We start from the raw sequence: 144,179 nt of genomic DNA, 5'->3' as shown, positions 1-144,179 counted from the left end.
ACTTAGCAAGATTAACTAGTTAAAGCAAGAAGCTACCAAATGATGGGGGACAGCTGAGTGGCACAGTGAATAGAGTACTGGGCCTGAAGTCAGAAAGATTCATCTTTCTGAGTTCAAATCTGGTCACAGACACTTCCTATCTGTGTGACCCTTAGCAAGTCATTTAACCTTGTTTGCCTCAGTTTCTTATCCGGAAAATGAGCTGGAGAAGGAAATGTCAAACCACTCCAGTATTTTTGCTAAGAAAACCTCAAATGGAGTCACAAAGAGTTGGACATGACTGAAAAATGACTAAACAAAACCAAATCATGGATTTCATTAGGGTGGGGACATGGAGAAGTGTTACTTTAGTAGGACTGAAGATGAACTACTCAGCCCAATGCCACCTTGCTCTCTCTCTCTCTCCCAAGCAGCAATTTCCCCAGCAGTAGCAGCATCCTGCAGTGTCGCAGGGTCTTCATGCACGGGGACATGACTCTAATATTGTCTCTCTTCACGGGATAGTGTCCCTAGAACATCCCTCCACCACAGGATCCAGAGGTCCAAGGTCTTTTCTCCCATTCCAACTGAATTTGTCTTAAAAAAAAAAAGAGTTAGCAGATTTTGTAGTATTGGCTCCATGCATATTTTGTGGTCTTCCACACAATAGAATTTTGTGACGCTTGCCCATGCAAAAAGTGCAATTATAAACTCTGGAACTCTGGACTCCCTTCTCTTTTTACTCTAGTTGCCCAAGGCCGGGCTATGCTGCATACCATATTTCACCACATAATCGTCACACCTTGTGTTGTTTTTTTTCAGTCCAAAAATTGCCTTATGAGCTTTCATCATGTAATGATGGTAAGTATAAGTCTGTTTATCATGCCACTTGAAAAGTAAACAAACAGCAATGTATTCACCAGTGGCATATGGATACACATTTATCTCTTGCACACTGTGAGCCTCAAGCCTAGAATTCTCAATAAACATCCATTATCAGTAAATTTCTGAAAACCAACTGGCATGGTTTGTTTAGAGCACTGCAGTAATAATGGTATTGTCACTCAATCCAATGAAGAGTCATAGGTGCAAGGAAGGCAGGTGGACAGGTGAAGCTTCCATGACTAAGTCATGTGATATGGCAGGACTTGCATCATCCCAATTTTCATGTATATTCATGAGTATTCCGTGCATCCTAATTTTGCACCAAAAGCAATTTAGTAATAAATTATTTTTAAGTAACACTGGTACAAATTAAAAAAAGAAAACTTCACATAATGGTCGCACACCACTTTTTTGTAAAAAATTTGGCATAAAATCTATGATTATGCAGTGAAAATTTCAGGGGCATCTTTTCTTTCCCAATTTCTTTACCAAAAATACATTCAAGCTGATACCTGAAATTTCATAATTAGAGATTATTTTCTTGGCTTGGGGCTTTTGATATTCAGCAAATATATCTAGGTGAGTTATCTGTCATTTATGCCTTAATGTGGATGAGCTGGTCAGAGGCTTTGCTAAGAGAATATTTCCTGACTTTTGCATTTATTCTAATAATACATTAATCCTTCCAGTTACTCAGACTCAAAACCTCAGTCATTTTTTACTCCTTCCACAGCACCCTCTCATGTAAAAATCAATCACAATGCTATCAATTTTTGCTTATCATTGTCACTAATCCAGTTCTGGCCCAGACTACCACCCATATGACCTTTTGCAATAGTGCTTCCCCTGGTATACCTGATTTCAGGCTTCCCTCCCACCTACTGTCCTGCACCAAATTTTTTAACTGGATGTGATAACTCATATCCTCATGGTAGTTTTAAGGACCAAGTGTGACAATATATTGGATTTCACTGTGACGATTGAAGAATATGAACAGTATCACCTCATAAATCAGAGAGAATCAATGGAGAATAAAACCAATTTAAAGAAAGCTTGATGCCACAATTAAGCAAAATTATCCTGAGGGCATTTAAAGAACAAAATAAAAGAAAATTAACAAATAAGGGAAAATGGAAAAATATGCACATGTGCGTATAGGTGCATGTGTACGTGTATTTTTTGTTGTTTCATCCTTCATTCTCAAAGAGGACCAATGACATCACAAGGGTGTTGTCTTTACTTGCTCTTAAGTTGGATTGGAGTGAGTCAGAGCCGCACAAAGTCCCCAGACTGACTCTCTCTTCCAGATTTGCCAGAATCCAATGGCAGGACAAAGGTCAAAGATGACTAGATGATGGCCCAGGATGCAGTGGATGACCTCGGCCTTTCTAAATTAAGGTTGTTTCCAGTTCTGTTCATCCAGGGCCACACCCATTCAATGAAGTAAGAATTGAGACAAAAGATGACCCAATTTCCCATCCCAAAGACATTAATCTGGAAGGGGAGGAATGTGTGTGTGTATGTGTGTATAGCATTCCAAAAATCTTAGTACAGATTTAAGCTTCAATAGCATGTTTATATATGTGTATGTATGTGTATGTACACATACCAAGCCATTTTCACCATTAAGGATACTAGAGCCATCACAATTTGAGTTCTGATCACAATCCTAGAAATGCTTAAAGACAAGGGGAAAATGGTTCTAAAAGCATCCATGACAGGCAAAACAGACAGATTGGACCAATGTACCTGGTGGAGATTCGTTCTGGAAGCAACCCAATCTCAAGGGCTTTATGTCATTGATTCATGAGGTATCTCTCACTCAAATCCAATTCACTTGCAAGTCACGGCATCACCTTCCCAATGTCATGGTTCTCTTCGAGAATGAAAGATGAACAACAACACGAGGCATCTGAAGGAGGGGAAGATACCAAAGGTATGGAAGAAATCTCAGAGCCTATTAATACAGAGAAAAAAGGTGCCAGAGAACATAGGCAGGTACCAGTCTTTACACCTTCTTCTCCATTTATACATTTTTTTTGAGTATCATCTACATATATGTCAAAGACATTCTCAATATAGGTAGCAGGGAACAGGCAGGCATTTGAAAGTGATATTTCACAATAGACCTAATCTCTGCATCACATAACTGACTGGAAAATGCAGAGAATACAAAAACTCACTCTGATTACTACTTTTGATTATGATAAGGAATGTTATTTGGTTGGGCAAAATGCTGGCTTGAAGGCCTCTCTAATCCAGTAATTTACCCTGTTTGTGAGAACCAATTGTTACATTTTCGGTGTGAGCTTTGGGCTTCTTCAAATCACCTAATATATCTGGCCATTGTATTCTCGACAGCTTTTTGTACTCTGCTTCTGACCCTGGCCAGAGTCGTCCCAGTTTTGTCCCTAAGTGAATGAAGGCAACTGCTCTGCCCAGAGTCAAGTGACTTGTTCCTTAGGCAAGAAAGCTTATTTATATAGGGGGTCTGGTTCTCATTCTTAAGACCTCTTTGTTTCTAGGGTATTAGGTGATGCAGTAGATAGAGTATTGGACCTGGGTCAGTTCGTCTGAGTTCAAATACAATCTCAGACTCTAGCTATATGACACTGGGCAAGACATTTAACCTCTACCTCAGTTTCCTCATCTGTAAAATGGGAACAATAACAATAACACTTACCTCCCAGGATTCCTGTGAGGATAAAAATGAGAAAGTACTTGTAAAGCACTTTGTGAATCCTAAAGTGCTATAGAAATTATTGATATTTTGGCATTTTGATGTATCCTGGTAAAGTGAAGCTCCCTTGAGAGCTTTAGTTTTCATATGCCCTGTGTGTAGCCTGGTGCCAGGCCCACAGTAAGTGTTCAGCAGATGCTTGTCGAATTGAATTGAATATATTTTATCAGAGTGAATATTCCTTCTATTGATACAGATCCCAACTTGTCCATGCCTTCTGAGCCTGTGTGATTCTTATTTATGTTTTTCCATATTCCTGCCCCTTCCCTGCCCCAGAAGATCCATCCAATGTGTTAGCGGCCTTTCTCTTCTGGAAGCTTTCAATTTGATGATTATTTATTAGGCACTTACCACGTGGAAGGCACTGAGCTAGTCTAGAAGGTTGCAAAGACAAAGAAATCACAAAAACCCTTGTCTTTGAGAAGCTTAGGTGGAATTGAAAGTGATGCCATACATATATAGAGAAATCACTGTCAAGACCCAGCTCAAAGGCTACCAGCTTTACAAGGCCTTCTTCACTCTGCCCCACCCCCAACTGCTAGAATTTTCCTCTCTAAGTTTATCTTCTATGTGTTCTGTAGGTATCTTCTACAAACCTATTTACATGTTTTTTCCTCTATCAGAATGTAAACCTCCTGAGGCCAGGAACTGGTTTTTGCCTTTCTTTGTATTCCTAGCCTATAGCATGGTTTCAGGAAAACAGTAAGCACTTAATAAATGCTTGTTGAATGACTGACTAGCATGGAGATGGGAGATGGAATGATGAATTGTTTTGTTCTTTAAACATCACGGTTGAATATTCCATTGAACCATTCCAACTTCCGGCTTGTTGGCTCTCATTACATGAGCACCCTCACTGTCCTTCACATGATGACAACATACTTCAGATTGATTTTGTTTGCCCTTGAGTTTTCACCATCTTTCAGGTTATTTGTAGTTTAATTCTTGATGGCTCAGAGTGATTGTAAGTAACAATTATTTATGTTTTGGCCAGAAACTCTGAGGGTCTTCCCAGATTTATTTATTTTTTGACCAAGTAAAAGAGGCTATTTTTTGTCTCATTTCTTACCTAGCCTTAATCATTGAATGATAAGTTGCCTCAGGCAAACTGAGACCTGGGAAAGGCCTTAGCTTAAAAAGGTCAAGGTCTCCTACTGCATCCAGGGCCATCTCTAGTAGTCTTGATGTATATCTTACCACTGGACTCAGATGGTCCAGAGGAGAAAGTGAGGCTGGTGACTTTGCACATCCCTGCCTCACTTAAATACAATTCACTTGCAAGTCATGACATCATCTTCTTGATGTCATAGTCCTCTCCAAGAATAAAAGACAAATGATAAATGTAATTCTTCCAGGATCATGATGTTACCACATTTCACTGCATAACCATAACAAATTTTATGGTAGTATTTCTGCAAAAAAAGTGGGATAAGGTCATTATGCGAAGCTTTAAAAAGTTGTGTTGAGGGGCAGCTAGGTGGCTCACTGGAGAGAGTACCGACCCTGAAGTCAGGAGGACCTGAGTTCAAATCCGGCCTCAGACCAAACACTTGACACTAGCTGTGTGACTCTGGGCAAATCACTTAACCCCAATTGCCTAAAACCAAAAAAAAAAATCATTTATTACTAAACTTTCTTTGGTGCAAGATTAGGATGCATGGCATACTCATGAATATACATTAAAATTGAGAAGATGCAAGTCTTACCATATCACATGAGTTACTAATGGCAGCTTCACCTGCCCTATTTGCTCTTCATTGGGTTGAATGATAATACTGTTAGTATTGCAGAATTCTAAACAAATCATGCTAGTCAGCTTTCAGAAATACACTGACAATGCACATACACTGAGAATTCTAGGCTCATGGCTCACAATGCACAAGAGATAAATGCATATCCATATGATACTGGTGAATACATTGCTTCTCTGTTTACCTTTTAAGCAGCATGACAAACAGAATTATACCATGCAACAATTACATGAAAAAAGGTTATAAACCAATTTTTGGACTGGAAAAAAAACAGGGTACAACAATTATGTGGTGAAATACGGTATGTGGGGGCAGCTAGGTGGCGCAGTGGATAGAGCACCGGCCCTGAAGTCAGGAGGACCTGAGTTTAAATCCGGCCTCAGACCAGACACTTGATGCTTACCAGCTGTGTGACCCTGGGCAAGTCACTTAACCCCAATTGCCTAAAAAAAAAGGCAAAAAAAAAAAAGAAATACAGTATGTGATTTGAAGCCGTAGCCAAAAAATCCAGTAGATTTTTTTAAAAACTAAAACTTTGATTTCATTATCATCAGGAATTCCTGGGGGAAATAACTCCCACTGCAGGTCTTTACCTGATCTGCACATTATCCTAGGGAGTTGCCTGGGATCCTGAGAAGTTAAATCATTTGCCCACAGTCTGCATAAAGCAGAGGTGAAACTCAAACCCAGATCTTCTTGATTATCAGTCTGAGTCTCTATCTACTATCCAGGCTGCCTCTCCAGTAGGACAGTGCAGGCATTGAAGAGATGAGTTTTTAAAGCAGGAAGGAATTTAGAGTCACTGAAAACATTGCAACTTTCCAAATGAGTGCTTAATCCTATTTTCTCCTATTCCTCAAGTGCTGCTTGTTGACCCTCTGTAATGCTTGTCCAAGAGATCTATGTAGATGAGCTAACCCAACAGGCTGCTCTGCTATCTATTTAAATTAATGTACTACTTTTAATTCTCCAAAATGGGTACTGGATTCTTTTTTTTTTTTTAGAAAAGATTCAAGGGCTCATTTATTCTAGTTTCCAGCCTCAAACAGAAATCTCTCCAGCTTTATACCCTGCCTTAAGTATAACAACCCTTTCTACCTCCCTTGAAGAAAGGATTTGGAAAAAGAGAGGAGGGAGATTAGGGAAGGAAAAACACAAAATTGTTCAAAATTTTATGTTTTAAGTAAGAAAGGTCAAGGTTTAAAAAGTCATATTTATGTTTCCTCAGTAAACTTTGGTTCATTTTGAAATATCCGGATGATACAAACTTGATATACTCATAAATTCCATTTACATAGTTTATTAAAGTTTATAAATATATATTATTTCGTCTGAGCTTCATTGCAACCCTGTAAAGAAGATGTTAGGGGAATTATTGATACATCAACAAGAATTTATTAAATGCTTACTTTGTGTCAGACTGTGCTTAGGAACAGAGTAGTCACTGGATTCTTACAAAAATTCTATAAAATTGGCAGGAGAAATATTATTTTCTTCTTATAGATGAGGAAACTGAGGCACAGTGACTTACATCAGCTCACACAGCTAGTTTGTCTCAGCTGGAACTGAGACTCTTCTAACGACCTAAAACTACTGGTATCTAGGGTACTGAATATATTCAGCAAATATTAAACAGCAAGTAATCTTTGTCCTTGGAATCTTGATGATGCAATAGAAATATAAATGATAATACAATATAATTTTTGAGGGGGAGAAGAGAGAAGGAATTTACTGTACCAAGAACTAATACTCAAGAAATAGGTGAAAAATCAGTTTTTACTTGGTTCCCAGTGGACTTGACTTTGTGGTTTGTAACTGAAATCATTTCCTCTGGTTTGGGGTATTGACATTTGTCCTAAAGTCCTAGATAAACCACATCTCATTGCCCTAAAGTATCCTTTTGTTGCCTCTTTAATTATAATAATGAAGCCAGTTATCAATTCCTCTAATCAAATAAAACTGTTTGTTTTCCACTAAAAAAAAATCAACAATTCTTTTTATACTTATAATTAAAAAGTAACTTTTTTTTCCCTCCTAACATGATATGTTCATAAGCAATCTTAGCTCTCAGGAACTCTGTTGTCTTCTATAGCTATTTAACAAGAAGTTCTGCCAGTAATAGCAAGAAAAACCACCACTCTTTAGGGACAATCCTTTCCATAGCTGAGCAAACCACCCCTGAAAAGTCACAGCATTAGCCAACTCCCCTTGATCCCCAGACCTTCTAGGTTAGATGGAATGTAGGCTCAGAGTCATCCTTGAAGCTTCCCTCCCCCTCACTCCACATATTGGGATGGATTAGATGGCTGCCCAAATCACTTCCAATAATCTCAAATTCGGTGATTCTAAAATATCTGATCAGCTGCCAAGACTTGTTGATTCAACCCTCACAGCATCTCTTGCAGCTCTCCCCTCAACAGAGCCACTAACATAATTGAGGCTCATCACTTCTTAGCTGGATCACTCCACAGTAACCCTCATAACTTTTCACCCCACTTCCAGTCTCTCTCCTCTCCATTCTATGCTGCACCAAATGATTCCTAAAGCATAGGTCTGACCATGTCATTCCCCTTCCATAAATCTTCAGTGCCTCCTTATTGTGCAAAATACAAAACTGCCAGCCTGACATATAAAACCCTCCACAATTTGGGGCTTGTCCATTTTTCCATGCTTATTTCCTATTTATCACCTTTAAACATAGTACTAGTCAAACTAGCTTGCTAGCTGTTCCCTGCTTACAGTATTTCTACACTGCCTTTGCACAAATTTCTCCTGTTCCCCCAATCCCCATGCAGGAATGCTCTCAGTAGAGAATAATAGTAAGAATCTGAGAAAGGGCAACATGGTTAGAAAGATGGAAGGATGTTCAGGATTCTAATGACAAAGAGCCCAAGTAGAAACATAGGCATTTGTGCAGCCTCCCTGCAGATCAGTCCTTGATCATCCCAGTTGTTGGTGTCCTCTCTCTCCTGGAAGCACTTTGTATGTGTAGTACCTCCTCTGGCTTTACTCCCACAACTTATTCAAGGTTGAGTCCTCAGAGAATGATTACTAACTCGTGTTCCAATAGTCTGGAGAGTGAATTAAATTGGACTGCAGTAAGCATGTCTGGGTTCTTTACAAAATGGTGGTCAGGGTTAGGGAGCCACCAATCAGAGAGTGGATCTTAGGATAAAGATTTCTCTACAGTGGGAAGGTAGCTGGCATGGGCGGGGAGGTGTCATCACCAGTCATCTTATATCTTGCCACTGGAATTCTTATGACTTTGGAGGAGAGAGTGAGGCTGATGACTTTGGACAGCTCTGCCTCACTTAAATCCAACTCACATGCAAGTTAATATGTTACCCTCCTGCTGTCATTGGTCTTCTTCAAGAGTGAAGGACAAGCAGCAATTAGTGAGTAGTAACAACTGCCCCAGTTCAAGTTGGGCAATGCTGCTGCTACTTCTCCTTCTTCCTCTTCCTCTTCTTATTCCTCTTCCCCTTCTCCTTCTTCTTCTTCTTCTCCTTCTTCTTCTTCTTCTTCTTCTTCTTCTTCTCCTTCTTCTTCTCCTTCTTCTTCTTCTTCTTCTTCTTCTCCTTCTCCTTCTTCTTCTTCTTCTTCTTCTTCTTCTTCTTCTTCTTCTTCTTCTACTTCTCCTTCTCCTTCTTCTCCTTCTTCTCCTTCTCCTTCTCCTTCTCTTCTTCTTCTTCTTCTTCTTCTTCTTCTTCTTCTTCTTCTTCTTCTACTTCTACTTCTTCTTCTTCTCCTTCTCCTTCTCCTCTTCCTCCTCCTCCTCCTCCTCCATCTCCTCCTTCTCCTTTTTCTTCTCCTCCTCCTTCTGTCCCTTTGTTCATGTGAGGAGTCATGGCCTTATATATGGATGTTCTGTCCAAAGGAATATAATTTTGATCACTTATGCTTCACAAGGTGTCTTGGGATTTATGGGCTAGATTTTTTTCTTCCCTGATTATTTATTCTATGGGACAACTAACTCTTTTATCTGGTATAGTCTCATTTATGATTTCTTGAAACAGGTCTGGAAAAAAAATAGGCTTTGAAAAAGCCTACTGTGATTGAAATGGAGCTACTTGACTACGCCTTTTAACGCAAATCATTGGCCAATAAGAGGTCTCAGTCCAAACCTCACTTTCTCATTGTTTGGGTTTTGATGGCTCAGACTCTAGGCCTCAAAGGCCACATGTGGTCTTCTAGGTCCTTGAGTGCAGCCTTTTGACTGAGTCCAACTGAACAAACCCTTATATTAAGGATATTTGTTCCATGAAGTTTGGATTCAGTCAAAGGGCCACACTTGAGGACCTAGTGGTCCACATGTGGCCTCAAGGCTGAAGGTTCCCCACCTCTGCTTAGAGTGAGTGCAAAATAGCAATTGTTTTCTGTTCTGGCCAGAAATTCTGAAAGTCTTCCCCTCCTGACTGAAGGCAAACTAGGACACCTTCTGTCTCAATTCTAACCTAGTCTTTAATCACTGAATGGACATTGCCTCAGACAAACTATGACCTGGGAAGGACCTTAATTTAAAAAGACCAAGGTCTCCCACTGCATCTGGGGCCACCACCAGCTGTCCTGACCTCTGTCTTGCCACTGGACTCCAATGACTCTGGAGGAGAAAGTGAGGCTGATGACTTTGCACAGTTCTGCCTCACTTAAATCCAAATCACTTGCACTGATGTTTTGGTCCTCTTCTTGAAGGACAAACAACAAACAAAAAAGATCCTAGTGAATTATCTCTTCCAGATTCCATATTTTATAGGGCATATACTCTGGTGTATCCTAGGACCTTCTGAGCCTTTCCCTTAGCCCTGAAGCTGCTCCCTCTTATATGATAATAATAATAATAATAATAATAATAATAATAATATTTTATAGTATATACTATATGCCAGATACTATGCTAAGCATTTTGCAATTATTATTTCATTTAATACAACAACCTTGGGAGGGAGGTGCTATAATTACCCCCATTTTACAGATGAGGATATTGAGGCAAACAGAGGTTAAATGACTTGCCCAGGGTCACTTAATCAGTGTCTGATGCCAGATTTCAACTCATGTCTTCTCACTCCAGGCCCAGAACTCTACCCATTTCTTGAGAGAAGTCTTCTTTTTATATTTTATGGGGTCTGTAGCCCCAGTATTTAGTATATACTAAGCACATAATAAATGCTTTTCCATTCATTCATTTTTTTTTTCATTCAAGAAGAGCAGAGTAGGTGGTTCAGCAGTCAATAGCCAGGAGATACACCATAGCTGAAGGCAGAAGGCAGGTGTTCAAAAGTTCAAAGAAACTGAGAAAGTAAGAGATTTCCTGGAATTGAGGAAGTAGGGCTCCTTCAAGGACAGTAAACAACCAGACTGCTTATCTCTCAGCACCTACTGCACATTAGGGGCTGAATAAATGTTTGTGGGATTTATTTGAATTGAGATTAGCCACAGGTGTGAACAACAAGGAAAATACCTGAATACCCTTGATATTCTTTATTACTATTCAGTCATTCAGTCATGTCTGACTCTTCATGACCCCATGGACCATATCATTCCAATACCCATGGGATTATCTCAGCAAAGATACTGGAGGGGTTTGCCATTTTCTTTCTACCTTAGCTCTACATATTTCTCCTCTTATTCTGATAAGAGCTAAACCCAGTTAACACCAACACCATTCTGGAGGGTTGTAGATGATAATAATTGAAAGTGAATGTCTGAGAAATGAAACTAAGAGCAGGCAGGATCTGGACAGAGGTATTTCCCTGATGCAAGGAGCAGTAGCAAGAAAGTGGGGGGGACAAAGAGATAGAAATAGTTGTCTGGATTCTGGAGTAATTGGATATGAATGGATATAACCCTTTTTGAGTGATTCAGCCTTAGCCACCACAATGCATGGATTCTATGGCTTAACTGTGATACTGTTAGATTTAAGTTTCCTGGTTCCTTTCCCTCATTCCTTATTAGGCAATTCAGAGAACATTCTCATTTCAGTGGTCCAGACTACCTCATTGGTGCATGGGTAGTTTCCTATTTATGTGACGTCAGCTCTTTGTCTAAAAAGTCTTTGTAAGACTGAGCTCTGAGTGGCTCTTGGCATGGGTTTGGAGTGCCAGCATCAGAGTGTGTATCCTGCTGTACATGTGAGCCACCAACCCCATGATACCTGAGGAGCTAGGAACTATGGTGCTCCACACATCTGTGCTGTTCCCAGTTGGTATCTGCTCTCCCAATAGACTGTGAGCTCCTCAGGAGCAATGACTGTCTTTTGCCTTTCTTTGTATCCCCCATACTTAGAACTGTACCTGGCATCATCATAAGCACTTAACAACTGTTTATTGACTGGCTGACAATAAACTGCCATCCCTATGTGGCATGCTCACTCTCTGGGAACAGCTCCCTCCCCTTCTGCCCTACACAGGGCAAAATTGAAAGAGCTGTTAAAAAGGATTCCATATCCATGAGAAAGAGATGCCTGACTGAATGATGATGGGAGGAAAAGCCAGGAGATTGTTAATGCTCATGATCTCATGTTGAGGAAGGAAAGAAACTGTGGGGAAGAGACAAGCTCAGTTTTATTTGGAAGTGATTTGTGCATGAGTGTGTTGGGGGTGGTGGAGAAAGAGACAGTAGGATATTGATGTATTTGATGTTTAAAGTCCTTCAAACTCTAACTCTAACCCATCTTTCCAGACTGATTTCATATTACTCCCCTATATGTATTTGATTTTCCTATTGAACTGAGCTACTTGCTGATCCCCATACACAACATTCACTTTCCCATCTTTACCCCTATAAGTGTGTGTATGTGTGTGTGTGTGTGTGTGTGGTGTGTGTATACACATATAGGCTGTCTACCATACCCATGGCTCTTAGAATCCTCAGGTTGACTCAAGGATCTATCTAGGTCTCACAAGAAATATTTCCTGATCCTCTGAGTTATTAACAATTCTCTCATCAAAATGACTGTATAAATTTTGTAATAGCTTATCTACATACATATTGGCTTTTCTCTCTAGTAGAATGTAAGCTCCTAGAGGACAAAGACTATTTTCATTTCTGTTTTTGAATTCCCTAGTGTCTTGCCTGGTGCTTGGCTAGGTGGTGCAGCGGATAGAGTGCGGGACTTGAAGTCAGGAAGACCCATATTCTTGAGTTCAAACCCAGCCTCAGATATTTACTAGGTATATGACCATGAGCAAGTCATTTAACCTGTTTGCCTCAGTTTCCTCATCTATAAAATGAACTAAAGAAGGAAAATAGCAAAACCATTCTAGTATCTCTGCCAAGAAAACCCCAAGTGGGGTCACAAAAAGTCAGAAATTGACTGAATTGACTGAGCAACAACAAAAATAAAGACCTGTTTAATTGAATTGAATTGAATTGAATTAATGGATTACAGAGTAGAGAGAAGAACAGCAACTGCTCTTCTTTAAGATATGATATTGATAAATCAATTTATCATTGATAACAAAACTCAGGAAATTCCTGTATTTTACCAGGCAAGGATGATAAAAAAAAATATGAGGACAGGACTATATATTATATGGGAAGATTTTTGGTTTGGAACCTTCATAAATTTGGATGGGGGGAGGAAGGAAGGAAGGATAGAAGGGAGGAAGGGAGGGAGAGAGGAAAGGGGAGGAGAGGAGATGAAGAGAGAGAGAGGGAGAAGAAGAAGAAGAAGAAGAAGAAGAAGAAGAAGAAGAAGAAGAAGAAGAAGAAGAAGAAGAAGAAGAAGAAGAAGAAGAAGAAGAAGAAGAAGAAGAAGGAGGAGGAGGAGGAGGAGGAGGAGGAGGAGGAGGAGGAGGAAAGAGAGAAAGGAAGGAAAGAAGGAAGGAAGGAAAAAAGGAAGAAAAAGAAGGAAGGAAGGAAAGGAAGAAAGGAAAAGGGAGAAAAGAAATGAAGGAAGGAAGAAAAAGAAAGAAAGAAAGAAAGAAAGAAAGAAAGAAAGAAAGAAAGAAAGAAAGAAAGAAAGAAAGAAAGAAAGAAAGAAAGAAAAAGAAAAGAAGGAAGGAAGGAAGGAAGGAAGGAAGGAAGGAAGGAAGGAAGGAAGGAAGGTAGGAAAAGGTAATAACGGCTAAGAACAAGGGAAACAGTTATTGCACTTCACTGAGAGCTTTGTGTAATTCTCACTGGTCTTGAAACCACCAGTGGAAAAAGAATAGCTCACCTTTTGACGGGAATGAAAAACAAACAGAGACAGCTGTGGTACTGAATGATAGGGAACACCACAAATTTTGGTTGAAAACCACAACTATTACCAAGACCAATAAAAGAAGCTCACCCCAAGCATGATTCTTACTCTTCATTCAACCAGCCTTTATTTATTGTCTCTCTGTGCTAGGCACCATGCTGGGCACTGGAGATGCAAAAGCAAAAAATAATCAGTCACTGCCCTCTAGGAATCTAAATTCTATTGAGATGAAACAAAATATATGAGAAAAAGAAAATACGAAAGTATTTACAAAAGTAAATATAAAATGTATACATAGTAGATAAATAAATTCCAGGGCTGGGTGAAGGTTCTGACAACTGAGGGTGTCAAGATAGGCTTTCTTCAATTGCAACGTTCTGAGACACTTAGAGGAGTCGGTCTGTGTCTGTCTTGAAAAATGCTCTCTTGTATAGGATAGAAAGAAAAAAAAACAAGGTATAAGCCTGAGAAATGTGGAAGTAATCACTTTCCCTAAAACTAATATGCTTAGTGGACCCATAAATATGACATGTCATCCAGGAGTGAGAATTGTTTCTTCTCTTCTATAAATAATAGGCGAGTATCTTCTGGTCCTTCCAAATAAGTGTCTAGACTCTTTTAATGCACTCAGGTCTAAATGAAGGGCTCATCCTTGAAAGGAACATGGTTTCACTCCAACAGAGTAAGATCATTGAACATTACTAAGAGGATTAGTTTTTAAATAGAGGTCAAAACACTCGTTGAATTCTACACTTCTTCATATCTCTCAGAAGCGTGAGGTCAAATACTTACTCTGCTTATTGAGAAATAAGGCTGGAATTAGCACAAAAATTAATTTTATCTGATTTGATATCATGCAAGAAAGCCTTAGTTATAAAACTGTTGGGTTAAAAGAATACAGCAGAGCTTGGGAAGCATGGGAAATGGGAAACATTTTGCTTAGCAACTTAAAAAAAAATACACCGTTGCCCAATCAAGCAATATTGGGACTAATTGCAAAGTGCCATTTCTGACTGTGGGAGACAAGGGTCAGTGCCCCCCTATCCTTATGTAATTTACATGTGACTCAATACAAACTGGCAATATAACACCAAATATTTACAGAGAAAACAGTGAAAACACACCTGGGAAGATTTAGAGAGCAAAGTGAGGACCTCCTAACTCTGATCTGTACCACTGTCTCCTCTTGTCACTGGGGAAGGAGCAGGGGGAGGTGGAAAACCTGTTCTCTTGGAGTCCAAGGACCCAAGTGCAACCACGGGCTCTGCCTCTCATTAGTCATGTGATTTCAAGAAAGTCATTTCATCTTTCTAAGCCTCAGTTTACTCTTCTGTTAAATGAAGGGATGGACTGATGTTAATAAAATTATACATGCAAAGCATTTCACAAACCTCAAGGCATTTGCTTATAGCTAAAATTAATTATATCAATTATTTCATGGAAATAAGTATAAATATAAAATTAATAATGCCAATTATTATTATTATTATTATTTCGAGGCTTTCCATCAAGGTGCAGAAACGATATGGAATTTGAAATAAGAGAACAAAGTCCAAATTTTGTTACTCCCTTTGTGACCCTGAACAAATCAATTCACCTCTCTGAGGGACCTGTTTCCTTACCTGTAAGGTGAAGAGTCAAATAGTCTTTAAGATCCCTTCCAGATATAACCAGTCTCTCCTCTCTGTGTCTTTTCTTCTTCTTTCTTTAGAAACATCTCTTTTATCTCTTTTTAGTCCAGAGTACCATCTCTCTTTTCTCCCTTAGCAAAACATATCCTTAGGAAAACATCTTATATCATATATATATATATATATATATATATATATATATATATATATATATATACACACACACACACACACCCACACCCACACACACCCCCAATGTGTATGTGTATATATATACACATACACATTGTATGTATATATATGTATATGTCTGTGAATATACACACACACATGCATACAGTTCCTACTACACTTCTGTTTCCAAGTTTGCACTCATCTAACTCTCCCCAGAATTATTTTTAAAATTCAATAAACATCTACTAAGTGCATACTTTATGCCAGGCAATGTGCTAATGTCTAGAGATATAAATAAGAAACAGAAAGTCCCTACCCTCAAGAAGCTTACAATCTAATGGGGGAAGACAATATACAAAAGCAAGTGACAAAGGGGTTGGGGAAGACACTAGGGGGTATCTGGAGTTGAAACCAAGCAGAATCATCTATGAGAAGAGGAGAGTGAGCACCAGGACGAGTTATTTAAAGCCCTCTAGGAATGGACGATTTTTAGCCTTAGTCCTCTTTTGATACACTCAGAGAGTGAATATTTGTTTGTACTATGACTTTCGTACTGTACAGCCAGGAGCTCACTTTCCCATAGAGAAGACAACATGCAAATAACTACTTATAAACATATAAACAAGCTAAGTCAGAGATCATCTGATTCAAGGCACCATCTTAAAGGTGCATCTAGAAAGGCTTCTTGTAGAAGATGGGATTTTTACTTAGACTTAAAGGAATCTAGGAAAGCTATGACACAGAGATGAGGAGGAAGAGGAGCCAAGCATTGGGGACATCCAGTAAAAATGCCCGGAGTTGAAAGATAGAGTATCTTGTTCCAGAAACACCAAGGAAGCTAGTATCACTGGATTGTAGAGTATTTGAAGGTGAGTAAGTTGTGAGAAGATTGGAAAGCTCAGAAAGGAGATAAGTTCTGAAAGGTTTTAAAAGCTAATAGATAATTTTATATTTGACCCAAATAGGAGTTTTCCCTTAGAGCAAGAACTGTGTGATACCCATTTTTTCTGAGTAATTTAATCATTGTATTAATAAGATCAGCAGGTTATTAATGAAAGGATGGTCATTTGACCATCTCTCATAGACCAAAGACCCATACCCATTTTTATTCCTCCAAATGCCCAACAAAGTAATTTGCACATAGTAGGAATAGAGGAAGATGGATTTCAAGCTGGAAATTGTCAAGTCCATTCTCCTCATTTTGCAGATTTAGCCTATAGAGGTTAAGTAACTTGCTCAAGGTTGTAAATCATAGAGCCCAATTTGAACCAAAGTCCTCTGACTAAAAATCCAGGACACTTTCCACTGTAGTGTGTTGCTACCTTTAAATGTATAATAGGGGCAGCTAGGTGGTACAGTGGATAAAACTCAGGCCTTGGAGTCAGGAGGATCTGAGTTCAAATCTCACCTCAGACACTTGACACTTACTAGCTGTGTGACCCTGGGCAAGTCACTTAACCTCAATTGCCTCATCTCCAAAAAAAGTATGATAAATTTTTGTTGAATGAATTGGCTTACATATTACTGTAATGTGGCCATACAGAAAAAGTGGGCTAATTGAGACTTCCAACATACAGAATGCTTTTAAAATCAGATTTTACTCTCTATATATAAAGTCTCTTACCTGGGAAGAAATGTCCATGGAAATAAACCTATGATACTACCATCCTATGAGAGTAGGGATGGTCCAGAGACCTAAGGGCCATCATCAGGTTGTGTTATGTTATGTTATGTTATGTTATGTTATGTTATGTTATGTTATGTTATGTTATGTTATGTTATGTTATGTTATGTTATGTTATCAGGTGAGACCGAGGTTCAATAGGTATCCAAGAGTGGATCATGTTTGAAGTGAGGAGACTGTGGTTAGAAAAACGAATCTTTAAAATCCTGGAAATAAAAACAGTTCTGAGGAATATCAAGGTTCAAGGTGTTGGCAGATAGCTGAAAAAATGTGGAACTGAAAATCAGAGGAGTTGAAGATTTAGAAATGTTGAGGTTGGGACATTAGAAAGTTTTTTTTACCAAAGACAGCTAAAGTTAAAACAAGGTTTGACACTCAAAGGACATGCAACAGTTATCTGGGAAATTTCCTTACCTGGAACATCTCATTCCTTAACCATGCTGCAATAACGATGATGAGATTATGACACTGAGGGGGCACTCAATAAATTCTTATTGATTGACTGGTAGCACTTGTGTGCAGGCAAAAGTACCTTCCAGGCAATGCTTTCTGGTCAGGTGTCCTAGATATATACGAAGTTAAGCAAAATTGAGGTTGGAGGAATGTAAATCTCTTGAAATCCTTCATTGGAAAGGTACAAGAGGTTTAAGACCTATTTTTTCCTTATGAAAAGGCCAAGACTTGCATAAAAAATGGCAAGACTGTCCTAGCATTTTCAGATTTATTGTTAAATTGTTTCAGTCATATCCTGCTCCTTGTGACCCCATTTGGGTTTTCTTGGCAAAGATACTGAAGTGGCTTGCCATTTCCTTCATTTTACAGATGAGGAAACTGAGGCAAACAGGGTTAAGTGACTTACTCAGGGTCACACAGCTAGTTTGTTTGAGTTCAGATTTGAATTCAAGTCTTCCTGACTCTAGGGTTGGTGCTGTATCAATTGCGCTACCTAACTGCCCTGAATTTTCAGATGTCATATGGCTAATGGTTAAAAGTGCTACCCAGAGACTTAGAAAAAGAATTCTGGCAAGCCAGCTGGCTTGGACAACAGGGATTCTAAGGCAGTCAAAGTGAGGTGAACATGTTAGAACAGTCAGGGTCAGAAGTCAGACAGTCAGTTAGTATGTAGCTAACAGAGTAGCAAAAAATTAGGGAGAACTATTTAATTCAACAGACATTTATTAAGGGCAGGCTATGCATACAGTGTGATGATGTTACCTAGGGGATAGAACTGCCTTCAAAGTCGAGAAGGCTTGGGTTTAAGTCCCACTTCTGACACAAACTGGCTGTGTGACCTTGGCCAAATCATCTAACCTGGCCCAGGCAACTCTCTAAGACTATAAGTTGTAGAGTAGGTTCTGATATGCATGGGTAGAGAGCATTTCCTCTCTGGGAGTCCTCTACATTGATGAAATCATGGAGTCAAGCTACAAACAAAAGAAAAGGAAAAGAAAAAGAAAGAAAGGAAGGAAGAAAAAGATGAAAGGAAGAAGTGGGAAAAGGTAGAACAAGATCAAAAGAGAGCTAGGAGTCTAGTTGGGCTGGAACAGACAGAGAAGGGGAATAACGTGAAATACGATTGAAAAGTTAGGTTGGAGGAAATGAGAGAGGCAGGAGAGAGGAAGAGACTGCAGATGAGATTGCATGTGGGAAATGACTAAAGAAATAAGGTCAGCCCGTGTCTAATTCAACGCTAGCCAATTATTTCAACTCAATTCAATCAAAGAGTACTTATTAAGCAGCCCTCTTGCGCCAGGTATTATGCTTGAGGCTAGGGATACACCAAAAATATAAAGAATAAACTCTACCTATGCCCAAAGAACTTGTATTCTCTTAGGGAGACAGCGACATACACATTCATACAAAATAAATGCAAAAAATTAACAAAAAACCCAAAGTAGTTTCTGGTTTTTTTAAGGTTTAAGTTTTTTTTTTTTAAGTTTGGGAGGAAAGGCAGTAGTAGTTGAGGATGTCAGGAAAGGTTTTGTATACAAGTTGATGTGTTTTGGAGGAAGAGAAGTATTTGATGAAGCAGAGACAAGGAAGGAGCCCATGTGGGAGGGAACACAGTCAGGGCAAAGGTATAGATTTGAGAGGTGGATTCAGATCCATCCAACCCAAACCAGCTCAATCCAATTTATTCCAATCTGATCCAGTTTAACAAGAATGTATGAAGGGCCTCTCTATTCAGGAGCTGTGCTGGGATACAAGGTAATAAACAAAGCAATCCCTACTCTCAAGACATGGGAAATGTTTAGGCCATTGGGCCCGAGCATAAATTCAAGAAGATTCTGAATAGAGGCAGTCACTCTACCACGGACAGTCGTAGGTGAGCAGGCACTTTATTCTTTGTCTATCTCTGTATCTCTGTATCTATCTATGTACATATATGTGTGGAGAGAGAGAGAGAAAGAGAGAAAGGGGGAGGAGAGAGAGAGAGAGAGAGAGAGAGAGAGAGAGAGAGAGAGAGAGAGAGAGAGAGAGAGAGAGAGAGACCCTGAGTCTCTCTACTGATCCCTGCCTGGTTCAGGCTTTCACCCTTTCTGGTTCATCCTCTTCATCAGAAGTCCTGGTGTCTGATCCGGTCTGGTGAAGTCTGAAGGCTTTCCTGAGTCCTGTGTGGTCCTCTTTGTGGTCCACAGCTTTCCACAGACACTCGTTGCCCTGCACATGAGGCTGCTTGCTAGCGATTCCCCTTCTTAATTTGGCAGCTAGGTGGCTCAGAAGATAGAGTTCTGGGCCTAAAGTCAGGAAGACCTGAGTTCAAATGTGACTTCAAACACACTAGATGTGTGACCTGGGGCAAGTCACTTAACCTCTGTCTGCCTCAGTTTCCTCAACTGCAAAATGAGGATAATAATAGTACCTACCTCAAAGGGTTGTTTTGAAGATTAAATGAGATAATATTTGTAAAGTACTTAGCACAGTGCCTGGCACATAATTATTGTTGTTGTTCATCCTTCATTTTTCAAAGAGGACCAATGACGTCATGGGATGATGTCTTGACTTGCACATGAATTGGATTTAAGTGAGTCAGAATTGTCCAAAGTCATCAGCCTCACTTTCTATTCCAGAATCATTAAAGTCCAGTGTCAAGAAAAAAAGTCAAGATGCTACTGGCAATGGGCCAGGATGTGATGGATGACATTGGGGTCATCAATGTTTGACCAATCTTTAAGTGGTCCACAGCTCTTGCTTCAGCTGCCTTCATGGCCTTTGAAACAAATTGTTCTCATCTGTCTGCTCCTCAGGGGGAATGTGTTCACATGCTTGATAATTTATTTAATATTTTTGTTCCTCCCAATTACATGTAAAAACAATTTTTAACATTCAGTTTTTTTTTTATTTTGAATTTAAAATTCTCTCCCTTCTTTCCCTCCCTTATTGAGAAGGCAAACAATGGACTCATTGTTGACCTATTTTTTCCAGCAGTTTATATAGTATTGGAATTCATTGTTCTTTAAATGTTTGGTAGAATTTACTTGTAAATCCATCTGGTCCTGGGGATTTTTTCTTAGGGAGCTCATTTATGGCTCCTTCAATTTATTTTTCTATAAAGAGAAAAAGCTTTAGCATGCGCAGTGATCACACTCCATAACACTGTTTTGGCAGATGAGCTAAACTGTGTTGAAGGTATTCCACAGGCCTCAAACCCGTCTGTGAGCTGGCACACAGTAGGCATTATATAAATACTTATTCTCCCCTTTCCTAATCTGGCTGAAGATTTATTGTTGGGGTCCTCCCTCTTCTCCACCCTTCAGCTTTACCATCTCTAGATATGTGGACCAGAAAATAGACCAGGAATAGAATCCTTGGGTTCCCACATACACTGGCAAAATCCACTCATTCAAGGCATCCTTTACTGCATTAAGTCTTATCAAGTCCTTTTTACTGACTATGTCCTCAGGAAGGGTGACCAAAGATTCACCCCAGACTTGGTGTCCTTCCAACATCCCTAGAATAGGGTTGGATGTCCTTTTCCCAAGGGACAGTACGCCAGCTATTCAGAAGCTGGTGAATCACCCCAGCTGCTCCCCATTCTACACTCACTAGGCATGAGAACCCCATAGACACACTATTTGATGTTACAATGCTGAGCTCAGAGGGCCACCCCTCCCCCACCTTTGACACCAACCTCTTCCCTTTTCCCCACTTTCCTAATGCAGGACCAGTCCCTACACATTTCTAATGACATATCCCAGGGTACATGTCAGGGTTCAGAACATTTCCTCCTATTAAAAGAAGTTACTATTCTAATCCAAAAGGCAATTTGCTGTTTAATCCATTAAATATTGCGGTAAAAAGCAACTTAACCCTGGAGCCACTTTCCCCAGTTTTCTGTGAGGCAGGAGGAAGTTATAAATCCAGCCAGCAATCAAGCATATATTGAACCAAAAAAAGAGTACAGAGAATGTGTTCATTTTTTTTTCTCAGTCCTGTCTGATTGTTTTCTTGGCAAAGGTAATAGAGTGGTTTGTCATTTCCTTCTCCAGCCTATTTTGCAGATGAGGAAACTGAGGCAAACAGGGTTGAGTGATTTGTTTAGGTTCACACAGCTAGTAAGTGTCTGAAGCCAGATCTGAACTCAGGTCTTCCTGACTCCAGGCTCAGCACTCTAACCCTACCCCTGCTCTAAAGGAAAGGGGTATTTGGACTTGTGAAGTAAACTGTAAGATGGAAATAGACACAAAAGTGGCTGGTGGTCTAGGAAGTCATCAGGAAGGGGATGAATCTTGGGCTGGAGTTTGGGGGAAGAGGGGACATGACTTTAGAGAGAATCAGATAACATTTGGGGGGTGAGGAGGTTTACATATGAGATGCTTCTAAAGTTGTAAAAAAAAATAAGAAGAGAACATCTTGGAACAATTGCCTTGTTGTTTCACATTTATCTGTATGCATGGAGGGTGCATGGTTGTGGCTTTTGGAAATATGCAGTAGTTTCCATTTTGCTTTCTATGTATGCCCTCTTAAAATCTGAAGATTTTAAAACCAGAGTAGTTTTTTCCAACTTGTTCTTTTTGTAGATGAGGAAATAAGGTCCAGAGAAATGATATGATTTGCCCAACGTCATACAGATAGTTAGTGGCCAAAATACAATTAGAACCCAAACCTTCTATTCCCAGTCCAACACTCTTTCCATTCTACCACACTGCCTTCAAATAGATGAGCTTTCTTATGCCCAACAAGATCCTAAGATACTTCCCAAAGGCTCTAGTCCCCAGAGCTCCTCAGCACACTGCTCCACCATGAGTGCTGCATCTTCGTTGCTGTGTTACCAGTCTTCTTGAAGGTCAGTTACCTTCCTTAATTCTAGTGCCTTCCCTCTGTTGATTATTTCCTTTTTATCCTGTATATGACTTGTTTTGTATGTGTGTATGTGTATGTATGTATATATGTGTATAATTTGTTTGCATGCTGTGTCCCCTATTAGATAGTAAGCAATTTGAGGGCAGGGATTGTCTTTTGCCACTTTTTGTATCACTAGTGCTTAGCCCAGTGCCTGGTACCTAGTAGTGTGCTTAATAAATGTTTATTGATTCATTGATTCCCACCGTATCTGTTACTGTGGTATCTGGGTATTTTGACAGCAGTGCCACTAGAATCTATGGTCGAAACAAGCAAGAAGAAAAGGAAGCAAGTGATTTGGGATCCCCTTCAATGGGAAGAACAAAGAAATGGAAGTATGTTTACCGTTTACTATTAGATCAACCAAAAGTAAGAGATATGATCCCACTGATTGAAAAGAAGTGGGAAGACATCCTGAGCCCCCTCTGCCTCCTGTTTTCTCCTCCCATTTAACCTTGGCCTAATTCAAGCATTGATTAGAATATCACAACCTAGAGGAAGAAGTCCATTCATAAAGAGGAGGTAGGAAAATAAAACAAAATGTCAGATTTTTAAAATTCATTGCAAAGATTGAGGCCCTAGTGTTTCATTGAAAGTAACTGGTGGGGGCAGATAGGTGGTACAGTGGATAGAGTTCCAGCCTTGGAGTCAAGAGGACCTGAGTTCAAAACTGGTCTCAGACACTTGACACTTACCAGCTGTGTGACCCTTGGCAAGTCACTTAACCCCTACTGACTCACCAAAAAGCAAAAAAAAAAGAAAAAAGAAAAGAAAGAAGGAAAGGAAAGAAAAGAAAGAAAGAAGAAAGAAAGAAAGAAAGAAAGAAAGAAAGAAAGAAAGAAAGAAAGAAAGAAAGAAAGAAAGAAAGAAAGAAATTTGTAAACTCTTCTCTCCTACCCCCCAGCCTTGACAGAAACAGGCAGATGGCTTATTGTGTCTTGAATTAGAGTCATGATTAGAAAGAAGGCCATGCCTCTTTGAGACTGAAATTGGTTCATTTGAACTGCTTTGAAGCACCCAGAAGTAGGTCTCCCGGGAGCAAGTAGTTATAGGGAAATTGTTTTTAAAGATGTAACAAAAGACTTGCACAGTTCATCAACCAAATGTCCTATGAAATGAGAGAACTTTAAGAGTGTTGATGTTTCAAAGACCTGGATATTTTCTAAAGGAGATTTGGGATGACAAGAACATTTAGGAAAAGGAGACTTGTATTTCAGGAGTAGTCAAATGCAGGTCAAAACAGACCATCCTGTTTTAGCCTCTAGTATAGATTTAAAGCTAGCTAGTGAAAAGAACTGTCAGTAAAGTACTGGAGATCTGTGAAGGCTGGGTCATCCAATAGATATATTGAATATAAAAGTCATAGGAAATGGAACTTAAAAAAAAGTAAAATAAACAACAAAGAGAAATGGAGAGAGTGGCTCCAGGGCTAAGTTTCTTTTTACCACAATATTTAATGGATTAAACAGCAAATCACCTTTTGGATTAGAATAGTAACTTCTGGAAATGTTCTGAACCCTGACATGTACCCTGGGATATGTCATTAGAAATGTGTAGGGACTGGTCCTGCATTAGGAAAGTGGGGAAAAGGGAAGAGGTTGGTGTCAAAGGTGGGGGAGGGGTGGCCCTCTGAGCTCAGCATTGTAACATCAAATAGTGTGTCTATGGGGTTCTCATGCCTAATGAGTGTAGAATGGGGAGCAGCTGGGGTGATTCACCAGCTTCTGAATAGCTGGCGTACTGTCCCTTGGGAAAAGGACATCCCATTTCAGAGAACAGATGAGAATAGGTGGGGTGAGGGTGTGGGAAATGAGAAAAGGCACCATCTTCATGGGAAGGAAGCTTATAGACCTAATAACTTTGTGCTAGAACTTTTTTCTGGGCTAGAAGTTTAGTAAGGCTAGAGCCTTAACTATCAATTTTGGTGCCTGGGATAAGCTTCACAAAACATACCCTTATGGTATATCTTAACCACTACGCCCATGCAAGTTAGGCTGGTTTTCCCTTAACAAAACAAAACAAACAAACAAACAAATTTTAACACTTGATTGGCATGGGACCCAAAGCTCAAGTCATCGACATCACTTCCAGGTCACTTGAATACAAAACGTCCATAAGGACCTCCAAGGTCACTCTGATGTTTGTCTGATGGAAAATGATGGACAACTCAAGAGAAAGCCCTTGAACGAACTTGGAGTGTCTGCAGTGCCAATCCTTATTCAATATCCTTCTCTTGCTGTGGCTAAATAAATCTGCTTTTGTTAACTGTATCTTATTCCCTTGAGCATCTTATTTCATTCTGGTACTGAACGTAATCTACCAGAGAATGGGCATGATTCAGGCCCAAATCAGTACAACCCTCAAAGCAACTTTTTAGGCTAATTCGGTTTGGCAGGGATAGGAGATCCCCAGGACGTGAGACTCCAAGGCAAAACAGGAAATTTACCAGCTGATAGATTCCCATTTTAGGTAATGATTTCTTATTATTCCGTCAATTTTCAGTCATGTCTGACTCATTATTACTCCATTTGGGGCTATCTTGGCAAAGATACTAGAGTGGTTTGCCATTTCCTTCTCCAGCCTATTTTATAGATGAGGAAACTGAGGCAAACACAGTTAAGTGACTTGCCTAGGATTACACAGCTGTCTGAGGCCAGATTTGAACTCAGGAAGATGGGAGTCTTCTTGACTTGAGGCCTAGCACTCTATACACTGAACCACCTAGCTGCCCATGTAATTATGATTTCTTATTAAAGCTCAGTTGTTTTTAGCTTCTGAAAGAATGTGCTATCAGTACCTTCTCAATATTTTCAACTATAAAATGGGGATAATAGCACCTACCTCATAGGGTTGTTGTGATGATTAAATGAGATAATAATTGTATGACTAGATGAATAGTGGGCACTTAATCAATAAACATTTATTAAGCACCTACTATGTGCCAATCACAGCGCTAAGTGCTGCTTAGGATACAAAAAGAGGCAAAAGACAGTTCCTGCTCTCAAGGAGCTTACTTAATACTTAAGAAATGCTTTCCCCCTTTTTCTTTTCCCCTTCTAAATTTTGGCAACTTTGAGGCAAAGCCCTGGCTGCTCTATTCCATTTATAGCTTGTTTAATGGTAAGTCAAAGTCTCCTAAATCCCTGAGACATCCAAATTATTTTATGAAAAATATATAATATTGAAAGACAAGCAATGAAGAATAAATATTTATTGAGCATTTACTATGTGTTCAGGACTGTACTGTCAAGAGTGATGGGTGCAGACAAGTAAGAGATGCTGACTTTTAGAAACTTGGGGGAATAGGCTCCAGAGATGAAACAGTTTGAAAACATCACAACCCACTTATGAGCAGGAATCAAACTACATGATCTAGAAAGAACTGGGCCTGAATGCAACACAGTAACCAAGACAGAGGAGTTATCATCCAGTCTCTTATAACCCAAATAAATAGCATCCTCTGTTATGGCAAATAGGCTCCCTGCAGTCTAGAAAGGCATATTCAGAACTCCCTTTTGTTCACTAAAAAGAAGAATCTGGTTCAGCGTTTACTTTAAAACAGTTGTTTCCCATCAGTTGGGGACATCTTATAAAATGTACTTTGACTCTTCATGACAACCAGCATATTACCTTCCCCCTTCTCAGTTGGAAGCAGAAGGAGAAAAAACCCCAGGATGAGGGGTCCGGAAAAAGAAAACAGACTTTGGTAAAAGGAAAACAGCCCAGTTAAGGAGACACACAGACTCAGAGATTAAGGAAGGTCATTCTTTCTAATAAATTTGGAGCATGATGTCCTGATATTTTCCCATACATTTACTAAACTGGAGTAGGATCTTCCTCAAACAATGGCTCTGAATCTTTTCAGATATGAAGATTTGTATTTTTAAATTTTTAATCTCATTTCATCAATATGTTTTGGTTTTGTATCATCTTCATTTCTATATGCACCCATCCTTCCTCCTGTACCCAGTCAGCCATCCTTTGTGATAAAGGTGGAAAAGCAGGAAGAAGAAAAGCATTTCAACCAAATCAGCCATCCCATCACGTGTGTCTGACAGCATAGGTGATACTCCATGTCCATGGTCTCTGCAAAGACGGGAGGGGTGTGCATCCTCTTAGCTCTTCTTCAGGATCAAACTTGGGAAGATTTTTAACATAAAAAAAATTTAACACCAAAAAAGTTAACAATCAATCAACAAGGATTTATTAAGCGTCTATTTTGTGCCAAGCACCATACTAGACTTGAGAAATTCAAAGACAAAAAAGAAGTGAAGCATGCGCTGTCTACCAAGAAGACAGAATTCTTCTGGAGGAGTCAATACTAATACAGACACACACACACACACACACACACACACACACACACACACACACACACACATACGTATATATACACATACATATGTATATACGTATGTGTATATACATGTATACATATACGTATGTGTGTATATATACATATACATATATGTGTGTATATATTATACACGCACATATATACATATATACATATATATACATATATATATATAACAGGATAAATACAAGATAGTTAATTACAAAGAGGTTAGGAGACTCTTGAATTACAGTAGTATATTATTGTTGTTTAGTCATTTCAGTCATGTCTGACTCTCTATGACCCCCATTTGGGGTTTTCTTGGCAAAGATACTTGACTGATTTGCCATTTCCTTCTTCAATTTACTTTATAGATGAGGAAATTGGGTAAACAGGGTTAAGTGACTTGCCCAGGGTCACACAGCTAGGAAATATCTGAGATTGGATTTGAACTCAGGAAGATGAGTCTTCCTGTCTCCAGGCCCAGAGCTCTATTCACTGTATCACCTAGCTGCCCTCATCCCCTACTAGTGGGGAACTATTTCAATCACTATTTGGGCAAGTTCACAGAAAGTTATAGTTGGAAGGGACTTTAGAGATGTTTTATTATTACAGACAAAGAATCTGACGCTTAGAGAGGAGAAGCGATTTACCCCAAGATCCAAAAGCTTATAAATGGCAGAGCCAGGAGTCAAACTTCTCCCTTTTTAAATTCCCAGTGACAATTACAGTTCTAGTTTTGAAAGGGAATTAGGAAGTCATTCAGTCCAACCTGTATTATTTTACAGAAGAGTAAACTGGGGATAAGAGAGGTAAATTGACTTGTTATTATTGTCGTTTAGGCTCGCCTGACTCTTTAAGAGCCTGTGGACTATACTCTCCACGGGGTTTTCTTGGCAAAGATACTGGAGAGGTTTGCCATTTCCTTCTTCAGCTTATTTCGCAGATGAGGAAGCTGAGGCAAACAAAGTTAAGTGATTTGCCCAGGGTCACAGAGCTAGGACGTGTCTGAAGCCAGATTTGGATTCAAGTCTTCAGACTCCAGACCTGGAGCTCTATCCACTGTGCCAAGATAAAATAAGCAGTGAGCATCAGAGATGGGAGGTCACTGCTCTTTCCACTATGCCATGATGCTTCCTATAAAACTCCTTGAAATTAGGCAAATCAAGATCTTCTAGACAGCAGGAGCTTTTAAATTGGTCGGGAAGAGAGAGAGAGGGAGAGAGAAAAAGAAAGAAGGAGTGAGACACAAACACAGAGACAGATAGAGAGACAGATAGATACAGAGAGACAGAGGCAGAGAGAGACACAAAGAGACAGAGATGGAGAGAGAGGACAGAAAGAGAGGAAGAGAGAGGGAGAGGAGAAGAGAGGAAGAGAGACAGAGACAGAGACAGAGACAGAGACAGAGACAGAGACAGAGACAGAGGGAGGGAGGGAGGAAGAGGTACTCAGACAGGAAGACAGAGGCTGTCTTTGACAGTAGTGCATTGGTGGATACGTTGAATGGAACTGACAACAAGCATTGATACAATCAGATAATCTTCAGCTCACTGTTCCAACTACTACAAATACTCTCCTGACAATTGCTCTCTGAGATCCTAAGGGAACTGGCTATATGCTACTTCCTCTGTTTCTATCTTATCTTAAAAACAGTAGACAGTTGCTCCTAGTTTTATTTTGGTTCTTGCAGCCTGTCCATAACTTCTGACTTAATTTGTGTATTTGAAAGTATTTCCCCAGACATAAAATCCATAACAGTTCATGGATGTTGTGTATTGTATGTGTATATATTTTTATATACAGGGAGGCTGATGGAAGACACCAGTAGCTAGTCAGGCAGTACCCAGAATTTAAATACATCGGAGATTTCAATCTCTCTCTGAATGTTAGGGAACTAGGGACTTGACAAGCTCTATGTATGAGAGAATTTTTCAATGATGACTTTTATTGATAACCTCTATTATACTGATTCCCTAAAATGACAGTGAAAGGGATTCATGTGGATCCGGGGCAGTTTGTATCTAAGCTAAAAGTTCTTTTGTAGCAGCCTTTTGTAGAAGCCAGAGGCAGGTTACTTTGAACATTGGCACTTCAACCAAATCACTAGCCTTCCAGATGGGGAAGGTGAAATAGAGGCAAGGACTAAAGGAAAGAAAAAAACATGAGGTAACCCAGTAGGAGAAAAAAAAAGATATAATTTGGGAGTAATTAACTTTTTGAATTTCCTGATGAAAGAAGAAGCTAGTAAAAGGAGTGAGCTCCCGGATAAAAACTTTGCTTGCACAGTCGCACCTGCTAGTTACAAGGCTTTAGAGGTCTGGCCTTTGATTTAGAAAGACATGGATTCAAGTCCTTTTTCTAAATCCATTCTAGCTTTGTGATTCTCAGCAAGTAGGTTAATGTCTCAGTAGCCCCAGACAACTCTGAAAGACCTATGGAAGTTTAGAGAGGTTGGGTTTTGGTTCCTGGTGGTAGCAGGTTTTTTTCTTTAATTAATTTTTTCTTTAATAATTTAACCCATATAGGGAACTCCCAGGGCAAATAGTTGGCTCAATGGATAGAGTGCTGGAATCAGAAAGACCGGAGTTCAAATCCAACCTCTTAAACTAACTATCTGTATGACCGTAGGCAAGTCACTTAACCTCGGTTTGCCTTAATCCACTGGAAAAAGAAATGGCAAACCACTCCAGTATCTTTTCCAAGAAAACTCCATGGACGGTGTTGGCATGCTATGGTCCATGAGATCAGAAAGAGCTGAACACAATTGAACAACAACAAGGGAACTCCTCTGGCTTTTATCAGTAGCTGAAATTCCCTATATGAATAAAATTGGAGGTCTAGTTAAAAAAAAAACAACTACCCAGAACAAAAATCCAAGCTCTCCAAACCAAAACTTTCCTCTAAAATGGAGGAGATTTACCAGTGGGATGAATTTCTGACCTCTTCTTGACTTCTGCCTCCCGGTCCATGTTAACCTTCTGTGCAGAGTTAGGAAAAGAATGAGAGAATTCACTTACAGATTCTTCTATCCACTGGAGAGAGAAGATATGAATCTGTAGGGACACGCCCTCTGCTCATTTTTCTGCTGTATCCACAATATTTTTGTTGTTCAGTTGTTTTCAGTCATGTCCAACTCTTTGGGACCCCATTTGGGGTTTTCTTGGCAAAGATACTGGAGTGGTTTGCCATTTCCTTCTCCAACTCATTTTACAAGTGAGGAAACTGTGGCAAACAGGGTTTAGTGACTTGTCCAGGATCAGACAACTAGTAAGTATCTGAGGTCACATTTGAACTCAGGTCTTCCCTACCTGAGGCCCAGCACTCTATCCACTGTGCCACCTATAGTTCCACATGAATAAGGCATTTTCCTGTATTCTCCAGGAATGTGTCCTCCTGGGATCCCTAGAAAATTGTCTCTGCCTCCACCTCCACCTCCCCTGGCTACCAGATCCAGATCATGAAAAGGCGCTGTTTGGGGGAGACGTAGGCATTTACTTTTGTAGTATTATAAGTCCGCACTGGGACAACTAACTTGCAAAAAAGACTTCATATTTTGTACTCCATTCAGAGCACAGTGATGAGGGTGGAAATGTTGACTCTCAGCCAGCTAGACAGACCAAACAGCAACTCAGAGAGAAAGGCATTTTGTTTTCCCTGTTCCACAAGAGCAATGCAAACAATGGATGGAAAAATACTTGAAATGTACTTAAAAGTATTCATCTGGTGTTAAAGAAGAAAAAAGATACGTGCAGGCTTCTGGGACTTGGTATATACAAGAACGTTTTAAAAGCTACACTAAATAAATAGACTTTCCTTTCATCCTCTCACAGCTCTCATTTCCCTAAGGCATCCAACTCTTTCTTTTTTTCTCCTCCTCATATTAGATTTTTCCAAATTCACTAGTAAAACCATAAGTTTGGGAAAGTAGTGGTAGAGTTGGGGGCACCCAGGGGACAAAGCCATAACAAGGTAGATCGCTAGGGCTTTTCCCCAGAGTGATGAATTAGAGGCTCATTCTGAAGAAGAACAAGTCTTTAGCATGTTCTGAGTAGTAGGAGGCAGCTAGGTGGTGCAGTGGATAGAATGCCTGGCCTGGAGCCAAGAAGACCTGAGTTCAAATCTGGCCTTAGACATTAACCTAGTAACCCTGGTCAAGTTATTTAATCCTATTTGCCTAAATTTTCTCATTTGCAAAATGAGCTGGAGAAAGAAATAGCAAACCGGACTTCCGCTTCCGGAAGCCAAGATGGTGGAGTGAAATGGTAGTCACTCTCACTCTCCCCTATCAACCCCTGAAAACCCAGAAAATATCACCCCAGAAAAAAAAAAAAACAAACCCTGGAACACCTGAACTAGAAGAAAGACAAGGAGCAGCAGTGCAGTAGCCCAGCAAACCCGTCTCCCAGTGCCTCAGCAAAAACAAGGGGCCCCAGGCAGATAAGTACCCTGTGGCATTCATCTGAAAGGAGGTGAAGAAAACAACCTAAAGGCTTCCTAAAGCCCCGACCTTGCTGATTCCAACCCAACAACAGGTGAGCTGTAGGAGCCCTGAAGCCCCAATTGTGAAGAAATCCTGAAGCCCAGGTGGTAGAGCAGGCAAACACCAACACCTGGACCTCCGAGTGCCTCAGTGAGGCGGGGAACCGTGGAAACCAGCTCAGAAAACCACCAGGAGTCTGGCACTCCACCGCAAAGGAATCTCCCGGTGCATTAGCAGAAAGAGGGAGACAACACTGCAGGGGCCCCAGGCAGATAAACATCCTGCAGCAGCCATCTAAAAGGAGCTGAAGAAAGCTAAAGGAAAGGAAAAGCAGGCAACCTAGAATTGCCTGAAAGTTCCAGCCTTGCTGATTCCAGCCCAACACAAGGTAAGCTGCCAGAAACCTACAGCCTCCAATTGCCAGCATAAGAGGCCCCAGCACACAAAGCCAGTGACCAAGACCTAGGCTCCCAACACAAGAAGCTTGGGTCAGTACCCTCTGTTCCCCAGCAGGAGAGCTCAATCTCTTTAAAGGCCAGGGAATAAAGAAACACCATGAGTAAAAAGAAATACCATAGATTCATATTATGAGAAGAGTGAAGATCAAGACAGAAATTCTGAAGAGGACAACATTGTCAACAAACCCACATCTGCAACAACAAAAGGGAATATGAACTGGTCTGAAGCCCAAAAAGCCTTCTTAGAAGAGCTCAAGAAGGATTTTAATAGTCAAATGAGAGAGGTAAAAGAGTCCTTCAAAAATACAATTGGCCAGTTGGAAAAAAAATACACTGAAGAAAAAAGTCCCTAAAAAACACAATTGGCCAATTGAAGAAGGAAGGACAAAAACTAACAGAAGAGTACTGAAGAAACAAGTCCCTAAAAAACACAATTGGCCAGTTGAAGAAGGAAGTACAAAAACTAACAGAAGAAAACAATCTGTTAAAAACTAGAATTGGACAAATGGAAACTAATGTCTCTATGAGAGAGCAAGAATCAGTCAAACAGAAACAAAAAAAAAAAAAAGATGAAAATGTAAAATACCTCATCAGTAAAACAACCGACCTGGAAAATCGACTCAGGAGAGACAATTTAAAAATTATTGGACTACCTGAAAATCATGATGAAAAAAAGAGCCTGGACAGTATCTTTCAGGAAATCACAAAGGAAAACTGCCCAGAAGTCCTAGAACCAGAAGGGAAAATAACCATAGAAAGAATCCACATATCACCACCTGAAAGAGATCCCAAATTGACAACGCCAAGAAATATAATAGCAAAATTCCAAAATTACCAGATGAAAGAGAAGGTGCTGCAAGCAGCCAGAAAGAAAGAATTTAAATATCATGGAACCACAGTCAGGATTACACAGGACCTTGCAGCTTCTACATTAAAAGACCGCAGGGCATGGAACATGATATTCCATAAGGCAAAGGAGCTTGGAATGCAGCCAAGGATCAATTACCCAGCAAAAATGAGCATCATTTTTCAAGGGAGGAGGTGGATATTCAACGAAATAGGAGACTTCCAAACTTTCCTGATAAAAAGACCAGAGCTCAACAAAAAATTTGATCTTCAAGTACAGGACTCAAGAAGGACTTAAAAAGGTAAATGGGACAGAAGGATACAATATGTTGTTAATGGGGGGGGTGTTTAAACCCCTACAAGGGAATATGAGACTTGCAACCCTTGAGAACTGTATTGTTATTACACCTTGTTAAAGGAGTATACATAAAGAGGGTGGATATTAGTTGACTTTGATGTAATGATAAAAAAAAATCTAATCAAGTGGGTTAAATGGATCCAAATAAGTGGATCAATCTATCTTAGAAAAGTACTGAGAAAGGAGGAGGCAGACAAGGGTAAATTACATTACAGGAAAAGACACAAAATCCTATTACAGCAGAGGAAAGGGGGGGAGCATTGTTTGAACCTTACTCTCATCAGATTAGGCTCAAGAAGGGCATAATATAATCAGTTAGGTATAGAAATCTAACTTGCCCTATAGGCAGTAGGAGGGAAAAGGGGAAAGAAAAGGGAGGGGGGAAAGAAGGGAGGGAAGCAGCAGTAAGACTAAAGGGGAAGAAAAGGGAAAGGGATAATAAAAGGGGGAAGGGACTGAAGGAGGTGGTGGTCAAAAGCAAAACACTAGTGAAGGGAGAAAGGAAAAAGGAGAAAGAAAAGCATAAATAGGGGGAAAAAGGATGGAGAAAAAGACACAGATAGTAATCATAACTGTGAATGTGAATGGGATGAACTCTCCCATAAAATGGAAATGGATTGCAGAATGGATTAAAAACCATAATCCTACAATATGTTGTTTACAGGAAACACATTTGAAAAAGAGTGACACATACAGGGTAAAGGTAAAAGGCTGGAGCAGAATATATTATGCGTCAGCTGAAGTAAAAAAAGCAGGGGTAGCAATCCTGATCTCTGATAAAGCAAAAGCAAAAATAGATCTAATCAAAAGAGATAAGGAAGGAAACTACATCCTGCTAAAAGGCACCATAGACAATGAAGTAATATTACATTAAATTGAAAAGTTTTTGCACAAACAAAGCCAATGCAACTAAGATTAGAAGGAAGGTAGAAAATTGGGAAAGAATTTTTACAACCAGTCTTTCTGATAAAGGCCTCATTTCTAAAATATATAGAGAATTAAGACAAATTTATAAGATTACAAGCCATTCCCCAATTGATAAATGGTCAAAGGATATGAACAGACAGTTCTCAGATGAAGAAATTAAAGCCATCTATAGTCATATGAAAAAATGCTCTAAATCATTATTGATTAGAGAAATGCAAATCAAAACAACTCTGAGGTACCACATCACACCTATCAGATTGGCCAACATGACAAAACAGGAAAATGATAAATGTTGGAGAGGATGTGGGAAAATTGGAATGCTAATACATTGTTGGTGGAGTTGTGAAATGATCCAACCATTTTGGAGAACAATTTGGAACTATGCCCAAAGGGCTACAAAAATGTGCATACCCTTTGATCCAGCAATAGCACTTCTAGGGCTATATCCCAAAGAGATCAAACAAATGGGAAAAGGACCCACATGTACAAAAATATACATAGCAGCTCTTTTTGTGGTGGCAAAGAATTGGAAATTGAGAGGATGCCCATCAATTGGGGAATGGCTGAGCAAGTTGTGGTATATGAATGTAATGGAATACTATTGTGCTATAAGAAATGATGAACAGCCTGACTTCAGAAAAACCTGGGAAGACTTATATGGTCTGATGCTGAGTGAAGTGAGCAGAACCAAGAGGACTTTGTACACAATAGCAGCCACGTTATGCAATGACTAAGAATGTTAAACTGAACCCTTCTCAGCATTACGAGGATCTAAGACATCTCCAGAGGCCTCAGGAGGAAAATGCTGTCCACATCCAAAGAAAGAACTATGGAAGTCGAATCACTCTCACTTATTTTTACCTTCTGTTGAGTTTTGTTTCATCTTTCTGATGGTTCCTCTTATTGGTTTTAATTATTACTTACAACTTCACTAATGTGAAAATATGTTTAATGGGTATGTAAATGTAAAGCCTATGTCAGACTGTGCCCTGTCTTGGGGAGGGTGGGGGGGAGAAAAAGGGAGAAAAATTTTCAACTCAAAAGCATATGGAAAAAAAAAATTTTAAAAAATAATAATTAAAAAAAAATTTAAAAAAAGAAATAGCAAACCACTCCAGTATATTTGCTATGAAAACCCTAAATGGGGTCACAAAGAGTTGGACACAACTCAAACAACTGAACAGCAACAATCAGAAACAACTAGATTCCACATTAGTGTAACCTCTTCCCCCGATCTACTCTGTTTCCCCTCTGCCAGAGTTTAGTCTCCATCCCAGTGGACTTTCCTGGTGGACTCAGATCTCCATTTCCCACTTAGAGTTGGTGGCCCAGCCCAACATCAGTGAAATTTTCCCTGGGTGTGGTTTATGACCCTTTCCCCAAGAGAAAAATTCCTAGTTTTGCCAGGTGATAAGCCCTTTATCACATATCCCAGGATAAACTGGGTAAATCAGGCATATCACTTACAGACGTGAACACATAGGCATTTAGGGCCATAGGATTTAGAGCAGAAAGGGACTTCAAAATTTATAGATGGGGAAAATGAGCCAGGAGATGTCAGCAAAGTTCATTTTAAGAATCAAGTGATATAATGCAAAAAAAAAAAGTATGTTGTGAATTTTAAATTAAATTAAATTTTTTTAAAATGCAGTCTTCCAAAAGAAGTAGAACAGGAACAGTTTTGTTTTCTTTCTGGACCTAACACAGTGTTTTGCACACAGTATATGCTAAATACATACGTGTTGAATTATATAACTTTGCCAGAATCAAAAGGGAGAAGTGGGATTGGAAGCTGGGTCTTCTGTCTACAGGTCCAAAGTTGTTTCCACTACACCATGCTACATTCTTTTAATTTCATTAGAATGTTCATCCTCAGGCCACCAGAATACAAGTAGATAAATGACTACAGTAAGTACCTGTGATTTTCTTAACCTGAGGAACTCCCTCGGTCAATGAAGATACAACTTCTACGATTTAGCTGAATCTCAGGCAGTTGGTTGAGGCCTATAGTGGTTAAGTAACTTGTCCAGGAATGGTTAACATCTAGTAGGTGGCACAGTAGACAGAATGCTGGGCCTCAAGTCAGGAAGACTCATCTTCCGGAGTTCAAATCTGGCCTCAGACACTTTCTAGCTGTGTGATCCTGGTCAAGTCGCTTAACCTGTTTACTTCAGCTTTCTCGTCTGTAAAATAGGCTGGAGAAGGAGATGGCAAATCACACTCCATTACCTTTGACAAGAAAACCCCAAACACGGTCACCAAGAGTCCCCAACCGAAAAACATTTGAGCAACAAAGTAAGAGTCAGAAGTGAAATTTTCTTTTAATTTTTTTTTCTTATGAACTTACTATGAATTTAACAAACTTAACAATCATTAGCAAACACAAACATTTCAGCACACAGAGGACAAGAAAGTAGAACTGTATAGTTCACCATGAGCTTCTGCTCCATACAATTTGTTACTACTACTACTGGTACTACTATAAGTATTACTACTACTAATAACAATAACTTGCATTTATATAACACTTAGCTATGTGCCAGATGCCTTACAATTATTTTCTCATTTGGTACTCAAAAAAAAAAATCAAACCCCTGGAATTAGAAGCTCTTATTATCCTCATTTTACAAATGAGGAAACTGAGGCAAACAGAGTTAAGTGACTTGCCCAGGGTCACACAGCTAGCTAGTGTCTGAGACCGAATGTGAGCTCAAGTGTTCCTGACTTCAGGTCCAGCACTCTATCCACTGAGCCACCTAGTTGCCTAAAGAGTGTATGTTAAATTTAATGGTTGGTAACAAAATTGCCTTGTTTGTGTTTCCTCCTGAACTTTTTGTTTTCTTGTATGTATTTTAAAGATCTTCCTATTTCTTTCTTTTTGGGGGGCTGGGGACCAGAGGGAGAGACATGAAGAGCACCTCTACCATTACCCACTAACTTTTCCTTTAACTCTCCCTCCTTCCCTCCACACAAACTAGAAGACCTTCCTTGTAATCTATCACTAAGTACATTCATGTAAAATAAATCCACACGTTGGACTTCTACAAATGCCTGTCTTGTTCTGTACCTCTAGCCCAGCGTCTCTACTAGAAAGCCTGTTGGTCTGATTCATTATCTGTCTTCTAAAGCCACAGATGGTCAGTGTGCTGATCAGTTCTGAAGTTTTTCAAAGTTATTTTCCTTGCATTTCAACTATTCTCTTGGTTCTGCTCATTTCACTCTGAATCAGATCTTCCAAGTCTTTCTCAGTTTCTCTAAATTCTTCGTATGTGCCATTTCTCAATGGCACAATAATAATAATAATACCATAATTTGTTCGATCATTCTTTGCTACAACAAGTACTATTCTAAGTATTTTTGTACATATAGGTTCTTTCCTTCTGTATTTGGTGTGTTCAGGGAATATGACTGGAAATGGTATCACTGGGTGAAAGAATATGCACAGGTTACTCGGTTTGGGGTATAGATCCAAAATGCTTTCCAGAGTGGTTGGACCAATTCACAGCTCCATTAAAAGTATATTAATGGGGGTAGCTAGGTAGCACAGTGGATAAAGCACCGGCTTGGAGTCAGGAGGACATAAGTTCAAATCTGGTCTCAGACCAGACATTTGACACTAGCTGTGTGACCCTGGGCAAGTCACTTAACCTCAATTGCTTCCCCCCCCAAAAAAAAGTATATTAATGTACCTGCTCTCTCATAAACTCAACAACAACAACAAAAACCCAAAACAACCCCCCCCACACACACACACACACTCATTTTCTGTCTTTTGTTCAGAAGTAGAATTTGAATCCAGGTCTTTTTAACCAGCATTCTATCTACTCTTTACAAGAGTGGTGTCAAACTCAAATGGAGATGGATTCCTCCAGGACACGTATTGACTTAAAAAACCACAAATTACCATTATCTATGTTTATTGTATTTTTATTTATTTTGTTAACTTTTTCCCAATTTCATCTTAAAATGATTTGGGTGGTGCTCAGGTTTTGGTATAAATATGTCCATCTAAAGTTCATAGAGTAAGGAGGTAGAAGACATGGTCAATTGGTAACATTCGAACTAACCAGTTTGTAATTGGTGTCCTTGGGCAAGATATTAATAACTACTTTCATTTCTATAGTACAATAAAGCTAATGAAATGCTTTCCTAACAAAATTCTTCTGAAATAGTGGAAATATCATTGTCCCTGAGAAGCTGAGAAGCCCAGGAAAAGAAATAACTTACCCGAAGTCAAAAAGCTCTTTTATAACTGTTAGTTGAAGCTTAAGCTTAGGTATTCTCAGCAACACAAAAGGACACACAATGGAAAATGCTATACACTTCCAGAAAAAGAATAGATGGGAGTCTGAATACAGACTGAAGCATACTATTTTCTCTTTCTTTCTTTTCTTCCTTCCTTCCTTTCTTCCTCCTCTTGCACAAAATGACTAACATGGACATATTTTACATTATTGAACATGTATAACCTATATCTGATTGCTTACCATCTCAGGGAGGGGGGGAAGAAGTGAGAAATAGAATTTTTTTTTACATGTAATGGGAGGGATATAAAATATTATTGAAGGGAAAGTAAAACAAAATAGTTGGGCTACAACCTATTTCTTCTCCCACATAAAAAACAACAAAAACAACAACAACAACAAAAACCCTCTTGAGCACATCCCAAATAAAATATTATTTAAGGAAAAAAACAACTTATGCCTCGGTCTGCTTAGAGTTTTTCCCACTACATCAAGGTGCAATGGTCTCATAGAGAGACCATTGTGCCAACTTATCAACACATTTCCCTTACATTCTTCAGTCTTCTTTTGGCTCCTAAATCTTCTCAGCTTTGGGTAGAGCAGAAAGCCTTATCAGGGGTTTTCTGCTGGTGATTGCATAGTTGGAGGGAGAATAAATTCCTAATTGTACTATAACTCAAAAAGTTATTGAGGGGGCAGTGATGACAAGAAAATGATCCCAATTTCTTTCCCCATGTCCCTATGATTTTTTTTTTCTTTCTGGAGAAGGGGAGAGGGGGATTAAACTTTGAGAAATGTGATGCATTTGGTTCTAGTTTCTATTTCTTCAGTAAGAATGTTATTTATCCATTGAAAAATCATTTTTAGTGTTCCCCTATTGCGTCTAGAAAAAAACCTCAAAATCCTCCATCTGGCATTTAAAATCCTCCACTATGTGGCTACCACTACCTATCCAATCTTATTTCATATTGCTTCCCTTCAAGCCCTCTCCATCCTACTTTCTACTTCCTATACACAAAATTATATCTCCAGTCTCCATGAATTTTCATAGACTACACCCCACATCTAGAATGCACTGCCTCCTAATTGCTTCCTTGTAGAATCCTTGTTATTCAGTGGTGTCTGATACTTAGTGACCCTATTTGGGGTTTTCTTGGCAAAGTTACTGGAGTGGTTTGCCATTTCCTTCTCCAGCTCATTTTGCAGATGAGAAAAACGAGGCACACAAAGTTAAGTGACTTGCCCAGGGTCACACAGTTAGTAAGTGTCTGAGGCTGGATTTGAACTCAGGAACATGAGTCTTCCTGACTACAGGCCCAGTACTCTATCCATTTCACCACCTAACTACCCCTTAGAATCCTTAACTTCTTTTAAAGCACAGCGCAGGTGTCATTTACCAGAAGTCCCTTCCTGATATCCATGCTTATCAGTGCTTTCTTCATTTGAAATTATTTTACTTCATTTTGAAAATCTTTTAGATTTAGTCACCAGTATACATATGGCATGTACACCAAGTAAAATTGTGTTGTTTTTGTCTTTCTATAAAAGTTTGAGAGATACAGTTTCCAGGTAATGAATCATTTTATTAATTGTGCTAGCATATAACTAATAAAAGGGTAAATAGCACTCTACAATACCAAAGGGCCCTTAATGTTTACATGCCCTTGGAAGAGTGGGTGAGGGTGGCAATCAGCTGTGATTGGTTAATAAGTAATGACAGAATGAATGTTATAATGAAAGGTGGTCTCATTCTAATGAGGGTCTGGGAATTTTCATGACTTTGATCACTAATTCTTGGTCAAAGAGATTATCTATACCCATATCACCCCATCTAGAGTAATCTAGACAAAGGGGGAAATCCATTTTCACCCAGACCTGTTTGACTAAAATACATTGGTTTGGATCCATCAATTTACCAAAACTAAAATTTCTATACATTTTGAACAGATGTGAGTTTTCTCTCTCATTATTGGCTCTGCACTTCAAAGGCTGCCTGAATAACCTACAAGGGCTGATTTCTGAAAGAGGAAGTAGAAAAAGGGAAGAACTTTAGTCCTAATTCAGTAATTGGTTATTAATATAAGAGAGAAATAATCATTTCTCTCCCCAGAGCTTGGCACAATGTCTGGTACATAGGCACTTTTTAATAAATACTTGAATTGAATTGACTTGAAAAGTAACATGCATATCTATGATGTCTGTGATATGCCATATCATAGCATAGACCACAGGCTATATAAGGCAGCTAAGGTGGTGCCATAGATGGTGTGTTGGATTTGGAGTAAGGAAGACCTGAGTTCAAATTTTACCTTGTACACTCAGTGGCTGTGTGACCTCGGGCTAGTCACAGAACCGTTGTCTGCCTCAGCTTCCTCATCTGTAAAATGGGGATAATAATAGCACTTAACTCTCAGGGTTGTTGTAAGAATAACTGAGACGATATTCAAATGCTTTGTAACCTTAAAGTGCTATACAAATGCTGGCTATTATTATAAGAACCAGTCTTTACATGACTTGGCGTTTGAAATATCCAACATATAGATGAAAATGGAAAAATCCAACCCTCTGGCTGTTTGAAGCATTCTAGGTAGAATATCTAGATGGCTGACAGTTTTTCAGCTTCCATCCAAATGGTTGGCTTTCATGTTGATACAACCTTAAAAGAATTTACAAACCCTCTAAACCAAAGCAAAACTATTCACCCTTCTCAACCCCTTTTTCCCATACATGCATCTAAATTCTAGTGATGAAAAGAAAGAATGCTAAGTCTGGATCATGTGTTTTACTTAACAAGTCACTGAATCTCCTCTAGGCCTCAAATGACTACGTAGAAAAAGGAATCTAAACACTCATTCAGCTTTGGAAACAACCACTAATTGATCTACCAGTCAAAATTTGTTGAGCACCTGCAACATATGTGCTCATCACTAATAGGTATGCTAGGAAGTTGAGTGGCTCAGTGGATAGAACGCTGGGCCTAGAGTCAGGAAGGCTTGAGTTCAGATCTGGCCTTTGATGATTACTAGCTATGTGGCCTTGGACAAATCACTTAGTCTCCACTGGAGAAGGAAATGGCAAACCACTCCAGTGTCCTTGCCAAGAAACCTCATAGGTAGTGTTGGTCCATGGCATCATGAAAAGTCAGACATGACTGAACTACTAAACAACAATAAAAAATAGGCACGATGGGAGATAATAAAAGAGCATAGTACACGATGTGCACCCTTATGAGATTATATAGGGAGGACTTAAGTTTGCATCCTGACTGCAACACTTACTAACTACGTGACCATGGGCAAGTTATTTTACCTCTATGATACTCAATTTTCTTCACTGTCAAATGGCTATAATAAAGCCTGTAGTGTCTACAGGGGGTTGTTGTAAAGAAAGTGCTTTGTATTGTTATAAATATCTTTGTTAGCACTTTTTGTGATAACAAAAAACTGGAATTAAACTGAATACCCATTGACGGTGAAACAATTGAATGTGGCCATGTGAATGTAATGGGATGTTACATTGTGCCATAGGGTTAGAGACTAAACCTTTAGTTTTTTTGGTATAGGGAGCTTCTAGATGACAAAACGTCTACCAATGGAGGTGGGTATCTTCTCTACAACTAGGGGTCATAGAGAGTTAATTGAAACACTGAGAGATCTTGCCCAGGCTCACATAATCAGCACACATCTAAGGCAAAACTTGAAGTCAGGTAGTGAAAATAGTGTCATTCTGGTTGTACAAGTTTTCTTTCTTTCTCAGGTAGCCCTGACCCTGAGGATAGCACTCTCTATCCACTACACCAGAGGTGGTGAGCTGGAAAGGCTGCAAGGAAGTGGCCCAACTCTCCAGTGTACCCCCAAACCAGAGGAAAATGTAACTGGGAAAAGTTTAATATAAATAAAAATAAAAATACAATACAACAGAGATAATGCTAGTCTGTGGTTTTCTAAGTCAACAGGCAGCCTGCAGGGATCCGTTTGTATTTGAGTTTGACACCACTGCTCTAACTACACCAGGGATGGGGAACCTGGAGCCTTGAGGCCACATAGGGTCTTTTGTTTGATCAAAGGGCTGCACTTGAGGACCTAGAGGGCCACGTGTGGCCTCAAGGCGGCAGGTTCCCCCACCCCTGAACTACACCATTATTGTTCAGGGTTTTTTTTTCAGTCTTCTCACTCTTCATTTACCTGTTTGGGGTTTTCTTGGCAAAGATATTGGAGTGATTTGCCATTTGGTAGCAATATCAGCAGCAGCAGTAGTTGTAGGAGTAGTAGTAGTAATAGTAGCAGCAGTAATAGTAGCAGTAGTAGTGGTAGTGGTAGTAGTAGTAGTAGTAGTAGTAGTAGTAGTAGTAGTAGTAGTAGTAGTAGTAGTACAAGATGAGGAGGAAGAGGAGGAGGAGGACCAATATTACCTACCTCATAGGGTTGTAAGATTTTATAAAACTTTAGGTACTATAAATTATACAGAAGTTATAGCCCTTTATTTTATAGATGAGAGAATAAAGGATCAGAAAGTTTAATGGACTTTTCCAAAGTCACACAGCCAAAGGACAGACCAGGGATTAGAACTCCTATTTCCTGGTGCCTAAATGAGTTTCCTTCCCACTAGACTATACTGCCTTCTTTACCACAATGTCAAAAACTCTCAGCAATACTGGGGCCTGGGGGGTTGGGGGTTGGGGAGGAGAATTTGTGACTGTCATATAGCAGCTCTTTGTTCCAGTTCCAAATGATCTCACATCCTCAACCTTTGTTCAGAGTTGCTCTTGGCATTCTGTGGGGGGTGAGGGGAAGGGGAAATACTTCGTGGAATAGCTCAGGCCATTGCTACTTTAACTTAGATATCAGGTTTCCAAGACTTCAGTCTTTAGTGTGAGCTGACACCATCATGTTATAATCTGCCAGTTGGGTGAATATGTCCTTGGGAGTAAATTGTCCCTCCCTGTGCTCATTTACTTCCTCCTTAAATCTATGAGGCATACTGTTATTGTTCATTCCAAGGTTAGCATGGATACAAATGTTCGTGAAGGTCATAAAAATGATCAGCCCTTTAAAAGCCCAACCAGATCCTCTGCTTTACTGCCCTCTGACAATGGTGAACTCCCCGGGTTGAGCATGTGAGGTGGAAGGGAGTTGAGCTTCTGGCAAGGCTAAATTTACTGGTTTCATTTCAGCAGCTTGTGAAGCAGGTAGGAGCTGGACCAAGATCTGAGAGACTTTGTTAGTTGTCAGGAAGCATGGGCTCATGAGCTGGAGAGACGTGCCTGAATTAAGGCAAGCTGGAAATGGGAGGAGATGGTGATTTCATAGCATAAAATTGACCAGCAACCCTATAAAATTCTTTGTGTTAAAGCCAAGATTAGCCATGCCATTCTGTGTCTTTTTAATGGGGACAAACACATCTTCCTGCCATTCTTTTTAACTTTTCCCATGTCAACTTTCTGCTCTGAAAATATTGGCCAAATAAACCAAAGAATCTTCACATCAGTGCTTTGTGTTCCTTTGGATTTGTGGAGACACCGGTTTGGTCCCATGAGCTCTTTAGGAAAAGATAGCAGAGGCGGCATAGTGTGGTAGAAGGATCTTAGATCAGGTGATTGGGACTCGTATTCAAATCTGGGCTTATATTGATGCTAATGATTATAATTATGGTAAAGTTACTTCACCTTTGTAGCTCAGTTTCCTCAACTATAAAATAGGTATAATAATTGCATCAACCTCCTAGGATTGCTGTGAGGATCAAAAAGCATGTTTTCTACTTCTGGCGAAAAGTGCTTTATAAATCTTAACATACTATGTAAATGATAGCTCTCATATTAAGATGGGTTGTTATTGAATCGTTTCAGTTGCATCTGACTCTTTGTGACCCCATTTGAGGTTTTATTGGAGTGGTTTGCCATTTCCTTCTTCAAGTCATTTTATAGATGAGGAACTGAGGCAAACAGGTTTAAGTGACTTGCCCAATGTCACACTGAGTGTCTAAGGCCAGATTTGAACTCAGGAAGTTGAGTCTTCCTGACTTAAGGTCCAGTACTTTATCTACTTGCCACCTAGCTGTCCTATTAAGGTAGGTAAATACCCTTGTAGAGGCCTTTCCCACATAGCTGCCAAAGCCATTTTCCTAACATGCAGATATGACCATATCATTCTCCTCAATTAACTCTGATGGCCCCCTGTTACTTCTAGGATCAAATATACACTCATCTACCTTTTGAAGCCCTTCATAACCTGGCTCCAATCTACCTTTCCAAACCTGTACATTACTCTCCTTCCCACACTCTCTGGTCCAGCCAAACTGGCCTACATGCAGTTCCTCACACACAGCATCCCATCTGCCATCTCTTTGCCTTTGCACTGACTCTCTGTCCCCCATTCTTTGAAAGTGTTCTTGCCTCATTTTTATCTCTTAGCATTTCTATTTCCTTCAAAACTATGCTCGTGACACCTTAGACATGAAGCCTTTCCTGATCCCTCAGCAAAGAATGCGTACTCCTCATTGATCTTGTATTTATTTGTATGTGTCTATTTAGGTACATGTTATTTCCCATAATAGACTATAAGCTCCTTGAGGAAAGGAACTGCACCATTTTTGTCATGATGTCTCCAGAACCTCACACAATGCTTGACACTAAAGCCATTTAATAAAGGTTCCCTGGTGGACTGATTGATTGGCAGAGTGGACAGAGTTAGCAAGACTTGGGTTCAAGTCCCACTTTTGATACATTCTGGCTCTGTCACTTTAAGCACTTAATCTCTGTGTCCCATGCCAATCCTCTAAGACAATAAGATGAATGAAAATCCAGCAAGACGGAGTTTCTGGGTAATTAATAAATGTATTAATTAGGCTAGATAATAATCAATAAATACACAGTCAGTGGTTTCTCTTGGTAACCTAAGACACCAAGGGAGACCATGAAATGCCTTAAATCCCTTCTGAAAGGGAATTCTCCTGACAAGGGGAAATAAAGCTTGATTGGTGGACATTTAATGATGAGGTGGGGCAAAAGTCTTCAGCTGCTCGTACCAAGAACATGGCTTCATCATGAGTCTCAGCAGGCTCCAGCAATCTGGGCAGAGGAAGCCATCTCCATCTGGACCTCTCTGGCTGTTTTTCTCCTTCACAAGCCAGGTGACCCTAAAATTTAATGGAGGAGATCAAGGACAGGGGTTCCTTTCCCCAGGGTAAGGGCTTATCCAGACTGGATTCTATTTATAGTCTAAACAGAAATTAGGTTTCCTAGCTGGGTAGGGTCTGGCCCAAAATTGACAAGCCTGTTCCTTTAGGACTAAGAACAACTCATCAATCTTTCAGAGACTGACTGACCTTAACGGGTGTTGGGCCTTTACAGAAAATAGAAGGAAAAGGGTGGGTCACAATGAATAATTAGTTATTAATATAATAGTATAATATTAATTTCTCTTAACTATAAATTGGAGAACAGTTGCTGATCTGTATTTTTAGAGGATATTTTTCAAGGAAGTTTAGAGGAAGTATTTCCATATACCAATGAAATTATGTCTGGTCCTAATAGTAATAGTAATGATGATGATGATGATGATGATGATGATGATGATGATAATGCCCTGTAGCTAGTCAGTCTCAGAATTCATACTCTATATTATTTTTAGAGCACTTGTCCATTTGGAAATAAGAATGGTTTGCATGTATTCACAGTGATATCATCAGCAGTAGTACAGTCCCTTTTCTCATCTTTTCTATCTTCATTTTCTCTGTAATCATGTAATATTTGTTGAGCATCCATTGCATCTGAGACTGTCTTATCCTTTCCCCAATACTGGAGACAGTCCTAGAGTGAAATCAAACATTTTCCTGGTGGACTTTGGAATTATCTAGCTTTTTGTATCTTCTTACTAGAGGGAAAAAGTAGAGGGTTTTTTCCACACCTGAAAATGTTGCCCAGTTCCCTGACCATTATGAGATGTTAACTGGTATGCTTTGTGGATGTCATGCAACAGTGTCAAAAGTCTTTGCCTATTCAAAAATTTAAGGTGGTTATAAGTCTGTAGTTGGAAGGTGTGGGGAAATAATGGAGACACAGATGAGTAAATGAGTGAAATTAAGCACTTGTTAAAGATCAGAACAGACACACCAGTCAGTAGGCTCTTAATTTTTTTTTTCAGCCAAAGACAAAGTTTATTAAAATACTGATAGAGGGTGGGCAAGATTCTAACAATCTGCCATATTGGCCAGACTCTACAGGAATTTGAGCCAGGCTCCTCAATTATTAACCCTGTATTTCAACTGCTGGATTAAGTCATTGTTTTACCATACTTGCCTTTATGATAGATAGAGGTGGAGATGGTCTTCTTGGTATGATTTGAGGGACACCAGAATGGATCCTCCATCCCAGAACTATCTTCTTCTTCACCAACACTGGTTCCATAATTAGAGCTTCATCTGTTGGGTCTTCAAAGTCCTTTGAGTCTACCAGAGCCTTCTATTAAAATGCAAATATACTTAAGAGAAAATTCCTAGAAACAATCTATGTTTTAACATCTCTCAGCACCTGTGTAAGAATTAATTTGCTCATTTGCTTTCCAATGCTGTCTGCTAGTAAAAAATAAGATTTTGTGAGAAGGAAAAATAGGACAAATACCAGGGGTGCCAGGAATAGGGATAATGGAGGTACAAAAGACAATGTTTGTCAATTTTCCAAGTTTACTATCACTGCTTCTTACCTCAGATGAGGCCTGAGAGTCATAGAATTACAGAATTTTAAAAATAAAACTCTGCAAATTTGCCTAATTGTACTTCCTCATTTTAAAGGTGAATAAATGACCACAGCTAAAGTATAGTGTTCAGTTCTGGATGCCACAGTTTAAGACAGCCGTTGATGACCTAGAGATTATCAAAGGGAAGACAAAGAGATGGTAAAGATAAAGGATGCGGAAAGGGCATGTTTGGCTTAGAATGAAGAAGAAGGAGGGTGAGGGAAAGGGGAAGGAGGACTGACAGGGTGATTGATAAGGATGATAGCTGTCTTCAAGGATTTAAAGAACTGTCATATGGAATAAGAATTTGGACTTAGTCTATTTGGTCCCAGAGGGGGAAGAAATTGTTAGAAGTTGAAAAGAGGCAAAATTAGGATGATGTTAGGGGCAAAAACAACAACAAGTTCTTAACAATTGGAGCTGTCCAATAGTGGAATGGTCAAAGCGATGAGTTCTGCTACCCAGTCCCAACCACCCATTTGGAGGTCTTCAAGCAGAGGCTAGACAGAAATATATTAGTGTGTGTGTGTGTGTGTGTGTGTGTGTGTGTGTGTGTGAGTTTCTTTTGCATTAAAGTTGCACTACATGGCCTCTGAGATGCCTCTAGTTCCCAAAATCTGTGATTATATAAAACTGATACTGAGAGGAAGTGACTTGCTCAAAGTCACACAGTTATTAAATAACAGAACATGTCATCCCCTATCTACAGACCAAAAGACATTCCCTATTATAAAGTTCTGGTTGGGAAATATTGTTATTTCCTTCATCTTTGAATAGATGACAAGTAGGACTTATATTTACCCTTCAAATCCCTATTATCTCATTTAACATGCCTACAATTAAATTAGCTTAATTTTAAGAGTCTTAAAAATTATGTTATTGCTACTTTTTAGAAAATAAATTTTATTGATCTTTTGTTTTCATATTGCCTAAATTTCCCCTTGTATTGTTCCCCTATTAATTCCAAAAACTATTCCTTATTTTTTAAAATTAATTTTTAAAGGAAAATAAAGTAAAAGAGAAAAATAGGTAAAAACAACTAATCCATTTAAAAACAAATCTGTTAATATATGCAAAGTTCCACAGACTTGGACCTGCCACCTTTGCTTATGAGTTTGGAGGAGGTTTCTTTTGCAACATTTATTTTCTACTGCTTTCCGTTTTTCCTTCTTCCCATTTATGTTACTGTGATCATCTTCTATTTTGTTCCCTGCTTACTTCATTTTGCATCAGTTCATGTAAGTATTTCTGTGCATCTCTGCATTCCTCTTAATTTTTGTTTCTTCTATCATTTCATTTCTGAATATATTCCCTCCCCTGCCAAGTGAATCATTTCTAGTAACAAAGATTTTTTACAAAGTAACCAGTCTTTGAGGCAGAGATGCTTGGAGAAGGAGACTCCAAGGCTCTTCCCTTTGGAGGAAAAAAGAGTTTTGGGAAGTTGAAACCGAAACCCAGGAAAGCAAGAAAAGAGAACTGAAGAGTTTACCAAGAGAAAATCCATCATACCTGATCAGAAGATTTGTACAGATTCTATGCTATAGTAAAAGGGCTCTGAGCCAGGGGCCTACAAGTTCAGGATGATGAGAACAGGCCCAAAGAACAGATCTGGGCACATCTTTTACCAATCTAGCAAAGCCCTCTCTCTAGTTAGAGGGATAGAGAAACTAATAGATTTCTTATCTGTTGCTTTCAATCCTGATCTTTCACTCTTTGGGAATAGCCAACCCATGATATATCAAAACCGTGATGGGAAAAGTCAGGATGTGGAACGGATAACTGTAAAAGAAACTTTTATGATCATAATCACTCTGCTACTTGCCAAACACCAGAACCAGAGGATTCTTGCTCTGCTTTGATGGAAGGAATATACACCTGTGAAGTAGTTGATCTTCCTGATAGCCATGTACACAGGTAGAGAAATATGGGGTTCCTGATGGATTAAATGGATAGTTGTGTATCCCCACTGTACAGGGATAACCTTGTACGCCAGTCTCTTATGCCTACCCACTACAAGGAAGGCCAAGATCTAGACTATCATATCGGAAGGAACATTAGGGAAAAATGCAAAAGTTCTTACCTCCTAAGTGACAGAAAGAAGGAGAGATGATAGAATCATAGATTTAGAGCTGGAAGGTGCTTCAGAGGTCATCTGATTGAACTCCCTAATCCTACAGACGAGGAAATTGAGGTACCAAGAGGTTTAGTGGTTTGCTCAGGGACACATAGTTAATAAGTAGGAGAGGGAAGATTGGAGCCAAGGTTCTCAGACTCTAAACATGCCCCTCTGCCTGATTTGCCAGGACTCATGTGGAACAAAGAATCTATGTTCCTTATCTTTCCCTTTAACATTTCAGCAAATGTAACTTTCCTCAAATGAAGTAAAGTGAAGTAAAAGCAACTTGAGTTCATCTCAGTGTTGCTGATGGACTAAGGTAGATCCTCTCTGAGGTAAATTATACATAGAAGTTAATTGCACATTTGACTACTTTATTTTTTGCTTCTTTTCATGAGATACTGGAGTTTAGAGCTGGGGCAGCTAGCTGCTTCTGGTGTTTGGCAAATAGCAGAGAGATTGCAACCATGTAAGTTTCCTTTACAGTTATCCCTTATACATCTTGACGTTCCCTATCACTGTTTCGATAGATCATGGGTTGGCATAAGAAATTAAATGGGAATTTTTTGAGAGTTTTGGGGAATCTGTAAGATGACAAGCAAAGGCTAGCAGATGACACAGAAAAAGTTTAGAAACTCAGACATACATAAAATATATGCATAGTAACATATTTTATCTTTTAATACCATAATAATTCAGACTTCTCTGGTACGAAGGGAGGGCCAAAATATTGTATGTGGATTTTCCATATCACAGGAATGCCTTACCCTTAACCCTGCCCTACCTCCCACCCTCCACCATGATGTGGAAGGGATAACTGTCCTTGAAAAGCTTGAAGTTTCATTTTGTTTTGGTTTTTCCCTGTCCTCTGATAGAGGCCGCTTTTTTTTTCTTTGATTCTCTAATCCTGTTTTTCAGACATACTTGGCAACTCATGAAGCTCCCTCCCCCTTTAGAGAGCTAAGAGTAGAAGCCAGGTTGATAAAGATCCTTGTTTGCATTTGAACAATGCATGTCAAGAACTGCTTGTTTGGGAATGTTTCTTTCATGGACTCTTACTGGCAATATCTGACTATGCATACACAACTCCTTTGAAAAAGTAAGAACAAAACGGATGAAGTCTAGAAGTGGGGATAGGGAGAAGATATCAGTAATGATTAAAATATGCTGAACATAAGTACGGCTGAGTTTGGAGTCACCTACCAGAAGAAAAACATATGAGACATGACACATGAAAAAGAAGACATACTGTGGTACGCTGGATAGAGTTCTGGGCTCCGAGTCAAGAAGACTTGGGTTCAAATTCTGTGTTCTAATTCTCGGGTTCCAAAACTGTGAGACACCGAGCAATTCATAACCTTAGACAACTCCCTTGGACTTTTCTAAATCATTAGTGGACTTCTAGTGGAAACAGTTTCCAAACTCAGAGTTCCCTAAGCTGGGAAACCACAGATCCTTAAAGTATTCCAACATACAAATAAATTAGCAAGCATTTATTAAACAACTATTACGTATCAGGTGATGCGTTGCTAAGTGCTGAGGATACAAGTATGAAATGGTCTGTACCCTTAAGGAACTTATGTTTTATTGGGGAAAATAACATATGCACATAGAAGTATATAGAAATAAACATGAAGTCTTACATTTATTAATGTGTGCCTTACACTAGCAGCTTGGAAAATAGAAGAATTGAGCTGAGATTTGAAAGCAACTAAGGGTTCTAAGTAGAAGTAAGGAGAGAGTTCATTCCAAGTATGCGTGCCATCCAAGTATGGAAGATGGAAAATGCAATGTTAAATGTGATAAGCAGCAAGAAGTCTACTATTTGTGACATAAAAAGTTCTAGGGACAAAATTTTGGAGTAATTAATCATTTCACTAATTATGCTAGCAGATAATTAATAAAGGGGGTCAATGGAACTCTTGAATGCCAAAAACCCTTCATGGAACCCATTCAATGCTTATATGCCCGTGGAAGAGTGAGTGTTCCTGAGAATGGTTGGTTAACAATTAATGAGAGAATTAATATTATAAAGAGAAATAGGCTTATTCTAGTGAGGGTCTGGGGGGATCACTCAGACTTGAACAAAAAGACTTATCTTTTATCCAGACTACTCCTCCATAGGGAAATCTAGAAAAAAGGGAATCCATCTTAACTCGGACCTGGCTGACTAGAACACAATGGGCCAGATTTCACTGGACTAGAATCTCTTTGTAAAGTTTTTCTAGTTGAGTGGAGCAACAAGTCCACTTAAAAAAGGTGATCTAGGTGGGATAAATTTTGGGGCAAGGTCAGAAATTACATTTGTTATTTAATAATCATTTTTCTCATATTATTGTTCCACAAAAATAGAAGGACCCAAGTAGCAACAGCACAATGTAGAAAGACATAGAGACACAGAAGAAGTGTCATAATGAGAAGCCTACTGGAACTGGAGTCAAGAGACCTGAGTATGATTCCTGGCCCTAAGACTTACTACCTGAGTGACCACAAATAATTCTCTTTACCTGTCTAAGCCTCATGTTATTTTTTTAATCTGTAAAATGGATAAAATAAATATTTATACTTTTTACTCCTCACAGGATTCTTGGGAAAGTGCTTTGTCAACCTTAAAGTCCATAGAAAGGTGAAGTATCAGTATCAAAGTTCATGACTACAAATAGGATGGCTGATTCACAAGCCAGTGGCCAATGAGTAACATGGTAGATTTGTCAACCAAAAAAAAAAAGGAATGATTCTTGAATCTTTATTCTAATGTGAAAAAGAGGAATTAGTTGCTTGTCTGGCTAACAACTGCAATAACTGTTTCTCAAGCAAATGGTAAACATCTTTCCACTTGATTGTGTAAGATTCCCAACAATGGGTTCTGGTTAATAAACTTTGAGTTTCATATTCCATTAATGGGATGCTGTCCTAGTTAATCTGTCGCTTGCCCTGGAGAAAACCACATTCTGGCAAGGTCTATTTGAAAATACCATAGAAAACTACGAGCTCTTGCTAAATCTGCCAGTACCATCACCAACAAAGTTCTGCCAGTTATTTGGAAAATAAAGTACACAATTTTACATATGGATGGTACTTGACACATTTGTTGTTCAGTTGTGAACAACTTTTGGTGATCCCATTTGGGGCTTTCTTGGCAAAAATATTGGAGTGATTTGCCATTTCCTTCACCAGCTCGTTTTATAGATGAGGAACTGAGGCAAACAGAGTTACATGACTTGCCCAGGGTTACACAAGTAAGAAGTGTCTGAGATCAGATTTGAACTCAAGAAGATAAGTCTTCCTGACTCCAGGCTTGGCACTCTATCCACTGAGCCAACTAGCTGCCCCCTTACACATGGATACTTGTGTTTCTCGTTACATATTACACAATGTATATGAAGTCAGACTATCTGCTGAGAGTAGTTGTTTTTGAACAGACATATGACAGTTTACACATCCTCGTGAATATTATCATATTGTGTCCTTTAAAGGAGTCCCCAAAGGAGATCACCTTATTCCAAAGAAGCTGCCATTGCCAAAGACTTTTTAGAAACTTTCACCTTGGAATTGCCTTCAGATCCCAAGGCAATTTTCTGAATATCATTGACTGCCAATCTCCATCCTTTGAAGATGAATTTGAACTTTAGAAATAGCAAAAAGCCATTGGAAGCCAAGTCTGGTGAAGAAGATAGGTGACCAGGCTGAAAATTCTATTTTACTTTGAAAACAAATAACCAATCAAAGAAATAGGAAATAAATTTATGAAATGATGAGACCAAATTTCTTATGCTGTCAGTTGCTGATATATTGGGTCTAAGGAGGTCATTTCCCAAATAGGAGCTCCAAAAATACTTTGAGCCATGGCAATATTGTTGGAATTAGCATATGGACTTGACAGGAGGCAACTTGGAGAGGGACAGCATTCATTTGGATATAGAAGAAATGGCTTTTGTTTTTTTAAAAAATCATTCTTATGACTTTATAGCCAATTCTCATTTGCTTCGCCTATACTAAACAATTCCATTGGTTCATTCATGTAATCTAGTAAATGCATATTCTTGTGTTATCAAATTTGAAATAAAACCAAAATATTTACTGTTGGGATAAGCAAGACATACACAAGGTAGAGAAAAAACAAGGAAGAGATGGAGGAAATTTTATTTCAGGCCCTTCCTTTTCTAGTTCAGAGTGGGAAGAAACGGAGACTCAACAATCATATAATGATGTTGTTGTTGTTATTGTTCAGTCATTTGTTGTTTCCAACTCTTCACCACTCCATTTGGAATTTTCTTGGCAAAAATATTGGAGTAGTTTGACATTTCCTTCTCCAGCTTATTTTACAGATGAGGAAACTGAGGCAAACAGGGTTCAGTGACTTGCCCAGGGTCACACAGCTGGTATCTGAGGTCAGATGAATCTTCCTGATTCAAGCTCAGCACTCTAGCCACTGTGTCACTTTGTCCATGTAATGACTGGAATTTGTGTATTTAAGTATATTTCATAAAGCTTTAGATGAACACTGAAATAGTATGATCTTGCTAGATGGCTAATTTTTATTATGAAAATGATTTTCTCTTCTGAGTATGCTTGAATTTGGGGGTATATTATGCAGAGTGGCACCCCAGCAACTTACAGTCTTAGAGTTTCCTGGGGGTGTTGAAAGGTTAAGTAGTTTGCTTATGGTAACATAGCTAGTAGAGTTAGGGCAGGGCTTGAGGCCAGAAGCTACTGACGCCAAGGGCATCCTCCACTGTATCATATTGCCTCTCTGTGAAGTAAATAAATGAATGAATGATACTCTTAAGAAAGTCTCTCTTCTGCCTGTATTATCCCTTCTCTGAAATCTACTGGAGAGAGTTCCAACCCTTTCTTTTATTGTCAAAGGTCACTAATAATTTCTTTAGGCTATTGTAGAGATTTAACGGCAAAATTAAAAAAAAAATAATGGTAGAGGAATGGCTTAACATTTTCCCAGCCTTAATAAAACCACAAGTATAGAGGTTAAGGGATCACAAATGGGATCTTTTAACCCCTTAGGCAGGTGTCTACCATTTAGAATAGATGGCTAGCTTTAGCAGCTGAAAACTCAGTAAGTGGACTAATTTTCAGAAAGATCAGAGACAATGGGCATGGTGTCCGGCCTCTGCCCACCACTCCCTTATAATCATTCTTTGTGCCAGAGCAAACTGCCTTTCATAAATAATTTATTTTGCTCCAAATTTTTATATAATTCCAAATGTGAAGTCTAGAAATGATCAGTCGCTTAGATTTATAGAATTCTTATCTGATATTATTGTAATTTCTTATTTTCTCTGCACAAACTTTCCACAGTTAGCTGAGATAGCAGACAGGAAGGGCCTGCTCTAAATCCCCCTGAGGAAAGCCAAGGTCACATTATCACCTACACCAGACAACCCTTTCATGCAGCCCACAGTTGTCTTTGGCAGAGCCCAGCCAAGTATCACAGAATTCACAGCTGCCTGGGTTTTGCCTTGTTGAGTGAAGCAGTTGTGGACAAAGAATGAGTTAACCTAATGCACTGAAACAATGAGTCACTTGGCAACACTTCAGAGGGAGGCTGTCATCCACTCTGGTTTCAAGCAGCAGGTTGAAATTTCAAAGAGGGAATTGCCATACAGTTTGTTGTGTATCATAGGTGTTGTTGTTGGCAGAGTTTTATCCAGGACACCTGCCAAACAGGGTGGCATCGTAGCAAATTCATGTGGTGTGGTTGTTATTCCACTTTTCTCTGGAACCAGGTCTCAGGAAGAAGCCTCCATTACCTCCAAAGGATTCGACTGTGTAAATGAAACCACTGTCAAAATTGTGTTATAGGCTTTCTCTCACTCTTCTGCTTCACTGTCTCTACCCAGATGATATGAGGTTTATTTTTGAGTATTTTAAATGATGTGTCAAGTGAGAAGGGGATTAGATGTGGTCTTTTGGTCCCAAAAGGCAGAAAACAAAAGCTGATATTGTAGAAAAAAATGGGTTTAGGCTTAATATCAGGTAAAATTTCTCTAAAAAATCATGTTTTTTGGTGAGTGAACTGTACTTTCTGCAGTGGACAGCACACTGGCCCAGGAGTCAGGAGGATCTGAGTTCAAATCTGGTCTCAGATACTTGACACTTACTAGCTATGTGACCCTGGGCAAGTCACTTAACCCCACTGCCTAGCCAAAAAAAGAAAAAAAAAGAAAAAGAAAGTGATGGGTTCCCCTTGATTAGAAGTTTTTGAGAAAAAATTGGATGGGTACTCTTGGAGTATATTTTAGCAAAGATGGATTGGAATAGATGTGTAAGTTTGGAACTTTGATATCCCACCCCCCCACCAAGTGTCATCACCATCTACCTTTATAAGGATATAGACTGTCAAGGCTTGACCCAAGAACAACTTTGTTTACAGGTTAATGCAAATAGAAAGGGCTTGCATATGAGTCAATTAAAGTGATGATATTCACTGGCAAACAACCTTCTGTCTCCTCCGGGTACTTTAGAATAACCTACAGGAACACCTTTGTTATGGCTGGTTATGGCTCTGTCAGGAGTGGTTGAGGTTATAGATTTGCTTGCTTTCTGCAGCTCTCAGCTGGCATCTCCACTCACTCTTCCCGGTCAGTATCTTCTACAATCCTCATTCCTGAAATCCTCCTTAGCCCATAGCAGGGGCTAATCATGCTGTTTCTAGCCTCATTTACTGGCTTCTGTATTTCTGGCTCCTACTCGTTCCCTTCCTGAAGCTTCCAGCAGCATCATCATTCTGTCTGACTATTGGTTATCATCTGCCCTTCTTCTCAGGCTCCAACAGATGGGACTTGTTGCCTTTCCTAGAGACCATAGCTCTTACAACTGGATCATGTGAAGAGAACTTCCAGGTGTATTTGCAATTCTAGAATAAGTCCCCATTACGTACAAGCTGCACTTCGTACGTGCTTCCGATAGTTCCAGACCTGGTATTGAGAAGTATTCTGGGGTTTTCTGGCATTCTCTCCTTAACACTCCACAGTTATGTCTCTGTTTCCAACTTCATTTACTTAGGCTTGTGGTGACTTTACCATTTGCCTCCTTTTTCTACCCAGAGACAAGGAAGTATGTTTCTCCTTTATGTTAGCTCTTCACATTGAGCTAAAAATTTGGAGGCCATATACTTGTATGGTCTTTGGGAGGACCTCCTCTGGATGCTTCCCAGTCTCGCTGATTTACTTCCTAAAACGTGTCACCCAAAACCAAACATAATGCTCCAGGTGGGATGTGATCAGGGTAATGTGTTCCTGGATCAGTGCCTTTTCACTCTTCTCTCCCTGTCTGTAAATCATTTTACAACCTTCCTCCCATTTTCAGATAATACCATGGTTTACAACTCTATTGATGTCTGCAGCCACAGTGGATTTCCTTTCTTCATATGTTTATTTTATGTTGCATCTCAGTCACAATGTTAATGCTTCATGAACACAGTATCCAGATTTATTCAGATAATATGAGTGTTTCAGTTTCCTTATCTATAAAATGTGACTAATAATACATGTTTACCTTGCTTCACAGGGTTTTTGTGGCAAAATGCAAGCTATCATTGTCAATCCTAATTGACTAGGGGAAAGGCATGACAATGAGGAACCTTGCTCTTGAGACACCAGTGGGGTGATACCTTCATTCCTTGCTAAAAGAGATTGTGAAGGTAACATAAAGGAGCATCTTTCCTTGAACCTGTGGATTTCTTCCTTGGTGCCTGTCATTACATTACCCTAAGCAAGGCTAGACTTGGGCAAAATTATGGCATGGGAGATGATTTTTGCTAGGCAAGAAATGCAAATGGAAAAGTACAATTAGTGACCCCAAATATGATCTGTTCTAGAGAATAACAGTGCAGGGTTACAGAAAGTATAATGTTTCTGAGTCTGGGTTAAAAATCCCGGTTCTACTGTTTACTACCCTCTCATTTATATAGTGTTTTAAGGTTTGCAACACACCTTATGTAGATTATTTCATTTGATCTTCTTAACCACCCTGTAAGGTTAATGCTATTCTGATCCGCATTTCACAGATGGCTAACAGAGCTCAGGGTCACACAACTAGGAAGTATGTGAGGTGAAATTCTAACCCAGATCTTCCAAATTCCTAGTCTAGCCTTCAAACTATTATATTACATGACCTCTCAAAAATGCTTAACGTAATTAATAATAGCTAACATTTACATAGTGCTTATTATGTGCCAAGCACTGTGCTAAATGCTTTGCAAGTATCATCTCGTTTGATCCTCACAACAACCCAGAGAGGAAGGTGCTATTGTTCCTCCCATTTTACAGATGAGGAAACTGAGGCAAACAGAGGTTAAATGACTTACCCAGGGTCACACAGCTAGTAACTCTCTGAAGACCATTTTGAATGTAGGTCTTTCTGACTTGAGGCCCAATGCTCTGAGTACTATGGTGCCACCCAGCTGCCCTTGAGTTTCATAATGATGCTCTGAGATAAATAATTCAGGTATTATTATCCCAGTTTTACAAATGAGACTCAGAGGGGCTAAGCAATTATATGCATTTACACAGTCAGTGTCTAAGGTAGGATATAAACCTAGGTTTCCTGACTCCGATTCCAATAGTCTTAAAAACCAAATTGACATAAAAATCAGTTATTATTATTATGATTCATGGATGTATATTGCTAGGAATGAAGTTAAATGAGGGTGGGGGTAAGAATGGTAAGAATGCTATCAAATACAAACAGTAACAGGCTGCATGGAAGAATACTTGAAGGCTGCATATTGATTTAGAAAACCACATATTATCTATACATTCTACTGAATCTTTCTATTGAATCCACAGTCTATTGTATCTAGTCTATTGAATTCTATTGAACCTAGGGCAGCTAGGTGGTGAAAAGGACAGAGTATGGAGCCTGGAGTCAGCAAGACTCATCTTTTTGGGTTCAAACCCAGCCTCAGACTCTTACTAGCTATGAATTTATAAAATGAGCTGGAGAAGAAAATGACAAAACCACTCCCGTATCTGCCAAGAAAACTCCAAATGGGGTGATAAAGAGACTGAAACAAATGAACGACAACAAAATGAATCTTTATTTTGTTAAAATATTTCCCAATTACATTTTAATCTGGTTCCTTGCAGCACTTTGGGGTGGAGGAATGGAGGGGAAGGCAGGGTGCTTGACATTGCTGGTCCAGACAGAATCAGCAGGCTATGGTGACCTGAGAGTGGGTCTTGGGTTCCAGAAGGTCTCTTTCCAGTTCTTGCCTTATCTGTGATCTTTCCTTACTTGCTACTAGTCATGACCTTTCCCGTACCAAGAGTTCTAGAGATGACAATTTGACATTGGCATATGATTGTGTCACTTGATAAGCATCTATTAAGTGCTTACTACATACTGTACCACTACATACTACATACATAAATACATACGCTGTACTGAGCATTGAGGATACAAAAAAAAGGGGGAAAAAATCCCTGTCCTCAATGAGCTTACATCCTAATGAGGGAGTTAGTATATAACTAGGTGTATATAAGATATATACAGAGCAGATTAAAGTTGATTTCAGAGGGAAAGCTGCTATGGAGACAGAAAGGCCTTGCCTGAGTAACTTGTCTTCTTTGGGACACTTCATTCATCTATAAAATAAGGGTGTTGTGATAGTTAACTATGAAGGTCCTTTTCAGCTTTAGATCCTATGGGCTTATTCATTTTTCATGAATAATATTATTCATATGAAATTTAATACTTTTTCCATCCAGTATATTTTCATTTTAAAAGGAAACTGCACCATCCAATTATTAATCTAAAGGTATGGATCTCTAAGTGATCGCTGGGTGACATAGTGTATTGAGTGCTGGACTTGGAGTCAGAAAGAACTGAGTTCAGATCTGGATTCAGATTCTTGGTAGCTGTGTGAACTCTGGGCAAGTCATTTAACCTCTGTCTGCCTTGGTTTCCTCAACCGTAAAATGAGGATGTCAATAACGTTTACCTTCTAGATGTGAAGATAAAATGATGTAATACTTGGAAAGCACTTGGCAAACCTTAAAGTGATATATAAATGCTAGCTCTTTTCAGTTCAATTGTTTTTCAGCTGCTTCTGACTCTTCATGACCCCCCTTTGGGCTTCTCTCAGCAAAGATATCAGAACGGTTGGCCATTTCCTTCTCCAGCTCATTTTACAGATGAAGAAACTGAGGCAAATAGAATTAAATGACTTGCTCAGGGTTGCTCAGCTTTGAATTCGTGAAGATGAGTCTTCCTGATTCCAGGCCAGCACCACTATCCATTGTGCCTCCTAACTTCCCTGTAAATGTTAGCTACTATTGTTACCATTATCATTATTTATTACTGACAAAATTTCAGACGCCAAAGGTGCTTCCTTAGGGAGACATTTTTAGACAGAAAAATCTTCCTAGGTTTTGTCTTCAAGGCCCACATATTCTGATGCTTACGTACAATGCCCTTCCAAAACCTGAGCAGTAAGGGCTAAGAGCCCAAAATTTAATCCCAGACTGATTCAGCCCAGGTTGAGCTGGTGTGATAAGGCAGGGAATGCTCTTTCCTTGCTGAACTCAGAAATGGGAGTCAGGACACCTACAGTTATATTTTCTTCTTCCAATTTATTTCAAGACTCCAGACACAGAACAGGGCTTGAGAGGCGGTTTATTTTTGTTTATTTATTTTTTAGGCAATTGGGGTTAAGTGACTTGCCCAGGGTCACACAGCTAGTAAGTGTCAAATGTTTGGTCTGAGGTCGGATTTAAACTCAGGTCCTCCTGACTTCAGGGCCGATGCTCTATCCGCTATGTCACCTAGCTGCCCCGAGGCTGGGTTATTCTCCCCCCAAAAGTGCACCAGCTCGAATTGGATGAACCATCCCACCCTGCCCAAGCTGCCATCGGCAAAAACTCTAGCGATGGGTTCTGAAGACAGAATATCTTTCAAATCAGTTTTTGGACTAGAGGCTGGAAAAACTGACTTGCTGCAATCATATATGATGCCTTTAGCCCAGCTCAAAATCAAACAAAACACTGTTTTTTCTTTCTTTCTTTCTTTCTTTTTTCTGACAGGTGGAAACTCATGACAGAAGAGAGTCTCATTCCTGCTTTGCTTGGAACCTCCGGGGCATTGTTTCCTGGCACTCCCTGGCAGCCTCTGACATGAGCTCAGTAAATCAAGCCTTCTGTTTGCCATCCTGAAAGGGGAGTCATTATGTTTTCAACTCCCTAATCCCTCTCATTATAAAGAGCAAAGCAGCAACAATTTGGGTTGTTCCTAATTAGATTAGCGGGATTACAAATTAGTCATTCTTAGTTGCTTACGAAAAGATTCCAAGTCCTCCTGCAACAACCCGCAGCCTCTTCCACCCAGGCTGTAATTTCTTGGGTAGAGTTCTCCCCCTGTAGTTAAAGACAGGTAAGTACAGGGTAATGATTCTATACTTTATATTCCATATATTCTATACTCCAGTGATGACGGTAAATCATTGGCTTTGTCCTTGAGACTTGGGCTGGTAATCCTAGGCACTGACCAAAACTTGCATCTATCCATAGCCCTTTAGAAGCCTGATCAGTGACTTCTATTGAGAAATGGAAAAAAAGAAAAAAAAAGTTCAAAATCCCAAAAAAGAGCTTCTCCCATAACTGGAAAAGCTGACTGTTACAAATATCTTCCGTTTCAATGCATGCCAAGGTGATGCACTGCAGAGGAGATATTTCTTAACCTGGGTCCCTGTTATTCGAGCAAATTTGGTACCACAGAAAATACAGAATGGCATTGGAAAGACATACTATAGTATATGTTTCTATTTTACTGAAATCAGGATGACAGCCATGAAATGAGGATAGCATTTAAAAGAATTGAACTAGACTAGCTTTTATTTTGCTTCAAGGGGGAAAAAAATCTGCATTTGGTGTTGTCTAAGTTCTTTTCTCACCCTTAGCACCTCCTTAAGTCTTTTCGAGGCTCAGAACAGAACCCCCAGGTTAAGATCTTTATCTAGAGGGGGCAGCTAGGTGGTGCAGTGAATAGATCACCAGCCTTGGAGTCAAGAGGATCTGAGTTCAAACACTCACTAGCTGTGTGACTCTGGGCAAGTCACTTAACCCCAATTGCTTCACCCCCCCAAAAAAAAATTATCTTCATCTAGAAAGTGAGGGCTTCCGGCTCTTTAAGAGACCCTTTCAATCTAAAATTCTTTCTGTCACTGTGATTTCCTCCTTAGGGGCAGCAGGGTGAATAAGAGAAAAAGTCTGTACTAGAAATCAAGGGACAGTTATTTTGTCACTACAAGAATTATCTATTTGGCTTTGATGCACAGTTTCTTTATCTTTATAATAAAGCAGTTGGACTCCATAAACTCTGAAGACCCTTCTAGTCCTTTCTTACATTTTACGCTTCTTTGATGCTGTCCCAAGGCAGTTAGGTGGTGCTGCAGTGGATAGGATGCTGGGCCTGAGGTAAGGAAAACTCAGATTCCTGAGTTCAAATCTGACCTCAGACACTTACTAACTGTGTGACCCTGGGCAAGTCACTTAACCCTGTTTGCCTCAGTTTCCTCATCTGCAAAACAAACTGGAGAAGGAAATGGCAAATCACTCTAGTATTTTTGCTAAGAAAACCCCAAATGGGACCATAAAGAGTCGGATATGACTGAGACAACTGAACAACAATAACAACAATGATACTGTCTCACAAAGATATAAGAAAATGGGAAACATTTCGCTTTTCTGCATTTAATTACATAATTATATAAATCATGCTATCTTTTTCTTCTCATTCCAATTTGTATACCCCTTGGAGTCTTACTCCAATTTTTATATCCAGAAGCACTGTGTGTGTTGAGGTGCTATCACTTTGTGTAGCTTTGTTAATTACTTACTTAGGTTCATGAATAGTGTGTAAATTTGTCTGTATCCAAAAGAAATCAAAGAAAAAGGAGAAGAACTTATATATACAAAAATATTTACAGCAGCTCTTTTTGTGATGACAAAGAAATGGAAACCGAGGAGATGCCCATCCATTGGAGAACGGCTGAACAGGTTGTGGTATATGATTGTGATGGAATACTATTATGGTATAAGAAATGATGAGGGGAATAGTTTTAGAAAAAACCTGGGAAGGCATATGAATGGATGCAAAGTGAAGTGATCAGAACCAGGAGAATATTGTGCACAGTAATAGCAGTATGGTAATGATGATCAACTATGAAAAACTTCAATACAATGATCCAAGAAAATTCCAGAGGAGTCATGATGGAAAATGTTATCCACCTCCAGAGAGAGATTGCAGCATATTGTTTTTCACTTTCTTTATTTTTCTTACTTTTTTTTTGCAATATGACTAATCTGGAAATATGAAAACATGTTTTGACTTCCAATGTATAATGGATATGATATTATTTGCCTTTTCAAAGCAAGGAAGAGGTTGGAGGAAGGGAGAGAATTTGGGATTTAAAATTAAAAATAGATATTAAAAATAAAAATAATTATCTATATACTATTAAAGCATACAGTAAAGATTGAAAACATAGCATGTGAATTCCAGTTCCATATAAATGCTCAAGGGCTGATACTGTTTTCACTTTTGTGAATATATTCACAGGGCATGGGGATAGGAGATAAAGACTAGAACTTTGATTTCATTGATATAGGGAAGTCCCAGACGAAGAACTTCTCTTTGTCAGTGAAGGTTAGGCACCTTCTCAGCAACTTCTCATCTAGCATTGCTCAGAGCACTGAAAGGTTAAGCCCCTTGCTCAACTAGGTCTTGGACCCAGGTCTTCCTGGCTCTGAGGGCAGCTCTCTAACCATTCGTGACTCTAATTTGCACATAGTAGGCACCTTTTTTGTCAAACAGAATTGAAAGGAATCACTAGAAATCTCTTTTTGAGTCACTGGAAAGAAGTACAGCCAGAGTCTGGATTTTTACAAGTTTTCTAACTTACATATAAATATATTATTATTTTATGCTGGGCAGCTTGATGGTACAGTGGATAGAGCACTGGGCCTAGAATCAGGAAGATCTGAGTTCAAATCTAACCTCAGATACTTCCTATCTGTGTGACCTTGGGCAAGTCACTTAACCTCTATTTACCTCAGTTTCTCATCTATAAAATGATGGCACACTGGAGAAGGAAATGTCAAACCATTCTAGTATCTTTGCCAAGTAAACCCCATAGATGAAGTTTGTGGGGTCACAATAAGTCAGACACAAATGAACAACAATTTATATTATTGCCACTTTTATTCTCTGTACCTCAACCTTTTCTGTGAAGTATTACCTCAATGGTCTGTGTTTTTGTATTGCCTGACATTATGATTTTGATTTTGTTAAATTAAAAAAAAAACTTGTCTCCTTTCTAACATACCTAAAGTATCTATTTACTTCAGTAAGAAAAATACATATACAAAACTGGAAATATATGTATGTTCATCAGTGCTTCTTTTAGAGGCAGTTAATGACACAGTGAATAGAGTATTGGGCCTGGAGTCAGGAAGACATGAGTTCAAATTCAGCTCCAGGCTCTTAGTAGCTGTGTGATGCTGGGCAAGTCATTTGATCTCTATTTGCATCAGTTTCCTCAACTATAAAATGGAGATAGTAATAGCACCTACCTCAAAGGGTTGTTTTGAGGTTCAAAAGAATTCATATTTGGTTTTTTTTTTTAAAGGGAGTGGGGCGGGGCTCAGCATAATGCCTAGCACATATTAGGCATTATATAAATGCTTTTGTCACTCTCCACATTCCCCACCCCTGCATCATATCCTAGATGGGAATGAGTGCTTAGTGTTTGAGGACTCTCCTGCTGTACCATAAGTGCTCCCTGATCAATTTGATTCAGTTCAATTCAATGTGTTGTTAAGCCCTGAAGGCACAAAAAGAAAACAGTTCTTACTCTCTAGGACTTGGCATTCTATTGAGGTATTCATTGGAATGTAAAAGGAGTTGGGATTGATTTTACTTAGTTTCCTGAGTCTTGTTCCTCCTCTTGCCATAGATAGATGATAGACAGACAGACAGACAGACAGACAGACAGACAGACAGAGATAGATAGATAGATAGATAGATAGATAGATAGATAGATAGATAGAAGTGTATATGGTATGTTTATATATACATATACATCTATATCTATCTATGAATGAAGTGATGTGACTTCTTAAGTTACATTATAAATTTAGGTTGTACGTCAGTTTAGAATTTACAATGTGGTACGTAGTGTAAGATATCAATCTAAATCCATTTTCTGCCAAATTGCTTTCCAGTTTTCCTAGTAGTCTTTCTTGTATAGGGAGTCCTGTCCCAAGCAGTTTGCATTCTTGGGTTAATCAGACATTGGATTACTGAGTTAAATGGCTTTTGATGCATGCTTATATAATCTATTACATTTGTTTTCTGTGTTTTAACCAGCACCAAATAGTTTTGATGATTAGTGTTTTGTAATAAGCTGATATCTGGAAATATTAGTCTTCTTTCTTTTTTCATTATTTTTTCCTGAAATTCTAGACCTTTTTTAAAAAAATGTATTATTATTTGACTCGTTCTATGAAGTAACCCTTTAGTGGTATGACTGGTTAAAACAATAAATCTTTAAATTAATTTAGGTACCATCATAATTTTGGTTTTATTTGCAAATTTTCATTCCACTCTCCTTCTATTCTTAGGTGTAGTTCTATTTAGGTAAAAACCACATGCCCATAACACTCTACATGACTGTCCTACTGGGATGAGGATTAAAATAGACAAGAAATGAATAGAACCAAAGCCAGTGTTTAAAAAAAAAAATTGAAGTCACGTGGAATTCTATCATGAGTCTTCCCCAAACAGTTTCAGGTAGACAACTTTGGAAAGTTGTCTTTCCCAAATCCCTTTGCCTAGAGCTTCTTAAGTAGCCACCTAAGGTACTTAGGTCCTAGAAAGTAGCATTGTGATTATGGGTAGGACATTGCTAAGACAGCTTGTGAGAAATTCAGAGCTATAAATGAAGTTCTTGAGTCTTAGATAGTTAAAACAGCAGCATAGGATACTCTCTAAGACTTGGTAAAACCTGCATACCAAGAGTACCAAATGTCTGTCCATCAAGAAAGGTGTAAAGAATCTAGTGCGAGTTTAGGCAAGGCCCCAAACCTCTGACAGCCTTAGTTTCCTCATTTGCAAAATGATGGAATTGGACTAGGTGACCTCAGGGGGACTTTCCAACTCCAAGTCTATGATCCCACGACTTAAGAAGACTAGCCAAAATAATGGGCATGGAAGGGGCTACTTAAACAATTAAGATTTATGAATGGCTGAGAGAGGATATTATAAAATTTTATATGTATATGCATATATGTATGTGTGTATATACACATGCATACACATGCATGCATGTGTATATGTGTATATATGTTTTGTGCATACATATATGTATGTACATAAATGTTTTATATACACACATGCACGCATATATATACATGTATGTATGTATGTATGTATGTATGTTGTATGTGTGTGTGTGTGTGTGTGTATATATGCACACACAATGATTCTTAACTTTTTTGTGTCTTGGACCCATTGGGCAATCTGGTGAGGCCTATGGACCTTTTCTTAATAGAAACTTAGAAAGATTCAGAATACCAAAGACCTCTACAAGGAAAAACAGAACATCCAAGAAGACAGTAAAGCAAGAAGGTTTTATTAAGGAGAGATACAAAACAAAAGGATGTAGGGACACAGGGCAGTCCACTGGGGTTCTGGATAGAGTTTGGTGCCCCAGTGTGTCACAAGAAGGAATGGAGCATCCTCTCCCTAAACCAGTAAAGTCTGGGAGATTTTATAGGGTTTTTATCTGGATTTACCAGAACCAGGCATTAGGGGAAATGAGAAAGGCTACTGCTCCTGAAGACTGGTGCTGATTCATGCTGGTAGGGAAAAGCAAGACTCCTTGTGAACTGGTTCCTACCCAACCCCTAGAAGGGGCTTTGGACCATTATTGTTGGACTTACAGGGTAATTCAGGGGTTTGGAGCTTCCTTGGGGCTTTATAACCCACCCTTTCTTAAAATGTTTTTAATGCATAAAGTACATAGAATTACAAAGGAAACCAATTATATTGAAACACATCATCGAAATACTTTTTTTTAAAAAGTTCATGGAACCCAAGTTAAGAACATCATAGGGAGAATGAATACAAGATATGTGATTTTATTCACCAAATCCCAATAACCTGAATGGGTGTGTGAGCAATTTATAATATAGGAGCTAGAAGGGCCTTAGCAATCACTACATATATATCCCTTCTTTTACACATAGTAGAATGGAAATAGAAGAGGCATTATGGCGCAGTGAAAAGGATGCTGAATTGGAGACAGAGGATCTTGGTTCAACTTGGAGACCTTGTTCAAGGCCCAGTCCTTCCATTTTCTTCTATCTGTGTGACCTTGAACAAGTCACTCAGTTTCTTCATCTGAAAAATGAGGGGGTGGGATTAGATGGATGCTAATGTCTCTTTCAGCTCTAGACCTATGATCTTAAGACATGGAAACCAAAAGACTGGACTCTCTACCACTTACTAGCTTGCTTAGTGACACTGGACAAGGCAATTGATTCTTCTGGACCTTAGTTTCTTCCTCTATAAAATGAGGGAGTTAGACTAGATAATCTCTAAGGACTCATCTAGCTCTGTAACTCTATTCATTGAGGGCCTCAAAAGTTAAATAACTTGCCTAAGGTCATTCAGCTAATTCATTGACTGAGCCAGTAATAGAACTCAAAGACTGCTGGGGAAATGGCTGGAACCACAGAGGCAAGGAATACTCATGACACGTGCAAAAAGTAAATGTGCTGCTATTTCAGGGGGAGGGGGTGGTATTTAGCTGTGGTACATGATATGTAAAGAGAAAGAAAGGCGGTTACTATTGGCATGAGATGTAAGACTGACCACAACTCCACGGATTTGCAGTAGTAAAGAGAAGGGAATTGTGCAACTATAGCTATGTATGTAAGTCTAGGTATTCTTCACTTTCATTTTTTTCATATAATGATTTCAACAAACATTTATTAAGTATCTACTGTATCCATGACACTGTATGACAAAGACAGCCCCTACTTCAAGGAACTTACATTCAGCTAGGAGATAAAAATATAAATGGAAAAGTAAAATCAAACTACATGCAAAATAAATGCTAAGTAATTTGGGGATGGGGACGTGGAAGAGTGCTACCAACTGGGAAGATCAGGAAAGAGTCCTTTAAACGGTGACACATGAGCTATCATTTGAAAAATGAGATATTCTAAAAAGTGGAAATAAGGAAGGGGAAACATTTTGGCCACAGAGGACAGCTGAACAAGAGCATGGAGGTGGCAACTCAAAACTTCACTGTTTCTACTTATTATTTGCATGACCTTAAGCACTTACCCAACTTAACCCCTCATGAGGAGGTTGGACCCAGTGTGATCTCGTTCCCTTTCAGATCCATATCTAATAATCCCATGATCCTCAGTCCCTAGATACTTTTCTTCCAGGAATGAATTATAGGACCACCACAACTTCAGTCGGAGATCCTGTAGTCTCAGCCCCATAGCCTTTTAGGTGGACCTCTAGGGAACTGAGAACCATAGTCCTTCAACAGAGCTAAGGGCTGGATAATTATGTGATATGTAGCTCCACCCACAATTATGGCTGTGGTAGGTGCCAATGTATGAAAAGGCACTGTGTGTGTGTGTGTGTGTGTGTGTGTGTGTGTAGGGGGCTGTTGTCCTACAACTGTAGATACTACCTTCATGCTATGGTATCAGTTGAGACTTGATTTTCTTAATGAACTACTATCTCAAGGAAATATTACCATTCTGATGTGGACAAACCATGTCTGTAGTACAGATGTTTTTAATCTGAGTTTTATGAACTTTAAAAAGATTTTTGATAACTGTTTTTCAATATAATTGATTTCCTTTGTAATTCTATATCTTTTATTTTATGTATTTAAGAACATTATTCCAAGAAAGGGTCCATAGACTTCCCCAGATTGCCAAGGGGACCATCACACAAACCAAAAGGTTGAGAACTCCTGCTCTAGAATGTGCCACTTGGATCCATGCTCTATCCAAGTTACCACTTGTTCTACAGAAAATGTGGCACTGTCAGAAAAGAGACCATATGTTCCCATGAGTCCTCAAGCATAGACTGTCTCAGATAGGGGCTAACACTTTTTAGTCAGATCTTAGAAAATTCTTTTAAAAAAAGAATATGATATTTAGCCACTAACCAGCATTCCATCCATGAGCCAGTTGACAAGGACAATGGGAATTGGAGAAATTAAGTACTTTCTATGCTGTTACATTGTCCACCTACAACAGTACTGTGTCAGATTCTTTCCAGCAGTTTGCTAAAACTACTCTGCACTCTAACCTTGGAAGATCATTTTCAGCCAACATGTATTCCCCACATGTATTTGTCTAGTACAATGGTATCAAACTCAAATAGAAATGGGTACCACTAAGATACACATCCCTGAAGGCCACATATCGACTTAGAAAACAACAAATTAACATTATCTATGTTTTATTATGTTTTTAATCTTGGTAAACTTTTCCTAATTATATTTTAATCTGGGAAAGCTCTTGGCCACTGGGCTCCATGTTTGATATCTCTGGTCTATCAGATCTATCAGATCTGATCTATCAGATCTATTTATCTATCAGAAACTCAACAAATGACAACTTAGATGAATTGGAAATAACACCTGAAGATCAAAATCTGAGCTATCCAGTGAGCACTGAGGCAAACAATGGAACAGGGGATGTAAAAAGGTAAACAAGAAAGGACCAAGGTTCAGGAGATGTTGTATTCCTGATGTGGTTTTAAATTGAAGTCAGCAAACTCAAAAAGAAAAAAAAAAGAGCACAGGATTTCAGTGGAAAGTTGGGGAAGATAATATATTTATGGGGTGTGTGTGTATGTGTGTGTGTTGGAAGGAGTGTGATATTTAGCTCAATTGCCTTCTAAGAGGAAGTAAGTACAGAATCATCTGTCTTTCCTAGGTTTTTCTTCGTGAATGACTTCTGCCAATCCCAGGGATATGAGATTAATTTTGAAGTCAGGATCTCCATTTTTAAGACATTTCCAAGGCAAAGAATAAGAGCACTAAGTGATATAAGCTTCTCCTTTTTTTCAGGCTATGATTCTCAATCAGCCATCATGCCAGAGAGGAAAATTATCCACCTGATTGAAGATAAAAGAGGCATTGGCAGAGCATCTGTGGTCTCTTTGTCTTGGCCCCAACCTCACAATCTGACATGACTAACGATGATCCCATAAAAGTCACCTCATGCCATGGGTAATCTCACTCTTGACATTTAGCTGCAAATGTTAGGTTGTGCAGAATGATTCTTATTTAATTTTGCATTCCTCAGGATCATTCAGATGATAAAAACTGAGTGAGCATAATGTCACTTATGGACTCTCCTACACCAGAAAGTGTATATGTGCCTGAAAGAGAGGACAAGTAAATTATTCAACCACATGAGCATCCAACGGAATGAAATGCACAGGGTAAACCAACAGTACTTTTTCACAGCTGTGGAGGCGAACTTGGGTAAATATTAAAGAAAATAGGTATGAATAAAATGTTTGGCCAGTAGGCACCAACTCAATGATGTAATGATAGACACTGATATAGCTGGCACTTCTCTTTGGAATATAATGGCTCATTGTTTAAATCTGCATCTATGTCTATATTTATAACTTTCTATCACCTATGTATCTATATCTATCTACAGATATTATACATATTATCTGGCTTTATCAGGAAACGAGGTCAAGTAGATTAGACAAAATAGGATTTTATACTTTTCATAAGTCTGATTTTCCCTATAATACTAACTTAAGAGACTTGGGCCAGTGCATAGCTGCATTCTTATCCTAAAGAGCAAAATTCACAGACTTTGTATCAGAAATTAACAAATATTTATATAGCACTTTGATTTGGAAAACACTTGACATATATTACTGTGTATTATCCTCAGAAATACTTTTTGAGGTAGGTACTATACATATTACTCTCTTGTGGATAAGGAAACTGAAGAAGAAGGAAGACAGATAACTTGGCCAAAGTTATATAAGCAGTGAAACAGCAAGCTACAACAGAAGTATTGTTTCTGAAATCAGAGGGCCTGGATTCAAATCCTACCTCTAATAATGCTTCCTGCTTTTCGTGACCCTAGGTAAGGTACTTGCCCTCTCTGAGCTTTAGTTAAGAGAATGGTTTGTCAAAGAAAATACTACTTACTACTACTACTACTACTACTACTACTACTACTACTAACTACTACTACTACTACTACTACTGATAATAATGTGCTCTGTGATTTAGACTCAAATTTGCCAGAAATAATTTTTATTGAATTTCATATTGATCTAAATATCCAAGCCATTTCTGTCTTGTGAGAAAGATGTCCAAATTGTCATAGTCTGTCATGCCTTGTGCCATGACTCTTTTCCCGTAGAAGATTTCAGGTAGCATTTACAGGAATCTCTAGCAAGGAATAGAATCACAATATGTTAAAATACAGTTTGCCATTCACATTCCAGAGTAGTCACCACTCAATTTCTTCCTGAATCACTTCCCCTAAGGAGTTCCTTCCTGTGATCAGCATCTTAACTTTGAATTTCAAAAGAATCCTTGATAACTAGGTAGGTCAAGGAGCCAATCCATCACCTCAAGTTAGTCTTCTAGCTTGGTCATTAAAATGTAAAGACAGCAAATGCTATAAAATTACAATGATTATATTCTTCTTCTTCTAGAAGAATCATGAGAAAGACCTCCCTGCTTATTTTGCAAAGATGGGCAACTAAGGGTGTGGAACACTGCATATAACATCAGCATTTTTATTGTGTTGGTTTGTTTTGTAAAACTGTCTTCCACACCCCCTCCCATTTCTTTATTCTTTGTTATAAGGGATAGTACTCTGGGAGGAAGCATAGGGAAGGATATATTGGAAAATATAGGTACTCTAAAAATAAAATATAATATAGCAATAAACTTATTTTTAAAAGTAAAAACACCATCTTTATCTGAATTTCTTAGGGAAATCCAACTTATATAAAACAGTCACCATAATATAGAAGCCCAAAAAACTTTTTTTAACATATTATTTCCATATCAATTTCTATCACTTATCTATAATATGTGTGTATATGAATATATATGTGTCTGTATATACACATACATATGAGGCAGCTAGATGTCACAGTGGATAGAGTATTGGACATAAGAGTCAGGAAGATTCACCTTCCTGAGTTCAAATCCACCCTCAGAAACTTCCTAGCTGTGTGACCCTGGGCAAGTCACTTAACCCTATCTGCCTCAGTTTCCTCATCTGTAAAACAAGCTGGAGAAGGAAATGGTAAACCACTCCAGTTGCTTTGCCAAGAAAACCCCAAATGGGGTCACAAAGAGTTGGATACAACTGAAAAATGACTGAGCAACAAGATACATACATACATATGTGTACACATATATACATGTATGTGTGTATATGTGTAATACAATCACACATGTGTGCATTCATACATGCAAAGGTGTGGTTATATTGTTTACATATGAATGTGTGTGAACATATAATTACATGTGTGTGCATGTATGTGTGTATCCTGTGCATTTGTGTATATATTCTCTCTCTCATATCCTGTACCTATTTTTTGCATGTTGTCTCCCCTATTAGACTAAGCTCCTTGGAGAAGAGACAGTCTTTTGCCTTTCTTAGAATTACCAAATTAACCAAATACCTAGAAAATAGCAGATACTTAATAAATGTTTATTAACTGTCTGGGGAAAAGTGTTCTGGGGTTTTAGAGGACTTTATGCTCAATAGGAGTCAGTACTATAATGCAAGAGCTGAGAGAACTAAACAGATCTTATGCTGTTTTAAGAGGCACTGATTTTAGGAGTAGAGAGTAGAAGTTGTAAAGGGGAAAATTTAGGAGAAAAAAAAACTTCCTAAAAGTTGTCTTTCCTGAAGTGAAACGGACTGCCTTGAGAAGCGAGAAGTAAATTTCCCCCTCCTTGGAGTTCTTTGTGCAGAGGTTGAATGGTCACTTCTCAGTTTTGTTATGGGGGACAGGGAAATTCCTTTTGGCTATGGGTCAGACAAAATGGTCATGGAAGTCCTTGCAACTCTCCAATCCTATGATTCTGTAGATTCAGGGATGGTTTATTTCAAATTTTCTTCACAGAACACTATTGATACCCATCCTTTCACTAGCACATCATCTCTTTAAAAACCCTGGGGTTATTTGAACTCACCTTTTTGGTGTAATGGGTTAAATGTCTTCAGGAATTTGGGTCCCACTGCTAAATCTGATGTACTCTGCAAAAGAAAAAGAAAACAGCATTTTAAAAAATAATATTGCCTTCTTTCTCTCATCTTCCTTCTCCTAGTTCTCTTTCTCCTCTTCTTTCCTTATTTCTTCTCCTTTTTCCTCTTCTCCTCCTCCCCAACTTCCTTCTTCTTTGCCTTCCTCTTCTTTCTTTTCTCCTTTTTCTTTGAGGGAAGATGAGTAGGAGAAGGAAGAGAAAGAGAAAGAGAGAGAGGACTTTTTAATGACACTATGTTAGTGATAGTCTACACATTCCAAATATTTGTATCAAGTAATATCTCTTTACTCGATCTCTGTTGCACATTAATCTCTTCTTCTCAAGATACCAAATGCCTAAAGATACTTTCCTAAGTGTGTCCTCGAGATTTTATACTCACTAGAAAGAGGCTTAAAAAAAACCAAACAAATTTTTGGGGAAAATTACTGTCATTCTTTCAATAAGTAAATCATTCTATCGATAAGTAAAAACATTATAAGTTGTCTCCTCTATTACTTAGTTCTAGAAAACCCTAAGAAATATCTTCCTTCATGATGCACCAAAGCCTTGCTTTATTGCATCCTGAGAATACCTGGATGGTGTTGAGACAGCTTTCAGACATTTTATACTTTTGACAGTACTTTTTGACATTTTATTTTTATTTGCTAGAGTTAACTTTTTAGAGATATCATTTTGGATTCTGAAACTAGTCAACTGACTCTTTGTGAACCTGTCATCATCTGATAAGAGAGTCCTCTTTAAAGACACTGTCATGAAAACATATTAAGAGAAACCATGAAAACATCTTGATCTTATGTGCTGTAATTTTTCTCCAATTATCAAACACTATATACATTTTAAGTATTTATTCTTAATAAGACAATCAGTAGACTATTTACTAATTAGGATTGCACATCCCTCTTATGCTAGAGATATAACAATGAAACTCCTTTAATCTTCTCTAAGATCCATTGTAGTTATCCACACATATCATTCAAACAGAGGTCCTTTGATTCTAAAATCAATAGTCTTTCTACAACACCACATTTCCTTTTTACAAGACAAACCACAAATTGATTTACAAACGGTCCTCTGCTTTGAAAAATCTCATCTCCCTACATTAGGAGTATGGGTAAGCACTGGTACAACATGTTGTTTGGGGGGGGGGTGTTTGTGTGTGTGTGTGTGTGTGTGTGTGTGTGTGTGTGTGTGTGTATTCTTATCTGAAAGCTGGAAATATAAATGCTTTGAGTATCTTCTATATACCCAAATTGGATTTTTTCCCTTTTTTCTTTCTTTTTTCAGTTATCAAGCATTTATTTTTTATACCTTCTCACTTCCCCTCCAAACTCACTAAAAACCTACCTCTTGATAGAGAAGTAATAGGCTCAGAGTTCAGATCGAGACATAGATAGATAGATAGATAGATAGATAGATAGATAGATAGATGGATAGATACTTATATCTACATATGCATATGTATATATTATGTATGCATGTATTTTGACATGGCCAGTACAAGAATTTGTTTTACTTGACTGCACATTTTTTGTAATGAGGGTTTTGTTTTTCTTGTTTTCTTAATGGGAAGGGGAGCAAGAAAGGAGAAAATGCAGAATTTCATTTTTAGAAAATTAATTCATGAATAAAGGATTTTAATGTTTGCAATTTCATAGATATGAATATAAATAGTGTTAGAACTTTAGAGTCATCATAGTATCATCACAATAATAATAGCTTACCCTACTGAAGAACTTATTAGAGCTAAAAAAGGATCTTGGAGATCATCTATTCTACCCACCTCACTTAAAAGATAAGGTAATTGGGGTTCAGATAGATTAAGGGACTTACCCAAGGTCACATAGGATTGGAGACAGAGTGGTGCAATGGCTTTCCATCATATAGTGGATTGTGATTCAGAGGACCTGGGTTCAAATCTTTGCTGTGCCACTTGTTACATATATGACCTTAGCTAGGTCTCTTACCTTGCTTGTACCCTAGTTACTTCATCTGTAAAATGAAAAGTTCAGACCAGTTGGCCCCCAAAGTAGCTTCTAGCTCTAAACCTATGGCCCTAATGTCCCTGTCTCCTAATCCTATGCTCTTCCTAATCCCATGTTCCTTCCTGCTATAGAATAAGGGATTTGAGAATGATATCTAATGTCAGAGGCAATTATTTTTTATTGTCATTTAGCGCCTGTGAAAGGAGAATTTTTAAAAACTTTTTTTCTAAAAGCAACGACAAAACTATAAAGACTTATGTAGGCTTCCATGCAATTGAGTTCATTGATTTATGTGAAACACTGGAAATTTCTCACTTTAGCAATCAGGCTCAAGGACAGGAGAGATAGGTCCTAATTAAGTACCCCAAGGACAAATTTCAAAGCCAGAGTAAAAAAACCCAAACTCCAAAAATATATATTTGTTTCTAACTATTGCGTTCAGCTGACACTCTTCTGGCAAAGAGTAAAATTGGAACTTTGTGTTTCTATAAAGAATTTTTCAGTTTTTAGTAATAAGAAAAAAATTTGTCGAAATGAAGCGGGACCAGCTCCAGTAAGAAAACCTAGGCAGCTTTTTCTTTTGAGAAGTGAATTGTCAAGACCGTCTGCTTACTTTTCTGGGGAAGAAGAATGGACTATGGGGAATACGGAGAGGAAGATGCAAAGTAAGAACAAAAAGAGTCTACAACCAATCCTGGACAGTAGGTATTAAGTCAGTTGTTAACATGAGTGACATTGATTTTATTCAAATGGTATATTGTTTGAACATTCAGAAAAGAAAAGAAAATCCAAATATTTTTAAAATGTTAAAGATACAAAAATGTTCCTCATCACATATGTGTATAATCCTTTAAGGTTTACAAAGCATTTTACATATATTATCTCATTTGAACTTCACAGTAACAATGAGGAGTAATAAGCATTATTATTATCCCTATTTTACAGATGAGGAAATTGAGTCAGAGAAGTGATTTGCTGAGTGTTACAAGACTGACACATATTGGCTTTTCAATATGATTCAAGTCACTGAAACTGACTCCGTGGCCTTTCTCTGAACCCTTTTTGTGCCCTGACCCTTTTGGTAGTCTGATGAAACTTATGGACTCCTTAGAGTAATGTTTATTGCCTGCCTTCCGAATTGAAGGAAAATGGCAAGTTTCAACTAGAGGCTAGTGAAAATAAAGATGTAATTTTTCCCAGGTTCATGGATCCCCTAAAATCTATCCACAGACCCTTTGAGGTTCTGTGGGTCTAAGTCCAGAAGCCCTGCTCTAAGACTAAAAGTTACAGAATGGCTTCTGATCTACATTAATAGAGAGGATTTCCTTCTACCAATGAAGTCACAGGTCCTGACCAAAAAATAAAATATATAGACTTTAAAGTGTGATAGCTCTCAATCAAGGGAGCCCAAATAACTGGCTAAAGCTGAAGGGTGGTGAACCATTGTTTGTGGCTTTGATAAGGGCACACCCAATGGAAGGGTGTGGACATACTCATAAACACTTCATTAAGAGAATTAATGACATCTCCTTGTTTTACATACTTGGCCTATTTGCACCCCTTAAGGATGAATGAGTGAACCCCAGACTCTGGGGTATGGCTTAACTAGGTCAGACTGCTGTGAATTGGACATCCCTTTTACTGGACCTCTCAAAAGAAGAAAGCAACTCAACCAGGGATGACCTGAGGGGATACTGAGCGAGCTAGACATAGAAAGATTGGGAAGAGAGCCCCTCTCCACAACCCCTGCCTTGGAACAAAGGCATTCTGTAGTTGCTTATGTTCTTACCCATGTACCCAAGAGGTGGCAATGAGAGGCTTCTCAAGCACATCATCTCAGGAGAGGATAGAACCATGTGACTCAGGCTTGCATCTAGAGGAAAGAGTTTCTGAATCCAGCTATGGAAGTATAGGGGCATAATCTTTCAGCATGAGAGATGATAACTGTGATGAGGGGAGCTGTATAGCAATGTGGTAGAAGTTTCTAAATCCTTTCTAAATCTTAAGGAGTAGAATGGTTCAAAGGAGAGAACATGGAGTCATGAAACTTGGGTTCAAATTCTAATTCTGGCACTTATTTACTACCCAAGTGACCCTATTCAAGTCATTTAACTACTTTAGGCTTCAGTTTCCTGTAAAAATAAGGGAGTATACTAAGTTCCCTTCTCAATACAAATCCTTCAATTCTATGAGAAATGCTTTTGAATTGGATTTCAGGTGAATGGGCATATTGATGAAAGAACACTGGAGTTAGACTCAAAAGGCATGAATTCAAATTCTGCGTCTGCTGTTTACTATCTTAGTGACCTTCAACAAGTTTCTTAATCTCTCTGGGCCTCAGTTTCCTCATCTGATTATGAAGGAGTCTATTATTCTATATATAACAATAATTAGTGTTTAATTATATTATTGTAATATAATTAAATACAACTAATATTTAATAATAGGGTAGCTAGGTGGCACAGTGGATAGAGTGCTGGGTCTGGAGTCAGGAAGATTCATCTTCCTGAGTCCAAATCTGGCCTCTGATATTTTTACTAGCTCACAAGTCACTTCACCCTGTTTGCCTCAGTTTCCTCATCTGTAAAATGAGCTAAAAAAGGAAATGGCAAACTACTTCAGTATCTTTGTCAAGAGAACCCCAAATGAGGTCACAAGAGTTGGACACAACTGAACAAAAATATTTAATTACATTGTCATAATTAAATTTAATGAATAAATATAAAAATAGTATTATATTAATTAATATAATAATAACAGTGAGTAATATTTGTATAGTGCTTTAAGGTTTGTAAAGCTCTTTAAATATGTTATCTCATTCAAGACATACATGTGTGTTGTTACAATTACTAAACTTATGGCTTTTCATGACTCCATACTGGAACTAAGTTTCCTCAGAAGAAATTCTTATGACTGTATGAGAAGGGTCCATGAAGCCCCTTCCTGCAATTGTATACATCATTATCAGAAGTTACCTTCATTGGCTGCATTGATGATGAGCTTATTGAAATCAGCTTCTTAAATAGAAGTTGGCGAACCTAGGAGGGCAACAGAGAATATTTAAGATAAAATACTCACACACACATGTTTTTAGTAACTGTTAGGTGCTGCTCCACTTTTACAGTCTTGAGCAGGAACTTATAAATCTAGAGAAAGAAAGAATCTTGGATGCCACCTGGTCCAGCTTCCTTATTTTACAGATGAGGAAACTGAGGCCCAGATAAGTTGTGACTTGCCCTAGGTCACACAGAGAGTAAATTCAGATCTGGGATTAAGAAGCTGGGGAGAATTTCTCTGCGTAAATTTAGGTAGATTGATCTCTATGGGCAGTCATTTTCTTATCTTTTGCAAACGTTTATAAATATCACTTGTTTTTACATCATTATCCACTTCCCAAAATATCTCTCCCCTTTCCCCTTCCTGAGAACCATTCCTTAATATAAAGCATGCAAAAGTGAGGGGGAGGAGAGGAAGCCAATCAGGAAACTAAGCAATCTAATACATTAACCAAGTATCACATTTTATGCAGTTGTGCACCCATAGCTCTCCACCTGTGGAAAGAAGGAAAGGAGGTATAGTCTCAGTAAGGGATAGAGTAATGAACTGGGAATCAGAAAGACCTGATTTCAAATCCTACTTTAGTTATTTATTTACTGTATGACCCTGAGCAAGTCACTTACTATTTCTAAGATTCGGTTTCCTCATCTGTAATAGCAGGGGATTAGACTGATAAGGCCCTTTCTACTGTAAATCTTTGTGCCATGATTCATATCTCTTCTGAGGAGGCCAAACCCAATCATTCTAATTAGCTTTGATTTTTTTGCCTTCTACTCAATTTACATCGTTGTAGTTATTTTGTATAACGTTTTCTTGATTTGGACATTTTCAAAAATTGCATTATAAATGGTCCTGCATGATATTGTATGGTTAGGTGGCACAGTAGATAGAGTGCCGGACCTGAGTCAGGAATATTCATCTTCCTGAGTTTAAATCTGGCCTCAGACACTTACTAGCTTCGTGCCCGTGGGCAAGTCATTTAATCTTGTTTGTCCCAATTTCTTCATCTGTAAAATGAACTGGAGGAAAAAATGGCAAACCACTCCAGTATTTCTGCCAAGAAAGCCCCATATAAGGTCACTAAGAGTTGGACATGACTGAAAACGACTGACGTCAACAAAAATGATAGTTACCAGTGTCACCGTTGGGTTCTTTTGTGTCTCAGCTGAGGCATCTATTGCCTCATGTTAGAGCTATTGGAGCTGGGAGGGACCTTAGAGTCATCTAGTCCAATTCTATCATTTCCCAGATGAGGAACTTGAGATCCAGGTTGGCAGGTGACTTTGGATGACAATGGAGAAGAGTGACAGGGTGGGGGAAAAAAGGATGTACATACCTTACTATCAAAAAGCACTCCAAAACATAAGATGAAAAATCCCTAGAAAATAAAAAGGAATTGAACCACAAATTCATTTGTTTACCCTTTTCCAAACAGACTTCTAAAGACCTACACAGTTTCATCTCCTTCTATTCTCTTGCATCTGTCCTAAACTGCTTCCTTTGGCCAGATGTTATATTTGGATAGCGAGGTGCTGGATCTCACATAGTACTCTCTAGTCATTACATTTTTTTACTATTAGTTTTCCTTCTTTTACGTACATATTATTATTAGTTTTATATTAGTGTAATTATAATAATAATTAGTATAATTATTTGTGTATGTGTTATCTTTCCCTGCTAGATTATCAACTTCCCAATCCTATTTGGTTTATTTTTGTAGTATCTTTATTTCTCTCCTAGGCCTTGGCACAGTGCTGTGAACATAGGATAGAGGTTGAATGGGGTGGACTGAGACTGGGATTTCATTGACATAGAGAACACCAGGATGAAAGAGTTCTTTCAACCAATGCAGGTCATTCCCTACTCTGTAACTTATAGTCATATAGCCTTAGAATCCCTACGCCATCATCCCAGGAAGCAATGCATGTGGAAATACCACCTGGCAATTACTGCTGCATGTTCTGCAAGCCTGTACCTGCTGATACACCTCAACCCACCCACCCCCATCAGGTTCTTTGTCAAGCAAACTTGCCCTCGGTACAGTTTTAAAGGCCAGCAATCAGCACCCAAATTTATATTGATATGGGGAAGACCTGGTTGCTACTTTTAACTTTGGTCCAGCTTCAGTGACAGAAGACCTGCCAAAGATGGAATAATGCTTTGCACATAGTAGGTACTTCAGAAATTTTGAATTACTGACATGATTATTAGGGCCCTCAGTAATTGTGCTGAACTAATCCAAGCTCCGTCCATGCTGCACCCATGGGAATCCATCTAGTTGGCTGCCTAAGAGTCTTGCATTATACCCCAGGAGTTCCAAAGTTCTTCCTGCCCCTAAATTCTCTAATCATCCTTGATTTCCTTTTTGATGCCCTGTGTCCATGGCAAAGATTTTATGAGGAGGATCACTTTACTTTACTCCTCAATTGTCAGTGCCTTAGTTTCTCTTCAGTGCTGTGTTTCACAGTTTTAAGTGAGACACAGAAAGTTTAAACAGTGTGTAGAGTGGAAAGTAATAATGAAATTAAAATCCAATTCAACAGATATTTATCCGTTGCCTTTAAATGGAATCTGTATACAATGATTTTCCTTAAAAAAAAATAGAGTTCATTTTCTTAGCAAGGAAAAAGCTCAGGAAAAAGATGGTATAAGAAGTACACAAAAAAAGTCTATTTCAACAAAGAAAAAAAAACAACCAAATCAAAGGAAGTGTCCTTAATCATCAGGAGGCAGGATATAGGCTAGATATATAGAAGAACCTCCTAAAGACACAAAGTGAGCAGAACCAGGAGAACAGAGTTTGGTAACAGCCACATTGTGCGATGACTAATTTTGATAGACTTAGCTCTTCTCAGCAATGCAAAGATCTAAGACAACTCCAAAAGAGTCGTGATGGAAAATGCTATCCATATCCAGAGAAAAAAAAACTATGGAGTCTGAATGCAGATTGAAGCATACCATTTGCTCTTTTGGTTGTTGGGGTTTTTTTGTTTGTTTCTTCTTTCTTGTGGTTCCTCCCAATGGTTGTAATTCTTCTTTACAACATGACTAATGTGAAAATGTTTAATATGAATGTATATGTACAGCCTATACCAGATTGCACTCCGCCTTGGAGAGCGGGGAAGAGAAAATTTAAAACTCAAAATCTTATGGAAGTGAAAGTTGAAAACTAATAATAAATTAATTAATTTTAAAAAAGAACCTCCTGAATATGTTGGGTTTCTTGAAATAGATTACTAAAGAATTTCTCATATGGGAGTGAAGGCAAGAGGTAATCCTAAATGTTTTTGCCATCAATTTCTCCTTTTAAAAAATCACTTTTCTGGATAGTTTGAGGTACAGGAAAACTGGATAGCCAGTTGAAGTTATGTTTTTTACCTCCATATCTTTATACCTTTATATCTTATACCTATTAAGCCATGCTTAGAATAACATTCTTATATCTGAATGACAGTATTATTTTTCTCACCTGAAATGCGTTGAGCAGGGCAAATATTATATGCCACGCCAGAGATTGGCTGTCAACCATCGTCCCTATGCCAAATCCCCAAGTGAGCCCTAGCAAGGGTGTTAGAACAACTATTGTCTTTCCAATACGGATGGCGGTAACCTTGTTATCTCGGCCCAGTCTTTCTCCTATGGCAGGCCTCCGCAGTTTAAGTAAGACTACCAGCACAACCATCAGATTCACAACCATGATGGTCAGGGCTGGAACAACAAAGGCTAAAAGTGGTTTGGCATTCTCTGACCAGTTGAGCCAACATACATCTTTCCTTCGGTAGCTATTGCTCGGTTGCGTGGCAGCGATGGTGATGATGGCTATAAGGAGAGGACAACCGTAACCAAGGGAGAAGCCTGTGGCCATCATGGCAGGCATACTCATGTGATGGAAAATCAGAACTATTCGATAGACAATCAGGATGCCTAACGTCAACATCCAAAAAAATAAGGAAAGGTAGAAAAAATGAGTGAAAAAAACAGCAGCTACACAAACTCCTGAGGCATTTTTCTGAGCGTCAGAAGCAGCTGCAATGATAAAACAAACGTCAGCTATCAAAAGGGACAGGGCCACATTCACCATGCAGATGTGGCGGGTGTAGGAGGTCAGGTTTTTCTTGACCTGCTTCCAGAACATAACCTCAATCACTAGGCATAGGACCAAGCTTACAATGGAGACACTGAGTCCCACGTAAGTGATCCACTTTACCACAGGGATGACGGTGGGAGGGACATAGGGTGACATCAGCATGGAGAAGGAGGTCAGGTGGGTACATCTACACATCACAGTATCATGAGTTTCATTCAACAGCTGGCAGCCGGCATCATTCCATTCCAAGCGTCTGAAATCCCAAAACACACAGTACGGCTCACTCAGGTTGGAGTCTATCTTGGAGAAAATCAGGAAAAGTTCATCTAATGTATAGTTTGGGATAATGGCTGATATCACTGGCCCATTAACGGCAGCATTTCTCTTGGAGGGGCTGGGTAATATGTTTCCCAGAGTTAGAGAAGACATACCAATGATAGTTTGGGGAAGGGATTTCTGGAATTGGTCTTTGCCTATTGACAATGTCCCTCTGATAGGCTTAGAACTATTTTCCTGTAAGAGTTCTATCTGATAGTTGTAACCCTCTTGTTTCTGGCTCGCTGTTGCTGGAGTCCCATTCCAATTAATGAATTCTCCTGAAAATACCAGGGGCATAATTTTAGAAGGAACTAGAATGCCAATGTCTTCCAGTGTCTCTAGCAGCTGCGAGCTGGCATTCCATTCTTCCTGCAGCAAAACTGTCCAATTACTTATGGCTGTAGAATTAAGGAGGTGGTCTGCTACACTTAGGAAAATCTGAAATACAAAGTGGGAACTTAATTAGCATTTTGAAGGAACAAGGTGAACCTTTCCCAGTACATGAAGAATGAACAAAGGATAGCCGAAGCTATGAGGAGTATGACCACTAACCATGCCTGTGGCACACCGCACAGAGCGTCTCCCTAGCTGACCCCAAATTGATTCCATTTTGGGGAAACTGCTTGTTTAGAGAGAGCAGGCCAGGGGAGGGGAGGAACACACTCCAGAATCTTGCTACCTAGTGCCTTCTTATTTTGACTAATCATTCATATTAACTGGGTGCTAAACCTTGTTGTTTCTATGGTGTTGAAGGATGTAAGTGCTGTTATAATCCCCAATTACCCTGCCTTAGTTTTGTCTCTGAGAATAATGCTCAGTCAGAGGAAAAACCTAGTTAAGGGAGAAGTCAATGGCCATCGTGATGGGCATAGTAATGGGATGGAAAACCAGAATTATTACATAAGCCATAAAATTCACCAACTCAAATTAGCTTCCATGATGTGTTCAACAGGAACTTTGGGTTGAGTGGCTGACATCAGCAGAATCAAGGGATTGTATCCAGGGCTGATGACTCTAGGGCTCTTGTGGGGACACTGGAAATTCAGCAGATGTGAAGATGGGGATGTACATACAGAGGGGACATGCATACAGAGATGTGCACTCATCACACTGAGGCTGCAGTGGTGACTACCGTATTACTCAGACCATAGTTTAATGATTAAGATGGGTCTCAAAATCCTTTTCCCATGTTGCACTCATTTTGCTAACAACAGGCAGGCCAAATTCATGATCTCTTTATTATTAATGTTTCAGTTTGTGTTTATTCACGTTTCTGTGTTTACTGCAGTTAAGATAGCAAAAATCCATCCTAACTGAGAATGCATGCTGTGCACATTTTGGATTTTCTTAGGCTGAAAGGATTGGGATGAAGCATCCGATTTCCACAAACTCTGTCTCCTCTCTTCTAATCCCCACATGCTTCTCTCTCCTGCAGACATCTCTGCTTATAACCACTGTCCTGTATTGCTCCATTCTTTAAAGCCTGTTAGATTGCTCATCTGGCTGTTTCTTTGATTTCAGCGTTCTGAGACACACTCCTTCCATAGTCCCCTTGACATCCTTCCAGGAAGTGAATATAAGTTGTACAAATTTAGAGTTTAGGTGAATTTTTTTTTTTGGCAGGCACAAATTTTTGTTTCTCTGTTGTCTTTCTGTGTTTCATACATTCATCTATATCAGGACAATGAGGCTCAGAGAGATAAAATAATTTGTTCAAAATCCCAAAGATAGTAAATCTCAGAGGCAGGATTTGAAGCCAGGTCTCCCTGACTTCCAGCATTCTGCCTACTCAACCAAGCTTGCTTTGAACATGTAATGGTGACTCCAGCTCTCTTTGTCATGTATTATACAGACAGCCAACTTGAAGCTAATTCTAACTCATTTCCAAGTCCCATAGCTTAGATTCTGAATTCTTTCCCTATGTTGAAGAAAGTGGTGAGCTTTTCTGTGATTCCTCTAAGTGGTTGTTACAACTTTTGTGAATAGCTCTGAAGGGTCCCCATCTAAATGAGCATTTGGGGTGAACATTGCCAAGTACCCAAGACCAGATACCTTTGTTGTTGAGGCTGAGAGCTGGACGTGGCTGGAGAGTGACAGAGAAGAAACCTGTCTCAGAATTGAGACCACAGATCCTAAGGTGCCAGCTGTGGTGGATGGACTTTTTTGAATGATGGTGGAAAGTTCTTGTATCACGGCAGACACAGCTGCCTCAGTGATATTGCCTTGAATTGCACTGAGATTCTAGAAAAGGATAGTCAAAGTTTAAAAAAAAAAAAGGTAATGCTTACTTGACAGCCAAGGTCCATGTTGACTGCTGTCAACAAATTAAACTGAATTCCTTTAAACAAGCATTTATTAAGCACCACCTAAGAACAAGTCACAGGGATGGAAAAACACATGTGTGCACACATACACACACACACACACACACACACACAATCAAGGGACTTCTATTCTACTATTTTCATTGCAAAGAAAGCATTTTACATGCTTTCAAGTACCATACAAGTATGACTTCATTTTTATTATCACCCTAGATTAGATTTTCTTGTTTAGAACTACATAATCTAATTCAATTCGATTTAGTTCAATACCACAATTTGTCAAATATTTATTCAGCCCTACTCTGCCCAGAAGATTGAACTAGATGGGGAGTAGAGATGAAATTTAGATAATATACTGTCTCTGCCCTCATGGAGCTCATAGTCTAGTAGGGAACATATAAGAAAATAGAAAGGTGCGACACAAAATGTTATGTGGGCCTGTTTGTGTCTCTAATCCTCTGTGTTAGGCCTGGGCCGGGTTTTATTTGCTTCATTGCTTTCTCCATGTTGCTTCCTACCCAAAGCCCATTTCTATGGCCACTGAGTCATGCTCTCTTGGTTAGCTGGTATGAGCAGGTGCTCCCTTCCAGTCGACTAGAAACAACCAGAGGAATCCAGTTCCTGCACTCACTGGTTTCCTCTTCCCTTTTGATAACAGTGCCATTATTCTCCATTGAACATTGAACACTGAACTGTGTCAAGATCATTTCTTACCCTTGCTCTCCACCCTGTCTAGCCTAACCAAGTGTACACCCTTATCTGAGTGCATCGCTCAGGAACAGCTTCAGTGAATTCATAAAATAAATCTCCCAAAGATAAAAGTTTGCCTCATTATCAAGGTCTCTGGACCCCTAGCGCCTGAAATGTCCTTTAATTCTTTTTTTTAATTACTTTTTTTTTCAAGAACCAAGCATTTTTTTCTTTCCTACTTCCCTCGCTCCCCAGTGGGGGTAGGGGTGAGGTCAAAAAATGAAGGAAAAGAAAAAGAAAACCTTTGTTGCCCCTTTAATTCTACATTGGTCTCCTGGTTCTTGACTATCTTTTCAACCTAGTTACTTATTATTTAACCATTTATTAAACACTTACCTTGTATAAAACCTTTTGCTGGGCATTGAAAGAGCTACAGCCATAACAAAGACAGTCACCTGAAGCTCTCTGTTCTTTACTATGGTAACACCAATAGAGAAGGGGAAGGGAAGAAGCACCTACTATGTGCCATCTACTGAGCTAAGTGCTTATCCCCTTTATACAGTTGGTGAAACTGAGCCAGTCAGCAGTTCAGTGACTTGCTTAGGGTCACACAGCTAATAAGTTTCTAAGGCTGGATTTGCAGTCAGATCTTCCTGACTCCAGGCTTAGTGCTCTATCCATTGTACCACACAGTTAATATGCACTTGTATGCCACAACCAGGCTTCACCCTGAACATTAGTTGGTATGTGATTCTGGATTTCTGATTATTCGCTTTATCGGTGATCTCCTACATAGCTTAGTCTCTCTCACCTCTGAAACTCCAAGTGCCAACTTCCAGCTGGCTCTGAGGCTGCCAACCCTGGTCTAGGCATTGATAAGAGGAAGGGAAAGGAAAGGGATAAGTGTTTACATAACACGTACTATGTGCCAGCCGTTATGCTAAATGCTTTTTACAAATATGGCCTCTTTTGATCCTCACAGCACAACCCTGTATGCTATTATTATACCCATTTTACAGTTGAGGAAACTGAGGCAAACAGAGATTATTTGTCCTGGGTCATACAGTTAGTAAATGCATTTGGCTGAATTCCAAGCCCCCTGCTCTCTCCATTGTATCATCAGCTGCCTCGATGAGGTGTTACTTTATGCTAAACCCACTCTCAGGAGAAGGACTTTGAAATGGATTTACTTGTCTCCTAGAATTCAAGTTTCTTGGGGACCAGGACCCTTTTCATATTTGTCATTGTATTCACAGTGCCTGAAACCTAGTAGGCAGTTTGTAACTGCTCATCGAATTAACTGAATTACTTTGACCTCTGCCGAGGACAACTGGAGCTGTCCCATTCACTGAGGGCTATTTGGTGATGAAACCCAAACTTGGGATAAGCTCCATTATGTGGAAATACTTGACCTTCCTCAGTTCTTCCAGCTGAAGCGGCACACACGTTTCCCTGACCAGTTGCCACTCCGAAGAGTGACATCTGGCAGTGATGCTTCCCACGTAGCCAGCGCTGCAGGGCAGGGTGTACTGGTTGTTCTCAGAACCAAATCCAAAGACAATGCTGTCACAGTCAGCTGGACAAAAACAGAAACAAACAGGGGTGGGGAGGGCGAGAGGAGAACTGGAGCTGAAATGTCTGGTCCCTGAACGCATGCAAGTCCTCTAAGAGGTGGCTTATGTTTTCAAAATCATAGAGCCAGAGCTGGCCTTGAGGTAAGACTAGGCGGTGCCATAGTGGACAGAGTGCGGGGCCTTGAGTCAGAAGACTCATCTTCCTGAGTTCAAATCTGGCCTCAGATATTTACTAACTGGGTGACCCTGGGCAAGTCACTTTATTCTGTTTGTCTCAGTTGCTTCATCTGTAAAATGAATTGGAGAAGGAAATGGAAAACCACTCCAGTATATTTCTCAAAAAACAAACAAACAAATAAACCCAAATGGGGTCACAAAGAGTCAGAAATGACTGAAAATGACTGAACAACACTAATAACAACAGACCTTGAAGCTTTCTTTCCTCTATGATGTTTCTCCCCAATAAGAGTAAATATCTCCACTGATCCATTTGATATGATCATAGAATGTTAAAAGTTACAAGGGACTCTCATAGACCTTCTAATCCAAATCATGGCTATCCTGGAGTCTTTTCTACAATGTCCAAGAAAAGTGATCATCTTGCCTTTATTTGAAGACTTTTACTGGGGATGAACCCCACTACCTCCTGAGGCAGCTCATTCTAGCTCTAATGGTTGGGGCGCCATGGTCCACAGAGTGCTGGGCTTGGAGTAAGAAAAACATGATCCTGAGTTCAAATCTAGCCTCACACACTTACTAGCCGTGTGGCCCTGGTCAAGTCATTGCCTCAATTTCCTCATATGTAAAATAAACTAGAGAAGGAAATGGCAAGCCACTCTAGTATCTTTGCCAAGAAAACTCCACGTAGGGTCACAAAGAGTCAGACATAACTGAAATAACTCAACAACAAGAACAAAATCATCTCCTTAGTTCTGAATACTTATTTAAATTTGCCTGAGATAACATCAGAGATTTTGAGGCTCTTGGTCATGCTATTCATGCATATTGAATTTCCAGTTCTTTGCATGTTCCTCCTTCCCCTGATCTTTCCTGCATCCAGGCATCACATCCCTTCCCCAGTAATCTTTTCTCACTCCAGATACCCGTTCTATGTCCTATTGCCCTTAGATGACTATCATTTAATCCCTTCAACTTAAGGTGTGACCTCTTCTTGAGTTTTTACATTAATAAAGGTATTTTTGAAAACCCCAATATTTTCATGACCCAAAGAAATATAGCTAACTAAAGTGATAACATGGATGGTTACTTTGGTGTTATGGGAGCGAGGGACTCTGCTGTTCAGTCATTTTTTTAGTTATGTCTGTCTCATCATGACCCTATTTGGGATTTTCTTGGCAAAGATTCTGCAGTCATTTTTTGTTTTCTTCTCTAGATAATTTTACAGATGAGGAAACTGAGGCAAACATAGTTAAATTACTTGCCCAGGATCACACAGCTAGCAAGTATCTGAGGCCAGATCTGAACTCGGATCTTCCTAACTCTAGCCCCAGCATTCTATCTACTGCACCACCTAGCTGCCTATAGATTTAGAGGTGAAAGAGATGCCCATGGTCAAGTAGCCCAGATGAGAAATCTGAGATTAATAAGTAAAATTAAGTGACATGCCCAACATTGCATAAATAGTGAGCGGCGGAGCTGGGATGTGAACTCTAGACCAACTCTCTTTCCACTGTACCATACCACTTCCCCAGATCTCATTCAAATCCAACTACCTATTTTCTTTAGTAGAGACAGAAAAGGCAAGGCAAATCTGGGTTGGAGAGGTCTAAGTTCAAGTGACAAAGACTGAGAGAAAAAGGGTCCTGGGGAAAACAGTGAGTTGTTTGGGTTCAGATTTAGTTCAGTCATCTCCTGAGAAAGAAGGAAAGTCAAGTATTCTCAACATGGTTTCATCAGGGGCCACATCCCTGTCGATATTATGCAATCATTCCAACCACAGCCTCCAATGGCACCATAGTTCTTCTGCATGAGAGACAAATACCACATCAGTAAGCAGCACACATCTGAATGAGTCAGTGGAGCCTAGAAAATATCAGTCATCCTAACTTAATCAAGATTAGCGCCTGGCTCAAGGAACTCATTGCATGCATGCTGTAGGCCAGTGGTATCAGACTCAAATACAAAGGGGGAGAGGGGATTGATCCATACATACGGATACCTGTGGGTTACATATTGACTTAGTTTTAAAATGTGATATTATCTATGTTTTATTGTATTTTTATTTATTTTGGTAAATATTTCCCAATTACATTTTAATCTGGTTCCCTGCTACACTGGGGGATGTTGAATCTTCCAGGGGTGGGGAACCTGTGGCCTTCTAGGTCTCAGATGTGGCCTTTTGACTGAGTCTATAAGTTACACAGAACAAATCTTTTTATTAAGGGCATTTGTTCTGTGAGATTTGGATTTAGTCGAAGGGCCGCACTTGAGGACCTAGAGGGCCACATGTGGCCTCGAGGCCAGGTTTCCCACCCCTGGATTAGACATTTCTGTGGTAGGCCTTTAATAAATATTTGTTGAATAAATGAATGAAAAATAATATACAATTATAAGGTTTTATCTCCCCATGTTTCTATGAGTAACAGTAGAGCTCATGTTTTATGTAAAAGGTATTGATGTGTGACCTTGGGCAAGCCATTTAATTTGTGTGGGCCACCATTTCCTTATCCCTAAAAAGAGTGAGTGTGATTATATAGCCTTTAAAGTCCCTTTGATTCTTTTATTCCCATGAGAAAGAAAAGCAAACTACTACACAGAAGACTGAGAAATGGTGTTACCTTTTACAAACACTCTGAAAGAACTTTCTTCTATTAGATAGAACTTTTTAAGATTTGATTTTGCTTTTTCAGAGACTTGCATGACAGAAGCCAAAAGATCAGATGTGTTGCTAGAACCAATGATTTCATATCCAACAATAATGCTTCCTTCCCTAGAAGAATCATATGGAAAGAATAACCAATGTGAAACAGAAAATGGAGCAGCATTAAACCAAAATGGAACTAGGGTAATGTGAATGGGTATTTGGCCCAAGTGTTGCTATTTAGGGGGATGCAGTTTCTCTCAACAGGGGAGTTGCTTCCTTTGCTGTGTTAGCTGTCCAATCTCTTTTTCCCACCCCTTGAGCTGCCCTCTCTAAGGTCGCATGGTCATCACGGTCCTCTCCTGGGTCCTATATACTCACTAGGACAAGAATGCCTCAGTAGGCCTCACTACGTGAGCAAGCTACTGGAATCAGGAGGTGAGATCACCTTCAGAGGCAGCACATGCTGGCTGCTTCAAAAGAGTCCTTCCCACCCCTACGCCCATAATAAATTCAGCTCTAGCCATCCCCAATCCCTATTTGGCCCTGCCTTTCCTTTGCATTCCATCCTCTGGAAACTTCCTCAATGACTAACAAAGTCCCCTTCATCTTTGCATCTTTGGGTGTTCTATACAGTCTACTGCTCTCCTGAAGACACGAAATCCTGCGATGGCAAGATCCATCTAAGGACCCTCTCCTTGGATGGCTGCCCCTTCTCTCACATGCCCTGATGCTCAGAGTCAGGAGAAGCAGCTGGTATATTCCTTGCTCCCTAGTGCTACTTTCTTTTTTCTTTTTTTCTTTTTTCTTTTTAGGCAATTGGGGTTAAGTGACTTGCCCAGGGTCACACAGCTAGTAAGTGTCAAGTGTTTGGTCTGAGGCCGAATTTGAACTCAGGTCCTCCTGACTTCAGGGCTGGTGCTCTATTCACTGCACCACCTAGCTGCCCCCTAGTGCTACTTTCAAACCTTCCCCCTGACAAGTCATTCTTCTTCAAAAGGTCACTCTGAACTATCTAGATCCTTGCTGCTGCTATCTTTAGACTTCCAGCTCACAATCAATGACTTCAGTGCCTGGCTCACAATCTTCCACAGTGGTGTCAACTCAAATAGAAAAAGGAGCCACTAATCTATATATGGCTGCTAGGTGACACAGTGGATAGAGTGCTGGACCTGGAGTCAGGGAGACTCATCTGAATTCAAATCAGGCCAGCCGTGTGATGCTGAGCAAGCCACTTAGCCTGTTTGCCTCAGTTTCCTCATCTGGAAAATGAGCTGGAGAAGGAAATGGAAAACCACTCCAGTATCTCTGCCAAGAAAACCTCAAATGGGGCCACAAAGAGTCAGACGCAGCTGAACAGCAACAAATCCACACATGAGGACCCCGGCGGGCCACACGTTGATGTTTTACAGTGCATATCACCTATGTTTTACTGTATTTTATTTACTTCTCAAATGTTTCCTAATTACATTTTAATCTGGTCATGCTTTAATCTGCTCTACCTGTGGACCCTGTGTTTGACACCTGTCTCCACACCAATCCCTGCCTCCTTTGAATACACTGGTTTCTCAGTTTTTCACCTTTCTGACTCTCCTCTGTCTTCAGTTTACCTTAAAGGACAGGGCATTTCGTTAGACCTCTCTCTGATGCCACTGAATTTGCCCCAGGCACCAAGATTCCTAGTTAATGAGCTGTCAATAGCTATAGGCCCTGGGATTGCCCAAATAAGATAAATAATCTTATATAAGTTATATTTCCTACTCAGTAACTACCTACACTATCTCAGTATCTATACTGCCCTGAGGAAGGAACTTATAATCAAAAAAAAATCTTTCTTCTGGATTAATATGTCTTTGAAGCAGCCCGGTAGAATTGTTAAAACATTGGGCATCAGGACATGTGGCTTATTTCCCAGTTCTGCCATTTAACAAGCTGTGTGGCATTGGGAAATTCAATTTAATTAACCTGAATAACTATTTGTTATATGCCTAATATAAACAAGCCTTGTTGCTGTCGTTCAGTTGTTTCAGCTGTGTCTGGCTCTTTAAGACCCCAAAGACACTGGAGCAGTTTGGCATTTCTTTCTCAAGCTCATTTTACAGATGAGGAAGCCGAGACCAACAGGATTAAGTGACTCACCCAGGGTCACACAGCTAGTGAGTGTCTGAGGCTGCATTTGAGCTCAGGTATTTCTGACTTCAGGCCCAGTGCTTTAAGCATTATGCCACCCCATTGCCCATAAGTATTGTCGTAGGAGCTTTAAACAGAAATGTAGATCTGACACAGTTCCTGCTTTTAAAAAACTTATAATTGTATAGCAAATCACTTAGCTCCTCTGGGCCTCAGTATCTTCACTTGTGAATGATGAGGTTCGTTTCTGGCTATAATATCCTAAGAGATTCCCATATTTGCCTACTGATCTCTTTAAGTTATTTTAGCAATTTATCAAGGGTTGCTCAGCTGTGCTTTAGTCCTAAGGGTATTTTAGTTCAAGGCACAATTCAATTGATAAGCATTTATTAAGCACCTACTATATGCCAGGCACTGGAGATACACAAACAAAACTGAAATGGTCCCCAGTAACAAAGAGTTTCCTTTCTATTGCTGAGAATCAACATGTACATAGATGAGTCGATGTATAATATAGTCAAAATAGATGGTAAAGTCATTTCCCCAGGGAGGGTATTAACAAGGGGGATGGGGGCAAGGTCAAAATAGACTTCCTTTAGTTGAACTTTGAAGAAAGGTAGGAATTCTATGAAATAGCATTGAAGAGTTGATGAATTCCGGGCATAGGGGGTAGCTGGTACAAATGAACAGAAGTAGAAGATGGTATATGGTCTGACTGGAATATAGAGTGAGTCAAGGGCAATAATGCATAATAGGTCTCACAGCGTAGACTGGAGGCAGATTGGAAAGAGCTTTAAATGGCAAAGTTTACAATCCTTTATAGTAAGAATGAAATAGAGAGAGATTTATGAATACGTATGTGTGGCCAAAGATCAATGTCTATGATAAGGCAGGACAAATGGCAAATTGATAAAATATCTTTCTATCACGAACTCTATAGCCCTGTAGTTCAAACTTTTCATTTTGTAGATGAGGAAATCCAGGCATAGAAAAATTAAGTGCCTTATGCAAGGTCATCCAGTTAGTAAATGGCATGAAATGTAAATCCTCTAGGATACTGTAAACTTAAATATTTAGTTCAGTTCAGCTCTCCAAGCTACAGGTCAGAGGTCAGCTTTGAATGCTGAGGGAAACGACAATATGGCGCAAGATCTGCTGATGCTTTAAATCAGTGATGTTGTGGTCTTATGAACCTCTATGCCTTAACCTCCCTGTCCCTCTCCTACTGGACTTTCCCATTCTACAATATATCATAATTGTTTATGTGTGTGTCTTTTCTTCTCTATGAGACTATGAGCTCCACAATAGCAGAATCCAGGCCTTACACATCTTTGTAGCCTTTCAAACACTTAGCACAGGCTTTTACAAACAGTAGGAACTTAATAAATGTGTGATGTATAAATGAATGGATTTATAAGTGAACATACAGGTAAATAAATAAATATTTGAAAGAATGACCTCTTACCAAGTTCCGTAAAATCGTTGGGAAATGCAAGAGACATTTTGCAGCCCATTATGCAATCCAGGGGTCTACCCTTCCGGGGCTATTGTGTTACTTACCGAAACTGGGTGACACGAACAGAATCAAAACCTGGAACCCATTTGTAGGCTTCCTTAAGCTGGGAAAGAGAACAGAGGGCAACACTTTGATCTCATCCCCTTTGCCTGGGAAAGACATTTGAGTAACTAGTGGAGAGACAGGAAATTATCTAGATGAACAAGAAAGGCCTGAAAAGAGAGGGAGCAGGATCTCAAAATCAAACAAGCAAAACAAACAGCAGTTGCCCTTTTATACATATACACACACACATATAATTAGATAGATACATACATATAGATATGCATACAGATAGATATGCACATACATATATGTGTATATATATACATACACATATACGTACAAATATATACATACATATCTATATATACACACACACATATATATATATATATATATATATATATATATATATATATATATATATATATATATATATATATATACATATATATGTAGAAGGAAGGAGCCAATAACAGTCTAGGATGAGAGATGAATTTAGTTTAGATGGGGGGTACTTCTACTTACTCAGGCCAAATCCTTTTCCCTGACATAAGGAGGTAGCAGTTTTCATGTTATGACTAAATTAAATTCTAGAAAAAGACTTTGGCAGATCCCTTGGGTGAGCCTGACTGCCATTACTCAGGACCATGATACTGAATCATCCTAAACAGAAGCAAATCCAACTAGTGGTTTCTGAAGATTTCCATGAGAGATTTCATAATTTTCCTCAGTATTTAAGTTCAGGGTCCAGAATTCCTCTCTAAGGAATAGTCTTATGTACAAAATCACATTATCTCAAAGTTAGAAAATACCTCAGAGACCATCTAGGGCCTAGGCGTGGGGAACCTGCAGGCTTGAGGCCACATGTGGGCCTTCTAGGTCCTCAAATGAGGCCTTTTGACTGAATCCAAACTTCACAGAACAAATCCCCTTAATAAAAGGGATTTGTTCTGTTGGACTCAGTCAAAAGGCCGCATCCGAGGACCTAGAAGGCCACATGTGGCCTTGAGGCCACTGATTCTAGGCCAACTCATACCTGAGACAAGGATACCTTGTACAACATTGCTGACAAGTCCTTGGTCCTGCAGCCTCTGCCTGATGGGGAAATCACCACTTCCTGAGGTGTCCTATTGCACTTTTAGACAGAACAAATTGTTAGGGTGCTTTTTTTCATATCAAGAAGAAATCTGCCTATAAGCAACTTCCTTCCATTGTTCCTACCTCTGTCTTCTGGAGAGGAGCCAGCAAGTACAACCCCCCTTCTATGTGACTGTCCTTCAAACACAACAAGACAGTTACCATAAGTCTTTTCTGGGCTAAACACTTTCATTTTCTTCAGCCAACTCTCATATGTCATGGTCTCTATCCTGCTCATGAACTGAAATTCCTACAAATTTACTCCCATTTCACCATTCAACAGATTCAAGTCCCTAGGTGGCACAGTGGATAGACTGCTGGTTCTGGAGTCTGGAGTTTAAATCCTGCCTCAGACACTTACTGGCGAGGTGATCTTTTAGGTTGCTCTGTTTGCCTCAGTTTCCTCAACTGTAAAATAAAGATAATAGTAGCATCTACCTCCCAGGTTGTTGTGAGGATCAAATGAGATATTTGTAAATTACCTAGAACATACTAGGTGCTATATAAATACTAGCTATTAGCAAGCTCATGAAAGTTCATTTCTATAGATCAATGGTTCTCAACTCACGTGTTTTGATACAGGAATGAACGCCAAGTTTGGGCTAGATATGCCACAAATTGTATGGAATCTCAGTTGCAATTGCACGTATGGGTCTCCTATCTTTCTTGGGGTCTGCCTCAATTCTTTACAGTATAAAAATCATACTGTGCCATGAGCAAAAAGATTGACACCACCATAAATATACCTCCAACTGTCAAAATGTCTTTAGTGGCCCTCAAATGTATTTATCACTATATTTCCCTTTGTACCTAGCATATCACAAAATTTAGAAGTGAAGGTGCCTTTTAAGAATATTCTGCCCAATTCCTTCAATTTGTAGGCAAGTGAGCCCCAGAGACAGGGGCAGAGCCACTCAAGTTCCCACAGTAAGCAGAGTCAGGGCCAGAACCCTGATCTCCTGACATCCATAGAGTGTTTGAGAGAGAAATACTACATCATGTAGTTCTTCCAGTAAGTATTCAATAAAATTTATTGAATGAATGAATATATGAAAAATGGACAAAAGAAATGGACAAAAATCAACTAATTTCAGGGCAGCTAGGTGGCGCAGTGGATAGAGCACCAGCCCTGAAGTCAGGAAGACCTCACCTCTGACCAAACACTTGACACTTACTAGTTGTGTGACTCTGGGCAAGTCACTTAACCCCAAAAGCCTAAAAAGAAAAAAAACAAAAAACCAAAAATCAACCAATTTCAAAATACAAAAACCCAGGTGGTAAAAATGGAACAATCAACCAATATTTATTGAACATTTACTATGTGCAAGGCTAAGAAAGTATCAGAGATGGACACTAGATTTTTTTAAGACAATCATTGTAACACATTTAAAAGCCATTATGTGGATATGTTTTCTTTAGAAATAGATACATAAATTAAATGACTATGTTTGCTCTCCAGAAGATATCACAGAGAAAATAAAAGCATGGCAGTTGGCCAAAAAAGCTTTTACTGAGGTTATAGTCCAGAGAGTAAGGAACAGACAATGACAAGAGGGTGATTTTTTTTTCCTATGGCATATTTGCTTCCATATTAGGGATATTTGAAGCCTTTGTTTACTTTCCTCTTTCAGTAATAAAGCTTATAAAAACAATAATTAATGAAAGCTTATGAAACTTCATAAATAGTTTCTTGATATTATTGTGTTATATAAAATCATAAACTTTCAGAGATAGGAGGAACCTTAGGGAATCATTGTGTCTGGTTCTCTCATTTTTCAGATGGGGAAACTGAGGTTTGGGAAGTTTAAACCATAGTTTTAAGATTTCACAGAAGGTATGAAGAACTAGAACCCTGGTCCCCTGACTTCTGAACCAGAGGCTGTATTCTGTTACCACATACTGCTTCATCTAATTCAATCTGGCAAACAGTGGTTGACCTTTTTTCAATTGCTGGTATTTTAGCCTTTCCCAGACCCTGTAAAGTTACTACCAGTGTGAACATTCCCTCAAGATGTATCTAAGTTTTTCTGTGTCTTAATAAGTAGTCTCCATGACTTGTCTGGTAAAGTAATTATCCTCTGACCAATCTTGTGATAAGTCTCTCTCAAAATTTAGCTGAGTTAGTTCATAGATATTTGACACTTTGAATACATGTATCACACTTGAGTTAGCTCATGTACTACAATTGAAATCTTTCCAATTTATTGGACCTACTGGAATTTATACTCTAGGGCCTTATATTTGGAGAACTCAAGGTCACCTCCACGCCATGGATGAAACATCAAAGTCTTCCTAGCCAGCCTATCAAGCTTATGCATTTTAATCTCTGTTTTCTGAGCTATATTTTCCTAAGCATTAATTTTTAACACTAAGTAACAAGACTCTAAAATATTATAGGAGGTGGAGGGGTTGGGAGGGGATTATATGTGTACCTTCAATGAACCACAAATAGCTACAAAGTTCTCCTCTCTCAAAAAATTTTTCGTTCAAAATTCTGAAGGTTCCAAACTCCTATAACAAGGAACAGATCAACTGAGGCCCCAGGAATAGAACCACATTAGTTTAACATTGCGTTTATGGGCAGAGCAAGTTATCTCTAGAACATAGGTTCTTAAGAGGTTCAAAGATAGATTTCAGGGGGTCTTTCAATTTGCATCTTTGTTTTCACTAACCTCTACTTGAAATTTAGCATTTTCCTCAGTTATTTGAAAACATTATCCTGAGAATGGGTCCATAAACTTCACCAGACTGTCAAGGGAATCCGTAATACTATGATAGATCCAGGATTTCCCCATTCCTTGTAATAAGGATTAGTTTTCCCTAAAAAGCAATAAGGGGCAGCTAGGTGGTGTGGCAGATGGAGTACCGGACTTGGAGTCAGGAAGACCGGAGTTCAAATCTGACCTCCGACACTGTATTGCCTGTGTGACCCTGAGCAAGTCACTTAACCCTGTTTGCCTCAGTGTTCTCATCTGCAAAACGAATTGAAGAAGAAAATGCAAACCATTCCAGAAAACCTCAGATGGGGTCACAGTCAGATACGACTGAAACAACTTAACAATAATAACAACAACAAAAACAATAAAACTATCCTTGCCTCCTTTGACTCACGTAAGGACATAAAAAGTTCCGCCTACATGGAGTCAGAGCATTTACAACTTCTTGGATTTCTCAAGATCTCCCAGTCACCATGCCCCGCCCTGCTGAGGAGGTCCATTAATGTTTGGAGATGAGGGGAGCTGCATTCAGAGAAGCTGCCTGTGAATGCGTGTGGTATATATCCTTGCTGGGTGAGGGCAAAGTCAACCTGCTTTTGTTAACTGTTCAATGACTTGTTATTTATCTCCTCTCAACATCAAATCTGAATCAGCAGAGTGCTAAAGTTAGGCTTGCCCCAACAGACAAAAAAAAAAAAACAACAAACCAAAATTAAGAACCCCTGCTAGTCTTACCAATGGACAATATAAAAATAATTATGAAAAGGCAGACATCTAGGTACAGATATAATCATAGATATAAAGATAGAGACAGATACAAATATAAAGGTACATATCAACTTGTATGGGTATAGCTTTGTGTATATGTACATCTACCCATCTACCTACAATCATTTCATCATACAATGAATAGAGAATCGCAGAGTCTCAAAATCAGAAGGGGATTTCATCTAGTCCAAACAATACACCAACAAGAATCCTACCAACGTCCTCCCTCCCTGCCAAATGAGAAAATGCTTACTTGGATTTCAATGCCAGTGGTATAGTTGGAGTAGAGTATAGATGATGAATTCAGGAGATCTTTTCTAAATTTCTCACAAATTTTAAAAGTGCCAAAAATTTCTGTGAAATTCAAGAAAGAGAGAAAAAGAGATTTTAATGAAAATTTGTATTCTGGAGTCTAGAGTTAACGCAAAATTGAAGCAATAGGCTTCGTCAGCTCATCTGTTCAATATCTACCAACCTTTGTAAGCCATATTTCAGTTTCTTTGGATGGTGGTCCTAAAACAAATTAATTCTAACAACAATAACTTTAATTTCTAAGTTGCTTTATAGCTTTAAAATGCTTTCACATCCATTATCTAATTCAATAGCCTGATTCTGAGGGCAGTTTTTTGCCTAGAATTTTCAATCACAGAGTTAGGGATAGTCCTAAAAAATGGAAAATGTTATGAAATAATGTTGTCCAGTCATTCAGCCGTATCCGACTCTTTGTGACCCTAGGGACCATAGCCCACCAGCCCTTCTATTGCCTACTGTTCTGCTGAAGTCTGTCCAAGCTCATGTTCTTTGCATGCATGACACCATCTATCCATCTTACCCTCTGCCCTCCCCTTTTCCTTTTGCTTTCAATCTTTCCCAACATTAGGGCCTTTTCCAGAGAGTCTCATCTTCTCATTAGGTGGCCAAAGTATTTAAGCTTCAGCTTCAGTATGTAACTTTCCCATGAATAGCCTGAATTAATTTATTTAAGTACTGACTTACTTGATCTCTTTCCTATCCAAGTGATTCTCAAAAGTCTTCTCCAGCACCACCATTCAAAAGCATCAATTCTACAGGTGCTCAGCTTTACTTACAGTCTAACTCCCACAGCCATACATTTTGTTACTAGAAAAACCATAGGTTCGATGATATGGACCTCTGATGGCAAGATGATATCTCTGCTTTTTACTATACTATCCAGATTTCTCGTAGCTTTCTTTCCAAGGAGCAAGCGTCTTTTAATTTCATGGCTTCAGTTGCCATCTACAGTGATCTTTGAACCCATGAATATAAAATCTGACACTGCTTCCATCTCTTTTCTTTCGTTTGCCAGGAAGTGATGGGACCAGTTGCTATGGTCTTAGTTGTTTTTTTATGTTAAGTTTCAGGTCAGCTTTTACCCTTTCCTCTTTCACCTTCATTAAGAAGCTTCTTCATTCTTCTTCACTTTTTGCCATTAGAGTGGTAAAATCCGCATATGCGAGATTGTTTATATTTCTCCTGGCAACCTTAATTCTGGCTTTTGATTCATCTAGCCTGGCATTTTACATGCTGTGCACTGCATTTAAGTTAAATAAATAAGGTGACAATATATAAGCTTGTCATAGTGCTTTTCCAATCTTTAACCAATCAGTTATTCCATGTTTGTTTCTAACAGTGTTCTTCAAGAGACAGGTAAGATGACTTGTGATTTATTCCCTCTCAACATCAAATCTGAATTAACAGGGTGCTCAAGTAAGGCTTGCCCTTAACACACACACACACACACACACACACACACACACACACACACACAGATTAAGCCCCGTGTCTTTGAGGACTTGCCACATTCTGTTGTGATTCACATAGTCAAAGACTTCAGTGCACTCAATGAAACAGAAGTAAGTAGGGAACATATGTGGCAACCTACATGGTATAGTTTATGAGCACTGGGAAGGCATTCCTGCCTCTAAATATCTCCCACATCAAGTTTCCCTGTGTTTGAAATTTCACCATTAGAATTTGATTAATTTGTTTAAGCTTATTCTGTCCTATTCAATTCAACCCAATGAGCATTTATCCTTCCTACTATGTGAAACGTAGCATGTTATCACAGTAGGTATAAAAGATGCAAAGGAAGAAAAAATTCAAACCTGCCCACAAGGCACTTAAATTCAATTTGGGGTCTGGGTGGGGTAGAGAAAAAAAGAGGACTGGAGAGTAGATCTGTGCTTTCATTTATTGAAGGAACTCCTAGATGAGAAACTCCTCTACTGATAGTGGGCAACTTCTCTGCAGTTTTACATACTTAGGGAGTCGTCAGGGGGCAATGAAAAAATTAAATGACTTTAGCATACAGTGTCATCTACGTGATACATGTAAGAGTCAAGAGTTGAACCCAGGTCTTCCTGGCTGAGCATTGAGGGTATTGATATAAAGTCTAGATATAAAAGTGAGACAGTCCTTCAATGAGTTTATATTCTAATCATGCAGGACATCAAAAATTACGAAACTGTGGCCAGAGAAAGATGTTTTGGTCTGAGAAAGTGTAGGAATTGTGAGTGTAAAAAGTGAGCTTTGAATATAGAGTTTTCAATAAGTGGAGATAGATAAGAAGAGAGTATGTTTCAAATACGGAGGATGATAAGCTAAGGATATGGTCATAGTAAATGGAATGGTATTAGGGAATAACTAACAGTCTAGTTGGGCTGGAGGCTAAAATGGCTCCTTTAAGGGAGTAATGAGAAATTAGGTTGGAAATATAAGTAGCATCTAGATTGTGGAAGGCCTTAACTTGCTGGCTGAGTTTATATTTAGTCTTAGAAAGAATTGGGAGCCACTGAAGATTTGTATGCCCTAGAGTGATATGGTCAGACCTCTGTGCATTAGAAAGATGATTTTGGCAGTTGTGTGGAGCATAGATTGGAGAGGGAAGGGGTGGGGGGAAGAATAAGCATTTGTGCAGCACCTATTATGTGCTAGGAACTCTGCTAAGGACTTTTTACAAATATTATCTCATTTGTTTCTCACAACAACCCAGGGAGGCAGGTGCTATTATTATTTCCCTTTTACAGTTGAGGAAACCAAAGTTAAGTGACTTACCTAGAGTCACACAGCTTGTAAATGTCTGAGGTTATATTTGAACTCAGGTCTTCCTGACTCCAGGCTCAGTGCTATATCTACTGGGCCACCTAATTGCTAGGTAACACAGAGAGGGCTATCTGTATAAAGAGCCAACTGTCCAAGAAAGAAATGATGAGATACTACATGTAAAGTGCTTTGTAAACCATAAGGCACGATAAAAACGTTAGTGAACGTGATGATAGTGGAGATGATGAAGAAAACTATGATGATGGTGATAATGATGGTAGTAATAGTGATGATGGTGGTGGTAGTAAAGTAGAGAACAATGATGATAGTGGTAGTGGTAGTGATCATGGTGAAAAGAATAATGAAGATGGTTATGATGCTGTTGCTGCTGGTGGGGTGGTTTTGATGAAGAGAACAATGATGATGGTGATGATGATGATGATGGTGGTGGTAGTGGTAATGGCAATGAAGACGATAGTGATAATAGTGATAATAATAAGTAGTATGGTAGTAGTGGTGGTAGTAGTAATGCAGAGAACAATGATGATGATGGTGGTGGCAGTAGTGGTGGTGGCTGTGATGAAGAGAATACTGTCCAGAAGGGTAGTGGATTCCTCCTGATTAGAGATCTCTAGCCAAAGGCTGGATGACTCCTTATCAGGCCTTTTGGAGGGGGTATTCATTCTTGTTCAGGCAGGAATTGGCTCTGTGGTCTCTAAGGAATTTTTCAACTCTGAGTGTCTGTGATTCTGAGGTGTGAAATGAACTTTACGAGTTGAGATAGGTATTGAGGAAGAGCCAGAATTTGAACTCAGTTCTTGGCACTCCAAATGTAATGTTTCTTTCTATGATATCTCTCTGCTTCATGGGAGTGGGTCAAGCCAAGAAGTTACCATTCTAACATAAAAAAGATTCTTCATTCACATACTATAACAAAGAGTAGGACCCTCAGAGTTATTCTAATTTGTCTGTTGCATATGTTTGTGCATATATATATATATATATATATATATATATATATATATATATGTGTGTGTGTGTGTGTGTGTGTGTGTGTGTATGTATACATACATACATACACATATATGTGTGTATAGTGTATATATGCACTATCTGTATATATGTGTGGTATATTTATATTCATTATACACATATATGCAGATAGATAAATGATAGATAATAGATGAATGATAGATAAAAGATGGATAGATGATAGGTAAGTGATGGATTGATGAATGATAGATAAATGATACATAGATAGATAGATAGATAGATAGATAGATAGATAGATAGATAGACAGATAGATAGATAGAGATTGGACCTGTAATATCTTTGGTATAGGAAACTTCCAAGTAAAGGACCTCTTTCTACCAATATTTATAGTCTTAGAGAGATGCCTAAAGAGAAATTAGGTGACTTGACCAAGACCACATAGGTACTATATGTTAGAGATGGTACTGGAACCCAGGCCTTGCTGGCTTTGAGAGCAGGTTTCTACGAATTATGCCACACTGTCTTTAACTGAAAAAAATAGAGATAAATAGCTAGCTAGCTAGTTAGCTAGATATAATATAGAAATAGACATAGATATATAAATATATTATAGCTATTTGTCCAAAACTAGGAAATTGGAGCCTGGAGAGGATAAGACTTTACCCATGATCACAAAGACAAGAAGAGGCAGACAGGAAATTTTGACCTGGTACATAACCAGAAATGATTTGTTGATTTTTCTTTTAATAAATCCTTTCAATACATTATGGATAGTTTACATGTTAATTAGGGAACTGATAACAGTCTAGTGGGTTTTCCCAAAGTTTCTGGTTGGGAATTTGAGCCAAGAAAAATGTGAAAACCCTGAGATTTTTTGGACTTTCCATGGCACAGCCATCTTAACAAAAGGGTTACATTTGATTCAACACCTTCTCCATATTCATAAAAAGATTGCTTTTAAATTTTATAGAGCTTACAGTAAAGTTGGATTCAGAGGAGAAGAGAAGCAATCAATGGTTCATCAACACTGGGAACAACTTCGGGAAATAGGTTAGGTTTAAGAAAATCGATAGAAATTCTCTCCTATGCTTTACTTGGACATTCCTGCAATTTAGCTTGGGCCAGGTAGTGGGTGAGGGGAGCAGCATTTACCTTTGATCTCTGTTTCTCTTGTCACTATAGTAGTCCTTTCTACCATATTGTTTGCAATGGAACCATTAAAAAAGCTCAGCCAAAATGAGCACATGAATTACGGAAATAGATCTTTAATTGCTCTTGTTTTTCCCACCACACCCCCACTTCCAAGTCTCTAGCTTATTCCAATCCAGCCTACATATTTTTGCAAGATTAATTTTTCTAAAACACTGCTTTCATAATGTCACTCCTTTACTTTAAAAAAAACCAAACAAACAAGTATAATGACTTCCTTCCTATGGTCTCTTGGAACAATGCTTGGCATTTAAGGCTCTCATTTAACTGGCCCCATTCTACTTCATCTTTCATTTTTGCCAATATGTCCCTTCCATTCCAGTCTGGATAGTCTCCTAACTGCCCCACAAATAGATAATAGAACTTAGAATCTTAGAGCTATAAAGGACATTGGCAATCCATTATCCGCCTTATATCTTATTTTCTTCATTTGGCAAAATGAAAAGATTAGACTAGATGGCTTCTCAGCACTCTTCTCTCATCTGGATTTATGATCCTGGTCTAACCCTTTTATCATATGGACGAGAAAGCTGAAGCTCGGAGAGGCTGTGAATTGCTCAAAGTCTCAGGGCTAATTAATTGCTCAATCAGTCAATTAACAAGCATTTATTAAGCACTTGCTATTTGACAGGCATCACACTGGTGTTAAAAACAAAACTGAATCAGTCACTGTTCTCAAAATCTTACATTCTAATACGTAGATAATTACATAATATTTTCAAATGAATACAAGGAAGTTTGGGGAAAGATTGTGTAACAGATGGGAGGACCAATAAAGGCATCATGTAGAACAGAGGTTCCCAAATTTATTTGGCCTACTGACTCCTTTAAAAAAAATTACACAGCACCCCACTGGAAATCTACTTTCTTTAACACTTCAACAATCTTTTTTTAAAATTTGCATTATTTCAAAAAGAAAAAAATTATATATGTGCATATATATTTTTAAATGACTCATCTTAAATTTAATAATTTATTGCAAATTTGTGGAGGTTTTTCTTCCACTGAAATTTTGATAACACAATATTGCATCACATAACCATATAGTATAGTATTGTAAACAAGTCATTATGTACACATATTCCTACAGATACATGCTGGACTTCCCAACAAGGGCAACACTAGCCTGCCAATACCCGCTTGTTAAGACCTGTAGGTGGACTTGACCACTGATCAGTTATAAGTTGCATTTTGTGTGTTTATTTGGAAAATATGTAATCACTACGACTCTAACTCTGTTATATAACAGATGAAATATGTACAAACAGTTTTTTCAAAATTTTCTTCTCTTCTTTTCTTTCCTTATACTTCTACCACCCCCTTATTTTTATTCAACACCCTCCAATTGCACCCAAGGCTATTACTGCCCTCCTGGATCATTCCAGGGCCCTCCAAGAGGTGGTATCACCCACTTTGGAAACCCAAGAACCTACTTGAACTGAGTCTCCCACTTTCTCTGACCCATGCTGGCAAGTAGCAACTAAAACTAGCTTGAACTCGTTGGACTGGTCATGGAGCAGTTCCATAATGTCACTCAAACCATGAAGTCCCAAATATTCACTTAATTCACCCTTTGCCAAAACCATCACCGAGTTGACAGTGGTACTCTCGGCCAACACTGGCCTCTAGCACCTAATTCTTAATCTCTGCTTTGCTCTGGCCTTTTTAAACTTTCTTTTAACTGACTTACTCCATGCTCCTCATTTCTCTTCCCTGTCCTTTGGGAGTCAGTAGTGGTAGGAAGGAATGGGGGTGAAGATGCCAGGAGATACAGCAACAAGGTTCACATGTTTTCCTGGTTTAGCTGTATCTACATAGGGTCATAAATTTAGAGCTGAAAGGCACCTTAGAAATCATGGGCTCCAACCTTCTCTTTTTTATAGATAAGGAAACTGAGGCTCAGAAAGACAGAGTGACTTGTCCAGCATCCTTCGAATAGTATACAGGCAGAACAGATATGAACCCATGCCCTTTGACTTCAAACCCAGTGTATTTGTGGAAACCATGCTGCCCAGCTGTGGCCCTATCTTGGCCCTGGAAAGCTATTGCATTCTCCAGCTATCAGCAGCTATCCCTTAGGGATCGCTGGTAAAGTAAGGAAGAAAGCATTGGTGTCAAGGGCACCATAGGAGGAAAGAAAATGAGCATTCTCCCTCCCTTACCACCTGCCACCCCAGCCTAGCTTAGAGGAAAGCTTCTCCCATTCTTCCCTCCTAGTATTCTACCATAATCTATGATCTTACTTGTCCTTTCACAGAAGTCGATGCTGTCATGAAGATTGTTCAGCTGACAGTCACAGCTTTGATGTGCCCCTGTCTTGTTAAGGTGGCATCTCCTGGGATCCAGGCAAGTGTGAGAAAACCAATGGTAACCATCTTCACAAGCACATCTCAGGATTCCATTCAGGATGCTACAATCTGCATAGAAGGAGGAAGGAATAAGAGAATAAGTGTTTATTTTTAAAATATATTTTATTAAGTTACTTAAATATTTCCCAATTACATGTAAAAATTTTTTAACATTTATTTAAAAAAATGTTTAAGTTGCTAATTCTCTCCCTCCCTCCCATGCTTGCCCCACCTCACCTAAGCAATATGATATCAATTAAACATGTAAAGTCATGCAAAATATATTCCCATATGCCCTAGAACAAGTGTCTATTAAGCACCTATTATGAGTGGTGCTAACAAATATTATCTCAATGAAAGGAAGGTTGGAATTTTCAATAGGTCTGATGTGCAAATCTCAAATCACTAAGAATATAATGTTTTATATGAACTGAATCACTCAATCCAGGGAAAGACAACTAGATTTAGAGTCAGAGGACTCAAATCTAAATCCTGGCTCTTCTTTAGTGTCTCTATGACCTTGGACAAATCCCTTAATTCTTCTGGTCCTCAGTTTCCATGTTTCTAAAATGAGGGGTTGGAATAGATGGTCTCTAAAATCTTTTCCAGTTTAAAATCTATGGTCCTATGTTCCACTAGCTTAAGGAATGGAACCCATTATCAAAGTAGGAAGGCTTCAAGCAAGGTAAAAGCTAACTTAACAGATTCAATTATTACAACAGAGGAACCGCAATCTCAGGGCAAGGATACATATGCTCATTGGACATTGTTTCCCATGAAGGGGTGATGAAAAGTAATATATATGAATCATGCTGTTTATTTGGTGGGATCCAGATCATTTCTCTGAAGATAAGGAGATCCTCTTTGGTCATGATTCTACCAGAGTATATTCCCCACCTATAGGGCTAGCCTTGTTTCTAAGCAGAACAAGCAGTTCTTACCCTGTCTTGCCATGGTATTGTTGACTTTTGTTTCTACTTGACTTAGAATTCCTACAATTAGAGTTATTTTCTTAGGTCAGACCAGAAAAGTTGGGTTTCATAAGACATACATGAAAATAGACATGTATTACCTATCATAAGGGAAGGCCCTGGGGCATCTTCTTGCACCTGTTGCCATTAGCATACATTAATGATGAAATAATTTACTCATATTGGCACAGAACACTAGCCTAGCCATTAGGGTATTGGAAAGGCAACAAGGGATAGTGAAAAGAGTGTTTTACGTGGTGTCAAGAAGACCTGGGCTCAGATTTAGCTGTCGCCATTTACAATCTGTGTGACTGGGACAAATCCTTCACAATTCCAAGTTTCAGTTTCCTTATCTGTAAAATAGAAATTCAAGTGCTCATCTTTTGGGATTGTTGTGGGACTCAAATCAAACGATGTATATAAAATGCCTGGCACATAATAAGGGCTTAATAAATATTTGTTGACTGACTGTCAGTCATTAATTACATAAGGTAAGGAAGTTTCAATGGGGAAGAGAATGGAAGGGAAACCACAGCTTGGCAGTCATAAGGTCTAGGTGACTAGAAAATAACAAAGGCCACCACCTGGGAAAGTCAGGGGGTTTGGGGCTTAGTACCTTGGGGATTTTGCTAATTACTGGGGAGGCTGGGATAAAATATGAATGTCCTGCATCAGGCAGGTCAGACTCTGTAGGATAGGGTTCTGAAAGTGAAGGAGTGAATCTTTTTTTTTTTTAGGCAGTTGGAGTTAAGTGACTTGCCCAGAGTCACACAGCTAGTAAGCGTCAAGTTTTTAGTATGAGACCGGATTTGAACTCAGGTCCTCCTGACTCCAGGGCCAGTGTTCTATCCACTGCGACACCTAGCTGCCCCAGGAGTGGATCTTAAAAGGTGAGAAAGGCACGTTATAATAACTTTAAAGCTGGAAGGGACCTTAGAAGCTGTTAAGGCAAACCCCTTCATTTTACAAATGGGAAAATGGAGCTGAGAGGCTAAATGATGTCACACATTTATCAAGTTTCTAAGGCAAGATTTGAACTCAGGTCTTCATAGTTCCAACCCCAATGATCTATCCACTGTGCCACATGATAGCAGGTAAGTTTTACCCCCTTCCATATATTTAGGGCTCACCCACACTGATCCATTCCCCAGACCAATCCTGAACAGAAGAGCGTTGGCTCACATGTAGTGGCTTTCTTTCTGATAATTTCAACGTCCCATTTGGCCAGGAGTATTGAGGTTTCAAGTCCTTCAGAAAATTCTGAAATTTTCTTTTTTCAGCTGAATGTTGATAGATTACCTGAAGCAACAGCTCATATTCCTGTACCATTCCTAAAGAAAGGAATAGGAAAGATCAGAATTTTCTCATTTCAGTCAAGATGGGGAAAAAATGCTAACGAATAGATTTTGAGGCATTTCATAGATACAAAGGGATGTTCAAGTATGATGCAATGTTCTCAGAGCCACAGAAGCTCGGAATGTGAGTGGTGGAAGGGGCCTCTGTGCCCAGTTTATCCAACCTCCACATTTCACCATCAAGGACCCTGAACTCATAGAAAGGACTCCCTGGAGTTAGAAGTTCTCTATATACAAGTAACCCAACCTATTAATTAATGAGTTGGACAAATGGCCCAGTTTGGCTAGGATGGTCCAAACCTTTGCATTTCCTACCCCTGGTGGTCTTTTGTTGACATTCCTGCTCTTCAAAGTCCTCCACTAGCCCCAGGCCACCATTCCTACAACCTTTGGGCCACCACACCTGCTATCCACAGGGCACCATCACCACAAGGGCCCTTTCCTGGGATCTGCATTCTCCCACTGTTGTTCTTCCATTCTTGAATCTAGAAAAAATTTAGTTGGGAGGGAAAAGGAAAGTATAGAATAATTCTGATATTTCCTATTGTTTATCTGCTTGAGAGATTGGCAGGTAGGCTCTCCACTAGCTAGAGGTTGTGTATTAATAGCGCAGATAGTACTTTTTTCACTGCTACAGAAGCTCCTGCAGAATGTAAGTTTCTTGAGGGCAGGAGTTATGGTATTCTTATCTTCATATCCTTAGTTTCAAGCAGAGTGCCTTGCACATGTTGCTGTGTTGTTTTTCAGTTGCATCCAACTCTTTGTGACCCCATTTAGGGTTTTCTTGGCAGAGATACTAGAATAGTTTGCCATTGCCTTCTCCAGGCAAACAGAGTGAAATGACTTGCCTAGGGTGACACAACTAGGAGGTGTCTGAGGCCAGAGTTGCACTCAGGCCCAGTACATTATCCACTGTTCTATCTAGCTGTTTGCACTTAGTAGTTGTTTAATAAATGCTCATTGCTTGGTGAAGAGCATGGTGTTTGGAGTCATAGCACTCTCAAATGAGAATGAGCTCAGCTGGTGTCAGCTTTGTAAATCTCCATCCAACTGATTTTGCCCTGGGTGAAAGTAAGGCATAGTGAATAGAATAAGTCTCAGAGCTGGAAAGTCCTAGGGTCAAGTCCTGCCTCTAACACACTAGCTGGGTGACGCTAGGAAAGTCACTAGAACTCTCTCAGTGCTCTAGTCAATCCTACACTGTAAATCACAGAGAAGGTGAGGATCTGCACTGATACAGGAGACACCTGGGAGCTCCACATACAAGGGATTTTTTTACATTTACCTGCGTCAACCTGACAGTCCGATGAAGTCTATGGACCCCTTCTCAAAGTGTTTTTAAATGCATAAAATATAACACATATGATTACAAAAGTATCTAATTATATTGAAATCTAGTTATCAAAATATATTTTTAAATGCTAGTTTGGGGAACCTGTGTTAAGAACCCCAGCTTTATACCAGCGGCATCACAGGTCTAGTCCACAGCCCTATACAGATCATGTAAGAATTTCTCATTATATCTCTGTGGATATCCAAGGAAATGTCCTAGGTCTCATCCTCTTACCTCTCTCCAAATTGGCTAATTAGAAATATAGTCAATTTAAGCATATAAAGATAGTTGGCTTCTAAAATAAAATGCCTTTTGAAATTAAAGAAGATCCACTAGGCAACCAACCATCCTAAGGAATGGTATAGCTTGATATAGTAAATTCTATCCCTGAAATGTAAGCGTTCATCCTCTGCTCTGTTGCGTTCCCAGCTGCTCAATCTTCACTCTCCCCAAAACATGCGCGCACAGACACACACACACACACACACACACACACACACACACACACAGAGTTTTTGTACCCAAATGAGAATATAGTTCTATGCTTCTGCCTGTGGGACCTGAAAACTCTCACCTGGATGTGTTTCCTTGCTCACATCAAGATCCTTTTTTGTTTTGAGACCCTTGTTTCTCTGAAAAAGAAGCATGATAAAGTTTTTAAAAGCTGTACTTTAAATTAATTTGCTATGTTCTCTGAGCTACAGTTTGATTGAAATGATAGATCCAAATCCTCAATAAAAGCAACATCAAAAGATGCCCCAGTGTCCTTGTCTATTTGCTAGCATCATCCTGTATGGTGCCTCCCTACACACCTTTGCCTAAGACATCACCAATCAAAGACGCCTGGGATGATACAATTTTAGAACTAGGAGTCAGGATCCTGTCTCTGCCTCAGTTGTTCCCTCTACTGTCAGTCACCAGGAGTGCCTCAAAAACGCATTCTCAGACACTAGTCTACAGACTAGGATGAGGTCAGCTAAGTCAGCTGACCTCTTTACCTTGGTCAACCAACTCAGTATCTACCTCTGGATCTGTCCACAAAAGCAGAGACCTACAAAGGAACTCTGCTCCTTTGGGGACAAATAATATCATACCTTCCCTGCTTTAGAGTCCAACATCATAGGATTGTAGTAATAAAGACTTAATGCTGTCAGGGAATTCAGATGCTGACTCCAAATAAATGGTGCTGACTAACAAAGCAGGAGAAAAGGGTCCCCAGACACTGAACGCTGGAGGGATGGAATTATGGGGAAAATGGATCTAAACTCAAGCTTTCATAGGATTTTCTACCTCACAGACGTGCCTCTGCAGCAACTCCTCAGCAGAAAGGAGAACAGATTTGGTCTCTTTAGGAAGCACAATGAGTATCTTGAGTTGGGTCTTATACAGAGGTATATCATGTCATGGAAAAAAATTGTTAGTGTTTATATAATGATTTAAGGTTTGTACTTTACAAAGGTTTGTACTTTACCTTATCTCATTTGTTTCTCATAATAACTGTGAAGTCGGTAATACTATTAATTAATTACTTATAGTGAATGATTGATACTATTAATTATTAATTGTGGTTAATTATTAGTGACAATGTAATTATTAATAATATTATTCCTACTTTACAGATGAAAGGATCAGAAGGCTCAGAAGGCTCAAGGGACTTGCTTAGGGTCACACAGTTAATAGATATAAGCAGGATTTGATGAGGCAGAATTTGAACTCAGGTCTTTCTGACTCCAAGTTCAATGGTCTATTTGCTGTGCCACCCAGTTGCCACTAAGAACATGAGATTTGGAGTCATGGGGCCTGGGTTTAAATGCTAGCTCTGCTACTTACTGCCTATGAGATCTTGGAGAAGCTACTTTAACTTCAAAAACCACATTTTTCTCATTTGTAAAATAAGGAGATGATTTCCAATGCCCTTTCCAGCTCTAAAGCTATGACCCCAGTTCCAGATGAGAATGTGGCTCCCTTGCGATACAACTGAAGGTGTGTCAGCTCAAGGAGAGTAAGAGACCTCTTCCAGGGTCCAGGGCTGATCCCGTGCTTTATAAGTTCTTTTTGTGACATCATGGAAAATCCCCTGCTCCTAGATACAAGAGCTCTGATTCACTATTACCAATATTCCAACCACCAAGAACTTGAAGTCCAGGAAACTCAGTAACTTGTTCAAAGTCACATTGGTGACTTTGGTGTCAGAGCCAGGACTAGTACCCAGGGCTCTTAACTTCTAGTCCAATGTTCTTTGCTCTACATTTGAACTGCTTGGCTTTTAAAGAATCCCAGAAGAGTCAAGATGAGAGACGTTAGAAGTGATAGAGGAGATTGGATGGCGTAAACAGACTCACCCACAGCAGACCCTTGGATCCCATGGCCAAAGTCAGGAGGGAAACCAGACAGAGCTCCCAAAATTTCATTTTTGCCTTTTCTTCTTTTGTGCCCTAGACTGAACATAAATAGCAAGGCATGTAGGTTGGAGTTAGATTGTAGGGATAAGGCAACTCTCCAGGTAGTTTGGGACCAAAAGATAAATTCTTTTATTGTGCCATTTAAAAAACTTGAATAAAGCACTACTGAGCCCAATGTAAATTGAGAGTTCTACATTGATCAAATTCCCTGTATAGCTTGATAAAATTTCTACTTCTACTCTGTGCTAGCCAGAGGGGTCAATGCTTTAGGGCCTTCTTTGCCAAAAAAAAAAATGGATATTTAGTGGCTTTGTGGTCTTAATAAGAGATCGCTCTTCAGCCTTCTTGGAGCTGTACGGATATGACTAGTACAGGCTATTGAACTTTAAAAAAATGATCCACTTTCCTTTAAAATTAGTAACATTGATCATCCTGCCCTTCCTATTACACTGGAGGGTTTCTTTTTCATCCCAGGGTAGATAAAGTTAAAATACCAAAACACTGGATCATTTAGCATCATGAATTTTATTATATAAATAACACAAAAATTTCATCATACAGAGAGATAAGAGTCAACCAACCTTGAAAACCTGCCTCCTTGAGACTTTCCTAACTGGCAACAAATTAACCATAATTTGTGAGATCCACAGCAAAATTTCATTTCTAGCTTCCCAATCCCTCAAAAAAAAAAAAAGTCTGACATGATGTAAATATCACTGGATCTATAACCAGATAACCTGAGTTCAAATCTTGACCCTGCTACTAACTTGATAACTGTACGACTTGGGAAAAGTCTCTGGATATCAATTTCTTCATCTGTAAAATGATGGGAGTGAATTACAGCTGAAAGATCTCCTGCAGTTCTGAATCCTATGATCTTATATGCAGGGACAGTGGGTTTGTTTGGAATAAATTTTTTTTAAAATCTAGAGCAAAGTCAACTATAGAATTTTTTAAAGAATGTTAAGGTCAAGTATAAAAGAATATCTCCTCCTATCCTCATCTTGATGGGGGTAAGGATAGAAGATTAAAGATTATAAAAATGAGAGGTTTGATTAGATGATCTCCTGTATCCTTTCAGATTCTAGGAACCAATGAGTACTAACAGTGTCTTCACTGACCCAGGACTGCCTAAGCATAAAATTACTTAGTTCAAGACAAATGATACCTCCTATCAGGACACAGTTATCCCTAGAGTTAGGAGGAAGAAGTTCCTGCTCCCACAGTAACTCCGTGTCTTGTTCTGTGATCCTCTGCTAGCCCCAGCAAATAATAATAATAATGGCAATAATAATAATGATGGTAGTTGACATTTATTTTTTTCTTTTTTAATATTTTATTTTCCCAATTACATGTAAAAACAATTTTAACATTCTTTTTTTTTTCAAATTTTGAGTTCCAAATTATCTCCCTGCCCTTCTTCCCCACTTGTTGAGAAGGCAAGCAATTTGATGTGTGTTGTACAAGTGTAGCCATGCAAAATGTATTTCCATATAGGTCATTCTATGAAAGAAAACACAGACAAAAAAACCCCAAGAAAATAAAGAAAGTAAAGAAAAAGTATCTTTGGTCTTCATTCAGGCTCTACCATTTCTTTCTTTGGAGATGGACAGCACCTATCATCAGAAGTCCTCCAGAATTGTTTTGAATCATTGTGTTGCTGAGAATAGCCAAGTTATTCATGATAGATTTGTTACTGTGTACAATTTTCTCCTGATTCTGTTTATTTCACTTTGCATCAGTTCATGTAAGTCTTTCCTTGTTTTTCTGAGAGCATCCTGCTCATCATTTCTCAAAGCACAATAGCATTCCATCACAATCATATATAACTTACTCAGCCATTCTCCAGCTAATGAACAATTCCTCAATTTCCAATTCTTTGCCACCACTAAGAGAGCTACTATAAATATTTTTGTACACATTGGTTCTTTTCCTTTTTGTTTTTTATTTCGGTGGGATATAGACCAAGCAGTAACATTGCTTGGTCAAAGAGTATACATGGTTTTATAGCCCTTTGGGCATAGTTTCAAATTGCTCTCAAGAATGGTTGAATTGGTACACAAATTCACCAGTAGTACATGAGCATTTTCATTTCCCCACATCCACTCCAACATTTGTCATTTTCCTTTTCTGTCACATTAGCCAATCCAATAGGTGTGAGGTTGTAGCTCAGAGCTGTTATAATTTGCATTTCTCTAATCAATAATGATTTAGAGCATTTTTTTATATGACTATAGATAGCTTTGATTACGTTGTCTGCAAATTACCTGTTCATATCTATCTTTGACCATTTATCAATTGAAAAATGGCTCTTATTTCTATAAATTTGACTCAATTTTCTACATGCTTGAGAAATGAAGTCTTTATCATAGAAACTCACTGTAAAAATTTTTTCACAATAATGATTACCAATTATATATTTTCCTCCATCCTATTTTCCTCTAGTTTACCCTGTCCATTCTCAAAAGTGTTTTGCTCCTGATTTTTAGCTCTCCCAAACTTCCCTCCGTTCTGTCAGCTCTGCACCCCCTTCTCTTATCCACTTCCCCTCCTGTTTTCCTATATGGTAAGATAGATTTCTATACCCAACTGAACGTGTATATTATTCCCTCTTTGAGTCAATTCTGATGAGAGTGAGGTTAACCTTTCCTCCTCCTACTCCCCCTATTTTCTCCTCCCCTGCAAAATCTCTTTCAGGCCTCTTTTATGTTAGATAATTTATCCCATTTTACCTCTCCTTTTCCCCTTCTCCCAGGGAATTCTTCTTCCTCATCCTTTAATTTTAGTTTTTTAGATAATCATACCATCACATTCAACTCACACCTCTGCTTGCTATCCAAATATCATCCTTCTAACTACCCCAATAATGAGAAAGTTTTTAAGAGTTATAAACATCATCTTACCAGGTAGGAATAGAAACAGTTGACCTTATTGAATCCCTTATGATTTCTCTTTCCTGTTTACCTTTTTTTTATGCTTCACTTGAGTCTAGTATTTGAAAGTCAAATTTTCTACTCAGCTCTGATCTTTTCATCAGGAATGCTTAAAAGTCCTCAATTTCATTAAATATCCATTTCCCCCCTTGAAGGATTATACCCATTTTTGCTGGGTAGGTGATTCTTGGTTATAATCCCAGTTCTTTTGCCCTCCGGAATATCATATTCCAAGCCCTACAATTCTTTAAAGTAGAAGTTGCTAAAGCATGTGTTATCTTCACTGTGGATCCATGATACTTGAATTGTTTCTTTCTGTCTGCTTGCAATATTTTCTCCTTGCCATGGGAGGTCTGAAATTTGGTTGTAATATTCCTGGGAGTTTTCATTTTGGGATCTCTTTCATGAAGTGATTGGTAGATTCTTCCAATTTCTATTTAACCTCTAATTCAAGTATATCAGAGCAATTTTCCTTAACAATTTCTGGAAAGATGATGTCTAAACTCTTTTTTGATCATGGCTTTCAGGTAATCTAATAATTCTTAAATTATTTCTCCTGGATCTATTTTTCAGGTCAGTTGTTTTTTCAATGAAATATCTCACATTTTCTTCTATTTTTTCATTCTTTTAATTTTGTTTCATTGTTTCTCTATGTCTCAGAAAATCATTATCTTCCATTTGCCCAGTTATAACTTTTAAGGAATTATTTTCTCCAGTGAGCCTTTGTACCTTCTTTTCCATTTGTCCAATTCTGCTTTCCAAGGCAGTCTTCTCTTCATTTGATTTTTGTACTTCTTTTACCATTTGTCCTATTCCATTTTTTATGGTGCCATTTTCTTCAATATTTTTTGTGCCTCCTTTACCAAGCTATTGACTCTTTTTTTTCATGATTTTCTTGCATCAGTCTCATTTCTTTTCCCAATTTTTCTTCTACTACTCTAACTTAATTTTTAAAATCCATTTTGAGCTTTTCCATGGCCTGAAACTAATTTATATTTTTCTTTGAAGCTTTGGATACAAGAGTTTTGACTTTGTTGACTTCTTCTGAATGTGTTTTGATCTTGCTTGTCACCATAATCACTTTCTGTGACCAGAATGTTTTTTTTCTTTTGTTTGCTCATTTTCCAGCCTATTTCTTGATTTTCAATTCTATCCAGGGGTGAAGAACCTGTGGCCTCAAGGCAACATGTGCCCTTCTAGGTCCTCAGATGCAGCCCTTTGACTGAGTCCAAGTTTTACAGAACAAATCCTTATATTAAAGGGATTTGTTCTGTGAAGTTTGGATTCAGTCAAAGGGCTGAATTTGAAGACCTAGAAGGACACATGTTGCCTTGAGGCTGCAGGTTCACCACCCCTGCAGGTCTTATACTAAAATGGGGCTCTGCTTTCCAAGTGGAGGGGGCACTATCCCAACCTTCAGATTTGTGTGTGTGTGTGTGTGTGCAGCTATTTTAAGAAGTAATTCTGGGGACCTATAAATTTTTGGTTCTTCCAAAGTGGTATGATCTAGGAAAAGGTGTGTTTACTACTCTTCTGTACTGTGCAATGGTTTGTGAGAGATCACAAGCATTCTATTCAACCCTGGAATGGTGATCAGGGTCCCTGCTCCCCTGTGGCTGCAAGCGCTGCTATGCTAGTGTTCCTCCTCACGCTGGGACTAAGATTCAGGACTGAGACCCAGATCCAAGTATAGTCAATGCAACAGAGTCCTGCCCCCCCTGGTGCCAACAAAGGGACCCCTGTAAATCTTCTTCTGACCTTTTGTCTGATCCTCTTACTGTCTGTGGGCTGAAAGGTCTGGAAACTGCTACTGTGACCTGTTTTTGGTTTGCTGGGGCCAGGCCTATTCTGGCTTGGACTGTGCTGGATTGTACTCCACTCTCACCCTGGTGCAACAGACCTTTCCTGCTGACCTTCTAAGTTATCTTGGGCTGGAAAATTGTTTCACATTGTGTTTTTGTGGGTTATGCTGCTCTAGAATTTGTTTAGAATCATTATTTAAAGGTATTTGAATGGGTTTGGGGGAGAATTCAGATGAGTCTCTGCCTTTACTCTGCCATCTTGGCTCTGCCTTCCGATAGTTGACATTTATGTAGAGCTTAATGATGAGCAGAGCTCCTTATTGTCATTTGATCTCTACAACAACCCTGTGAAGTAGGTACCATTAATAATCTCTTTGTGTAGATGAGGAAACTGAGGTACAAAGTGAAGTGATTTGATCAGGATAAAATAGCTAGTGTCTACTGTAGGATCAAACCCAAGTCTTCCTGCCTCCAATTCCAATGTACTTTCTGCTTCATCCTACTGTCCCTAGGATCCTTTGCCATGGCACCCTTCTCTACTGGGGTTCACCTGTCTCTCCCCTGAATGAAGGTACATCACTCCATCTCCCAATATGACTGCACCTACATTTAGACAGTCATTTGAACCATGTCTCAAAGTTGTTGCCCCAAATGAAAAGCTTGTTAAGGCTCTGATAGAGGTTAATGTGGTTCAAAGTGAGAGATCAAAGCTTGATGCGGTCTTTTTTTCTCTCTACTCAATTGAGATTTTTCTCTAAAACTTCCTTACAATCATTTCTGCTATTGCTTTGACTGTGGCTTTGATTTTCTTGATTAACACTGAATGGAGAATGAAAAGAATAAAGAGATGTGTGGGGATGCCCAGATTTCCTGTTGCTTCCGGTAGACTATAAGGTCCTTGAAGGTAGGTATTATTTCATTGATTGAACTGAATTTCAAAAGCAAAATGGAGAAATGAAAATTTTTACCTTGAACACATATGCATTCTTGACACAACCCCTCTTAGGCACCTTCTGTAACTCTAATCAAAGGAGTTCTTAATCTGGGGTCTGGAACTTGGTTTTTAAAAAACGCTTTGTTAACCATATTTCAGTACAATTTGTTTCCCTTGTAATTCTATGTATTTTATTCTATACTTTTAAAACTATTATTCTGAGAATTATGGTTTATTAATTATTATTAATAATTGGCTCCTGTTATTTGCCAAAGAGGTCCATGACATACACACACAAAAGGTTTAGAACACCTGCCCTAATCTATGCCAAGCCTGTTTATCACATATTCTCAGAATTAGCCAACTCTGCTTCCCTCTCCTGGATCAGCTTCATTAACTCCTCTAAGCAGGATGCTGAGTATTTACATAGCATTATTCTCTGGGCCAGCTGTGGGCTCTCTGTGGAATGTTCTCCAGCTGCACTGGCAGAAGCCTTGGTCTAAACGATTAACCGTGGCAGAGACTCCCTCATTTCCTTGAATTCATGCGGACAAATTAATTTTCTGATAATTCTTATCCTTCAGCTTGCTGTGAACAACGACCAGGGTTTGCTTCTCAGCCTTCAGAGAGGGATTCCCTATTGTCTCTATAACCTTCCCCCTGGGAGTATTTATGGCTAATGTATCAACATTACTCACCTTATTAACAATAACCCTTGGTTTGGATTTCTTATACCTACGCTATCTAGAATATTTTTAAAAAGAGTAATAATTTAAACTATTCCTTTGATTCTTCCCATAATTTAATCTATGGGAATAATTTAATCCCATAGACTAAATTTATGGGTATTTGTGATTATGTTTCTATGAGATTATGTTTCTTAGTCATCAGCTTATTGTTTCTCTTCCTACATATATGTGACAAAAACATTTCCTTTTGACAGATGCTTCCTCTTTTTCATATGATCATAGACTTGGAGCAGGAAGGGATCTTGGAAATGATCTAGACCACCTACTTCATTTTACAGATGACAAATTTGAAACCCAGAAGAATTGTGACTTGTCCAAGGTCACACAGGTAGTAAATAGCAAAGCTACAATTAGGACCTAGGTCCTCTGGGGCCATTTCTCTTATTCTTTTTACTATGCTTTACTCCCGCTATCAGAGAAGAGTCAAAGGAATACATGGAGAAGCTAAAAGGATAGAAAATTGCGTTGTAGGTGTGGGGTAGAAGAATGTAAATTCTGTGGCCCAAACAGAATTTTTTATTTGGGTAATGGATATCGAAAAAAAATTACAAATTAGGTCTATAATTAGCTTTTTGATTATTTATATATAGCTAGCATTTATATAGCCATTTAAGTTTTCAAAGTGATTTACATATGTTATCTCATTTTATCTGCACAACAACCCTGTGAGGCAGGAACTATGATTATCCCCATTTTGTAGATGAGGAAAGTGAGACCAAGAGAAATTCAATGCTCTGTCCAGAGTCACACAGCCAAATAAGTGTGTGAGGCAGATTTTGAACTCAGGGCTTCCTGGCGCTCTATCCAATATGCCACCTAGCTGTCCCTAATATATTTACATCATGAGGCTTTTGAAGCCATCATCAAGCAGTAATGTTATACTTGCAGGCTAAAAAAACCTCCAGATCTTTTTTTCTTAAAAACTATTACCTAATCATGCCCCCTCTATCTTGTACTTGTCAGTCCATAAATAAGCATTTATTAGGCACCTACTATGTGCCAGGCACTGTGCTAAGTGCTAGGGATACAAAGAAAGGCAAAAGACAGTCCCTGCCCTCAAGGGGTTCATAATCTAATGGGGGAGACAACATTCTAATAAATATGAATGAACAAGCTATATATAGCATAAATAGGAAATAATCAACAGAAGAAGCCACTAGAATTAAGAGGGAATGGGAAAAGCATCCTATAGAAAGTGATATTTTAACTGGAACTTGAAGGAAGGCAGGCCAGTGTCCCTAAATTGAAGAGTACATGGCAGAGGGTAAGGTATAAGAAGCCTGAAAAAGAAAGGCATAGGGGGAACAGGTTATAGAGGGCTTTGAATGCCAAACAGAGGATTTGATCTTGGAAGTGATAGGGAGCACCTGGAATTTATTGAGTAGGAGGAGAGGGGTGATATGGTCAGATCTGCTCTTTAGGAAAATCATTTCGATGGCTGAATGGAAGATGGATGAGAATAGGGAGAAACTTATGGCAGCAAGACCAACCAGAATGCCAATTAAAAGGCTAGGCATGAGGAGATGAGTGCTTGCAGCGTCAGTGGAGAGCAAGGGCTAGATTGGAGAGCTGTTGCAAAGGTGAAGTCAACAGACCTTGGCAAAAAATTGAATACTGGGGATGAGAGATAATGAAGAGTTTAGGATGACACCTAGGCTGTGAGCCTGAGGGACTAAGACAATGGTGTTGCCTTCTATAATACTAGGGAAATTTAGAAGAGGGAAGGGTTTGAAGAGAAAGAGTGAGTTCCATTTTGGACATGTTGAGTTCAAGATGTCTACCGGATATCCAATTGGAGATATCTGACAGACAGTTGGACATATGAGACTTGAGGTCAGCAGAAAGGTTAGTACTGTATAAGTAGAGTGAAGAATCATCAGCACAGATGATCATTAGATGCATGGAAACTGATGATATCTCCATATGAAGTAGTATAGAGGGGGAAGAAAAGAGGCCCCAGGACAGAACTCTGTGAGATGCGTCCAAGTCAATGTGACATTAATTTTTTGAACTCAAGGATAAAATTTTTGCATTTAGCCCTATTAAATTTCATCTTATTAGATTTGGCCTACCTTTCTAGCTGCCAAGGTTTTATTTTTTTAAAAGTACTAACTCTGTCATGCAGTATGTGAGCTAATCTCCCAGCTTCATGCTATCTGCAAATTTTGTAAGCATGGAGGCAGAATACTATCTGTGCCTTCTCCATTCATCCATGATTCTTGAGTCTGACCATTTCTGAATCCACTTAATTATCTAGCTTACATCTCAGAGATCACTCTCCTTTATACATAAAACAGGAGTCATAAAAAGATTTTGTAGTTCTGCCTTCTTTCTGTCATTAGTTATTGTTGTTCTATCCTCCAGTCTTATCCTTGGGACAGCTAAGTGTTGCAATGGACAGAGGGCCAGGCCTAGAGTCAGAAAGACCTGAATTCAAATCCAGCCTCAGACACTCACCAGCTGTGTGACCTTAGGCAAGTCACTTAACCTGTTTGATTCAGTTTTCTTATCTGTAAAATGAGAACAATGATAGCACCTACCTCCCAGAGCTGTAAGGATCAAATGAGATAATAATTGTAAGGTGCTTAGCACAATGCTTAACACATAGCAAGCACTATAGAAATGTTAAGTATTATTTCATTAATCCTCCAATTTACCTGTCTCTGTGTGTGTGTGTGTGTGTGTGTGTGTGTGTGTGTGTTTGGAAAATCCTTTTTTGTTATTGTTCACTTTCCTTGCCCATCTATACTCAGTTTGAGATTGAAAACTCATATTATTATTACAGGACTATGTCCTCTTGTGTTACTTTTGTTACTGCTTTTATCTTCCTTTCAAAATATATGTTGGTTGCTGAGTTCCTCAAGCAATCACACTGTTCTTTTTAGACAATTCTGCTTTTCCATTAAAATTATTTTCTTAATAGATTCTCATTTTTCCCAGACTCATTCCCTGAAGAATTTTAGTCCGTGGGAAACAACCTATCAGTCTGATGGCTTTGAAATTTGTTTTTTTCTTTTAAAATCCATTGTGCATATTAGATTCTATTCCTAACTCTATCCTTCTTTGTCCCATGGAATCTATATCACGTGGAATACTTTTGTGTTGTAAGAAAGGATGAAGGGGTAGTTTAAAAAAAACTTGGAAAAACTGATACAAACTGATGCAAAGTGAGATGAGCAGAACCCAGAGATTAATCTGCAAAGTAAAAACAATATTGTAAAGATAATCAACTATAAAAGACTGGGTAACTTTGATCAATACAATAGTCTACCACAATTCCAAAGGACTCGATGTAAAATCTTTTCCACTTTCAGAAAAAAAAAAAAACTGATGGTCCCAGAGTGCAGATTAAAGTTCAGAGAGTATTTTTCCTTTTTATTTTCCTTGTTTTTTTTTTAACATGGCTAATGAGGAAATATGTTTTGCATGACTTCATATGTATAATGGATATCATATTTCTTGCCTTCTCGTGTGGTGGAGGAAGGGTGGAGGGAAAGCAAGAACTTGGAACTGAACTTTTTTTAAAAAAAGGTTTAATGAAAATGTTTCTATCACAAATTGGGATTTAGATTAAGTGGTAACTTCTTCTAAACCAGCTTCTCCTTGGTGAGAATCAAATGCAAAATGGAATTTCCCTTTGTTGATTCAATTTTTTGAGGAATGAAACTGTTATTAAGGCAAGTCAAGAAAATATTAGCTGCTATGCTTTTGGCAAAAAGAAAGCTCCAGAAGACATGTACCTGCATAACTGAAGCCCACTATCACTATTATCATGTCATGTTACTGTGCCAGGCTTGGGGTAACCTGCCCTTGAATTCCCTCTCTTCCAAACCTAGACCCTTCCAGAGCCATATTACAATTATAGGTCTTATACCATCAAGTATCAGTGATACCTGAGAGGCCAAATTTGCCTCTTTGTATTAGGATCTCTAGTTCGTCTTATTTGTTAAGAATTTTGGGCACATTTGTAAATAAGAATTTGAAGCCGTGAGTTTTATTCTTGGATTCTTTCTTGGATTCTGTCTCCTATCAATTTCTTAGTATCTCTAATGTTTTTCTTCTTTCTACATTGTGGCCAGTCCCTATATTCACCTCAAACAATGGTTACTTTTGATCTTTGTTCTAAAAAGTCAACAACAGTCATATTGTACTTTCACAGCTGATTTAGAAATGACTCCCACATCGGTAACCAGTTACTTCCTCCCTGTTAAGATAAAATCAATTTCATTTTTGTGATATTATTCAGTACTCTCTACCCCCCACACCTCCTAACCCTTTTCTTGGACAAAGTACTTACGACATGTAGAGATGTGAGACTTTTTGATAGACTACAAGTTTCTGGACTCCTTTATTTCTTAATCCTGAGCCATAATCTTCTACACATTTCCCCGTTTCATCCTCTATGTGCACCTTTGCACTGAATTCAGCAAATATTAAAGTATATTTTAATTTAATTTGGAAGGTTTTAGCAAGTGGTTTTAAATCATTTCTTTATCTCCTGCAATAGAAATTGGTGCATAAGCCACAATCATCTGCTTGGTGGTCTTGAGGCAAATGATTACCAAGAGCATTGTGGCACAGGATGACAGTCCTGTGAAATTATGTTTGGACATATGATGAAACTGCCAACTGCTTTAGTTGTTTCTCCAAGGAAAATGTGCAAGGCATCTCTGTGTTTAACTAGAGCTTTCTTTGGCCTCCTAGTTTCATACATAGCCAGAATGCCAAATCTGACTTGAGACAGTTCCTCTAGCAGTATGTCTACATATTGATCACTGGACAAGGATCCGGTACTCTTCAGAGTACCATAAGTTAAATGAACATTTATAGTCTGAAAACCGTATGATTCCTAGTACTACTCTCTGACTCTGTTTGTTACTCCAGCACCATTACTAAAGAAGTAGAAGGGGGTTACACCAGATCAAGGGCCATTTGGTATTGGTTTGCTGGTTTCATGGGTTGCTATGGCCAAAGATTTCATCATCAAGTAAGCAGTCTACTGGTGATGAACCTCTTTGTATTTAGCTGGCCTTCCTCAGAAAGCACATCCAGTCTATAACTTGAGGAAAATAAAAATAAAAAGACCCCTGGATTAAGGACAGACGTAGAAAGGGGATAAAGGTTGTGCAAAGTGCTCAGCGTAACAGAGAAGACAATGAGGGGCTATTTTCTAACATTACTTTTTAAATTTCATTTCTTAATGATAAAAAAATTGCTCTCTCCATCATTATATGGGTATTTATTTTGTGAAAAGTCAAATGTGCTATAGTGAAGGCTTTATTGAACAATTGCTAATGTGGCACAATTTTCAAAATTTTGCCTAAGGTTCCCCACAAAATTCTCATCTCTTTTTTGAACAGAAGCATCAAAAAAAGGCAGAGAGTAAGGGGGTAGTATAAATATGTGATTTTATTGGTGTAGGGCAGAGGTTGTCAAACATGTGACTGACGGTTGTCAAACATGTGGACTACAGTCCACAACACTTCCAAATGTGTCCCAATCAGATTAAAATCTAGTTCCTATCTGATTTTAACTTGTTGATATGTTAATAATAATAAAGAAGAAATCTATCAACATGTGTGGTTTTCTAAGCTAGTATGTAGCCTGCAGGGATCCTTATGTACAGTTAAGTGTCCCCTGTTTGCATTTGAGTTTGATACCCTTGGTACAGTGGACTCCAGGTATAGAAACTCCCTCCACTGATATTAATCAGTAACAAGTTTCTAACTTACTGTTTTAGAGTTTCTTCCATTATGATGTTGAGTGACTTGCTTATTGTCACTTATGCAGCAGAGGCAGATCTTGAACTCACATCTTCCTGACTCCAAATCCCTCCTTTTAACTGCTATATTTTCTAAAATACGGGCAAATTTATTAATCTGCTAATCATCCAATTAATTAATCAACAAACATTTATTAAGTACCTACTATGTGCCAGCCATTGTGCTAGGCAAAGTGATTGATTTTGCTTTTTATTTATATCCCTTGCATTCAACACAGTGCTTGGCATAGTAAGTACTTAATAAATGCTAAAATCGGTTTATTGGAAGACAAAAATAAAATAATCCCTGTTGTCTCCGTACTTACATTCAAGCATTAACAGATATTAGCAAAATGCTCATATACATACATATATATTCATATATGTATGTTTACATACTCATATTTGTATGTATAAATATATGCATACGAGCTTATATGAGTACATGTATAAATGTGGGGCCGCTAGGTGGAGCAGTGGATAGAGAGGCTTGGGAGTCAGGAAAACTCATTTCTCTGAGTTCAAATCTAGCCTCAGACACTTACTAGTCATGTGACCCTAAGCGAGTCTCTTAATCCTGTTTGCTTCAGTTTCCTCATCTATAAAATGAGCTGGAGAAGGAAATGGCAAAACCACTCCAGTATCTTTGCCAAGAAAAAAAACAAATGGGGTCATGGAGAGTCAGATACAACTGAAACAGCTCAACAACAACAAAAATATGTGTATGTTATTTTATAGAGAGATATATGTATATATGCTTATGTATATTGTATGTATCTACGTGAGTATGTATATATGTTCAAGTTATACATACTCAATTTCTTCATTTTCAGTGATATTCTAAAGGAATGGCTCTCTGGAAGATGGTAGGAGAAGTAAGACAGTGGGAAATATGAGTAATATACAAAAGATATTAATAAACACTTAAAATTGATAAATTGCAAAACATTCCTTTATTCTTATTGCTCTTTATGATTCATTCTATCACTGGTTCAAATGAAACCATTGACTTTGAGGGCCTGCTTGTGAACCTGCTTCTAGTCTGATATCTGCCTTTTTTCTCAACACAAAGAGCAAAGCTTCCATCTCTGACTGTGTCTCATTAGCCTTTCCTTCTGTTTTCTTATCACTTCCCAGTTACTGACTTCAGTTCTTTGTTGATACAAATTGTGCTTCTTTCAAAGCTCAGTTCGGGCAACATAACCTACGGTATGTTTATTTATTTCTGAACACTCACGTTTTGATTTTGACTTCCAAATTCTTTCCCTCTCTCCAGGCCCTCCCCCTAACCATTGAGAAGGCAAGCAATATGATACCCATTCATAATCTACAAGGTTTTTCCTGATCCTCTCAACTTTGGGTGCCCTCCTCTCAAAATAATCTTTTTTTTTTATATTGTGTATTTTGTATACATTCACGTATTGGTACCTATCGTCTTCCCTGATAGAACATAATTACTTGAGGTTAGAGGTGTTTGAATTTTATTTTATTTTATTTTATTTTTTAATTCCTAAACTTAACACCTAGCACAATGCTTGGCCTATAGTAAGCACTTAATAACTGATCTTTAATTCAATGTTTACAGGTATCTTTGAAGGGCTTCCTTTGACTGCTTTTAAGAAAAAAAATCCCTCTTCCTTCTCAACCCCAGCAATTGCTTCAGCATCCTCTTGGGGTTCATCCTCTGCATATGACAAACCCAGCCCAATTTAGTTTTGCAAAAAGAAATCTGGCTTCAGTACTCAGAGACTGGCTTCATTCCAGACCTCTGTTACCAGAGAATTTTGTCTCCTCACCTGCGGTTTGGTATGGCCTGGAGTTATAGCAGATTCCCTTAAATGAGAATTAATAGCATTTCAGCGAAGATGCCAAGCCTTTTGTTCCCAGCCAAGTCTTTAGCTTAGCAACAAGGACGTGACACTCCTAGCAACTTCAAGTCACGCTTATTTCTTATTTTCCTCATTTGATTTTGTTTAGTCAGAGAAAAGTCCAGAAAACTTGATCTTCCTTTTGAATTGTTTCTCTAACAAAAGTATCTGAACAGGAACGGTGAAAGGTACTTTAGAAAGGGTGATGGGTAGCTAGATTGAATGGCTCACAGCAGATAAATATACTAATATGAAATGCTGTCTCTCTGTCTCTCTGTCTCTATCTCTCTATATGTTTATGTGTGTGTGTATGTAAGTATATATAATATCTGTATGTGTGTGCATGTATATGTATGTGTGTCTAGTGGAAAGTAGCTAGGTTGAACTGCACGGACCTGTGCTTATCTGTAAAATGAATGAATTGAATTAGATGGCCTCTGAGCTCTCTTCTAGATCTATGATCCTACAATCATTTCAGCTGATTAGAGAATTGTGTTAATATAAGCACAATTACAGGTTTGACCCCCATCCAAGCCCCTTAGATGCCAATTATCCCTCCACAAAGAAAAATTACTTCCAAGCCAGAGAATATATACTTCTGATTCTATTCATGGTGTTATCCCTCAAATATGTTCCACTCATGGCTTCTCTTTACTAGACCTGGTAGAAAGTTAGGGTGACATGATCATAGGGATTGAGCTTTTCAAAGATAAACCAAAGAGCTTTATTGACCTAGATGACTCATTCTAAACACAGGAGCAGAGACAAGTATATGGTCACCATTCAACTCTTCTCTTCAGGGACTACATGGAAATTCTTATATCACATTCCCCTTTGATGCATGTAGTTATCAGACCGTCTAGCCCGAAACTACTGTACGTCTACAAAGGCCCCCATATCGGGTATTTCCAACCATTTCATAGTAACTAGGGTTTGTTTGTTTTTTCCAACTATCTCCTCTTTCCATGGTCATCTAGAGTCCTTTCTTTCCATAAGCCTGTGTCTGTCTCCTTTCTCTCCTCTATCCCTGTGGTCTGATGACCAGTCACCCTTTAATCCTTAGAATGTTGCCATAACTCCTACCAAGCAAAAATTGGGAAGGGAATGAAAGAACCATTCTCAGTGCTTCCCTTAAGTTACCAGGTGCATTAATAGATATTGCAACCTCAGGCTTACAGTTGTAACCAGGTCTATTTCAATTTTAGCCACTTTAACTCCCTGTCTACTATAATAAATTCATTCATTCAACAATCAATTATGGAGTGCCTAATACATGCAAGGCGCTTGATCTTTTTTTTTTCTTTTTAAAGATTGGGTCTCCTTATCTCACCCTTCCTTAGGCAACCTGATAGTCCCCAAGAACCCTGGAATTTAATTAATACCAAACAGTGTGGACACCCAATCTGCTCAGTCACCCACCGCAGCTCAGAACTTCGGGGCTTAAAATCAACCAACTTCAGCCTTCCTGGGGGCTACTATCACGAGCACGGGCCACTCCCCTTAGCCAACTAATTGTCTTGAGGACATCTGCCAATGACCATTAAGAAGAATCAGTACAAACTCATCATCACAACTAGTGAAGCAATAGTATGTGTGTTGTAAGTGAAAGGCTAATGATGATATCCTCTTGTATAATGACTTTAGCAGCTTGCCAAGCATTTATTAAGTGACTACTGTGTGCAAGGCATCATGCTAGGTGAAAATACAAATATCTATAAGACACAGTCATTGCCCTTAAGGAACTTATAGATCACTCTTCTTTTATACAGTAATCTTTACTATCAGATATATGAAATAGGAACCATACTTTTCAGTTTTCTTTTTGCACTGGCCTAGGGGCTTTCATGTTCAACATCTACCATCAGCTTTAGCTTTAAAACTTTCCTCATGCATTGTAAATATCTTTATCTTTTTTTGATAAAGTACAAACTTAAGCTCTTAAGCCACCCGTTGTCAAGTTACTCCATACTAGAAACAGAACCAGGGGCTACTAAGTCCCAGCCTGTGTGGGCCCCACAGATATGCCATATTATCTGTTCGTTCTTGTATAAAAGGTTGCCTTTTTCATTTGACTGGTTTAGCAATGTAGAAGGATGTTACATGATCAATAGATAGGTAAAGACATAGAGACGTGTTGCTGTTCAGTAGTTTTCAGTTGTATCTGACTCTGTGACCCCATTTGGGATTTTCTTGGCAAAGATTCTGGAGTGGTTCGCCATTTCCTTCTCCAGATCATTTTACAGATAAGGTAACTGAGGCAAAGTGACTTGCCCAGGGTCACACAGCTAGTAAGTGTCGGAGGCCAGCTTTGAACTTAAAGAGATGAGTCTAGCTGTACTACCTAGCTGCCCCAATAGAGACATCAAGACATATATATATATATATATGCATACAAACATAGTTTGTATACAAAACATGGGTCACAGCCAAGAAATTTATCATGAAGTTATATTTTCCCCCCTAAATAATTAGCCCACTTTCTAACCCATAGTCTAAAAGTTCATAGTCATCTAGATTTAGATCTAGAAGAAACCTAAGGGATCATTTGTTTCAACCCCTGCATTTTACAGAAAAGAAAATTGAGGCCCAGAAAAGAGAAATGACTTGCCCAAGGTCACAAAGGTACCAATTAGAGGAACCAGGACTTGTACCAAGAACTCTAGATCATAGGGCTCTTTCCACAATATCATATAGGAAAGCTCCTACTGCCGTAATACTGAATAGGACACAAACAAAAATAGTAGTCACTTTGGAAAAAAAAAAAGCAGAGGGGAAAATAAGATCTGCTTCACACAAGTCTACTTTCTGGCAAACTTTACCATTCCATTAAGCAAAAGATACTTGTAGGGGTAAGCATAGCTCATATTTATAGTAAATTCTGTTTGCTTATCCATAATCCTGACAATTTGAAAGTTCAGCATGCTTTAGTGGGAAGAACAGACAACTTGAAATGGACACCCTCCCTTAGCATTCCCCCTCTGCCACTTAGGGCTCTGTAACCTTGGGCAAGATACCTCTCCAGGCTTTACTCTCTTCAGTTATGAAATAAGGAATTTGGACAAGGGCATCTCTAAACCATCTCCTATCTCTAACATTCTGTGATTCATTCAACTGCATTTTATTTTCTGCATTCGAATTTTATGAGAAAGGCACGGAATGCTCGCTCTGGGGTCAGAGGACATGGGCTGAAGTCTTTAGTACTTGTGTGACCCTGGGCAAGAACTCCACCTCCTGTGCCTTCATCTGGAAAATGACAGGGTTAAACTAGATGGCAGCTGCTGTCCTTTCCAGCTATGTATCTATGAACCGACGACAAATAAATTGATGATATAAAAAATTTGGACCCAAAGCAACTTCTAAGTTATACACTGAAGTCAGTAAAAATTTACCCTAATCCCTTTACATCAATACCTACAATTAATAATAATAATAATAATAATAATTAACATTTATATGGAACAGCTAGGTGGCCCAGTGGATGGAGCACCAGGCCTGGAGACAGCAAGACTCACCTCCCTCAGTTCAACTCTAGCCTCAGACACTTACTAGCTGTGTGACCTCTGGCAAGTCACTTAATCTTATTTGCCTCAGTTTCCTCATCTGTAAAATGTGCTGAAGAAGGAAATGGCAAACCATCGATGTATCTTTGCCAAGATAATCCAAAAAGGGCTTACAAAAAGTCACACATGAATGAAAAAAAGACTGAACAACAAAAGAGTCAGTCAACCCCAAACAGAATCATGAAGAGCTGGACATGACTAAAAATTACTAAACAACAACATTTATATAGTGCTTAATATGTGCTAAGACCTTTATAATTATTGTCTCATTTGATCCTCACAACAAACCTGGAAGGGAGGTGCCATTAAAATCCCCATTTTACAGAGAAGGAAATTGAGGCAAACAGGGATGATAATAGCACCTAAAATCCTAGGGTAGTTGGGAGGATCAAATGAGATAATACTTGTAAAGTGCTTTGTAAACTTTAAAACACTATGTAATTCTATTATTATTGTCATTTTTATTATTATAATTGCCCATATTGTGAGCAGCTAGGTGGTACAGTGGATAGAGCACTGGACCTGTAGTCAGAAAGACCTGAGTTCAAATATGACCTCAGACATGTCTTAGCTGTTTGGCCTTAGGAAAGAAAATTAACCATGTGAATGACAGCTGGAAATTCAAGCCTGAATCTTTATAGAGAGAGGTCTGGGCGTAAGATATAGAATTGGCATAATGTATATGAGATTGCCTAGGAAGAAAAATGTAAAGAGAAGAGGAAAGGGTCAGTGACAGAACCTGGGGGAATACCAGTGTTAAAAAGATGGGACAGAAAAAATGAGACAAAGGACTAACTTGTTAGAAAAGCAGGAGAAAAATTAGACTGTGTAGGATCAAGGAAGGAGAGATTATTGGGGTTCACCTTAGGGTCTAAAGCTATAGAGAAGTCAAGGAGGGTGAAGGCTGAGAAAAGGCCCATGAATATCAAAATGACTGCAGGTCTGAGGGGGAATGTGCTACTGGTTACCATGGAGACAACAGTTTCAGAAGTGATAAATATAGGTTGAGGACCAAATTAATAGTAGGAGAATATAAATTAAGCTTTTAAAAAATCTGGCAGACAAAAGGAAAAGGAACATGGGCCAGTAGCTTACTGGGATAACAAAATCAAGGGAAGATTGGGGGGAATAGAGGAAACCTGGATGTCAGTAGACAGAGGAGAAGGAACCAATGGAAAAGGAAAAATAGAAGATGCAAATGAGGAATGAGTCCCAGGGGAAATGAAAGAAGATGGGATCAAGGAAACAGTTAGAAAGATTAGCCATGGTGGGGAGATTAGTCTTAGGGGTAGTGAGTAAAGTCAGCAACTTGGGTTCAAAGGAAGCCTCTGATGCATGCTGGCTGTTTGGCCCTGAGCAAATCAACCACCTGCCTTCAAATCCTGGCACTGCTATTTATTAACTGAATGACCTTGGACAACTTACTACCCCACTCTGTGCCACAGTTTTCTTCATTCGTAAAATGTAAGAGACCAGATCCATCAAATCAATCTGCATCAATAAGGGAGTTTCCTGACCTAGAGTTCCCTACACTAAGGAAATCATGGGACGGGTCTAAATAATATATTAAAAATATAAATATACACACCAAGAGAAATATATGTCCACACATATAAATTTGGGCAGCTAGAGGAAGCAGCGGACAGAGCACCGGTCTTGGAATCAGGAAGACTCATTGTCATCATCTTCCTGAGTTCAAATCTGGACTTAGACACTCACTAGCTGTGTGACCCTGCACAAGTCACTTAACCCTGGTTGCCTCAGTTTCCTCATCTGTAAAATAAGCCGGAGAAGGAAATGGCAAACCACTTCAGTATCTTTGCCAAGAAAACCCTAAATGGAGTTTTGAAGAGTTAGACATGACTGAATTGACCGAACAATAAAATATATAAATTTACACACATACATATATATATATATATATATACATATATATATATATATATATATATATATATATATATTACATAGACACACACACACACACACGGATACACAGATATATGAATTACAAGTCTAATCTATGTACATACATATATATGTGTATCTGTACACATACACACACACACACACACACACACACATATAGCTAGATATACATGTATCTTGACCTATAATCTCATCAGCATAGGGAACTTCTGCTGTGGAAACTATTTCTACCAAGGCAACTGGATTAATAATACCTAATAATAGTTAGCATTTAGAGAGTACTTTAAGGTTTGCAAAGTCCTTTATAAATGTTTTCTAATTTCTTGCTCACAATAACCTTAGGAGGTAAGTATTATTATCTCTATTTTACAGATAAGAAAACTGAGGCAGAGATTAAGTAACTTGTCCAGGGCCATATTACTAGTAAGTATTTCTAAGATTAGATTTGAACTCAGATCTTCTTGACTTCAGGTTGAGCACAAGAACCACTGAGCTGCCTACCTGCCTCACTTTGATAACGTTTACCATTATTATCTTGATGAAGTAATCCCCAAATAGCAGAGCACAGAAAGAAAAGAGATCAATAGCAACTTCTTGTACATATAAAATATAATAATATATTGTAATACAATGCAATACAATATAATATATAACATCACATCATATCACATCATATAACAACATAACACCACATATTATAATGTGATACAATCATATATATGATATGACACGATATGACACAACACAACACAATATAATACAACATAATATAATATAACATTATATTATATTATATCATGTTATGTTATGTTATATTATATTATGTTATATTATATTATATCATGTTATATTATATTATATTATATTATATTATATTATATTATATTATATTATATTATATTATATTATATTATATTATATCATGTTATGTTATATATATTATATTATATTATATTATATTATATTATATTATATTATATTATATTATATTATATTATATTATATTATATTATATTATATTATATTATATTATATTATATTATATTATATTATATTTATTATGTTCTCAGAAGATACAACTCAGAAAAACTGCTGCATTTGGAGTCCTAGAACCTACCTTCAAATCCTGGCACTGCTATTTATTAACTGAATGACCTTGGACAACTTACTGCCCCATTCTGTGCCACAGTTTTCTTCATTCGTAAAATGTAAGAAACTAGATCCTTCAAAGTTAGAGGCTGGGGATCAAGAGCCAGATCTAGGACAGTCCATTGGAGATCTATGCGTACCCAGCTACCCAGATTTGGCCTTGCTCTCCCCACTCCATCTTTTTAATTCTTACTTCCCAGACTTATAAAGAGTCAATAATAATGATATTGCCTGAATCACCATTCCCGAACCTCACAAGAAAAACTAGATTTTCACCTCTGAGCTCTGCCCCTACAATCCCATAAAATCAGGACAATTTAATATAGTTGCTTTCATTCATTTCACTCACTCATTCAACAAATTGAATAAACATTTATTGAATACCCATCACATACAAGGCGTTGTACTAGGCACTAGGTGAACACACAATGCTCTGCCCACTTTGGGAGATAGGAGACCGAAGGCTCAGTTGGGCATGGTTTAGCTTACCTTTGGATGCCTCTCTTCAGGGAGCAGCCAAAGGGGACCTTGCTTTCAACATAACTCCTATGTAGTCACAGCTTACACTTTTCTAGCGAGATTTTTTTTAAAAAATAAAGATCTAAACTATGTAACCACCTGGCACACATACTCCTTCTGGGTTTTCTGTACCTCCTGATACATTATTCTGTAGTTCCAGGCAGACAGGACCAGGACACACCCCTCTGAGAAGGAAGGGAGGGAGAATTCTCTGTGAACCTTTTCCCTCCCCTTAGAGTCAATATCATTTTTGAAAAGAGGAAGGAGTCCAGAGCTGGAGCAGGTTTCTGAACTTGGGAAAGGGAAATGAGCTGAGGGGGGAAACCTGAACTGCTTTGGGGTAATAAGAAACACCTCTGCTCAGGCAAGTATTCTCCCCTCCCTTATAACCAAATGACCTTCTTCCTCAGACCTCACCTCCTGCTTTATTTGCACCTCTTTGATGCACATCTGATTGATGGGACTGATGGGAGGGAACCTGACAAAAGAAAAAAAAATGCAGAACATGCCAAGAACAAGTATGTTAGGCATATTCTTTGTTCTTAGAGAACCTGGGGTCAAACCTGCTTAACTTCTTTAATAAAAGTCTCTTCCTCTTTCTTCAGAGTCTTCTGATTGTAAAATCCAATTTTACTAAACATGGCACCTCTCAAACCCTTTACTAATGAATTTTTGCTGTTGCTCAGTCATTTCAGTTGTGTTCAACTCTTTGTGACCCCATTTGAGGTTTTCTTGGCAAAGATACTGGAGTGGTTTGCTATTTTCTTGTGTAGGTCATTTTACAGATGAGGAAACTGAGGCAAGCAAGGTCAAGTGACTTGCCTAGGGTTATACAGCTAGTAAGTGTCAGAGGCTGGATTTGAATTCAGGAAGATGAGTCTTCCTGACTCCAGGCCTGGCACTCTATCCATTGTACCACCTAGCTGCCCCTTTACTAATGAATTGCCTGTGCCCAAAAGTCACTATGGCTATCCACAATCTTATATCTAATATGTAGAATCAAGGAAGTGCCTTATCTGCCTTAGATGGCCTGTACCTAAGACCATTCTCACTAACTCTCTACAGTTATCATCACTACTGACAGCTTTAAAGAGAGCACTTCATCACTTGTGACTTTATTTTTTATTTTGATGAGGCAATTGGGGTTAAGTAACTTGCACAGAGTCTCACAGCTAGTAGTGAATGTCATGTGTCTGAAGCTGGATTTGCACTCAGGTTCTTCTGATTCCAGGGCCAGTGCTCTATCCACCACGCCACCTACCTGCCTTCTCACTCATGACTTTATTAAAAGAAATTTAGCTCCCAGAGTCTTATTAATGAAAGTATCACTATAGATATTTAATTAATATGAGACAGTGATTAAGGGCCTTGTGAGTAGGATGAATAAAGGTCTGTAGAAGTTGAGAGTTGAGAGAGATCACTTCTGGCTAGAATGATCACAGCAGGAGGAAGAGGTAACCTGTGTGCTGAGCCTTGAAGGACAAATAGGATTGTTACATGCAGAAATGAGAGGGGAAAAGGTATTCTAGAGAGAAGGAATGGCAGAAGGAATGGACCAGAGCTAGGCAGGCACAAAGCACATTGAGGGAATGGCGGGTAATTTAGTTTGCCTGGAGGCTGGAGTTCATAAAGCCTTAAAATGTAAATTGAGGCCAGCTTGTGAAGGGTCTTGAATGTCAAACTAAGAGGTCCAAACTTTGTTTAGTAGGCAAATGAACAATTTTTGAGCAGTCATACTCTCCAAGTAGCTCAGGAGGGTCAAGGGAGAAAGGAACCAGAATAAGGAAATTGCAGTAGTTTCGCAATTAATTTTTTTTCTTTAGTGTTTCTTTGGGGGATCAGAATTTAATATTTCTCCACCTCTTTTTTTAATTCAATTCCCATTCTGAACATCTACATACCCATAGGCTTTTTTTAAATGATCTCAGCTAATCTAAAATTAACCTTACCTTCTCCACAAGTGCTACAAACAGCACTATGGGGGATATATGGCAAAGTACCCTAAGGCAGAGGAGGCATTTAGAGATTTCCTTAGAGCAAAACTCTGTGGTGAGGACAACAAACCAAACTGATAAACTGAACCTCTTCAGGCCAAGTCCTTACCCAGAATTATTGGGTAAAGGGGGAAGAATAGGACAGTGGTGGACCATGAATCCCATGTGCGTAGAGAGAGAACATGACATTGAGAAGTGAGCACGGAGTCAGGAGGAGCTTGGTTCTTATCCCACCTCTGACATTTACCAGCAGTGCAATGTTGGACAAATCTCTTCATCTCCGACCCTCAGATGTCCCATCTGCCAAATGGGAACAAAAACAACTATAATAAAGTGAGCTTCTTGGTACTGTCCTGAGGCTCAAAGGAAATAGCGAAGGTAGAACATTCTGCAAACTTTGAAGCATTACATAAATACTAAATATTATTCTCTGCACGCAGCATGTTAAGGCAGGAGGATGTAAATTCCTCAAGGATAAGAAATATTTCATTTCTTGATTTTGCATCTGTAATACCTTGCATGTCGTAGTCACTTAATAAATGCATGTAAAATTTTCTTTTAAAATGCATTGAAGTTAAAAATAGTCATCTGAATCCAAGTGAGCAAATATACCTCTTTTTAAAAATTATTTTTAATCTCTCATTTAAGAAAAAGAGTCTGTAATTAATTCTCTTCAAAGACATAGGTTGTTCCATAAATAGGGTGTATTGCTGGATAACACATGACTCACCAATAAACTGTTCAAGAACCCATACTGGTTTTTTCCTAAAAAATTCTGTTTACGCTTTCTACATTGAATTCCTCAATACTTCCCGGTGAGGAAACAGGGCTACTCCCCTCCCCCGTCACACACACACCCAAAGGCAAGAAAGCCTGAAAAAAAATGGTAAACAGCTTGGGTTTTGAATGCATAATATTTATATTGCACTGGTCTACTGGCCCATGGCAGGGCAGACCTTATGGGAATGGGATGAATGAGTAGGCAACCACCTCAAGGAAGGCCCTCTTGTTCCAAACATCTCCTCCAGTGGCACATATACCCCACGAACACAGGGAATCAACCAATGAGCCAGTTAATCAACAAGCGTTTATTAGGCACTTACTATGTAGAATGTACGTATCCTTACATTTCAGTAAAGATTGGATTGTTTCCACATGTCCCCCGGGCATCCTCATCATAGAACTTGGCTACTCCCTGGGAGAGACTGAATGCCTCTATTAGCCCTCAGCACCAAGCAATGAATAAATGCTGACTAAATAAGAAAAGCCACTCATTAAGTCTTCTAACATCTTGGGTTTATTTATGTTGGCTTTGTATCCGCAGGCTGACCGCTGTAGTTCCCGGCTACAGGGCAGGGTCGCAGGAAAAAACAGCAGCAGCACCAATCCTGGGAGCAAGAAAACAGTAAATAGAAGGCAAGATGGTAGAACTTGTTATCTGAAGTCAAATCAAATTAAATTTTTTAAAAACATATTTACTGAGCGCTCATGACATGTAAGACACTTTTAAAATTAGACAAGAGAGGCAGGCAAGGGGTTGAGAGGCCAAATCCAGGAAAAGACATGAAAACACTCAAGTAAAAAGAAATGCCAACAATGGAGTTTCTCAGAGCTCTGAGAACATAAAGGTTACCATCTTGGAATTGTAGTGCTCTGTTTCCCAACTGGTGTGCCTCAACTTTTGGGGTTTATCTGAAGATATCCCTGGGATATCTTGACTTTGCTCACTCTCCCTTTTAGCAGGTATTAAGAGAAGAATCAAAAGTGTAACCAGAGCTATCAATTTGGAAGGATCTGACAACATTTGCATACCTTCTGCATAGAATTTAACCACCTGGTGGTCAAGGATAATTAGCTAAAAAATAATAAGCTACCCAATCGCAAGTTAAGGCCCTAACAGTAAAAGTGTCCCGAGGTTTCTCACTCTTTATCACGGGGCAGAGTCTTTACTCCTCAGCTGAGAACAGGGTATCATGTTGCTTTCTATGCCCCAGGTGCAAAGATTTCTAGTTACAGCTCTGGTAGATGTGATGAATGAAAAATAACTTCTCTCAAAAAAATAGCTATAATAGGAGTTCTTAACCTGGGAGTCTGTGAACTTTAAACCCCCCCCCAACATATTTTGATAACTGTATTTCAATATTCCTTTTGTGATCCCGTGTATTTTGTTTTATGCATTTGCAGACATTATTTTAAAAAGAGGTGCAGAAGCTTCACTATACTTCCAAAGGGGTCCAAGTCACAGAAGGATTAAGAAGGCTGGAGTTAGAGAATGTGGGTGCATAAATGCAAACTAGACCGCCAGCTTGGAGGATAGCTTAACAGGAAATACCTTCCTCCCATCACTCTGGTGGGTTTGCCGCTCACTCCAAAAGCATGGGAAACGCTGCTCTGCAGGGTTTAGAATATATTTCCCAGGCTTGTCCCATCAATAGCTCATTTCCTAGAGGGAGACACAAGTGGATTTGGACAAGATCTCAATTTTCCCCAAGAAGATAATAAATAGCTATCATGACTGAAAAACTGGCAATAGCTGCTTAAAACATTTAGGGAGAGCATTGCCAGCTGGCTTTTCCATCATTGATGCCATCTTTTTCCCATTTATTTTTAATAGTTACTTCCCTTAGAAGTAAGCTAACTCAAAACTGTCAAATGTAAGAAACAGATAAATAGCAATCACCACCCTTGGGTGCTTCAGTCCTGAGCTAAAGTGACCTTCGTCCAAAATTAATTAATTGTTTTTCTTTTGTTCTATCCATTTTAGACCCTCTCTTATTCTGACACTATAACATATTTTCACCATCATTATAATTGCTTCTATTGAAGAGACAAGTTTTGTTTCCTACTCTGTGGGAGACATAAGAACAAATACATATGGCCCAAAATCTAATACATGTGCTGTCAGTTAATGTCCCTCGATTGGCAAATTAGTTAATGGTGTCACTGTTGCTGTCCCATGTCCAAGTTAATGATTCATTCATTTAATTGATTGTACAGTCCTCTACTAGGGGTATAACAGCACATAAAAATGAAAGCTAGTGTGGGAAACCAAAGAGTGCAAATTTATCAGAAAACACTATTTTGATGAGTTAATAAAGACAGAGATGTCAGTTAATTAAATAAGCCAGTAGTTAGAAACGGAAAGGTTGGGGCAGCTAGATGGTGAAGTGGATAGAGCATCGGCCCTGAAGTCAGGAAGACCTGAGTTCAAATCTGGATTCAGACCAAAACTTGACACTTACTAGCTGTGTGACCCTGGGCAAGTCACTTAACCACAATTGCCTAAAAAAGTTTTTAAAAAATTTTTTTAAAAAGAAATGGAAAGGTCAAAATAGGCATAACTGACTAGTGTGCAAATTACTCAGAGACTGTAAGCTAATGGGTAACCTCACATTTACAGTCATACTTTTTTTTAAGGGAAATAATTCTCATAAAGTAATGAATAAGCATTCATTTGTGAAATAGTCAGGTTGGTTAGAAAATGATTACCATGGAGGTATGAATAATGCCAGGAGATATTTTGGCTGATAAAGAGAAAGGACCCGTGTCAGCTACCCTTAAGAAAATAATATTCAGTGATTGGAGTGCAGTATGCTATTTCAGGCATGAAGAACAATATGAGATAAGACTCAGGCTGGGACATGTGTACATGTGTAAATGACAGAGAGAACTTTGCCTGACTGCATGAATGTTAGGCAAGTGCCAGGACTTGATAAGGGTGGGTTAACTTACCTAAGGTCTTAAAGTCTAGTGATAAGACCAGAATTTGATAGAATTTGACGTTTGGGAAGACTGCTGCAGGGTCTGTGGAGGATTTTAAGATATGATTTGATTAGTAATTCCACCAACAATTAAGCACTTACACTATGTCCCAAGTGCTGTGTGAAGATAAAAATGAGAATTCTTATTCTTAAGGCACTTACAGAGTGGTGTAATAGAGTGCTGGACCTTGGCAACAGAAAGACCTGGGTTCTTTGGACTCACTAGCTGGATGGGCCTGGCCAAGTAAAGACCTCTGTCTGCCTCAGTTTTCTCATCTGTAAAATGTGGGCAATAATAGTTTGCAAGAATGAAATGAGACGCTTATAAAGTGTTTGCAACCCCTAAAGCACTGTATACATGCTGGGGAGTGTTGTTTCTAAACTTCTCTTGGCTTCAGTTTATAAAAGTCTATAAAAAGGTGAGGCTTGAAGTTAATTTTCTCTAAGATCCTTTCTGGCTCTAAATCTATGATTCTGTGATAATAATGCTCCTCCTAACCAGACAAAGCATGTGCTTTACTAAGTAAATACAAAGTAATTTCAAGAGAGAGGGAGCTGTTAAACATTGAAGAGATTATGAAAGGCCTTGTTTACCTGGGACACCTGAGGAGTGTCTTAAAGGACCGCTGAGGATTCCACAAGGCAAAAGAGAGGAAAGAGTGCATTCGGGGAATGGGGGATCATTTGTACAAAAGCCCAGAGATAGGAAATGGCATCTTATATACTGCCGCATACAGGAAACATCTGTTAGGTCAGTTTAATTGGTACAGAGTGTGCCTGCCTGAAATAATTGATAAAGAAATGAATTTTCATTTACACTCTGAAGGTATCTATTCTCTCCACACCTACCATTGAGTAGCACTAAGACAAAGAGATTTAAATGAGCATTTGATAGATTGAGGAAATAGTTGTGCCTGGGAAAATTTTTTTTTAATAAATGGCCAGGTGCTGTAACTGGCCAATGACTGCAGGTTAAGAAGGAGGTACCACAGGTATAGGCTCCTGGCTCTTAGCAGTTGATTGAAGAGATAAACACAGGTGTCTAGCACTTGCCAAATGACGGAAGAGGAGGCAAAAACAAATACAGGTGGTTGGCACAGGTTTTACCGTACGCATCTGTGAGCCCTTTAGAAGCAGCCATTTTAATAACTATGCAAGCTGGCTTTGGGGATCCAAGCATCTGACCTTAGACACTTACCAGCTGTGTGACCCTGCTCAAGTCACTTAACCCTGTTTGCCTCAGTTTCTTCATCTGTAAAATGAGCTGGAGAAAGAAATAGCAAACCACTCCAGTATCTTTGCCAAGAAAACCCCAAATGGGGTCACAAAGAATCAGATAAAAATGAAATGACCAAACAATTCTGATTCTAAATCATGCCCACAGACAAGCATGATACAAGGGCAAAGGAAAGGCTTAGACAAAGCATTCTAGCAACATTTAGGAAAAGCGAGAGGCCTCTCAGGTGTGGAAAACAGAGTTTTCATGGAATAAGTGATGAAGAAGGCCTTGGAAAAAGTGGTTTCCAACTGGCATAGATGAGAATGGAATACATTCCAGGAATGGAGATGGTCTGTGTGCATAAGCAGATATGGGAGAAGGCAGGATACAATTGGAAAATAGCTGGTGGTACAGTTCTTTCTGGAACAAAGAGTATGTAAAGGCAAAAAATGTATAATAAGGTTAGAGAGGCTGAGTTTTTATAGGGTGCTAAATGACAGGGTAAGGACTTTGTACCTTATCCTAGAGCCTCCCTCCAAAATGTAGTGTGGCATGACGGTTAAAGAGCTGGCCTCAGAATCAAGAAGACTTCGATTCAAATCTTGCCTTTTATATTTTGTGTCAGACTGGGCAAAATATACCACCTCTCAATAGGATGCAGAGAAGTTGCCAGCCTGCCTTGATAGGGGGAATTCCTTGATCCAGGAGTAAGAAAAACCTGAGTTCAAATGCTGTTTTGGGGACTTACTAGCTGTGTGACCTTGGGCAAGTCAATTAACCTCTCTCACGCTCTGTTTCCATCTCTGTAAAATGGTATTATTAATATCACCTGCCTCACAGGGCTTTAGTGCGGATCAAAAAAAATAGCATATAAAGTGCTTGCAAACCTTAATGGTTTGCAAATAATGGTTATTATTGTTATTCCTGACACAGATGAAATCACAGGTCTACTCCCTACCCTATCTCATCCTATTGGCATTGTGAAGCTGCTGAATAAGTGGTAATTTTAACAAATTCCTTCAGGATAAAGACCTGGGGACAAGTCATACACAAATTTATATACATATGTATATACATACAAGTTTATATAAACTTCAGCCATATCCATAGACACTTCCCCTAAGGTCCTCCTGTGCTGCCTCTGGCCTGGACTCTCAGAAACTATATACTAGCAGCACTTAAGTTGTAGAAGACCCCACCAAATAGGAAAGGGATCAAGCCCGGTCCCAATGGACCCAGCACCAATCACCATCCAAGGACCAACCTAGCTAAATGCCAAGGGACTCAACCCCCAGAAGGTTGGCCATAGCAATGGATGAAGTCTGCCCAGGGTTGGAAAGGACTGCGATCTGAGCAGGGAAATATGATATTCGCACTAATAACATCATGGATCTTTCCAAGGCTAAGTATTCAGAGGCACAGGAAGTTCAGCAGGATTAGTCTCAGCATCTTTGAAGAAAAGGGACAACCCCATAATATAACTTCCCAGCCTCCTAACTTCTTTCTCCAGAGAGTCCTCAAGTTCACCCTGGAGCTGCATTTCTGCAAAGCCAGACGAAGGGAGAAACTTAATACAAACAGACCTTGGGAAGAACAATGCTGTGTCTATGAGATCAGTGAATCAAAGCAAACATGGTGTGCAGAATGCCAGACAGGCTCATTCTTGTTGATGAGAACCTCCCCCAGAACAAAAGAAATCTGATTCCAATCCTGAGTAGTTTTGTTTTATTTTATTTTATTTTATTTTGCTTTCTTTGACATCCCGGCTATGCTAAACTTCCTTTGGAGGATAAACATCTGAGGAAGATGCGGCCAGAGATTAGGGCATTCTCTGTTGTTTTTTAGCCATCCCACGTGTTGACCCTTGGTACCTCGGAGTGTCCCCCAAGCAGAGGGAGACATCTAGTGGTCAAAATAGACCATCTGGACAAAGCCACATAGTAAAACCAACTAACTAGGCTGGCCAGTAAAGGATTTCTTGGTCCTTGGCAAACCTGGCCTTTGTATATTTCCACCCCTAACAAAGTCCTACAAATGTTTGAAAATGCTACTGAAGCATGTGGAATTCAGGATCACTTCCCTTTCCTACTATGTGGGAAGATTAGCTTTAAAAATATTTTAAGTACAGTGGAACTACATTAGAAGGAATGTTTCATTTTGGTGGGGTTTTTTTTGGGGGAAATAATATGAAAATGAACATGATATTTCTATCCTTCATCTTACCATGACCTGGGTTCAAGTCCCAGCTCCGTACCTTACTAGCTGTGCGACTTTGAGCAAGTCACTAGACCTCTCTTGACCTTAATTTACTCGTCTGTAAAATGGGGGGATCGTACCTAATCACCCCAGAGTTCCCTTCCAGTTCCAGATTTCTACCCGGGCCTCAGTTTCCTCTTCTGTAAAATGAGGGGGTTGGACTGGGTGGTCAGCTCCAGACCTAGAATCCTGTGCCTTTCCTTGACTTCTTCCCATCAAGCCCTCTCCTTATGCCACAAGATCTTAAGGAGCTTTAGCACAACTCCGGTCTGTTGTGTGCGTTCACAGATGAAGATAATCAAGGCTGAGCCTCTGGGAATTTACTTCTCCTCTCTTCTGTGTTTTCCCATACTGACTTCTCCATTCCTGCTTCCAGGCACCCAGGGCCTCTGAGGCCCTTTCTCTGCTATGAAACCTCAAAGGCTCTGACAGAATCATAGGGTTATAGACATAGGGCTGGAAGGGACCTTAGAGGTCATCCAGCCACCTCACCCTCCCTATCCCCCATTTTATAGATGAGGAAGCTGAGGCCTAGAGAGGTTAGCTGCTTTCCTAAAGGTCACAAGGGTAGGTAAAGTATACAAGATGGGCAGCTATGTGGTACAGTGGATAGAATGCTGGGCCTGGAGTTAGGATGACCTGAGTTCAAATTTGGCCTCAGACACTTACTAGCTGTATGACCGGGGGCAAGTCACTTAATCCTGTTTGCCTCAGTTTCTTCATCTGTAAAATAAGCTAGAGAAAGAAATGGCAAACCACTCCAGTATCTTTGCCCCCCCCAAAAAAATAGGGTCACAAATAGTCAGACACAACTGAAAAACAACAGAACAATAATAACAAGGCATTAAATGTTAGAACCTAGATTTGAGGACTTATGGATAGAATATTACATGTAAAGGCCAAAAACCCAAGTTTGAATTCTGCCTTACATATTTAACAGCTGTGTGACCCTGGGCATGCCTCTTAACCTATTTCAGCCTCAATTTCTTAAAAGTGGGTGCAATAATAGCATTTTCATTATGAACATTGATGTAAGATAACCGTGTAAAAGCGCTTTAAAAATCTTAAAATGCCATATAAATGTTAGTTATTCATGTTATAATTATTTTAATAATCTAGGAAGGCAGTGATGAAAGCTTGAGCCAGAGTGGGAATAGAAAGGAGGGAATGAAAGATACTGTGGGAAAATAGTTTATAGAACCTAGTAATCAATATGAGGAGTAAGGAAGAGAGAAGGGTCCACAATAGCCCCAAGGTTATGAAAATGAGACATGTAGTAAATAACTTCCATAGACAGATATAGTAGTCATAAAGAGGAAAAAGATTAGAGGAGGGAAAGAATAAGCTTGGTTTTGAACATATTGATCTTGAGATGCCTGTGAGATACCTAGGAGACATGCCTACAGGCAGCCAGAGATGTAGGTCTGATGCTCAGAAGAGAAGTTGAGACTAGAGAGAGATTTTGGTGTAATTTAGAAAGAGGTAGAAATGGAGGCCAAGCGAGTAGATGATAATGCCAAGGGATTGAGCGTAGAAAGAAAAGAAGGGCTAGGACTGACCTTTGGGGAACCAAAGGATCATGAAGAAGATGAGAGGTGTCAATGAAGGAACCAGAGAAGAAGTGATTAGACAGATAGGAGGTGAAGCCAGAGAATGTGGTATCTCTGTAGCTAAGGGAAGAGAGAATATCTAGTAGGAGGGGTGGTTAGAGCTGCAACTAGAAATGTGATTCCACTGAAAAAAAAGAAATTAAGTGGGGGACTCAGCAGCATTGCTACACAGAACAGTCTATGAATGGGTACAACTGCATTGGAGGATGGTATAGTCTTCCCCTTTCATCCAAAGAAAAAACCAGGAAAATGCTCCATGGCAATGGAATAATGGTGGCAGTGGTTGTACCATATTGTGGGAACCATGTGAAGTAAGGTATTGAGATAGTAGTTGCCATGGGAAGGAAGCACACACTTGACAGATGTGGACGTATGGGGGCAAAGCCCTGTTCACCCTATATTAGTTATGATTCTAGTGTAGGGTGAATGAATGAAAGGGTAGTCAACTGGCCTCAGACACTTACTAGCTGTGTGACCCTGGGCAAGTCACTTGACCCTGTTTGCATCAGTTTCCTCATCTGTAAAAATGAGCTGGAGAAGGAAATGGCAAACCACTCCAGTGTCTTTACCAAGAAAATCCCAAATGGAGACACAAAGACTCAGACATGATTGAAACAACTCAACGACCCCTTTTAGATTTCTTCTTCAGTTGTGCTTTGAATCACTGAGCATGGGCATCCAGTTATTCAGCATGACTATTTGGTCACATTCAAAGAAAATAAAGAGAACATCCTTTCTTGCCATTAGCAGAACTTGCCCATAAAATTTATGTTCATGAAGCAAAATTATTGCAAAGTACGACTGGTTCAAATTGATTGACTCAGACTGTTTTGCTCTTGCTATCAAACCAACAAAGAAGCATTTATCAAGTACCTGCTGCCATGTTCTTATTACTGTGCAAGGAGCTTGGGATCCAAAGACAAAAATGAAATTGTTCCTGTCCTCAGAGAGGTTACATTCTATCATTCTGAACTCAATGGTATGTTAGCAAGAGAGTTGTCAGGTTAGGGTAGAATAAACAAATTAAGCGTAGCGGAAAAAATATCACAGAACCAACTCAAGGACAGGGCAGAAAGAGGTTATGGAGACAGTTTGATGT

General features: G+C 39.0%; 1 protein-coding gene across 1 annotated transcript; it reads right to left on the bottom strand.

Annotated features, from left to right (window-relative positions):
• Window positions 1–70,193: 70,193 nt before the first annotated feature.
• On the bottom strand, window positions 70,194–132,610 carry ADGRF1 (adhesion G protein-coupled receptor F1). Its single transcript, XM_020993953.2, is given in 16 exon segments — window positions 70,194–70,353; window positions 72,124–72,187; window positions 77,153–77,215; window positions 78,571–78,612; window positions 80,704–82,077; window positions 83,692–83,880; window positions 86,066–86,229; window positions 89,026–89,177; window positions 92,739–92,797; window positions 97,615–97,715; window positions 104,871–105,044; window positions 107,129–107,161; window positions 107,164–107,277; window positions 109,209–109,266; window positions 110,977–111,074; window positions 132,211–132,610. Coding segments are annotated over 15 exon segments (2,679 nt in total). The 5' UTR covers window positions 111,046–111,074; window positions 132,211–132,610; the 3' UTR covers window positions 70,194–70,330.
• Window positions 132,611–144,179: the final 11,569 nt, after the last annotated feature.

The sequence above is a fragment of the Phascolarctos cinereus genome, unplaced genomic scaffold (genome assembly GCF_003287225.1).
Source record: "Phascolarctos cinereus isolate Bilbo 61053 unplaced genomic scaffold, phaCin_HiC Scaffold_5;HRSCAF=322, whole genome shotgun sequence".
NCBI classification, from domain to species: Eukaryota; Metazoa; Chordata; class Mammalia; order Diprotodontia; family Phascolarctidae; genus Phascolarctos; species Phascolarctos cinereus.
Note: the sequence above shows the minus strand (reverse complement) of the source record. Positions and strands in the feature narration are given on the sequence as shown.